Source organism: Pinus tabuliformis, chromosome 7 (assembly GCF_031772625.1).
Source record: "Pinus tabuliformis cultivar Carrire ecotype Pingquan chromosome 7, CPIR1, whole genome shotgun sequence".
NCBI classification, from domain to species: domain Eukaryota; kingdom Viridiplantae; phylum Streptophyta; class Pinopsida; order Pinales; family Pinaceae; genus Pinus; species Pinus tabuliformis.
In genome coordinates this window covers 1,694,338,398-1,694,482,576 of record NC_142293.1, presented here as the reverse complement: position 1 = coordinate 1,694,482,576, position 144,179 = coordinate 1,694,338,398, and the positions used below count along the sequence as shown (strand labels likewise).

Sequence of the window (144,179 nt, the reverse complement as noted above, 5' to 3'; positions counted from 1 at the left end):
GACCAAGCATTTTAGAGGTCAATTTCAACTAGTTTGACCAAGTTTGACTTTGTTGATCTAGGGTTTGTTGCTACTGATATAAAATTATATAATTCATATTTTGTTCTATTTCTCTGCTGAACTATTGAAGATAAAAGAAGATTTGATCAAATGGTTTCCCCACATTGGGGTTGGTCCCTGGCTAGCCGCCACATCTTGTGTCTCTTGTCTTGGCTTGTTTTCTGTTCATCATTTAATGCTCTATATGCACTTTACTTAATGTATATGTGATTGCTAATTTATGGGTAATAAGAAGAAAAATAAGTAAACTGCTCTAAGCATAGAATATACCATAATTTAACATGGTATTAGAACTGAGGTGAAGACAAAGCCCAAGCAAGAGCAATCACCGAAGAGAAGGTTGGCAAGGCTATCTAAAAGAAATCATGGGGTCCTCAACACACTTCCCTGCTGAAGACAAACTCCATGAGAAGTATGACTATCATGGATGGAAGATGTCTCTCGATCTAACATTAGAAAAATAGGAAGTGTTGGACCATGTGAGAGGTGGAATTGTTGAGCCTCCGTCGAATGCATTCGCTGCTGCTAGGAACAAATGGACCAAGGGAGAAGTCAAAGAAAGGAAGATCATCCAATACTCTATCGACAAGCACTTGGTGGCCTATGTTTTCGAGCTGAACACCTCCAAGGAAATTTACGATAGACTAGTGAGTTTATTTAAATTTAATGATGCAAATCAAGTCTTGTTTCTTAGAAATAAGCTGAAGGAAATTAAGAAGGGAAAAGATGAGAGTATGCAAGCATATTTCTTAAGGATCACCGAGATCAAGAACGATCTCCTATCTATTGGGGAAGTAATTCCTGACAGGGAAATGGCACTCACAACTCTTGGAGGACTACCATCTGAATGGTATATATTTATGACTACTCTTCTCAACAATAACGTAATTCCTGGATTTGAGGAATTAATAGCTAGATGCATTCAAGAAGAAACGAGGATGGAAGAGCAAGAAATTCCCATACTTAAAGGTCATCCCTCTACCTTTTCTTCTCATACTAAAAGAAGAAACAATTCCAGGGCTAAATTCAAAGGAAAGGCTGGACCAAAGGGTGGAAGAAAAGGACAATGTTATAATTGCAATAAAGTGGGTCACTATGCAAGGGAGTGCCCTGATAAAAGGGACTCACACTAGGACGATGATCAAAATCCCTCTCAAGGCAATTAAAGGAATGGCAAGTCAAATGGTAGAGGTAAAAGAAGTGCCATAAATCAAGGAAGAGGACAACCATTCAATAAGGCAAGAAATTCCAAGTATGAATCTAACACTATTACGAATAAGCAAGATGAATATTATCTACCAGCATCTCTATCTACTACTGCTCCCCCAGACTCGTTGGGAAATTGGCTTATTGATAGTGGTGCTTCAAGGAACTTCACTGGTTACAAAGAACTCTCTATAATCTGATAGAGAATGAAACCAACCTGGAAATTAATCTTGGTGATAATTCAAAATATCCCGTGAAAGGTGTAGGAAATGTCACTCTTCAATTGAATCAGGGTAATACCATCCACTTACAAGATGTATTATATGTACTTGATCTCAAAAAGAACCTGGTGTCCATTTCGGTAATGGAAGACAAAGGCTACAAGGTGGGCTTTAGCGATGGCAAGGTACATGTATGGAAAAAGAACTTGTAACAAATAAAATAATGTAAAATAATGTAAACGATAATAATCATAAATAATTATTAGTTAATCAGTAGTTAGGTTGAAGAGGCATGTCTAAATGAGACATGACTCTTCATGAAGAGACACTTGCCTAATATAAAAGCAAGCCTCTCGTTCTCATTGTAAATCATTCTCATTCTTATTCATTTTTAATATATAATATTTGTATCCTCATGGATATATTTATATTCCAAGTCTTTTGGAGTAATTAATCTGTGGAAGGAACTTTGTTCACTTCATTTGGTATCAAAGCAGTTCTATCCTATAGGTTGCTTAACCGATGCACATAGCTCGTTCTCCGATCCAGGTCCTTGGCTATCGAAATTTGTCAACCATGTTGCCGTACAATTGAAGCATTTTGCTCAGAATTTGGGAGTTTTTCCTTTTCTCCTTTTTCCTAGGCCTTTGGTCATTAAAATTAAAATTAAAATAAAATTCACTAGTTGGAGGGGTTTATTCGCTAGTTGACCTTTAGCCATAAAAAAAAATTAACAAAAAAAAATATAAGTAAATAAATTAAAAAAAGAAGAAGAAGAAAAAGTAAATAAAATAAAATAAAAGAACATAAAAAATCAAATTATAAAAAAAAAAGATTTAAAATCACCTGATAGAAGCCCGTGGTTTTAGAAACAACCCATGGTAATTGCCCATGGTATTTTAAAAGTAAAAGAAAAAACAAAAGGGATACAAAATCTCATACCAAGTGATATTTAAAACTTTTTACGTGGAGAAGCCCGTGGTTTTAGAAACAACCCATGGTAATTGCCCATGGTATTTTAAAAGTAAAAGAAAAAAACAAAAGGGATACAAAATCTCTTTATGTGAAAGGTAAGTTTTACTTTTTGGTTAAAAAGTTTGGAGAACATTATCATATGAAAAGATGTGACCTTTAAATTTATTAAGTGTTGTGACATCATAAAAGTTTATATTAAGTGTGGTGACATCATAAAAATTTATAATAAAAAATAATAAAAAAATAAAAAAAATTAATATACAAAGTCCAAATTCAAAAGTCGGGAAGTGCCACATTCATGTAAAAAGAGGTGAGATATATAGTATATATATTAATTTAATATAAATTTTATATATACTTAAAAGGATTATTAAAAAGAATATATATATATATATATATATATATATATATATATATATATATATATATATATATATATATATATATATATATATATAAGAAGTAAAATGGAGACTAGTAATGAAAGATTTCTTGAAACCTTTGGTAAATGTGTTTATACATTATTTAAAATCAAAGGATCGCTCGTAGGAAGAGATATCACAATCTCTATCAGTCTTGTTGAAACAAGTAATTATATTAGTCTTAAATGTGCTAACCAATTGGTGATTCCTGAATCAAATATAGTTGAAACAAATATTTTTGGCACATGTAACAAACAATACGATATAAGCAATCTACACTTAAACATTGGAGATTATACTTTTACCTCACAATTCACCGTGAAAACCTTATGTTTTGACGATAGTGACATTGTTTTGGGATCACCATGGATGAAAACCTTTGGTAAATGTGTTTATACATTATTTAAAATCAAAGGATCGCTCGCAGGAAGAGATATCACAATCTCTATCAGTCTTGTTGAAACAAGTAATTATATTAGTCTTAAATGTGCTAACCAATTGGTGATTCCTGAATCAAATATAGTTGAAACAAATATTTTTGGCACATGTAACAAACAATACGATATAAGCAATCTACACCTAAACATTGGAGATTATACTTTTACCTCACAATTCACCGTGAAAACCTTATGTTTTGACGATAGTGACATTGTTTTGGGATCACCATGGATGAAAAATCTAGGTTCCTTTATTCTAAATACTAAGAATTTTTTTTTAACATTTTCTTACAAGAAGAATAAAATAACAATCCAAGATGTTAAACTGAAACCTAATTTAGTAACGCCAGAAGATATATCAGATATTTCAAAAGTAATTTCTCAAGAAGGTAAAAAAGTATTACAAAATATGAAAAATGAAATTGACAAAATCAATATTGACAAAAATGAAGAAGTTTCTCAACTTAAAAACCATAGTGAAAAATTATTGACGCAAATTAAGAAGGATAAGAAGCCATTAGAAAACAAGGTACAACAACTTATGGAGAAGGAAGCATCAAATATAGGAATTCAAGTTGATGACAAAATAACAAATACCAATCCAGTGAATGTCACAACTCAGGAAGAAGACAAGCAAGTTGAAGAAAAGACGCACTTGGATGTTGCAAGTTAGATGATAAATATCCCTAGTGAATGTTAAATAACCAACTCAACAACATCTTCACCAGAAGAAAATATAAAAATTGCCACATGCCCAATAAGGGAAAGTCAAACCAAAAAAGTTCCCTATTGACATCCAAATCGTGAGAATAGACAGCTCAACCAATCTACGTATTGGGACCATTCAGACCAAAAACAACAAATTGATGTTTCAGAGAATAATGATGTAAAATCAATCTCGTATTATGATGCCGAGTCGTTACAAAGTTGCAGTGATCAGAATACTACACAGAAAATTAATCTAGGATGGTCTAATCCCTTCTCAGTGCGACAATTTTATTTGTCACTTAGAAGATCATATCAGCTTGTATCGATGAAGATGAATATTTCAAGATACAAAGACCTTCGAAGCTGAAAAAAGAGATCAAGCCTTTTTCATCGACAAGCTTTGAGGACAAAGCTTTTTGAGAAAGGAGGCAATGTAACAAATAACATAATGTAAAATAATGTAAACGACAATAATCATAAATAATTATTAGTTAATCAATAGTTAGGTTGAAGAGGCATGTCTAAATGAGACATGACTCTTCAAGAAGAGACACTTGCCTGATATAAAAGCAAGCCTCTCGTTCTCATTGTAAATCATTCTCATTATTATTCATTTTTAATATATAATATTTGTATCCTCATGGATATATTTATATTCCAAGTCTTTTGGAGTAATTAATCTGTAGAAGGAAATTTGTTCACTTCAAAACTTTAAATATGCTTTTACTCTTGGGTTTTGAGTTGATTCATTATATCAGGTCGGAGGAAGTCTGTTGGGTGTCATGTCTTGTGACACATCTCTTCGGTCTGAACTATGGCATTGGAGGTTTTCTCACCTTCATTATAAAGCTCTACTCGATGTAAGAAAAATGGTGACCGGGATGCCCGAGTTCAGATTAAGGCAAGAAGGTGTATGTCCAGGATGTGCTGAAGGAAAGCTCAAAACGGGACCATTCCCCTCAAGCCAAAGCAAGACCTCTGATATATTGCAGTTGGTTCACTCAGACATATCTAGTATGATGCCTGTGAACTCCTTGGGAGGATATTTATATTACCTCACTTTTACAGATGATTATTCTCGCAAGACTTGGATATACTTCTTGAAAAAGAAGGATGAAGTGTTCTCTTGGTTTCGACACTTGAAATCCTTAATCAAGACTCAAACCGAAAAGAAGATCAAGACATTAAGGATTGATAGTGGGACTGAATATGAATCCAATGAGTTTCATGACTTTTGCAAAGAGGCTGGCATTAAGAGGGAGACTACTACAAAATATACTCCTGAGCATAACGGTGTGGCAGAAAGGAAGAATCGTACAATTGTGGAAGTTGTTTGTGCTATGCTACATGATCAAATACTTCCGAAGTTTCTATGGGTCGAAGTTGCAAATACCACCATATATGTACAAAACTGATGCCCTCATTAAGTATTGGGTTCCAAGACTCCTGAAGAAATGTTCACCAGTAAGAAACCTGACGTATCTCATTTTAGAATTTTTGGAAGCCCTATATATTTTCATGTGCCTAAAGAGAAAAGGAATAAATTGGGTGCATTTGGAAAGAAAGGAATCTTTGCGGGTTATAGCAAAAATACTAAGGGCTATAGAATCTATGTAGCTGGTCAAAGGGAAGTTGAGATTAGTCATAATGTCACTTTTGACGAAGATATGGCTCTTAGAAAAGTAGACAATCTTCCTACTTTAAGGGGATCTGAAGACGCTGACACCGGGGAACCAAAGGAAAAGGAATATGAGATGATTCCTGATGTGGAAGAACCTATGGATCCTATTGATCCTCCTCCATAAGACCCTTCCTCTTCTAGGAAGAGGTCTTCATGGCTTATGGGGACACTTGATGATGCTGAAGGACACATTTCACCCAGAGGAACCTTCCGTGAAAGTAAGAAGCCAAACAGGTATCAGGGATACTTGACATCATGAGCATGATCATCCAAAATGAGCCTTCGTCATTCGCAGATGCTGTCAAGCATCAAGTATGGAAGAATTCCATGACCAAGGAATATGAGTCCATTATGAAAAACGATATTTGGGATGTGGTCCCCAGACCCCAGGACAAAGCAGTCGTCACTTCAAAATGGATTTACAAGATAAAGCATGCAGTTGATGGAAGTGCAGAAAAAAATATGGCTCGTTTTATCGCTCGTGGCTTCTCCCAGAAGGAAGGTATAGACTATGACAAGATATTTGCACCTGTTGCCCGATATACCACCATCCGCTCGATCATAGCCCTTGCTGCTTTGCAAGGATGGAACCTACATCAGATGGATGTCAAGACTGCGTTCTTACATGGTTCGATCAAAGAGGAGGTCTATGTGGAGCAACCCGAATGATTTGAAATTTATGATCAAGAATATCATGTGTCCATGTTGAAGAAGGCCCTCTATGGGCTAAATCAAGCACCCCGAGCATGGTATGAGAGGATCGATAGCTACTTGATGAAGCTGGGATTCACTAGGAGCGAAGCTGACCCTAACCTTTTCTTTAAGGTTATAGATGACAAGCCTCTCATATTGGTGCTATATGTTGATGACCTCTTTCGAAGAGGTGCAGACCCTCTCATTCAAAAATGTAAGAGGGAGTTGGCTTCTAAGTTCGAGATGAAAGACCTAGGACTTATGCACTATTTCCTAGGACTGGAAGTCTGGTAGAAACCAGAGGATATTTTCCTATCTCAAGGAGAATATGTGGTGAAGATATTGGAGAGATTCGGCATGGTGGGCTGCAAGCCTGTAACTACCCCAATGGAGCTTGACTTCAAGAAGTTAAGCGGTAGTGCTGCCGCACATGTTTTATGAAATGCTACCTAGTATCGTCAACTTGTCAGAGAAATAAAGTTCTCGGTGAACTCCCCTCAAAATATATGCTTTGCAGTCAACACATTGAGTCAACATATGCTTGAGCCTCACCACTCACATTTGATTGGTGCCAAGAATTTGTTGAGATATCTTCTTGGCACAATCACTCATGGGTTGAGATACACTACCGGAGATGTGAGACTACTTGGGTATATTGATGCTGATTGGGCAGGAAGTGTGGTGGACCGAAAGAGCACTACCAGGTGTTGTTTCTATTTGGGATCTGCCTCGATATCCTAGATGAGCAGGAAGCAGAGTCGATGGCTTTGAGCACCGCCGAGGCAGAGTACATTGCTGCTAGTATGGCCTATTATGAGGCAGTCTGGTTGCGACAGCTCTTCAGTGAGCTGTTTGGATTTACATTGGATACCACCGTGATCCTGTGTGACAACTAGAGCAAGATCCATTTATCAGAGAATCCCGTATTTCATGCTCTCTCCAAGCATATTGATATCAGGTACCACTATATTGGAGATATGGTGTAGCGAGGATCAATAAGGCTCCAACATATCAGTACAAATGAACAGGTCACCAACATTTTGATAAAGCCCCTAGGAAAGGTCAAATTCCTGACTTTCCAAGAACGACTTGGTGTCGTTCAGAGACCCTCTTATGAGGGTCGAGTATCATGTATTGAGCTTTGGGAACTCTAGGGGGTGTGGGGTACTTCTTGAAGCATGTGACCACATGGCAACTCACCATCCCCTGGTGGTGCACTATGTATAGGGTAAAGGTTCAACCTTCCCCTGTGACACCCCATGGTGACTATGGAACAGGATGATTAGTTATCCTGTAGGCCAGGATGATTATTTCTCCGTGGCATCCACTGGACAGGATAATTTGTTCTCCTGTGGAGAGGATAATTATTTCTCCCGTCGAGGCATCCTACCCATGCAGTCTAGGACTCATGGGAAGTACTTCTCATCTGATCAATGAGCAGGGAAATGAGGATAGGGAACATACTAGTATTATCGATTGATGCATCATTGTATCTACTGTACTCCCTATGCTAGGATGACCTTTATTGATCTAGGATCAATGATACTGATCTGGGATCAGTGAGAGTGTTTCACACTCTGAGACGGACTTTGGGTCAGTGGAGGATGGTATGATACATCCTCGATAATTTCTTCTTCTTCATAGTTTGAGCATAGCATAGTAGAGAAAAGAAAAGCAGAGCAGAGAAGAGTGGGGTCAAATTGTATAGGATAGTGCATTTGATGGATGGATAGCATCGACGGTCCGACAGATTGCAGATGAAGATATCCCTAGTTGAGAGGGAGTGTTAAAATTGGAAACTAGGGCCAAACTCCATGTGGATCACCTTATTTATGGCTTCTGCTATTTTTCCTAGATTCCTCTCATCGAGAGGTGTAGGATTGATCTAAAGATCATCCAATTCCGATAAGTATTTATGGAGATATGAATTTATTTTGATTATGGACAAATTGTCAAGGTCGGCCAACAAACTTATGTAGGCTAAGAAGCCCAACAATCACGTCTATTCACCCTCAAGGTTTTCATATAAATACAAGGAGCCTCCTAATTTCGACAATTCATTCACTCATCTTCTCTCTCTCTCCTACGCATAAAAGGAGCCTCTCTCTCTCTCTCATGCGTGGCTGAAAGGAAGACCTCCTAGGGCAAGGAAGACGTAGAAATAAGGACGCTAGGGAAGCAGGTCATCTCTTTGACCAGCGTTGACCAAGTGTTGGCCATTCAAAAGTGCGGATTGGGTGTGGTTTCATCTCCTAAGAAGGCCACAATTTTTGGCAAGAAAACTGAGGTGATCTGACATTTGGTTTGACTGGTGTTGACTGCCCTAGTTTAGGGCTGCAAGTTGACTTCAGAAATATGAAAATTGACTGTACTTTTGGGGTTGTTCAAGGGCTGCAAGTTGACTTTATAAATCCGCAAATTGACTGTACTTTTGGGGTTGTTCAAGGGCTGTTTATTTAGGCTATTTGAGGACAATTTGGCCGATAATTGACCAAGCATTTTAGAGGTCAATTTCAACTAGTTTGACCAAGTTTGACTTTGCTGATCTAGGGTTTGCTGTTGCTGATATAAAATTACAGAATTCAGATTTTGTACTATTTCTCTCTGCTGAACTATTGACGATAAAAGAAGATTTGATCAAAGGGTTTCCCCGCATTGGGGTTTGTCCCTGGCTGGCCGCCACATCTTGTGTCTCTTGTCTTGTCTTGTTTTCTGTTCATCATTTAATGTTCTATCTACACTTTACTTAATGTATATGTGAATGCTAATCTATGGGTAATAAGAAGAAAAATAAATAAACTACACTAAGCATAGAACATACCATAATTTAACACCTTTTGAGTGATTCTTCAATTTTTATGGCCTCTTCTATCTGTACTTTAAGATTGATAATGATCTTATCTAACTCTTCAGTTTTCTTGTTGATACTTTTGACATGTTTCTTTAGTTCTCTTAGCTCAACTTCCAATGCTTTGAAATTCCTCCTTTATACTTTTAGATATTTAAAAGCACAATCAGTTCTCTTTCAAGGTCTACCTTGCCTTATTTTTCGTCCTCTTCAACAGATTGCTTTCTATTATACTTTGCCATGAATACCACTCTTCTTGTGTCATTTTCACTGTCATTGTTTCTTTCTTCATTGGATGAGGAGCTATCTTCTTTTGAATAATAAATTTTCTTGAAGTTTTATTTTTACCATGTGTTGTAGTGGATACAACCACCCTCCAAAATTTCACCTTAGCTTCATTTTGGAGCCTCCCTACCAACCATCCTTAGCAACATGTCTTGCACTATCAAGTACATAGGCTTTAACAGAGTTTTAGTGGCGTGTTAGCCTGTGCATGTCAACTTGTTTGTCTCCCACCCACAGGCCGACATTCTAGACTTAGGAAAATATCTGGCTGAGATGTTCCCTTTGAAAATTTCTCAATTATGGAGGGGAACTAGCCTTCCCTCAAGAAATTGCGCAATCCTGCTGGCCTGCCTGCTAGGCTCCAGAATTGCACAATCCAACCAAGCAACCGTCCCTCAAGAAATTGCACAATCCAGCCCGGCATTGGGCTTCAACCGAGAAATTGTGCAATTCTAGGAGTAAGTGACCTGTTGACCCTAGAAATTGAGCAATGCCTGAGGGACAAAAAATATTGCTCAACCCAGAAACTATGCAAATCCCATCTCCAAGCTTGTAGACTACTACATGTGCCTTCAAGTTGACCAGTTTCCTCCGGGACTGAGCAATCATGATTTGTATGCATGGGTTACTTTTCCCGAAATAGAAAAAAGAAACATGCAAAAATCATCCCTAGATTTTAGGGATATATTTTTAGCAACTAGAGGTTACATGCAAAGTTTGTTTTAGAAACTTCCCTCCAAGTGCCGATTTTTACCAGAATTGTGGCATGCGTGTCATATGCCTCATCCTTATCAAACTTATTTAATCGACACTGCAGAGCTCATTCCTCAGATTGATCTCGGAGCTCTGACATCACACATCACATCTAGGAGTCTTCGGCACATTTAACTTATCTTTTTCTGGGTAAGTCTACTTTTCATGTCATTTGCTACTTTTCTGTTGCTTTTTGTATTTTGCTTTGTATGAATGTTGTTTTCTTGGTTTTGTTGAACGCCTGTTGTCGTTTTAATGTATGTTAGCTTGTAGAAACATTGTTTCAATTTTTATTTGCATCTCATTGTTGTCGCATGCATGACATTGTCTTGCATTAACGGTCGCCGTTTCGGCGACTCGCTTCACACACATGCTTGCTTTCCAATTTTTTGAATCTTGCATTCATTATTTGCACACATGATCATTCACTCTTTCTTACACTTAGTCTTGCCATGAATCCAAACATTTTCATGTTTTGAGTCGCACGTTGGTAGGTCTGGGCTGCCTTGGCCCAGACCTTGCCTTTCTCGGACAATAATGCACATTTCTAGAAGTGAGGCTCTGCCTTCCCTCTAGAAACTGCACAAATTTGGCCAGCACTAACCTGTAGGTTTGCACCATGCAATTCTGGGAGGAAGTGCCCTGCTGGCCCAGAAAATTGCGCAATGTAGTCCCTGGGCTTGCACCCCTTTCTACACAGTTTTATTCCTCAGTAGGCCAAGTTGGATTGTGCATTGCACAGTTCCAGTAGTCCCTTAGCCTCCTGACAACCCAGACTGTGATTTCCATAGTTTTGGCAGTTAGTCTCCTAGCCTCCTCGTGAAAATTGCACAATCTTTACTGCCAGTCACCCAGGTATGTTGCATGTTAGTCCTCAGACTTGTGTTGGTTTTCAACTGACAGATTTCTTGCCGTGAGTGTTTCTATGTCTCTAGGTATAGCATTTGTTCGATCGTCTCTCAGCATTACAGGTATAATGGCCTCCAAGAGAGCAGGTTCAAAGGACACCGTTGGAAGTGTAACTAGAGATGCAATTGAACAAGTGTCTATGAGCTTGCCCATTTACGAAGACACCAAGTTGTTCATAGACAGAGACATCAGGATGAAATGGCAAGACATCAATGACACATTTTCAGGGACATTTGAGGAAGATCTGGAAGACTGCAGGGTATATGTCAATATCCACAAGTCTCGCTTGTACCAAATTACATGTAGGTATCTCACATTTCAATGCATGGACATGATCCACTGGACTGTCTCGTACACAAATCCTGAGATGATGACATTGAGCAGTGTTAGTGGGACAAATCTTGCTACCTTTAGGGTGAAGGACTTGCAGCAGATTTATCAATTGCCACAACCGGTGATTATAATGGAGAAACCCTTCAACAAACCCAGTAGCAACGCAAACTCCGAAGATATCTTAAAGATTTGGGTGAAAGAGTCAGCCAAGTTCACGACAACACCCAACCTGGTTTACAACAGGAAGATATTGCGGAAGGCATATCAGTACTTGGTCATATTTTCTTGTCGCTTATGGGCCAAGAGAGCATAGAGACCTTCCCGCAGAGCTGGGTGATTGCATTGGACCAACTGGTCAACGAAGGAAGACCTTACAATTGGTCCAACATGTTGTCTCTCAGGTTGAAGAAATAGGTGACAAAAGCCTAGCATCCACCCAAAGGTCAACAAGAAAAGATATACATGTCTGCATACATATTGGATGCAGTCTGTGCTCGTCAACAGTTCCCAGGTTTAAGTTAGGCACGGACACCTTTAGAAACCTCTGTGCACACTTATTGCAAATTTTTCTCTGAATGCAACTTCTGTAGAGTTATCACACAGTTGTCAAACCACTTTTTCACCTTGGTGTACAAAATGATATTTGAGCAGGATCCACCTTGCATGTCGTAGGCAGAAATGGAGGCATTGATTGACATAGAATATTGTTATGCCTCACCCCTTGAAACCTTCATACGAATGTACAACACAGAGAAGCCTACGCATATTTTACCGAATTTTTCCATGGTCAAGCTCATCATGCAAGAAGTGTCGTATCACATCTTGACAAGGTTGTCAGCTAAACTGCACAAGAAGAAGAAGGAACCTTGGCACACTCTTCCTTTGTGGACTGGGTTGTATGAGATACAAAATCTCAAGCATGTTGAGGCTGAAATCGGCACCAGAAGTTTCAATCCGTATGACTCGCATTGCTTGGTGAAGGAACACTGTGCGAGAGTGTGGTTTCCTTGGATCCATGGGGCATGTCATTGGCTTGAGGAAGACCCATGGAGATATTGTCACAACTTCTCTAGGCTCAATGAACCAGTCAACATAGCTATGGAATGGTTAGCAAAGAAGAGGGAAGCAACATCTCAGAGATCACCATCATCAACATCAGCAAAGGGTAACGTACCTGTGCATGACAAAGGCAAGAGAAAGGTTGTTGACAGCGCGGAGGTAGAACAAAGCCGGAAGTTCCAAGTAGATCCATTCGTGATGAAAGAAGCTTCGGAGATTGAGGCTAAGAGACGACAATGCAATAGGAGGAACATGCAAAGGAAAAGAGAGAAATAGAGGATGGAGGAAACAGAAAAAGAGTTGTAAGAGTTGAAGTAAAAACTCCAGGAAGAATAGGAGCTATGTAGAAGAGAAAAGGAAGCAGAGTAGGGACAGACACACTAGGAGGCGCAACATGCGTAAATTGATGAAACTACACCCATAAAGGTTATAGACTCATCCGAGCAGCTAGCACAAATAAAACAGGGTGAGCAGTCGCAGGAGGACTTAGCTCAAGAGATTGAATAGATGCTAGAGTAGATGGATACAAATGTGGTGCAGCTAGTGTCGAACATGATATTGACCTCATGCCCCATAACCGAGAGGTCACCTCACCGAGTTTGCCACATCCAGAAGTAGAGCAAGTCCCAAGCGATTAAGGAGACACACAGATCCTTGAAGACAATCCGGAGGTGGAGATGCATAACATATATTTCAACAAGTCACAATACAGAGTTGTGTAGTCGCACAAAGTACCTACTTCAAATGTCCACATATCTCCTACACAGTTTGAAGAATGAGTGATCGTATCTGATGTACACAAGCATCCAGTAGCATTGGTCAATGCTACCAGAGCATATGTTGAAGCCACCAGCTCGAGTGTTCAATTCTTGATAGCAGAGAATGAGCGAATGCCTAAGGAATTACAGGCGGTAAAGCAGGGAGGAGAATAGATTACATCATCCACTTGAGCAGAGTTGAGGAGAGAGATACTAGATGAAGTATCATCTCTCGAAGAATTCATTCAAATGTTGTATTCCAGATTTGACACAGTGCACAAGTCAGTTGTCCATCTTAATGGTTGGCAGCAGTGTTGTGCTAGGAGAGCACAGATCTTGTCAATTTTGCACACTGCTATTGATCACATGCAACCATGGACAATTAGGTACAAAGGAGCCCCAATTCACATGTCAAAGATGATGAATCCCAAGGAAGTAGAGTTGAAGGCACGCATCCGGAGTTAGATCTGGAACTATGAGGAACTACAATAGCTCATCACCAATTTGCAAGCTTCACATGCATGAGTGTTTAGAAGCATGGATGTCATTGTGCATGTGCACATGATCCCATCTATTGCCACACTCACTGAGGTGAATTTGAAGAACCAAGTGTGACTCGAGCTAGACATATACTTTTATGAGTTGATGCGCGTAGCCACCTTTGTAGAATTGGAGATCAGCGTAGACATTATGCATCAGTATGTTGCTGGTTCAGATGCACTTAAGACTATGATGTGCATGTTATCAGATGAGTTGGACAAAGGTTCCAAATCAGTGTACCTGGATGCAACGAAGGCAGGAGTTCGTTTTCAACAAGATGTCACTATTGATCACGTAGATACCATCACGAACTATCAAGCTTGGCATCAGTTCACCACCGTCGATCATTGTGAGGATGTCGAAGAGTTGGTATTCCCACAGTTGTCTAAGTCTTAGTGATAGTTTGCATGGCTTGCTCAAGCCTATTTTGTCTCACATGGGTACATGTGAAAATTGTAATGTAACATATTGTAAAAGTGAAAGACCAAAGTGTTGATGGTCGAATGTAAAAATCATGTAGTAGTTGAAGAGTCATGAGGGTAAGTGAAGAGTCACAAAGGGGAATGTCAAGGGTCACCCTTACCTTTGCTATTTATAGAACCTCATAACTCATTATACATGCTTTTGGGAGCCAAGCTTCCTATAGTTGTAACTTAGAGAAAGATTGGAGTGTATTATAACGAGCCTTGACTTCTCCACAGTGCAAAGCTAGTATATCTCTTTGGAGGAGCAGGCGACAGTGACTGTAACTTTCCATTGTCAAGACTAGTAGTTGGACATGGTTGTATGTATGATTGGAACCTTCACTTTCTTAATATAATAGAGCTAACACGTTTCATGCTTATGTTGTTATTGTATTTCAGCTATGTTGGTTACTCCAATAATATATGTAGTTGTTTCTTTATGCATGTATGTATGGACTCTTTCTATATATGTATGTATGAATCTTATTAAGATGTGATGTTGGTTTGACCATCACTTTGGATCATTGGTTAACTTGCCTTCTAGCTTGTGATGTATCTTTTCTCGTGCATTCCCTTTCAAGCCATGTGTTTCCATAGGTTTCCAAGGGGCGCACTCATTCCACTTTCTGTGTGTTAGAGCCCTTCATGCACCTTCCTTGGATTATTGCATTGGTCACACCCTTGCTACCAACAAGGACATCCTACTTACGTCTGTGTGCAACCACGGTCAAGGCGATACCGTACAACCCACTGCTAGGACTCCTGCACCAAACGATCTGAGGTTTAGTTGGGACTTCTTACTAGGGAGATCCCCTGACATGTTGGTGGGTCCAACACCGTCAACACCATGATTCTGTAATTTACTTTGCTTCTTATTCACTTTCCTAGGATCTTCTTCTTCATCATCATTATCTAAATTCTTTGGATAAGGATACTTTGAAGAAAAATGACCAACTTTATCATAATTGAAACACTTCAAGGGAAGCTTACCTTTATACTTTCTAGTTCCTATCTTCAACTTTCTTTTAAAATTTGCAATTTCTTCATCTGACACTTCACTAAAGCTGCAACTGGGGCTTGGCTTAGACTTTTTCTTGTTTTCCCATGTCTTCTTGGATGTTGTAAATATTTATCCTCTTTTGGATGATTCTCCTTCTCTATTCTCGTTTCATAAGTTGTAAGTATCCCATGTTGCTCGTCCATGTTGAATTTCTCTAAATTTGATCTTTCTTCTTGCACAAAGACTTTAGCTTCAAATCTCATTGGGAGAGATATCAATATCTTTAGAACAAACACATTGCTTTCCATTGGTTCTCCCAATCATTCTATGGTGTTTACCACATCAACCCGGAGAAAATAAGCTACACTATTTTCATCTTCATTCAGTCTTAGTTACTCAAATTTCTCTTTGAAAGTATTAAAATTTGGATTCCTTGACTTTTTTGTCCCCATCATATATCTTTTGGAGCTTATCCCAAACATATTTCACTAATTTGTAGTGCATTAATTTGACATATATTAATTTTGTTAGACCATTCAAAATAACACTCATAGCTTTAGCATTACTGTCATAAAACTTATTACCTGCATCATTTTTTGGAGTAGAGGATTTTATATATCTAGTCATTATATAGTGCTAAACATCATGTCCCCATGCTTGCACATATGCTTTCATCTTTCCACTCCAAAGCGCATAGTTTTGTTAATTAAATATTGAAACTCTAATCCTTGTGTGTTCCAAGATCTCCCTTCCAGTGGTTAAACTGCTTTTGAAGGAACCTGCTCTGATTCCAATTGTTGTAAACACTGAGAGGGGAGTGAATTATTATTCTATTTCAATTAATTAATTAATTTTTAAAATTCACAGAGCATTAATTAACATTGGCATCATTTCAAAAACATAAATCAACAAAATTTAACAATGCACAATATCATAAGTACTAGACAATATTTAAATTAGGTGGAAACCATTTTGGGAGAAAAATCATTGAACATTTTTTAATATAGGTCTTCAACAATTTACATCAATTAGGAAGCTCCAACTTCCAAAATTCTCCAACTACAATTGGAAGGAGGCTCCAACCCCCTAAGTTATCATCTACAACTGAAAGGAAACTCCAACTCCCTATTTTGTAGACTCCAACTTGAAGGATGCTCCAACACCCTGTGTACCAACTCCAACGCCCTATGTAGGCTCCAACTTGTGCTACCACCACCCTATTTCCCTAAAGTGTTCTCAGGCTCCAACCTGAAGGAGACTCCACACTCCTGTCTTGCAACACTCCGCCACCATATTCAACAAGCAGATCACATTCTACAATTTTCAGGTTGGATCCACCTGAACTCAATATAAATAATAACAAAAACAAAAATTCTTTGTTGACTCTATCAAAATCGCCAACAATAATGCCAAATCGTCTTTCTCAAGGATCAAAATCGAGCTCAAAAAAATTCTCTTTCAAGAAAACCATGCATAACTAATTTTACCAAAAACCTGTCTTAACATATACATGTCTCTACAATAATGTCAGGCCTAGTCTCATACAAACACTAGCATCAAAAAAGGCAATTTGTTGTTAAATCCTAGAAGTTCAAAATTGAAGATTCTTCTTATCGTATGCAATCATTCTTCACACTAGTGCATGTCAGATGATATATACTTCAGGTGTACAATGATGATCCAACATCAAAATTACTCAATCATTACAATCCAAAGCCAAATTGCTAATGTATTCAATTAATTCAAACCTCAATAATACTAAAGTAGAAATTGTCACTATTGTACCTAAATATGCCCTTTGATTCTACTGATGTCAAATGTACTGTTGACTATAAGATTCCTTTGTACACACAGATGAAGTTCTTAGTGTTGGAGATATTAATGCCTTTTAGATAAACTTTGTTAGTTTACATACATTTCCCTGTAACAACTTCTTGATAGTTCTTGGAGAATTAATCTAATTCTTTGTTCACAAGTGTAATCATATCTCATAATCGATGCTTCAATATTATAATGAAAGGTCTTCTAAAACCATGGTAACTTCAGTCCTATAGGATGTGCTTATGGATATCCATTAAATGCTATGGATCAAAAGTATAATCTTCAATTGCCTTGAAGCCTTATGCCTTTAGACAGGGCAATGATTTCTTTGCAACTTTGGTCACTACCCTTATACTATTTCTACAAATCTATGGAGCATGAATATTACACCTTGTACAATTTGTGAAATATCCACAACTAATATAGTAATGTGTTGATGAAAGACTACTATGCCATCAATTTTAGAATAATCTTAGAGATAATCCAAATATCATCAAAAAGGTTTGTCAATACTAATCAAGCTCAAGATCCCTTATTCATGCTTTGATTTCTAGTGATTAGGGCTTAATCAATGTCTACAACTTGTGATGAGATTTCAATGACTACACCATATTTTTATTATAGACCATATACAACCTTTCCATAATAGAAAATACTACCGGAGGTGAAGAACTACTTAGCAGGATTTAAATCCTTTTAAATTTTTATATACCCACAAGGGATCACTTGGTAAGCCAAGGGTTGAGCATAATATTTCTCCTATAGAATTAGTGTTCCAACAAGAACTTGTTATCAAGGAGAGTCGAGTAGAAATAATCTTAGTGACAAAATATCTCCATAACCATTGCCCAAAATTGTCCTTCCATAGGGTTGAAAATTTTCCACAAAGGGATTAGGTGTGCTTAGGAAGGTGCTCACAATTCGTGCCCTAATAGTGTCGTAATATTTCAAGAAAAGGGTCGCATCAATACATAAGATTTGATGTTAAAACTCTTGACTTGTGCCTCTGAAATAATTAGGGGAATTTTGAGGTCTAAAATGGGCCTCCTAACAAAATTGTACAACCAAAATAAGCCTTCTAAGAGCTAATAGGATTCAAGATGATGATTTCAACCATGGGGGATGATTCACCATTTTTGGAGTAAAAAAGTAAAAAGATTAATTTAAAAATAATAAAACTACTTTTCCACTCGTATTTTCAACTTATCTCCCTAAGGTTTTACTCAAATTTCGATATGGAGTACTCATTGGATGCAAAATTCAATTCCTCATCCAAGGATTACCCATGTTGCATACTTTCGATGGACCCTGCTACATGAAAAATGATAAATACATGAAAATATGTGATTGCAATCATGTTTTTCATGTATTTCTCATTTTTCGTGTAGCAGAGTCCATCGAAAGTATGTAACATTGGTACTACTTGGATGAGGAATCAAATTCTTCATCCAACAAGTGTTTCCACTCGAAACTTGAGTAAACCCATAGGGAGATAAGTTGAAAATATGAGTTGATTTTTTTCTTTTTTTTCTTTTTTCCCTCTAAAATTTGATGATGTAATGTAATCTTATTTTATTATTTCCACTATTATTTTATAATTTCCTTAGGAGGCCCCATTTTAGACCTCAAAATTCTCCTAATGATCATAGGTTTGTTGCCATAAGGAGGGCCAAGTGAACAAATCTCATCAATTCTAAAAATTTAACATTGTATTTTCCACCTGGAATTGCTTTAGGAAGAGAGTCGAATGACCACAATGATGCACAAATCCCTATTGAATATCCTTCAAAGGTGAGCAAGAAAAATTGAATGAATTGCCTTAGATATGGTCTTTAAAAGAGCCACAAATATAATTCAGAGATCCATAAGTATGGTTAGAATAGAGAGATGCAAATATTCCCTTTATATTCTCTTTAAGTTACCCTGAAAGCCTGGGCTCAGAGATAGGAAATTGCGCAGGGATGATATTAGAAGAAAATACCCCAGGTGTGTTATCAAATCCATACTACCAAGTCTACACAAGACAAGCTTTACATCATGTCCAAATTTTTGCGTCGAGTACATTGTGTGGCAACAAAACCCTTAACCAAAAGATGTGACCATAATTCCAAAACCCTTCTAGATATTCGACCTCATAAGTAGATTTCTAGGACTCCTCTTGGCCGCAGGGATATCACAATTTTCTTTTTCACAAGATTAGTGTCCAAATACTTGCCTTTTAGGAGAGAAGGATCCTCCTTTTATAATGTCTAGAGAGGCTTATAGGAGGGGTTGGCTGATTTTCATTGGAGGGAAATTTGAATTTTCAAAATTCAAATTTTGGAGCCCAAAACCCCTTCTTCAATTTAAGGCGAATTGCATTTAGATTTAGATTTAAATTTTGATCCATTCATAAAAATACTTTATCCATAAAATATTTGATTTGATTCTTTTAATGAAATTTCCTTTTGACTTCATGATTTGAGCAAATTCTCTAGTCAATGACAAGTTGCCACATCATCTCCTTTTTGGGTTGCTTGACCAACAAATCGGGTTTCAATTTTATGAAGCCATAGCTCCTCAACTGAGAGGACACGTGTGATGTGCCCCATATCATTAAAATCGTCAGGATGAGAAGAATCAATTGACCATGATCTAGATCCCAAACAAATTTATCTTCCTTGTCAATTTGGTTAACTAAAGTGGGGGCTTCTAGGGATTCTTGGTGTTTGGAGCTTCCAATTGATGTAAACTAGACAAATATTAAGAGTGTTCAAGGACCAATGTTGGCATCAAAGACAACAAAATTCAACGTGCTTCGCCTTGTTTGTTCTAAATTTTCTCTTTCAAATGTATAAGGGTGATACAATGATCAATGGTAAAGTGCCTAGGTTTAAAATCTGCTTTCCCTTTTGCCCATTTTCCCTCATCTTTTTCCCAACTGCTAATTCTTCTCTCTATCATACTCCAAAAAAGCTTTCCATTGAGGGGGTTGACCAAAATGGCACAATAGTTGGAAGGGTTATTGATATCCCTATCCTTAAAGAGAGGAATGACTAGACTAGTAGTCCATTCTCCTGGAAAGCCATCCTAAATGGCCCCATTGAAAATTCCTTTTATGTGAAGGGAAAGAAGCTCAACTCCCCATTTTAGAAATTTAGCTTGAGCCCGTCTATGTAGTTTTATTTGTTTCTTGCTAAATTCTTTATTCCTTTCCTAATATCATTCACTATGAAGAGTTCCACTGATGTGTTCACTATGGGAGGAGTGTCTTTCTTGTGTACCCGCTCATAGAGGAGCCTCACATACTCTAACCATTGAACATCTATAATATTGTTTTTAGTTTGTTTTCTCCTTTGTTGTAGTTCTCTCCAAAATCCTTTGGGGTTGTGTTTTCCAAGAGAGATTAACTCCTTTCTTCTTGCACTCATATTTTTCATTTTTTTATTGCACTATTTTTTAATATTTCTCCTTGTTTTGTTTGTTGAATTTTATCTATTTTGGTCATCTCTTGGTTGCCTTGCATTCTTCATGAAACCATGAATTTTCCAGAAAAGTACTTGTAGCCCTCTTCTTGGGATGAGACCTTTTGAATGTACTTAAGATCATGTGGATTGTTGGGATTAACAAAATACCATGAATGTGACCACCCGTCTCATTGGTTGTCACATCTGCAATGCTAGACTTTATTATCTAAAACTGCCGCGTAAAAGCAACACTAATTCTTTCCCTATCTTTTTGATTCATGAGGACTTTACCTTTGGAAAAATATTTCTTTTGTATGCCAAGAATTTGATTATTGTATGGACTAGTAGGACCAAATTCCAACTTCACAAATAATTGGGCATGATCAAATTTCATTTCAATATGACAGTCCCTAATATCAAACTTCAACAATCTAGAAGTAAAAATTCGAGAGAAAATTAGGTAATCTACCACGCTTTTCCCATTGTAAGTTTTGCATGTGATACCCCCCGAAGTTAGCCACCCTCTCATTCCATTACAAATAACAATGCCAAACAAACTACAAAGTCCCAATGTCTCTTCCCCAAAGTGTGTTGCACACCCATTTCCATCTTGTAAATCTCTTTCCCATGATTGATCTTCACCCTCTTCAAACCATATGGAATTGTTTTCCCCTCTATCTTCATTGCTAAACTAGAGAGATTTGTTGTTTTGTATCCTGCATTAAATTCACCCATTAACATTATTTCTCCCAAGGAGTTGAATAAAGAGATATCCTTTCTCAATGTGGCATACATGTGTTTGTTGTCTTAATTGCCTCTTTTATAGATCTTTAAGTTTTTTTGGGGGAAAATAACAAGTAACCAACCTGAAAGTAATCTCATTCTTAGTTATTTTCAACCAAATGTATTGTTTGTTTGGATCCTCTTTTTCCACTTTTACAATTCCACACCATTTTTCATTTATTAGCACTATGACACCCCTACGTCCTTTGTTTGTTCCTTTCCTTTGTTCCAAACTGAAATCTTCTTGTAACTCTCGAAATCTAGAACCTTGCATCCATTGTGCTTATGTGTTTCTACAATAATGATAATATCTTTCCTCTTTGCTATGGGCCCCAACCATGGAGCTCTTCTCCTTGGATAACCTATGCAATTCCAACTTACTACATGTAAAAAATCCCATAGGGCCTCTATTTCCTATTTCTTATATGAGAAATCATCATTGACTAGAGATTTTTAGTTCTTCAACCATGCCCACATTCCCTCATCTCTTTTTCTTTTCACTTTTTCCCACTCATTTTTTTATTGTTCTTGTTGAGCAAAAATCAAGTCCTCATCTAAGTATATGTGTTTGCCTCTAAGAAATCCTCTTTCTAAGGATCATATTCTTATCCTCTATATTCCTTAAGATAACTCTTACATGTTTATCTCTTCCTTCCTCCATCTTCTTTCCAATTTTGCTTGCATGGTCAACACACACTATTCACTTCACTTTATTTTTAAGGAAGTCCCTTGCTAGAACGTCAGTACTCTCATTTTCATTGAAGTCCCTTGGGACTTTGATAATTATATTTACAGTCTTGCCTTGCTTAGGTTGTTCTTCCTTTATTTGTATTTTGATTTGCTTCTCAATGATATTTTTTTTTTGTTTGATGACCCACTTACAACTTGTGACCATGATTTAGCCTCTTTGATATGATCTTTTAGATGATTTTATTTAATTTCCAAGTTGACTAATACCAACTGAATCTCTTTTTTTGTGTTGTGCCTTTTTTTTAACATTTCTAGTTTATGAAATCCATTTATCCTCAATTGTTCTAATTCCTATTTCAAGGAAACCATTTCTTGCTGTCCTATTTCCATTTTGACTTGCATGTTTGAGATTTGTTCAATAAGGGTTTTGTTTTCTCTCTCTAATTTGTGCTTGAACTCAACAATTTCATTTATTTGTTTTCCTTCATACCATCTTCTCTTTCATAATTTTGAGTCCCTTTTTCATGCTCATCAATTCTTTCACAAATAGCTCAGATGACCACATTAAAGGTGTTGACATGGGACTATATAGTTCTTTTGTGTTGTTATCACTCAGAAACTACCCTAGGTGTGGACTGAAATCACTAAGGTGACCTATAACAACTTTGAGATCAAAATTTTACCTTTCAATTTGGAGATGGATCTCTCATCAACTCTGCTACTCTAGGTCACAATAGCAACATGTCTTTAATATGCTTGATGGTCAAATTTAATGTGTAATAATGATAGATTTGGTTGGGGATCAAGGAAAAGACCATTGTCCATGGAGTGCTATTAAAAAATGAGGCAAGGCATTTAGATCTTGGTGAAAAAGAGTAATTTCCTTCAAAGGCCTACAATCAACAATTGCTAGACATCAACTCATTCATAGCATGGAAAGATGAAGAGGAGTACATTTAGAGTTTAAAGTACGACAACAATATGAGGAATTATGTATAAAGTCATCAATTGAAATTTGAATATTTGAAAATGCAATATAGAGTATTGTCACATGAATTTTACATCTGCATTGCAATTCAGGTAAAAATATACAGATATAATGATAAACAAAGAAGGAAATACAACAATGAGATATGAACCACAATTGCTAAAGAAGAATCCATGAAACAAAAACCCTTGTACTTCTAGTCCAAAATATCTTTCATTAATTTCCAATGAACATAGCTACAATATATTTTTTTCTTTCAAAGTCCAAGCCTGTTCTATTACAATTCCTCTAATTTATACAAAAACTACATAAGTTTTGAGATCCACAATTTTTGGAGAGTTTTTCATACAAAATACTAAAAATATATACATAATCTACCAAGATCCAAAATAAATGGATATCAAAACCTCCTCATCCATATTTAGTTTGGTGTCATGTTGAATTGATGAGGTGGCTCTCCAACTGAAAGATGATTGAGAGTTTTTCTAAAAATCGAAACATTAAATCTAATAGGTTTCAAAGAGCCATTCTTATCTCTCATGATAATTGTGTAAAAATTGAAAGAAATTTTTGTAAGTGATCTTATTTCTAACAAAAACCTCTTTGGCTTTTTTAAATTCATCACCACCTTCTCGGAAATGGCACCCAAAGTTAATGATTAAGACAAGAAATCATTAAATATTTAAATCTGAAAAAATGGGTTGCAAATATTTCTTAGTATCTTCGAAACCATGACACCTGTGTAAAAACGGAGAGAGGTTTTTGTTAATGCATCCATGAAAAACCATTTTTTATTTTCAAAAATTTATTTCCAATTGTTCAGAAACTGTACCCAAAGTTGATGACTAAAAAAAACAGAGTGCTACCATTTGTTTTGCCAACGCCACCATTTTAATTTTTTTGAACCAACACTAACAAATTATCTGTCAGCGTTCCTAAATTTTTGGTGGAATATTTTAAACAAATGCTCCAAGTAATTACCCCTTAAGTCTTTATCCTGAAAATAAACATAAACTATGATAACAAGTGTCATGATATATGATTTGCACTTCTCTTTGTTTGCTGCGAAAACGTCTCTTTTCAAATTTGTTTCAAGGTCCTTAATAATTTATGTTTGTTCCAAACTATTTTGAGAAAAAATACTAGATATCTTGTTCACTTTTAGCAATCACTGCAATTTTTTTCTTACATGGTTGTCTATAATTTAAAATGTTTGTATACTACTTTGCATTTACAAAACCAATATTTCTTTCATATTCCTTGAAAGAAATTTTCCATAAAAAATCCCCATGCTCTTTCTAAATCATGCTCTACTAGGGCAGGATGGGAAAATGAAGGTCCACTAGCCAGCTAAAAATTGTGTTTCTCATAAGAGCTCAAACCTTCTTGGTGGACTAGGTTTAACAATAGTAGTGAACCACTCATCTAAGATTGTAAACCATCGTTGAACATTGCCCCTCTCCACAATAATAGAATATTTTGCAGCCTTATTTCTGATTGTGTTAAGCATTGGTATTTGTGACTCCTGTTTGTCGAACCCAGGCTAAGCATTCTTTTGGTCCTTCTAAATAAACCTACATTTTTGTTTGTTGTGTTTTGTGTCAATTCCATTTTTACTACATTTGATTTCTACCATCCTAAAGGAAATAAAGAAAGCATAAATGTGCTAACAGAAAGAAAAGGAAAAGAGAAAATCCTCATTCTACTTGTTCTTATCAGGTTTTGACTTTAGCTTGTTGGGAGACTAGGCCCCCTTTATAAGACTAGGTCCCTCTATCTTAACTCACTCTATTGAGATTGAGACTTTTTTTTTACTTTAGCTTTTTGGGAGACTAGGCCCCCCTCATAAGACTAGGTCCTTCTATCTTAACTCACTCTACTGAGATTGAGACCTTTTTTTTTTTCTCGTATATTTTTATTGTTCACTTTAAATACATTTTTTTATTCAAAGAAGATTTGAACCCAAGACTTCAAGGGATCAACGTCCTTACTAACTCAAGAGTCACCAATTAAGATGCTCACATGGGCATTCCGGGTGACACTGAGACTCTCATTTTTGTTGTCCAGACCCTCCTACTGGCTCCCTCAAATCTTATCACCAAATTCAGTATAAACCCAATCTCACCACAATTGAAGCTTTGTTGATTATCCTCTTCTATCAAACTATTTTCCAGAAATTATGCTTCGTCCTACTATGCATATTTTGCGATACTTATCGCTAAAACATCCCTGCTAATAGCTTCTATATTGATATGGCTAAAAAGGTGAAATTGTTAGAATTCGTTAAAGTGAAAAAGTAAAGCATAAAATTGTAAATGGAAAAAATATTGTTTTAGCTAGTGGCACGGGTAATGAGATTTCATGGAAGTGTTTTTTTGTTTTTTTCAAAAGAATGATAATGAATTAGTATTAGTAAAAAAGTATTTAATTAAGGATATGTAATTGGTTTTCCTAACATAAAAGATAAGAATAATTTTTTTAATAAATTCTTTCATGAAAATTGTAGTGTAATTTTTCTTGTGATTCGATTTTTAATTTTATAATATTTTTTTCAAATTTATTGGAAATAATATTATATTATTAATAATAAAATTATTTAATGGAAAAAAATCTACTTAATCAAATAAAATAACTTTGTTTTAACTATAATTTTCTCTTAAACCATTACCACAATGTTTATTAAGGAATTATAGGGCATCATGTTATTAGCAAGACTTTTTTTTGTAAGTCGAAGTTATATTCATTCATAAAAAAAAAGTACATCAATAGCAAAATGCAAGTAGTCTCACCCTGACTAGGTTTGCTGACTACCGTAATTAGCATATGACAAAGAAACAAAAGAACAACTAGAGACACAATCCACAACTTAGGAGGCCAAAAGCACTAGAAAACACATAAAACAAGTAAAACACCTGTAACCATGCTCAGTCATCAGAAGTAATAGAAGCAGGATTGTCTGGAGCATTCCTGGAGGAGGAGGAGGATGGAAGGAACATTGTACATGCTCTTCGAAGTGAGCCATACATGACTCCAACTTCTCCACCTTCTCGGATAACAGATTCTGACCACGCCATACCACCACGACCCGCTCCCGAACATGACACTGAAAGTAATGCATCTTGTTCAACGTAGCAATGAGCTCTGCATGTTCTTCCTGCCATGCCCTCTCTGAAGTTTCTAGACGGTCCAATACAGACTGGATCAAATCCTGACAATTGTCCAAACAACAGTGATGCTCCGTTGTTACCCCATGCCCAAGTCGTCTCGCCTTCTCTCGTCTACCTGTGCCACCTTGATGCGTCGCTCCACCCCTCTTCGGAGTTCGCAAGGTTCTCCCCCCATGACCAGCCAGTGAGTCACCATGACCCCCACAAGCCTCGAAAGCTGCCCAACCCGAGCGGTCGGTGGTTCGACCATCCCAACTAGAACTTGGAGGCTCCTCTGCCATCATTGCCACTTGCAGGTGTGACCCCTGACCCCCCTGATTGGATGAAATTTTCTTAGAAAGGGGAAAAGAATGAGCATTGTGTGACTCAAAGTGCATTATATCAAAACCAATGACGCAAAGTAGAGGCAGAACGAGCCAACAATTATTAACCCACACCAAAACTATGACTACAGAGAGACTCCCCAACCACACCAAAAAGTCACTTACCGTCTTGAGGATGACAACTACAAGACGCTGAGAGACCAATCCAATGGTAAGAACTTGAACCATCAACTCACAAACCCCAACCTCTCGCAAAAAGAGCACTGATAACAACCTGAGGATAGACACACCCCTGCCACGAAAGTCGCTTAAGAATGCATAACCCCAAAGGAAAGTTGCTTGGAAGGGTAGACCTATTTCCCTACAGACACAGAGGAAAACCAAGAGTGAAGATACCCAACCACCCACAACAGGGCTCGCAGGTCGACGCAATAACCAAATGTTGAATTCTTATCTTGCTCAGAAAAGCCAGAGACCACACATGAGAAAAGAAATCATCCAATTCAATGACCCTCATGCTGGAGAGGGGGCGCCGACTGCGGAAGCACCACCATTCCTAGACAAGGTGCCAACTACAAAGTTTAACATTGCTACCAAAGCTCAACCAACACCCATTAGGTCGCCATAAAACCCAATTTGCATGCTAGACTAGAAGATTCGCCACCCTCCATATACTAGCGATGTTCACCCACTCCCACTCCCTGAACGAGGATGATGAGAATTTCACACGCATTACATTAACACCTCCCATAGTTAGAACGTCAAGAGAGGATAGGGAGGCCGACCCTCGCACCGATGGCCAAGTGTTTGACATCATCAACCACGCGTAGGGTTTCTTTCCATGTTTATCACTCCCATCATGGATAATGAGATTTAAATCTAAGTTGGCAAGATAATAAACATTATTCTTAACTATCAGAGATAATCCCAATTGACTAAAATTTTTTTATTTAAATATATACTTTTTAAAGTAGAAATTGAAATATTTTTAAATAGTGAAGGAATTACACATTTCCCTTGTATTCAAAAGTGAAAATATAAAAAAAATTGACTTTCAATTATTTTATCTCTCTTTGGATATAAAATTATATTATTTAATAGACATTGAAATGTTATATTTATGGCTATATTCTTTTGTTATTAATATCTTTTTGGAAATATCACATATTAACTATATGTTGAGCGTGTAATGAGGTAATAACTATATATTATTTTAGATTTCAGGTGTCAACTCCATATTGAATAATGGATGAATTACAAATCTCCTTCATACTAAAAGAAAAAAAATATTATAAGAGAAATTACATATTTTTCACTCGATTACATTATCTCTATATATAAAGATATGTAAAATTAAGATGGATATTTAAGTATTTTATTTATGGTTCACATTAAAATATTTTTTAGTTATTAATATTCTTTTAATATAAGTATTTTGTTTAGACATTTATACATCACTCACATTAAAAATTAGGACAATAATGAGCCACACTTATTGGAAACGTCGATAATGTTTTTTATAAGTGTTATTTTATTAATTTTAAATAAATGTTATGGGACAACATCTTTTTCATATTGAGCTAAAGAGCACCTTTCTGTACGATGAAAAAATAAATTATGAATGATTTATATTAATTGAAATTATAAAGAAGAAAACATAAATATTTTATATAATCAAAATTAAAATAACGAAGTATAAATATTGAGAAAATAAAAAAATAAAATATAAATATTTAATATAATCAAAAGTAAAAGGTTTAGAAAAAGTGATATGAACAAAAAAATTATAAATGAGAGTTACCATATCAAAAAATAAATAAAAAAAATTAAAGAAATGAAAGACAATTGGACCACGAGGCGCTCCTTCGCCTAATATGGTAGATATGTTGTCATGTAATGTTTAACATTTTTACCAAGTCAAATTAGATAAAAATAAATTAAATTAAATAAAATAAAAAAATTAATGTAAAGTAATGTAAACATTTTAACTCGGTCAAAATAAAATAAAAATAAAAATAACCCTACAAAAATAAAATAATAATAAAAATAAAAATGCCCCATAGTATTGACCCATTGTGGTGAGAACCCATGGTATTCATGTGGAATAAGCTTATTTAAAGGAGAGAAAAAAAAGAACGTTTCTTTCAAATTTGCAAGCCACTTGGCCAATAAGGTCATTCTCCAATAAGGAATCAACCATTGGTAGCCTCATATATTTAGCGATTAATGAAGGAGGAGGTTCATTAATTGTTTCAATGGTTGAGTTTTATTGCAGGTGGGATAATAAATTTTATTTTAGAGTCGAAGTTTGGGTACTTTTGGTGGTTTGTAGGCTTGTCTCTTGTTTTTGTTCTACCTTAGTTTGAATTGGGACTCTAAGTTGGGATTTGTTTATCTTGGATTACCCTTGTAAGGCTTTAGATTTGGTGGTTCAAGGTGTTCATGTCTTGTTGGATTTGGTTCAAATTATTTTGGTGGATTAGCTTTTAGCTTTTATTTGTGTGTCTCAAATCTCTATTGGCTTAGTTTGCATGGCTTGGGTGTTGTTATTCTAGTCTTTGTGGCTTTGGATCTTTTGGGTTTGGTTTGGGTGGATTAACTTGGTGGGTTGGTTGGTTTACTATGTTTTGCATGTTTTTTATATTCTAATGATATAAACTGTTATGCAATTAGATCACAAAACATAAGAAAAAATAGATCAATGACTTGAAAATTAGCCTTTTCGAGGGGGAAGCCTCCTTTACATCACATAAATGAATAATTCTTGGATGATACAATGATAGGGCCTCCTTAGTATATATAGAAGTCTAAGGGGTCACGATATAATCAGAGCCTACATAACAATAATAATTAATAGAACAACAATAAAAATAGTGTGTTTCTATGGGGAACAACAATAACAATATGGGGCTACATGGGCACACCAATAATAATAAGGGGGCTACACTAACAATAAAAATAAGGTGGCTACACTAGTATTATAGGGACCTAAGATGCTCCTCTCCTTAAAAAAAGTGTCATCCTCAACACTTGAGTAGTTCTAGATGCTTCTGTGTAAAATTCTCATCCTCCCATGTAGAACCTTCAACGGGTAAGTTCTTCCACTTAATGAGATACTCTAAAATTGATTAATTTCGTAGTTGTTGGGTTCTTGTTTCCATAATGCTTCAAGATACAATATGATTTTTCCTTGTTTGTCAAGTTCTGGAAATATTGTTGGAACTGGGAGTTTGTCACTGATAACCTTCTTTAAGTATGAAACATGGAAAAATGGGTGTACTCGGTAAGATGCAAACAAATCCAATTTTTGGATTTTTGCATATCCTAAGTACCACAAATCCTTTTGGTTTTGTCATAGTCTACGCAATCACTCTATGTTTTTTCTTGTGGATACACAAATACAACAATGCTTAAGGAATCTACATATTTAATTTTTTATTTTCTTAATAAAAAGTTTGATTTTTCTCTAGAAAAAAACTATCACTTGACACTCTGGTGCTGGATATAGAAAACAATTCAATTCCTTGGCTATATTACAATGAATAAAACTATGGGTACTACTTGAATCAATCAACACTATTACCTTTTTCTTCTTTATATATCCTTCTATCATTTCTTCTTTCTTCAGGGTTGTTTCGTAGTGTATATCCTCTCTTTTTTTTTATGTTTCTTGTTCCTTTTCTTTCTCCTCTTCACAATCTATGTAAAATTCTTTCTTCTCAGCACCCTTATGACCTTTAGTGTATTTGCTATCACAACTGTAAGAAATCCATTTTTCTCTTTTTTCCTCTAGTTATTGTGGTGTCAACCTTGTAGGTTGTGGGAGGCTAGGAGCAACAACACTTCCATCTTTATAGTTGTGAGTGGTAGACCTCCTTGTTGTCATAATTTTCCTTTCAACTTTTCTTGCCACCTTGAATTTCGTCTCTAATGAATTAGGTTCCCAAAGGAAAACCTCATTTTGGATGTTATCCTTTAGTTTCCTTATGAAGACATCAATCCTATGCTCCTCTATAATATCAATTACCTTGATATTCAAAGTCCTTAATATGCTCTGCCATTGAACCCTTTTGTTTGAGATATATCAATTGGCTAAAGAAGGTGCTGCCCTTTGTATCCTCATAATGTGATATCATTTCCTCCATAAAAATTGACCAAGTGACAAGTGGTTTGCGAGAACAAATCCATTAATACCATACAAATTGATTGGGTTCTAAATATAAAGATGTAATGTGTACATTTTGTGTGTGTTGCACATCATGTAGATCAAAATATTGCTTCATATGTAGTATCCATGTTAACGGATCCTTGCCATCAAACTTCCTCATATCAATATTTGGAATGTGGTTGGTATTCAACCCAAAGTTAGAGTCTCGAAAATCATGATTAACATTATTTTTGTTCTTATAATGAGTTTCATGGAATACCTTGTCAGCATTAGGAAACATTTCTTGTAGCAACTTTATCAAACCTTCCATATCTTCTTTTAAACCTTCCTTCAAACCTTCCATGTCTACTTTTATTTTTTATTGTAAACCATCTATATTAGCATTCATCATCACTTCTATTTCATTTTTGGTTAATCTTTGTAAGAACAAAATTTGTTGCACTTAGTCTTGTACTTTTGAGATATCATGTTGCATTTCTCCATCTTTTTCATGTGTCATAGTGGAGTTTTTTGGTTGCTTATTAGGAGTATCCATTTTTTTTCCGAGGTGTTTTGAAGCCAAATAATGATATCTATGCTTTATTGTTCCCTTTAAATTACTTCAGACTATCTTTTCAAACAAAACTCATGCAAATTTAAAAAATACAATTTTTTTTGGAGTTTTATATTGAAACTATTGTATCTCTATAATTTTAGCTCCCCAAGGTCTAAATTCCATGTTGTGGCAGCCCTTTGATTTGTATTTCCAACTTCACAAGTTAGACCACTATTGGATTCTTCAGGATAAAGTTATGCCAAATCTCCCATGATGGCCTGATTATGGACTAGTTCAATAGAGTGAACTTATATGGGATGCCATGTGTCAATGTTCCAAACTTTGGCCCTGAAATTGATACAAGGGAAACTAATGTCCATGAAATTTTAGTCACTTTTTACAAAATTCAAATCCGATGCTTGAAAATAAATTTATGATGATTTTCCCTAGGTCACCTATTTGAGATTGAATTTTGGAACATGTAGAAACCCTAACTTCTTCGTACCATATCTCGGAAAATATAGTGAACCAAGATCTAAAAGTTTTACACGAGTTTCATCAATATTTTGGCTCAACGTGGTTGAAATTTAAGCTTTTGAATCCTTGTATAAAAAAATTTATAGTGAAAATTCCACGATGGCTTGTTTGAAGCAATGAAACCCTAGAATCCAAAGCTCTGATACCAAATGTTATGCAACCATATCACAAAATAGAAGAAAAAATAGATCAATGACTTGAAAATTAGCCTTTTCAAGGGGGAAACCTCCTTTATATCACATAAATGAACAATTCTTGGATGATACAAATGAAAATACCTCCTTGGTATATATACGAGTCTAAGGGGTCACAATATAATCAGAGCCTACATAACAATAATCATGTAAGGGCACAATAGTAACAATATGTGGCCTATGTGGACACACTATTAACAATAAGGGGAGCACACTAACAATAACAATAAGGAGGCTACACTAGTATTATAGAGACCTAACATAAAATTTATCTGGTCTCTTGTATATCCTTTGGTTTTATCCACATGAAGTTGCAAAAAATTAGTCTTCTATGAGATGTTATGCTCTTCCTATCCTTTCTGAAGGCTTGTTGGTAAGTAAACTGTGTAATGTAGAATATTTTTTTTACATATTGTTAAATACGTGTGATTTAGAAGAACTATTAAAGCTTAGTAAAAATATCTTAAATCTATTTTCAATAATAATAGTTAATCAATCAACACATAATCAAAAGTTATTAATGTTTATGTTGAAAGGAGAGAGAGGTCAATTACCCTTTAAAACCACAATATTATGAAGTACATGGTGATGGGAATTGGTTTTAGGGGTATATTCTTTTAAAGAGTGTATATCATAAGTTTGTTCAAATAAGTATGTTGTTAATTGTTAAATGGGAAGTGAGGAGCACTTATAATAGGTTTATAATTCGTCGATGTTTTATAAGTTTTGATTTGATTTTATTTGTTTTATTTTTTTCTTTCAATAATTTAATAAATATAGTGTTAAATATACCAAGTGATTATAAGGGTAATTATTTGTATTAGACACCTAATCCTTGGGGATTGGGTGAATAACTTGTAAATATGTAAATAAAGGGAAATATGAATAGTTAGAATAGGAACCAACCGTGGAAGATGAAACCGAAGGGTCACTCTTGTATGTTATATAAGTCTACTCTCATAAATGCAATAGCAATCCAATTTAGGATATATTCATTGATATGACATGGTTTTAGAGCCTAGCTGAAATCCTTTCCCACTTAGAAATGTTAATGACCTATTTTCCCCTCAGTACTTCCATTCTTGGTATGTCAACGCCATTTCTCTTTCTAGTCCTATGCTCCTATGCTTCCCGCATCAATAATGTAAGACAACCCCACTCCCATTACTCTATTCTGCCTAAGATTCCCATAGTAACTCTCTCTGTGTTTCTGTCTACCATTAATTAAACTCGTGTTAGTTTTTAGTTGTACCATTTCTTATGTGCCAACCCTAGATTCTAATGCTTATGCCCACGAAAACCATAGCTTCTTTGTATGACATACCTTTCTCACAAGTTGTATTGCATGAGGGTTTCTTTTAAAACTCACTCAGGATTACTATAACCCTACTTACAGGGCATATACTATGAGGATTTTCATCATCCAAGATTAAACTAGAGATCAAAGTCTATTAGACTAATACTATCCCTCTCATTCCTTTTTTTTCTCCAAAAGAATCCTTGTGGCCTAACAACATTTACATGCAAGTGAAGAGAGGAGTACGAGAATTAGTGTGTACAACACAACGGGAAAAGGAGAATTCGTAGGTGATGCACAATGAAATGAGAAGAGACTTGGATCATTAATTTGGAGTGGGACACCAATCAAAGTCACCTTGAGCTAAAAAAATGACATGTGAGGATCACCTTATTCATGGGTCCTTTATAGTGGAACGAATGGAAGCATAGTTGAGCATAGATATCTACCTCACGATGGTAAGTTTGAGGGACATATGAAATAACATTTTTGTTGTTGATTACAACCATTCTTCAACCTATACAAAGTAGTATAACATGTATTCCAACCCATGATGCATTGATATTTTTATCCGCTTGGGTGAATTGTAAAGTGCCTCATTGCTAGATTTCACCCATCTCTAGATTGTTGTTTTGAGTAAGTGATTGGGTATAACTATATGATTGGTTGAATATTATGATAGATTCAAGTTTGGAATGTGAATGGGATTTCACCTATAGCCATTGTGGACTCAATATTTATAAGAAGTGACTATTGATAAAATTTATTTACCCACAACATTTACATCAACATCAATTTGGTGATAGAAAATGAACTCCCTTATCTCCATTGTTGGCATAGAGTTCAATGTAAAGTAAAAATACCAAGAATGGTTAGGAAATATTAGCCATACCCTAATTTTCAGTGATGTGTCGAAAGACATCTATGAAGGAGAGGATGACAATGCACCTGCCAAGCCCACATCAAACAAAGAACTAGACATTCGGAAAACAAGGACAACAAAGCTTATACCTTGATTGCTACCTTTGTAAGTGAAGAGGCGAGTAATCATATAGTTTTAATTACAAATTCTTATGGTGCATTGAAAAAGATGAAAGAATTATATTACTCATACTCAGAATTAGAAGTTGTTCAGTTGATGGTCAAACTCTTCAACCTTGAGTTGAAATATGATGACCCCTTAGCCCTAGCTTTTGAGATTAGAGCCATTATACATAATGTAGACACCATCGGATTCAATATGGAAATTCCTCTCATATCCTTTGTCAAATCTCTCTATCCTACATACTCTCACTTTCTTGAATCCCTAGAAGCTAGTGGGAAACTCAAGGCCATTACTTTTGACACCTTGGTAGAAAAGTTTGCAGAATGAAAGAAAGATTTTGGGAAGAGAAAGACAACAAATTAGTCCCTTGAAGAAGCAGTGTGCATTGCTCAAAAAGGAATGAATTAGTCAGATTATTCTCCTAAATGGAGTGGTAACAAAAAAGGACACGGAAGAAAGAATTTTAGAGATGGGGGGGAGGTAAATGTTGGAAATAGTACCAAGGAGAGGTGTTACTAGGCATTTATCCCTTTTATCCTAGTAGACACATTAATAAATTTCGTCTTGGTGACATTTATGAGTTATATTATTGTCATGGGTGGAAGAGATCCTTAAAAGTGTTGTACCATGTACTTTTTCTAATATTAAAGTCATTTGTACTTTATAAAGTGACATTATATGTAAAGTACTAAGTGTAATTTTTTAATATTAAAGTGAGTTGAAAAAATATCTTTATGAGAAAAATAGAAAAAAATACAAAAATTAAAAAATGAAATAGGAGACTTTTAAGTAATGGTGCCAATGTACGAGGGGTGTAATTTGGGAAAAGTGATCTCAACCACACATCTTGAGACTTGGAGATTAAATCTCAACCATTGAATCCTAGGTTTAGGGATTAAATCTTTTCTAAGAAGACAAAATGGAAAAAGGGAGGCTCATTCTTCACTTCACACTTGAGATAACATTAGGAGAAGAGAGGAGAGAAAACTTCAAGGAGAATTTGCAGCAGAGAAAGTGTGGAAAAATCTATGGAATCTATGTATAGTGAGATTCTTATGACGATGATAACAATTTGTGAAGTACCTTTTACTTTTCTTATTGACACAATATTCTCTTATTATTATTAGTGTCCATTTTCTTACTTCATCAAACAATTACCAAAAACAAAATAGACAAGAAGACAAGATGTTGGTTCTCAGCCAGGGAAAAACGTCTCTCTCTTAGAGAGGAAAACCCTTCTGCAAATTTCTCTTATTGAAGCTTCAATTGACAAATTCCAAACCCTAGACCCTTGACAAGAAGATCCTCCAAGCACAAGTCAAGCCCTCCCTTCAGATCTGAGATCACTTCCTTAGCACTTTGTCCTCCTTCTTTCGACAATTGATAGCTTTACTGTAACAACCCTAGATTGTATGCCCTAGAAGAAACCTTCTTCTTTTCTTCCTTTGCTTGAGATGATGACTTTCTTTACAAGGAAAAGGACCTTATTCTTAACCCAATCAAGATCTTTTCTTTGATGTAGTTGCAGATCTCGGACAACAACAATATGACCCTTATTCTTCGCACGTGTGAGAGGATACCTTCAATAATTGTTGTTTAGTTTTCTTTCTTTCCTTCGCTTGAGTTGTCTCTTCCTTCACTTTGAGTAAGAGGCCTAATTGACCCACTTTTCCAACCCAAACAAGTCTCTTCGTATGAATGTCCTAGTAGGTCTATTACAGTAGTAGAATGAGTCTGTTTTCTTCGAATGCGTGACTATAATTAGGCCTAAAATATGCCTTGCAAACTTAGACTTCAGTTCCTCCTTCTTCGTTGTAATAGAGACATCTTCTTTTGTCGTTTTCGTACCTTTTTATAGACCTGCTTCTTCATTAATTTTAGAGATGATTTACTGCTCCGTTGGTGAAGACGAATGGCTCTATATATAAGAGTTTTTCCCTCCTTTTGAGCTGACTTGATCACTTTAGGCCTACTTGTCCTTGAAATTCTGAATTATTCGTTTTTATGAGCTCGACATATGGAGGAGGCTTATGAATTTGCTTGGAGGTCATTCCTTAACTCTAATATATAAATTTACATGGTGTAACATGCCCGTAAGGGTCTTAAACAATTACATTGAATCATCACTTCAACATGTGCTAGACCTATGCAATGAGCAAGAAACATATTGACAAAAATAATAATTCTTTTCTTTTACAAGTACAAAGATCAAAATTACATTTATGAAGACTGAACCTAGTTACACTTTCGCATCACTCCCTCATAACTAGGGAGGTATTAAGAAATCATTACAAGTTGTCTGGCCATTTTCAATATGAAGAATTCACATAAGAGAAATCAGATTGGCAATCCATCTATTATAGCATCATAGTAACCAACATTGTTTCCCCATCAAGGCCTTGGCTGACAGCTCTACCTCTCAATAGATTAGATGACAATGTTGGTGATACCAATGACTATAGACACCTTCATCATTGTCTCTCAAGATACATTCCCAATCGGGTGTTCACTGAGTATGACCTCTTAGGACTATTCTTATCTTGGGTTCCAACCCTCAAAGAATATCGATCCTCTCACCTACTCTTATCTTGGATTTCCTACACATCCTCAAAGAGCATCGAATGCCAGATGATTACCCAATCCTTCCATTATTTATTCCCAAGTGAAGACAAGAATGTCGTCTCTATGTCTCCCTCTCAACTAGAGAAGATATTCCCATTCCTGTGAAGGAATGTGTCCAAGCTCCCTTTGACAAGGAACTTGCCCAAGCTCCCAATTAATTAGGGACTTGTCAGATCTCCCTCTAAACTAAGGACTCTCTTTGTCCATCAACAACTTATTCTTATGGGTCCTTCAGCTCCTTGATCACTTTCTTTCCTTGATGTCATGAAATTCAATCGAGCTTCTACTTTGTAGGGCATCAGTTATCAATCACTTTCCTTCTTAGTTTGTCATGTCATTCATTTCTCCATGGAAAGTGGCCTTCTTGATACATATCTGGAACCTTCGTCATATAGCTACTTCTTTCTCATCATGCTTCTTTCTATAATTTCCATCCACCACATGAATGTTAGTTGTACTTATACTTACAAATTTTGTTCCAGTAACCCTACATGAACCTATCCATATATTATTCAAGAAATCAAAGCATAACATTAAATCAAATAGTACCTTATGAGATGGCTTTCCATCATGACATCTAGTTGGCTTGAATAATCATCATCCTATATTTTCACATCTCCAATTCCTTTCCATATGTCAAGGGTCCATTGATCTTTTTCTTCTTCCTTTGTTAGAATTCTCATGCCTTCTCTAGGAGATGCCTTCTACAAATCTGTTGGATGTTGATTCCCAGCGTCCATGGTGTCCTTTTATCCCTAATCCTTTTTATCATATATTTATTTATAGGTTTCTTAGTCAACCTCCTCATACTTCTTATGAGGACATATCTCATTTTTACCTTTATCGGCGTGTGAATCATGCCTTCGAGTGTATTTTTGATGAAAGAGATCTTCACTATTCTTGACCATGCTTTTAGAGCCATTCCCCATGCTCATTACCACATATTATGACATGAATTTTGAACTAAAAACATAGATGCATACATACCTCATCTTAGTTCTTTCCTTGATCATCTCAACTTCCTTTGATAACTTCCTAGATTGAGATTACCTCAATCCCCTTTGCTTTGTTGCATCTTTCCTTACCTACATATCATCCTTTCTTGAATCCCCACAAGTGGAATTCCTATCGAGACATCTGCTTTTCCTCAAAGTCATGAACCTTCTATCCAATATTCCACCGCAGGATCCTAGTAGTCCTCATCCTGCAAATGCTCCTTTTTACTGATGATAGTGGCCTTCCAAGATGATTCTTCTTGATCGTGATCATTCATTTATGCCTTGATGAGGTTATCCAATGGCTACATCCTTCCTACATGAATATATTTATCTGATATATCTCTACATAATGCTCATATATTCCTAAAGATTCCATTCTCATCAATCATGCATTCTTTCCTACTGCTACATGTTCCTATGGTACCCAAAACTTTAAAGAAGACTTATGTGAAGAAGTTGATTTCAATCATAGTAGAGATCCGGAGACTCCTCCTTCTTCTACTTCTTATTTTATTCTTTCACTTCTTGGGTAATGTGGGCTTCTTCTTGTTTCCTCTTATTTTTGTCTGTATTGAACTTAGGAAAATCCCTCTTATAGTTTCATACTCTTGGCAGCCAAAGCATTGGACTTTGGACATATCTCTTTTACCCTTTCTATATGGACCAAACTTGTGAAATTTCCCTTTTCTCTTGGTCATAGAAGCAAATGCCTGATCCTTTGATCCCACATCATCTTTGGCTCTGAGTCTAGTTTCCTTGATCTTTCATAGATACAAAAGTTCATTCAACATGGTGGCTTCCTTCTTGGCATATATACTTATGTGAAGCTGCCCCATTCCTCAAGTAATGCATTGAGCACTACAATTTTCATCTCTCTGCCTGACATAACTTCTCCTAGTTCTTCCAACTGGTCTATCATCTCAGAGACTTTCATGAAGTAGGGAGCTATTTCTTCTTCCTTGGATATCTTCATTTTATATAACTCATTACGCAATGATATCAGGTCTCCAACTGTACTAACTGAGAACAATTCCACCAGCTTATCATAGATTTATTTAAATGTTTTAAGTTTGGAGACATAAGGAATGAGAGGGTCCTTGATGGATTCTATCAGAATCCTTTGAGCCCTTGTTTCATCCTTATTATACTTTTCTAGGGCTTGATCTTGTTCCTTAGCAGGAACAGTGACAATCCCTTTGAAATAATCCAGAAGTTCATTCTCTTTGAGAAGTAGATCAATCCTCTTTTTCCATCCAAGGAAATTAGAAATCCCAACCAATTTGTTGCTTTCCTTGCAATTTTTTTTTTTGATATTTTTAGAGGAGGACATAAAAATACTTGATATTTTTAGATATCTTGCTACTTCCTTGAATATTTTGATGATTTGACTTCTTGGATCTTAGATTTCTTCACGATGCTTTCTTCAAGGTGCCTTGTGAGAGATTGATTGGTGATGAAAACTTCCCAATGTGTAGATGAGGCTTGATCTAGAGTGCTTTCCTTTTGAAGATGAGGAATCTTTGATGGAGACTTTTCTTGGATGAACCTTCTTGTAGATACATTTAGATGGAAGGCTTTCTTCTTTCTTTGTTCCTAGGATGGTAGTCCTTCTTGATGGATCTAGGAGAGGAGATGGTAATTCTCCTTGTCTTTGATGGATCTGGAACCCTTGCTTGTAGATCTGATGCTTCAACCTTTGTGTGCCTTCTCTTCTTGATCTTGATGCTTCAATATTCTATGTGTTCTCGAGATGTCTTTCCTTGATGTGTCACCTTAGCTCTAATACCTTGTTGAAGAATCTAGGGCATCTATGTATAGTGAGATTATTCTGACGATGATAACAATTTGTAAAGTATATTTTACTTTTCTTATTAGTGTGATTTTTGTTACTTCATAAAAAAGTTACAAAAAACAAAGGAGACAAGAACACAAGATGTTGGCTCTCAGCGAGGGAAAAACCTCTCTCTCCTAGAGAGGAAAACCATTCTGCAAATTTCTCTTATTGAAGCTTCAATTGACAAATGCCAAACCCTAGACCCTTGAAAATAAGATCCTCCAATCACAATTCAAGCCCTCCCTTCAGATATGAGATCAATTCCTTAACACTTTGTCGTCCTTCTTCTGACAAATGACAACTTTACTGCAACAACCATAGATTGTATGTTCTAAAAGAAACCTTCTTATTTTCTTCCTTCTCTTGAGATGATGACTTTCTTTACAAGGAAAATGACCTTATTGTTAACTCAATCAAGCTCTTTTCTCTGATGTAGTTGCAGATCTTGGACATTGATAATATGACCCTTATTCTTCGCACGTTTGAGAGGATACCTTCAATAATTGTTGTTTAGTTTTCTTTATTTCCTTCGCATGAGTTGTATGTTCCTTCTCTTTGAGTAAGAGTCCTAATTGACCCACTTTTCCAACCCAAACAAGTCTCTTCATATGACTATCCTAGTAGGTCTATTATAGTAGCAAAATGAGCCTCTTTTCTTTGCACGTGTGACTGTAATTAGGCCTGAAATATGCCTTGCAAACTCGGCCTTCTATTCCTCCTTCTTCGCTGCAATAGAGACACCTTATTTTGTCCTTTTCGTACCTTTTTCTAGCCCTGCTTCTTCACTAATTTCAGAGATGACTTGCTGCTCCTTAGGTGAGGATGAATGGCTCTATATATATATATATATATATATATATATATATATATATATATATATATATATATATATATATATATATATATATATATATATATATATATATATATATATATATACATATACATATATATATACATATACATATACATATATATATATATATACATATACATATATATATATATACATATACATATATATATATATATACATATACATATATATATATATATATACATATACATATATATATATATATATATATATATACATATACATATATATATATATATACATATATATATATATATATATATATATATATATACATATATATATATATATACATATATATATAGGAGTTTGTCCCTCCTTTTGAGCTGACTTGATCACTTTAGACCGACTTGTCCTTGAAATTTTGAATTAGTCCTTTTTATGAGGCCGACATATGGAGGAGGCTTATGAATTTTCTTGGAGGTCATTCCTTGACTCTAATACATAAATTTACATGGTGTAACATGCCCATAAGGGTCTTCAACAATTACATTGACTCTTTGACTTTCCTATAGCACTTCAACATGTGCTAGACCTATGCAATGAGCAAGAAACTCATTGACAAAAAATAATAATTATTTTCTTTTACAAGTACAAAGATAAAAATTACATTTATGAAGAACAAACCTAGTCACACATTCTTCAACAGGAAGGAGGGATCAAATTCCAAGGAGGAGAGCTGAGATAGGGCATGAAATTAAAGGATAAAGAGGGAAAACAACAACACAAATTTTGAGGGACAACAACGCGAAATTTGAGGAGTTGGGCACAATTTTTAAGGAGAGCCTGAGTATGAATTTCGAGGATAAAGAAGCTCAATTATGGCCCAAAATTCGAGGCATTAATTTTGGGATAGTCAACCATGATCAACACGAATTTCAAGCAAGATTTCAATGACTATCTAACATGAAAATCAAGGAAGAATAATCACCCTTTAATGCAAAAATCGAGTCAGTAGTTGCACAGTTTTCAAGGCAAAATTTGGGCACATTTTGCAAGGACTTGAGCAGAGAATTTATTGCAAAAATTATGGGCACTAAATTTGCTGAAAATCTAAATTGTTCAGTGGGCATAAATTTCCAGAAATTGCAATAAATGCTACAGCAGAAATAGGGAGATAAGTACAATGAATTTTTGTACTTGTTTTGTAATTTTCTAAGCAATAAAATCCTCCTTTGGAGACCGGTTTTCCCCAAGAGGCTTTGGGGTTTTTTTTGGGGTCACCTTGACCACAAATAAGTGTCTCACATGTCTGAATGCTTGCCAAAATTATGTGTTAATTTTCAGCTGATAGGAAAGTGAAAAATAGTAGAAGTACACTTTAAATGTTTACAATAAATGCATACTGAAATTTATATTAGCATGAAAAAACATGTGGGTTGGGCCTAAACAAACACATGAAAACTTGTAAACTGGGTTAAGGGTGCAAATCATAAATTTTCTACTTGGTATTAGAGCTGAGTTTAGCCAAGTTGAAGCTTAGATCATAAATTTCAGTCAGCTGATATAGAGGGAAGAAAGCACTTAAAGTCTTCAAATAATGAACCAATACCTTTGAAACTTTTCCATAAACCCAAATACTTCAGTAGTTCAAAGGTGAGGAAGGTTCTAGCTTCCAGATTTTCTTCATTTTGTTGGTTGTGGGGTCATGGCTACTGGGTTGAGAGTAGAGGACAAATTGATGGGGGCTGAAAAATTTGTCCCATGGAGGGAGACAATTGTGCTTTTACTGGAGGAGGTGGAAGTGTGGGATGTTGTTGAAGCAACTGTACAAGCACCCACTGATCTAGCTTAGTTGGTGGAGTTCAACAAGAAGAGTGTGAAGGTGAAGAAGATCCTTCTAGATGCCATCAAGGACAATTTATTCCCTCATGTTTCAGGGATGAGATATGCATATCAAATGTGGGAGTCCTTGGTCTCTTTGCACCAGATTTCTAATGAGAACAGGAAGATGATGTTGAGACAAAAACTACGCAACACCAATATGACCAAGACTGACAGTGTGACATCTTTCCTTACCAGAGTCTCACAAGTGAAGGATGAGTTAGTTGTAGTTGAAGAGGATGTTCCTAGGGAGCAGTTGGTTAAGATTACCTTAGATGTTTTCACTGATAAGTGTGATGTATTTATCGATGGCTTGGTAGCTAGAGAGCACTTTCTTGGTTGGAGGAAGATGTGGGACGATTTCATCCAAGAGGAGGGCAAGAGGAGTGTGAGAGGTAGTAACAAGCGTGGTGGGGGAGGTGAAGAGGAGAATGTTGCTCTTGTGGTGAAGGGAAAGAAGGGAAAGAATATTAAGAAGGGGTCTTCTAGTGGATAAAAGCAAGAGAAGGGGAAGCATAAGGCTAAGGAGAAAGACATGAGAAAAGTGAAATGATTTGATTTTGGGAAGATGGATCATTATGTTTTCCAATGTCTGAAAAACAAGGGTAAGAAGAAACAGGGAGTTGTAGCTTCAGCAGATGTGGATGATTTTGTGGATATGTTTGATTCAAAGTGTGCTTTAGTGGTGATTTCAGCCACTCATGTAATTTATTCCCGTGCATGGTTCATAGATAGTGGAGCATCCTGCCATATGGATGGAGTTAGAGAGCACTTCATGAGCCTTTTGGAGGATGAAATTAAATTGGAGGTTGTGCTTGGTGACAAATCCAAGGTCAAGGTGGTAGGTATGGGGACAATTTATTTTCAGAGGGAGACATAACCTCCTCTGAATTTGAAAAATGTTCTTTATGTTCCATGGTTGAAGAAGAGTTTGATATTAGTCTCTAGCTTGGAGGACATGGGGTATGAGGTACTGTTTCAGAAGGGATAAGTGTTTATATATCCCAAGGTATCTAGTATCGAGTATTCTCATGTGATTAGGGCTCATAGTGGGAGACTATACAGAATCATGTTTTAACTGCTTAGACCTATAGTAGTGAATACTAGTAGTTGTGAGTTATGTGAGATGTGCTAGAGGAGGATGGCCCACTTGCACCATAGATCTTTGAAGATGTTGAGGGAGATGGTTACAGGGTTTCCTGACTTCAACATAAAATATCATGATGTGTGTAGGGGTTGTGGTTTGGGAAAGTACACCAAGTCACCTTTCTAAAGAAGTAACAACAGAGCTACATATGTCCTTGACTTGATTCATTCTGACGTATGTGGTCCTATGTCCCATGTTTCATTAAGTGGATATGAATACTATGTGACTTTAATTAATGACCACTCCAAAAGGACCTATATTAATTTCCTGGAGAACAAGGATGAGGTCTTCCAGAGATTCCAAGAGTTTAAGGCTCTTTTGGAGAACTAGACAGGGAGGTAAATCAGGGTGTTAAGATCAGACCATGGGGGTGAGTACACTTCTGAGGAGATGAGGGGTTTTTGTGGGAGTTTTGGCATCAAGAGGGAGCTCATTGTTCCTTACAACCCTCAGTAGAATGGGGTGGAAGAGAGGAAGAACATAACCTTTATGGGTCCAACTAGAGCTATGTTTCGTGATCATATTTTACTTTTCATCTTGTGGGCTGAGACATGTAACAATGATGTTTATTTGCAGAGAAGGAGCCCACACAGTGTCTTGGGGAGAAAGAATCCTGAAGAGGTGTATATCACAGTGTCTTGGGGAGAAAGACTCCTGAGGAGGTGTATATCGGAAAGAAGATGGAAGTTGGGAACATCAGGATATTTGGGTGCCTTACATATTCACATGTCCCTGGGGAGAAGAGGAAGAAGTTGGAACCCAATGCAGAGAGGGGTATCCTAGTGGGTTACAGTGAGACGAAAAAATCCTATCATAGATATCTTCTTGTATAAAGGAAGATTTTCCTGAGGTGGGGTGTGAGATTTGAAGATGGGAGAGATTTTAGGAGGTCTCGGGAGGTTGATCAGATAGAGAAACATGCTCCTTAGCGGGGGGGCACACTACAAATTTCAGGAGCATCAGGTGGTACATTAGGATCAGGAGGTTCATCTTCTTTAGGGGTGGTTGGTTCACATAGCATATCTTTTCTTGGTACCTGATCACCTGGTGCAGGTTCATCAAGCAAAATATATCAATGTTTAGGATCTCCTTTGGTTATTTCAGAGCCTTCCTCGCTAAGAGGAGAGGAACTAGATGAGGATTTTCCCATACCACTACAGGAGACTGCTGCAAGGAAGAGGAAGCCAAGATGGCTTTGGGAGACCCTGAAGGAGGTTCAGGAGGCAGTGGGGAGACCCAAGTTGTTTGTGAGGGAGAAAATACCACTAGAGAGGTTGTGTGGCTTTGTGGAAGATGTTGTGGAGACTGAGCTATCTAGTTTTGAGGTCGCCTCTAAATAGTAGATCTGAAGGGACTCCATGGTGGAGGAGTATGCCTCTATCATGAAGAACAATGTATGGGAGGTAGTGCCACATCTTGATGGGAAGTCAGTTGTGACTTCGAGGTGGCTCTACAAGGTCAAACACACTGCAAATGGCAGCGTGGAGAAGTTCAAAGCTTAGTTTGTGGCACAGGGCTTCTCATAGGTAGAGGGACATGAATATGAGGAGACCTTTGCAATGATTTCTCATTATACTTCCATTAGAGCAGTGATATCTATAACAGCTGAGATGGGTTGGAGGATTCACCAGATGGATGTGAATACCACCTTTCTCAATGGTGTTATACATGAGGAGGTGTACATTGAGCAACATGAGGGCTTTGAGTTGCATGGGAGTGATCTGAATGGAAATCCACCCATGGTATTTTCCACCCATGGTAACGATTTGAATGGAAATCTACACATGGTATTTACCAATGGTAATGTAACTAAAAAATGTTATAAATTTTTATCCTCTTTATTTAAGAGGACATATTGCTCCAAACAAAGTAGTTGCAACTATCATTTACTGGTCTAATAAAAGTTAGTTTATGGGTTATTTTCTGGTTTGGTTTACTTTTGTTCTTTTCTTGGTGTGACAATTACTGAGATCTTGGGGCCCTCCCCAAGATTCAGTTTAGTGGTATTAGAGAAGGTGATTCTTGCCCTATTGAATTATTCTGAATTATTTGTTAGATGATATTTATATTCAACCTACGTCCCACATAACGACGAAATTTTGTGTGGCTGCGGGACGTCAACATTCTCTGAGAGCTCAAAGAGGAGGTCGATTCACTAATCTCAATGTCGTATGTGAAGTGTAAATTTAAGGAGTACAACAATGTTTATGGAGTTTGATGGAGACCTTCGATAATTATGATCATAAATCACTGGGTATAGTGGATCCAGGTTATTTTTTTTCAGTGGCACTGGCCTAGCACGATTGGTGAGTAGAGCCAGCCACACGTGATGGTTGCCTGCCTCTCATTTGAGAGCTTCGATGCATTCAAATATGGATTATTCTGAACAATATGGTGAAATTTCCAGTTTGTTTGTCATATATCTGAGGATCGACACAACTATTTACTTTTGGATTTGGTAGTGTACAAGGCCAACACCATTTGTTTTCACAGTAGCTACCATAGAATGACCAAACTCTGCAATGCTATCTCATTTTTGTCTATTACTACTTTGCACCCAAGGATCGACTCCCTAAGACTTACAAGGAAGTCATTACTTCAAATCGGAATTGGGGAAGAAGTGAGTAAATTTGGCAACCTTCAAGGAATTAAGGGCCAGGTCATCCTCCAGACAAGCCCCTGCAGAGGATGAAGAAGACTATAGGCCCTGACAGAGGAGGCTTAGCATGAAAATCACACGAGGATCCATGTTTCGATTTATTCTCATACTTATTCTTCTTGGTTCCTTTGCTACAACTTGCCTCACTTTGCTGATGGAAAGTATGTTAAAAGAATTCTTGGCGTGGATCGATAAGAATTTAGGCCATTAGGGGCCTCTTATGTTGGAAGTTGCATATATTCCATTAACGGTGCTTGTAGTTCCAACATCCATCCTTACACCTGGAGTGGGCTACCTGTTTGGGTTGAATGTTGGCTTTATTGCGGATTCAATTGGATCTACTGCTGGTGCTACACCTGCATTCCTTGCTGGTAAAATGATTGGAAGGTATTACGTAGTTTCCAATTGAAGGACTATCCTCAGTTTCAAGCCATCATTATAGCAGTTCAATGATCTGGTTTCAAAATCATTTTGCTTCTTAGGGTTGTTCCACTACTTCCATTCAACATGCTAAATTATCTTATTTTAGTAACTCCTGTCAGTATAGGGGAGTATATCCTTGCTTCATGGATTGGTATTATGCCAATAACATTTGATTTTGTGTATGTTGGAATGACAATAAAGGATCTCTCTTATGTAACTCATGGTTGGAATGAAATTTCAACAACTCGTTGGATATTGCTCACTATTGGTTCGGTAGCCTCTTTTGTTCTAATGGTTTTGGTGACTAAAGTGGCAAGGAAGTCACTGAACAAGGCATTTGAGGAAAATGAAGGAAAGTGTGTGGCGGAAACGTTAATGTTTGACTATAAAAGACAACATGGCTTCGAGATCCGCATTGCTCCACCAATGTCACTGAAGCATGCTATAAATAAAAAGGCTTGATATAATGATTCCCCACAAGTATTATTGTTTCTAGAGGCAACCACAATTAATGTAAGGGAACATATCTTTTTTCAACATGATGCTTTTATCCTTGGTTTTCTAGTTTAGTCTATTACCACGTGGTATCCTCATGAACATTTTGATGATTTGTGGGGAAACTATCCTTATTTCCATTTAGAGAGAACATGGAAATTTCAATTCATCTTGAAAAAGAAGGTCATGTATGCTATGTCAAGACCTTGGAATGTTTCACAAGAAGAGTAGTCATATGGTGAGCTCATGCCAGCATCAAGAGTATCAGAAAATGAAGGGGACCCAATTTTAGCTTATATGGCTTACCTAGAAAGGGTGTTCCAATTAAGCATAACATAGGCACTTGGATTTCTTGATACATTTATTGCAAAGGGTCCTTTGAAAGTTTACAAAGATAAGCCACCAAATCTCTATCGGATAGATTGACAAGTGATCTCGAAGTTCATTACAAGATATCTCTATCCTAAAACCCTCGTTCATTATGGTTATGGGTCAACCACACAAAACCCTTTTCCAATGAAGTCCATTTTCTTGGCCACAGATTGTTCACCTCACAGTTGGCCCACCAATATTACATGGTATCTGTATCCTTGGCTCTTTGTTCATCATGGTTATGGGTCAACCACGCAAAAACATTTTCCAACGAAGTCCATTTTCTTGGCCACAGACTGTTCACCTCTCAGTTGGCCCACCAACATTACATGGTATCTCTATCCTTGGCTCTCCATTCATCATGGTTATGGGTCAACCACACAAAACCATTTTCCAACGAAGTCCATTTGCTTGGCCATACACTGTCAATATCATAGTTGGCTCAGAAGCATTACAGGGTATCTCTATCCTTGGATCTTCATGCATCATGGTTACGGGTCATCCACAAACCCTCAGTTATGGGTTAACCATGCAAAAACATTGTCTTCAACAGCACTTGGTCATCCACAACTCATCTTTGACAAAAAATTTCTCTAGAGGTAACTTCACGCAATGGGGACCATTTTTTCCTAAGGAGGGAGGAATGATCCAAATGAAAATCTACCCAGGGTATTTTCCACCCACGGTATTTATCCATGGTAATGATTCGAATGGAAATAGGCCCATGGTATTTACCAATGGTAATGTAACTAAAAAATGTTATATATAACAAGCCTCTTTTTATAAGAGGATGTATTGTTCATCACAATGTAGTTGCAACTATCATTTTCTGGTCTAATAAAAGTTAGTTCATGGGTTATTTTTTGGTTTGGTTTACTTTGGTTCTTTTCTTGGTGCAACAATTACTAAGATCTTGGGGCCCTCCCCAAGATCCAGATCAGAGAGAGAGTCTTATGTGTGTAGGCTGAAGAAAGCCTTGTATGGACTCAATCAAGCGCCGAGGGCATGGTATGAGAGAATAGATTCCTAATTGTAATAGATGGGTTTCCAGAAGAGTGATACAAATATAAACCTATACTTTATCTTGGTAGGTGACGATCCACTCATTTTGGTACTATATGTGGATGAATTGTTTATTACAGTGGAGGACATTCTCATCCAACATTGAAAGAGAGATCTTGCTTCAGAGTTTGATATGACTAATATGGGGTTGATGCATTACTTTCTTGGGTTGGAGGTCTGGCGGGAGGATGTGAACATCTTTGTGGGCCAGCATATGTATGCAGGAGATATCTTGATGAGATTCCATATGGATGATTCCAGGATTATGGCTACTCCTATGATCACCAACTGGAAGAAGTTGCATGATGTTGATTCTGAGTTGGTGGAGCCCACTTTGTATCATCATTTGACCAGTTCATTGATATATTTGGTTAACACTAGACCAAATATTTGTTTTGCAATCAAAATCTTGAGTTAGTTTATGATGGATCCCAGGAGAGTATGCTGGGTGGTTGCAAAACATGCATTGAGGTACTTACAGGGCACATTGTATTATGGTTTGGACTATGTCAGATGTGATGGAGTTGGATTGATTGGTAGCACAAACTCAAATTGGGATGGCAATGTTAGTGACCGAAAGAGTACTTCTAGATGTTGTTTCTCATTGGGCTCAATAGTTTTGTCATGGTTCAACAGGAAACAAACTTCAATTGCATTGAGAAACACAGAGGCATAGTATATGACAAATAGTCAGGCAGGGTGCAAGGCATTATGGCTTCGCAAGATGCTTCATGGTTTATTTGGTCAGATGTTGAGACCAACTACAATTTATTGTGATAATCAAAGTTGTATTAAACTCTCTGAGAATCCAATATTTCACAGTCGATCAAAGTATATAGATATCAGATATCACTTCATCAAAGACTAGGTTCAGCGAGGAGCAGTGAAGCTTGAGTATATATCCACTGATGAACAAGTAGTAGACATTCTCACCGTCTTTACCAAGAGAGAAGCATGTTTTCTTTAGAGACAGGATGGGAGTGGTGAACAACACCTTCCTTAGTAAGAGGGAGTGTTGGAAATAGTACGAAGCAGAGGTGTTACTATGCATTTATCCCTTTTAGCCTAATATACAAAGTAATAACTTTTGTCTTTGTGACATTTATGATTTATATTAATGTCATGGGTAGAAGAGATACTTAAAAGTGTTGTACCATGTACTTTTTCTATTATTAAAGTCACTTGTACTTTATAAAGTGACTTTATGTGTAAAGTACTAAATGTACTTTTATAATGTTAAAGTGAGTTGAAAAAATCTCTTTATGAGAAAAATAAAAAAAGGTACTAGGAGATTTTTAAGTAATGGGACCAATATATGAGGGGGGTCATTTGGGAAACGTGATCTCAACCACACATCTTGAGATTTGAAGATTAAATTTCAACCACTAAATCCTAGGTTTAGGGATTACATCTTTTTTAAGAAGACAAAAGGGAAAAAGGGAGGCTCATTGTTCACTTCACACTTGAGAGAGCATGAGGAGAAGAGGAGAGAACACTTCAAGGAGAATTTGCAACAGAGAAAGGAGGGTTTGAATTATAAGGAGGAGAGCTGAGCTAGGGTACAATTTTTTAGGAGGAGAGCAAACAACAACATGGATTTTAAGGGATAGTAGCAAAAAATTCGAGGAGCTGCACATTATTTTCAAGGAGAGTCTGAGCAAAAATTTAGAGGGGAAAGGACCTTAAATTTGACCCCAAATTCGAGGGATAAATTTTAGGATAGTCAACATTTAGCGCAAATTTTAAGGAGGATTTTAGTGACTGTATGACATGAAAATCAAGGCAGAAAAATCACCCTTTAATGCAAAAATAGAGGCAACTGTTACACAATTTTCGAGGCATATTCTGGGCACATATCTCTAGGAGCTGAGCATAAAATTTATTGCAGAAATTATTTGCACTAAATTTGCTGAAGATCTGAATTGTTCAATGGGCACAAATTTCCAGAAATTGCAATAAATGCTACAAAAAATATAGGGAGATAAGTACAATGCATTTTTGTACTTGTTTTGTAATTTCCTAAGAAACGAAATCCTCCTTTAAAGATTGTTTTCACCAAGAGGTTGTGGGGTTTTCTCTGGGGTCACCTTGACCAAAAATAAGTGTCTCACATGTGTGAATGCTTGCCAAAATTATGTGTTAATTTTCAGCTGATAGGAAAGTGAAATAGTAGAAGTACACTTTAAATGTTTACAATAAATGCATATTGTAATTTATATCAGCATGACAGAACATGTGGGTTGGGCCTAAACAAACACATGCAAACTTGTAAACTGGGTTAAGGGTGCATATCATAAATTTCCTACAATAAACACCATCAATGAGAAATATATGATCTTCATTGCATTCATTGCAACAAAGATGATCATGATGTGACAACATGTAGAATCATCTGGGAGAGAATCAATGATAGTCGAAACCAAAAAGAAGGTAAATGTAAAACTTTAAATCCACCTAAAGGTAAAGTGACTTGCATTTGCTTATTATATTTTTTCCCATTGCAATATTGGAGTAACTGAAGATTTGTTTCATACTTCACTTACTTCTTGGAGAGATGCATGTTTACTTGATATAGGTGCAAACTTCCATATGACCTTTCAAAAACACTTTAGACCTGGAACCATTGGGCTTAAACTACCTGGATTCCCTATTTTTCTTCTACATGATGTGCTCTAATTTCAAGATATAGGGAGAAACCTACCATCCCTTGTTCATATTTGCCAACATGGCCACTTTATTTGCACATTTGATTGAAAAGTAGAGATAAGGAAAGCATTCGACAATATAGTTGTCATGACTTAAGTAGTGGAGGAAAGACTATTGACATTACAAGGAATGTCTACTCATCCAAAAAACTCTACATGCCTCTCTTAGTACATTGAAGGTACATTGTATTTTAGTCTTCTATGGCATGCAATATATTATGACAATCTTAATTTGTTAGAAAAATGGTGTTTTTAGTTTTCCAACTATTTCAAGGAAACTGAAGCAATGTGATGTTTGTATCTTAGGAAAACATAGCAAACAACCATTTCATGGTTCTACTTCTAGAGCACATAGAAATATCGCACCAACTCATTTTGATTTGTGTGGTCCTATGGTTGGTCCTTTTGAAAATGAAAATAGATATATGATGACTATTATTGATGATTACACTGGGATACTTTGGGTATACTTTTTGGAAACTAAATCAAAATCTTATGAAACTTTCAGAAATTTTCATGCAAGGACTGAAATGATGCTTTGAGAAATCTAGGGCATTAGCATTAGGTGATTTCTCTTTGATTAGTAACTGCTTGTGAATGATTTTTACTTCTTTAGGTTAGAATCTTCTTCTTCCTATATTCTTAGTGTTATTCTTCATTAAACAGTAACCAATGCATGAACATAAATAGACAAGAGACACAGAATGTAGCTATCATCGAAGGCCAAAACCTCTCAATCTTTAAGAGGAAAACCCACACAAATTATTCTTATAGAGAATCCAATTGACGAATACCAAGACTAAGATCCTTGAACTATTATCCACTCCAAGACCAAGACATTAGTTCACTGTCTTCTTCTCTTTTCCTCTTCTCGACTCATCTTCCTTTTCGATCTTCTTAGCACTGAAACATTGCCACCACTGAGATCTAGTGATTATCATTGAGATCACCATTCTATGATCTTCCACTATGACATTGGGACTTTCCCTTTGAAATCCTAACTTTTGTTCATGTGGTTAGCCCTTAAACTTCTTTGATATTCCTTCATCACCTATCCAAAATTATCTCTACACTTTGTCACCGAATTTAGAGAGATCCGAACTCCTCTTTACCATGATCCTATTTTCACTTTAGAGAGATCTAAACAATAGCCTTTACGAAACTGTGTGATGTAAAAATTTCCTCCTGAATTGGTCATTCGAATCTCAAACGTAATTTGAACTCCTTCACTGTAATTTTCATCCGCAATCTTAGAGATATCTGAAGTTCGGGATAGTAGAAATGCGAAGATCCCAACCACGTATATATAGTGGTTTGTCACATATAAATAAGACGACCTTTGATCTTGAACTAGTGTGTCTCCAAATAGGTGAGATGACATGAGTTTATACTTCATTTGGAGACTTACTTGAAGAGGAGAACTGTGCTTGTATTTGGAGGGCTATTTTACAATTCTATAGAATAGAATTAATTTGTAGCATGCCCAAGAAGGGCTCTTCATACATGACATTAATTCTTTTGACAATTCCTAAAGGATCACAATGGGATCCATCTAAAAACATCTTGCTCATGAAACCCATGAAGCAAGCCAATAATAATTTTATTTTCTTCTTTACATTATTTACAAAAATCACAATTACATGTCATTATGAAGACCGAACCTAGTTACACTTTTCAAAACTCCCTCTTAACTAGGGAGGTATTCATAATGGAACTTGGTCATTCTCAATCTAAAGAATTTCTCATAAGAAGAATCAAATTAGTAACATATTTGTATAACATCATATCAACCAACATTATTACATAACAAGGCCATGATTAACAACTATATCTCTCTGCAAGATCTGAGCTCAATGCTGGTGAGACCAATGATTTATAGACACTCTCATCATTTTCTCTCCCCGAACATACCCCACACTGGTTCTTAAGGTGTGTTCCATGAGGACTATCCTTATCGTGGACTCCCCATTCCTCAAAGAATATTAGTCCTCCGCGACTAATCTTATCTTGGATGTCCTATCTCATCCTCAAAGAGTATTAGATGCCAAATGATTACCCAATCCTCTCATTCTACCTTCCCAAGTGAAGAACCGAATGATGTGTCTATCTCCCCATATCAATTAGGGAGGGAATATCTATTCTAATAAAGGAATGTACTCATTCCTACATAAGGAATGTACATAATCTCCCTCTTAGCTTAGGAATTTCCAAGTTTCTTCCAAGTAAGAAACTTGTTTCTAGCATCCCTCTTAATTAGGGACCTAAAACAACTCTTCAGGTGGAGATGATGGGACAACCAGCCTCTTGAAGAACTCCTTCTTTCGATGTCATGAATTTCTTTGTCAGGAAGTCTTCATATTTTTGGACTTATTCATAGGGCACAAACCATCCATCACTTTCATCTATGGGGCATTCATGTTATTATTCCTTTCATCAGAAAGTGATCCATCAGTCTACATTTGGCCTTGCTTCATGTCATGTTGCCTTTTTCATGTTGTCTTCTGCGAAAGGATCTTACATCCTTCTACATGGTCCTTGGGAAGACATCCATATTTCTTCCTTTGGCAGTCCTGCAGAAGCCCATCCATTACCTTTGTGATGGCCTTTCATCATGACATCTTCTAGTTTGCACCAGCATCCTGCATACATGTTGACATATCTACCAAATATATTCATTATCAAGGGTCTCCATATTTTCAGACTTCCTTCAGAGTCTTCATATATTTCTAGGAGATTTCCTAGTCAAATATTTTTGGTCTCAGATGTTGAATTCCTTCTTCCATGGTTTCTTAGTCTTATAATCTCTTCCTTTCTTTCTTCACACATGACATTTCCAGGAACTTCCAATCAGAGTTCTTCTAATTACTATTGATTATCCCATATTCCATATGAGAATAGATTATATTGATTTCATCTAGTGTGGCCCATGCCTTCCATATTTATTTTAGAGGAGGAGATCCTTTTCCTTTGATCATGATTCTCAAGATAGAGTAGTGATCCAAGTTACCTGCAATCATACAACATGACCTTATAATATCGCATTAGGAAATTTTGAGGTCTAAAATGGGCCTCCTAAGAGAAATGTACAACCAAAATAAACATTATAAGAACCAATAGGATTCAAGATGATGATGTCGACCATGGGGGATGATTCACCATTTTTGGAGTAAAAAAGTAAAAATTTTAAAAAGAATAAAATAATAAAACTAATTTTTTCAACTTATCTCCCAAACCTTTTACTCAAATTTTGGATGGGAGTACTCATTGGATGTAAAATTTAATTCCTCATCCAAGGAGTACCCATGTTGCATACTTTCGATGCACCTTGCTACACGGAAATTGAGAAATACATGAAAAAACGTGATTGCAATCACATTTTTCATGTATTTCTCATTTTTTCATGTAAAAAAGTTCGTCGAAAGTATGAAACATAGGTACTCCTTGGATAAGGAATCAAATTTTTCATCCAATGAGTGTATGTTGCTCGAAATTTTATTAAACCCATAGGGAGATAAGTTGAAAATACGAGTTGAAAAAATAGTTTTTTCTTTTTTCCCTCTAAAATTTGATGATGTAATCTAATTCTATTTTATTATTTCCACTATTATTTTATAATTTCCTTAGGAGGCCCATTTTAAACCTCAAAATTCCCCTAATTAATACAAGCATACATGCCTCTTATATCTTTAGGTCATCTAGGCTTCTTTCAACAACTTCCTTGATTGAAAAAAAAGCTTCAACCCCTTGATCGACTTCATCACTTATGTCATCATACCATCATCGCATGAATTCCACAAGTTGGAGTTCCTGATGAAACACTTGCTTCCTCTCTAGATCGATGAACCCTCCGATGAGGATTCCATCAGAGAATCTAGAGGATCTTGCATATTAGTATCCAACAGATGTTACATTTTGATATATAATGAGCCTTATCCTGGATGACTTCTTCCTTTCCTTAAGCTTCCCATGAGGTTCCGAAGATCTATATCCTTCATATTTGACTTCCATAGATTTTGTTGCATTTGTCCTTCATGTTTCCCTATAGTGATGTCATGAGCTCTTGCTTCTAATTCTTTTCCTCTTTCAGCTTCCTCCACTTCTTTGACGAAATGGAATTCTTCTCTATCTTCCTTGTTATTGCCATTTTTTCACTTAGGAAAATCTTTCCTATAATGCCAATAACATTGAATCTTAGCTATGTTCTTCTTTCCTTTTGACAAATGTCTGAATACTTTTTTCCCTCAACCCGTCTTCTTCTATCTTGCATAGAAACTACAAGTTGTTGAATGGGATAACTTTCTTATTCTCACAGACATTTGTTACGTTGATCATCAGTTAGTGTATGTAGATTATCTTATCCCAGATCTTTCAATTTAGATCTTATGACGACAACATTGTATCCTTTGATACCTTCAATTTGTGTAGATCAGATCTAAGTGATATGACCTTCTTTTTCACATCTTCAGAGAATAGTTCTACCAGCTTAACATATATATCTCTTTTATGTTTCCAATACTTCTATATGATGAGACCTTTGATTGATTTCATAAGAATCCCTTGATTCCTTTGATCCCATTCCATGTATTCAAAGGAGAACTTTCCATTAATATGTTCAATGACTTCACTTACTTCAAGGACTATGTCTACCCTCCTTTTCCATGCAAGGAAGTTCAATGACCCAACCAAACTATAAATCTCCTTGCAAAACGAAGTCATTTTACTATACTAGATTATAGAATGAAAGATACTTACTTGACAAGTGAAGATGAAATCTTCAACTTGACCACTTTGATGGTGGTTGAAGAAGATGTATTAGTGCCCCTTTTGAATGATATTCTTCCAAATGAAAATCCCTTCTTCAATAAAAGGAGATTGCTCATTTTATGATGACAACGAATTTATATATAGCTCCCGTTGTTGATGGTGATTGAGGAGGATGTTTTGATGCTTCCTCGGATGATCTTCTTTCCTTTCGACAAATGTCTGAATACTTTCTGCCCTCAACCTGTCTTCTTCTATCTTGCATAGAAACTACAAGTTGTTGAATGGGATAACTTTCTTATTCTCACAAACGTTTGTTACCTTGATCATCAGTTAGTGTATTAAGATTATCACGTCCCAGATCTTTCAGTTTAGATATTATGATGATAAACTTTTATCCTTTGATACCTTTAATTTGTGTAGATCAAATCTAAGTGATATGGCCTTCTTTTTCACATCTTCAGAGAATATTTCTACCAGCTTAACATATATATCACTTTGATGTCTCCAATAATTCTATATGAGGGGACCTTTGACTGATTTCATAAGAATCTCTTGAGTCTTTTGATCCCTTTCCATGTATTCAGAGGAGAACTTTCCATTGATATGTTCAATGACTTCACTTTCTTCAAGGACTATGTCTATCCTCCTTTGCCATGCAAGGAAGTTCGATGACCCAACCAACTTATAGATTTCCTTGCAAAATGAAGTCATTTTACTATATTAGATTATAGAATGAAAGATACTTACTTGACAAGTGAAGATGAAATATTCAACTTGACCACTTTGACGGTGGTTGAAGAAGATGTATTAGTGCCCCTTTTGGATGATCTTCTTCCGAATAAAAATCACTTCTTCAATAAAATGAGATTGCTCCTTTTATGATGACAATGCCTTTAGATCTACTCCCTTTGCTGATGTTGATTGATGAGGATGTTTTGATGCTTCCTCGAATGATATTCTTCAAGTATAAGGAGGGGATCCTTGCTTCAATGAGAGGGAACTTGATGACAATGCCATCAAGATACTTCGACTTCTTCAGTGGTGAATGAGTGCAAATCTGAAATGCTTCTAGGGTTTCAACTTTTTCCAAGATGATGTGATCTTAGTCCTTGAAGTGCTTCTCTTGGATGTCTATACTTTGGGCTGCCTTGCTTTGTAGATCTCTTCAACTTGATGAGGGTCTTTGTGGTATTTTGATGATGATTAGAGGATCCAACAATTTGTTGGAGTAGACTTGTACTTGCCTTGATTTGATTGATGATCCTGATACTTCCTTTTGAAGTAAACTTTCTTCTTTGATCTAGGAATTGATTCTTCAATGTAGATCTTTGAACTTTCGATTTGATATCCTTCGACTTGCTTTGATGCATTTGAAACTCAATCCTTGAGTATCTCTTTGATTAGATGCCCTCTTCTTGACTTAGTAACTTGGCTCTAAAACCATGTTGAGAAAAATAGGGCATTAGCATTAGCTAATTTCTCTTCGATTAGTAACTTCTTGTGAATTCTTTTTACCTCTTTAGATTAGAATCTCCTTCTTCTTAGATTATTAGTGTTCTTCTTCATCAAACAATAACCAATGCATGAACATAAATAAACAAGAGACACATAATGTAGGCTATTAGCCAGGGCTAAAAACTCTCACTCTTTGAGAGGAAAACCCACACAAATTCTTCTTATAGAGATTCCAATTGACGAACACCAATACTAAGACCCTTGGCCTATTAGCCACTCCGAGACCAAGACACTATTTCTCTGTCTTATTCTCTTTTCCTCTTATCGACTCATCTTCCCTTTCGATCTTCTTAGCACTGAAACATTGCCACCACTGAGATCTAGTCATTATCGTTGAAATCACCAATTTGTGATATTCTACTATGATATTGTGATTTTCCCTTTGAAATCTAAACTGTTATTCATGTGGTTAGCCCTTAAACTTATTCGCTATTCCTTCATCACCTATCTGAACTTATCTCTGCACTTTGTCACCGAATTTATAGAGATCCGAACTCCTCTTTACTATGATCCTATTCACACTTTAGAGAGATCTGAACAATAGCCTTACCAAACTGTGTGATGTCAAAATTTCCTCCTGAACTAGTTATTCAAATCTCAAATGTAATCTGAACTCCTTCACTGTAATTTTCATCCACAATATTAGAGATATATGAAGTTCTGGATAGTAGAAATGCGAAGATCCCAGCCACATATATATAGTGGTTTTTCACATATAAATAAGACAACCTGTGATCTTGAACCAGTGTGTCTCCAAATAGGTGAGGCGAAATGAGTTTATACTTCATTTGGAGGCCGACTTGAAGAGGAGGATTGTGCTTGTATTTGGAGGGCTATTTTACAATCCTATAGACTAGAATACATTTGTAACATGCCCAAGAAGGGCTTTTCATACATGACATTAATTCTTTTAACAATTCCTAAAGGCTCACAATGGGAGCCATGTAAAAATCTCTTGCTCATGAAACCCATGAAGTAAGCCAATAATAATTTTATTTGCTTCTTTACATCATTTACAAAAATCACAATTACATTTCATTATGAAGACCGAACCTAGTTACACTTTTCAACATGATGTACACACAATCCATGCTTTCCTGAATGGAGACTTGAAATAAAATGTCTTCGTGTCCCAAACAAAGTGTTTTGTTGTGAAGGGACAACAATAGAAAGTACACAAACTCATTAAATCCATATATGGCCTAAAAAAAGCACCACAAATCTAGTATGAAAAATTTATTGAGCATCTTCTAAAATTAAACTTCAAACACTTTAATCTTGATGATGCAACTCTGTTTGTCAATAAAATTGAAAAAATTGTTGTCTATCTTGTGGTATATATAGATAATCTATTGATAACATGGAACAATGAAAACTATATTACATCCATAAACAAAGAGTTGAAGAAATGATTTTAGATGACATACTTGGGATACCTTCACTACTACTTGTGCATCGAAGTGATCCAACATCCATTGTATACATTCCTTTCTCAAAAGAAGTGAATTGGAGAATTGATGAATGATTTTGGCATGGTTGAATACAATCCTTTATCTATTCCATTGGAACAAAATCTAAAGCTCACATTTAAAGAAGCGAATGAATTTGAGGATGCAACTAAGTATAGAAAACTTGTGGGAAGCCTTGTGAATATTTCATTTTCTTTTGGAATCTTTTCCAGATTTATGCCAAAGCCTTGTGAATGACATTGGTGTATTGCAAAAACAATTCTAAATTACTTGAAAGGAACTCAAGAATTTAGACTCAAACATTCATAGGTGGATGACTTTAGTTTGATTGGATATTTTGATTTAGACTTTGATGAAGATAAGGAATATGAAGTGTCTACTTCAAGCTATCTTATGAGTCTTGGACAAGGAGTTGTCTCCTCGAATTCATGCAAACAATCATTTCTATTAGATTCCACGAAAGATGCATAATATGTGGCAACCACAAAAAAAAACAAAGGAGATTATGTGGCTCAAGAAGATTCTTAAAGACTTGCAGGAGAAGCAAGTGAACTCTACTCCCCTTCCGATTGACACTAATTTTCAATTAAGTTGGCAAAGAATCCAAAATTCCATGATTGAACCAAACTTATCAATGCAAAGTATCGTTTGATTCAATATCGTGTAGAGGCCAAGACTATTCATATTAGACATTGTTTCACAAATGAGCAAATTGTAGACATCTTCACTAAAGCACCTAGAAGAGAAAAAATTCAAAAAATTCAAAATGATTCTTTGACTCACAAACACCCCCTTTCGATTAAATGGGAGAATGTTAGACACATAGTCCTCGGGGATTGGGTGAATAACTTGTAAATATGCAAATACAAGGAAATACAAACAATTAGAATAGGAAACGACCTTGGAAGATAAAACCCAAAGGTCGCACTTGTATGTTATATAAGTCTATTCTCATTAATGCAATAATAGTCCAATTTGAAAGTTATTCCTTGATTCGACACTTTACTAATATATAAATTTGATAAAAGGTTAAAAAAACATAAATAGATCAAGGTTCATTAACCTTGAAAACCATGATCATATCGTTGATTTAATCAAACATTTATAGTTCTATAATTTTAGGGAAGTGTTTGTTAGACTTACTCTTTGTATATCAAAAGGTTTATAGCATAAATTTGTTTCAAGCCTTTGCCAATAGTTGAATGGGAAGAGATACATCATTAACCTTGAAAGCCATAATCATATAATTAATTAAATCAACCATTTGTAGTTGTAGAGTTTTAGGGAGTTGTTTGTTAAACTCAGACTATATTTATCTCAAAAGGTGTTATAGACATTTTTGTGCCTTACAACATTGAGCATGAAATGTCCATAATCTAAGGGATCCAAAGTCCCCAAACATGTTGTTCCTACCCCTAGGGGAAAAAGGCTAACAAACCACATCAATTCACAGAAGTTCTCCACCAGAAACTGCTCAAAAACAAGTCAATTCAGGATCAATTCAGTGGCTCCACTAGCTGTCTGCGCTGAATGTCAAAGTCAACACTGGCTACCTGCACTGCAACGTAGGTAGAAGCACTACCAGGGTGCGCTGAGCGAGAGTTGACAAATGGCAAGTTCATTCCAAGAGGTGTCAAGACCCAGGAAGCTTTCAGAATCTTCCTCAATGACACTTGCCTCAGTGAATTCGACTGGTGATGAGTAAGAGGTTCCCAATCTCCAAGTGGAAGCAAGAACCTCCAAGTGGAATCAAGAACTGACAGAGGGAGAGGACACTAGTCAGATCTCAAGCCGACTCATCCTCTCTCCAAACATCTTTATATGGGTCTCTCCTCCATGAGATCTAGAGGCTGGAATTTTGTTATTGCAAAGAATTGTTGTTGGTTTGAGATTGGAATCATTGGGTGCTTAATGCTTTGAAGGGGGTGAAGATAGGAATTCCATTTGCTGGGAAGGAGATGCTGGATTGGAGCCCTCTGGGTTGTATCTCTTCCTGAACCTTGTTATTCATCAATAAAGCTATCTTGGTTTCTCCTATATACTGATGTATGATTGCATTAGTATGTTTAGTTTACTTCTAATCCTGAACTAGTTATGAGTATGAATCCATGTCTTGTGTAGTGTTCTCTTCTTGTGATCTTGCAGAAACCTCTTGAAGCTAGGCGAGCAAGAAGGCAAGTAGCTGGGAACTCTCAAAGAGAAGAGAAACCGGATCAAGGGACAAACGGAAGACACCGGTTAGTCCATCTATCTCTCTTCATTCTTAATTCATAAAGGAAGAATACTAGAATAGCTGTCTCTGTTTGTTGCTAAGGCACTGTCACACCTTAGGTGGATAGGATCGTCCTGCATAAGCATTTTTCCCCACAACAAATTGGCGACTCCGCTGGGGAGATCTGTTTAGTCATTTTATTTGTGTCTCTATCATTGTTTTTTTCATAGACTCAACAACAACAATCGAACTGCATCTACTATTCTCAGATGCAAAGTAGACAGTTGCTGCTTTGATCCAATCACTGGATTTGTCTATGATCTGAACAATGGACTCACAAATGATTTGATGATCCTTTGTGATAGATCTTAGTACTCCCTCAAAGCATCCCTTTGATTGTACCTTGCTTGTTGCTTTTATTTGGCCTGAAACCGTAGATTAATCAGCAATCTGTGACCCAAAACCCAGTGAGAAACTCTCGTTTATCCTTCAGCGCAGACCCTATGAAGAGGTTCTGCATTTCAACGTAGGTCCCGTGAAGGCTACCTACGCTGAATGTCAAAACCCCTGTGTTGAGGTTGTGCTGATCTAGTTAGGCCTTGTGCAGCTCGGGTTCTCTGCTCTTTTTTGCCTTGTTTTGATCTCTGATTTTTGCAGCCTGTAACCAGCATAGGTACCAGTCTGATAACTCCTTTTCTCTGCTTAAATTCTGCCTCCTTTTGTACAAAAAGACTGCGAGTGTTTTTATGTGTTTGTGGCGTCATTTGCAGTTTTCCTTTGCGAGAGTGAAATAGTCATCATGTAGCCCTTGATGCAGATCTTTGATTGTGATCTTAGAAGAGAGTTCATTGGCTGTTTACAGTTGATTATACATTTACTTTTGCTTTTGGTTTGAGTTTTTCTCTTTTAAGTGTCAAAACAAGTATTCATTTCGAAAATCGTTAAGTGTTGTAATCTCTTCTACCCTCTCTGATTTCGAAAAAGTAAACTTGTTTGTATTCGTCATTTAAAAGCAAATTCAAAGTTGTACAAAAAGCTTTCTTTGTAGGCATCAATACTAAGAAAGCGGAAAACAAACACCTGCATTGTGCATTTGCATTTTGATAGTTTGCATGATTGATTTAGGAAAAGTGCATTAGAGTGTGCTGATTGCTCTTTGAGAAAAGATGGTGTCTTTCTTTTCCCTTTGTAGCTAGGATTTTCATAAGTTGAAAAGATATAAAGTTTGCTTATCATCTTTAGACTGCATTTAGGAATTGTATCATACATCTCGTGGTGAACCTCAAAAGGCAAACTTCTAAAAAGATCAACCTAAAATAAATTGAATGAACTTAACAACGCTTTGCAACATAACGCACAACATAGAGGTCTAGGCTAGAGACGTGTTCCGGCGTCGTAAAGCCTGGTGACTGTCGATCTCGTTGATGGTTGGTGATTCCTCCTGAGGGACGATAGCGCCAGTACGGATTGTGCTCCCACGTACCATCGCGTATATATTGGGATACCCCTATAGGCATAAAGCCTTTATCCTTAGGAAGCCGTGTCGGCCGCCCTACTGATCGCAATGCATTGAACACAACATTCAGGAAGATCGACCGCCCGTACCCTAAAAAGTATTTTGCGGTTTTGCGAAAAGTTTGGCACACCCTCTGCCTAGAACTCCAGAGCAGTTCCTTTTTGCCTTTTTCAGACTCTATAACGGAAAAAGTCCATCCGAGCATTTGTCACTTCGGGCTCGTTAAAACATCGAAGGAGACTAGAGTCATCTTTATCCTTTTCTTGACTCTTTAAAATTGAAAAAGCAAGTTGTGTCTAAAGCGTCGTTAAAATTTATTTCTGCGTTGATCTTTAGGTTGAGAAAATGGAGCACACCAACCAAGGAATTCCCCTTGGTGGAAATCCTAGTCCCTTCTCCTCTTGGGGAGATGTTGGTGCGCCCCATATGGCCACATTGTCACTTCCAGGACTGACAATTGGCTTGCCGGTCTGGCTCTTCTCAACCAATGTCGTTCAGAACACCACTATTCCTGAACAGTCGAATCAACAGTCAAACCAGACCAGAGTTACCCACCAGCCTTCTACTTCATCTAATTCTTCCTCTCCTCCTTCCTCTTCGCTTGACGGAACTGGTAAAACAAAAAACCAAGTTCCTAAGGAGAAGAAGGAAAAGAAGAAGAAATAGAAGAAGAAGAAGGAGCCAAAATCGATTGGGGGCAAACAAGTGGTGTCTGACAAAAATCCACACACAGCACTGACTAGGCCTAAATCGCCATGTGTCATATGCAAGGGAGACCACTTCCACAGAGATTGTCCCTGCATCCCTCGGATACTAAGGGACTGGTCTCCCCGTTTGCACAATTCGGTGGCGTCAACCTCTGATAGCCATGTTGACAGCTCACCGTCAACTAGTGAAATTGAAGTCACAGGACAGAGAGGGAAAGCTTGATTTCCCTGCAAACTGTGTGAAGGCGACCATGCCATCCACCGTTGTCCCTTCTTAGACGAGGCTAAAAGAGTTTTGGAAGATCGCCTGGTTTTACGAGCGCAACTTCCTCCTGGATATCAAAAACTCCTACCAAGTCCTTCACTAGTTGAGAACCTGGCTGACCCACCCAGGTGGTCAGCCGAAGCACCTATCATTGAAGATGAACCGTCTGGATCCATGCCTGACGAAAGTCAAAAGGTTGATACGGCAGTTGACCCGGTTTTGCCTTCAGAGGCTCTATCTTCGAATGATACCATCACAGAGGAGAATAAAGACGACACCGTCCAAATTCTCTTCATCAACACTGACTCTGATGAACAAGGGGGCAATTTTCCCATTCCTTTATCGCAGGAAGGAAGTTCGTCAGAGCGATATTCGGCCGTTTATTCGGTCCCACCACCAAGCAACCTGGTTGTATCCTTTGACTGGAACCAACTAGGCAGACCCCGGTTGCCAGCAAGCATACCATTCAGAATTATCGTTCAAATATACAAAATGGTAATGGTTGGCACTATTATTGATGAGGGGGCATCTGTGAGTACCCTTTCCTCTATTGCTTGGAAAACGCTTGGTTCGCTAGCTCTTTTGCCTGAAATGAGAAATCTATCAGGCTTTGATAAAGGAACCAGTCGACCTTTAGGGATCCTCCCTAATGTGCCCATAACATTGAAAGGGAAGACCGTTCAAATGAACGTGATGGTGATTCCTCCTGAGGGACGATAGCACCAGTACGGATTGTGCTCCCACGTACCATCGCGTATATATTGGGATACCCCTATAGGCATAAAACCTTTATCCTTAGGAAGCTGTGTCGGCCGCCCTACTGATCGTAATGCACTGAACACAGCATTCAGGAAGATCGACCGCCCGTACCCTAAAAAGTATTCTGCGGTTTTGCGAAAAGTTTGGCACACCCTCTGCCTAGAACTCCAGAGCAGTTCCTTTTTGCCTTTTTCAGACTCTATAACGGAAAAAGTCCATCCGAACATTTGTCACTTTGGGCTCGTTAAAACATTGAAGGAGACTAGAGTCATCTTTATCCTTTTCTCGACTCTTTAAAATTGAAAAAGCAAGTTGTGTCTAAAGCGTCGTTAAAATTTATTTCTGCGTTGATCTTTAGGTTGAGAAAATGGAGCACACCAACCAAGGAATTCCCCTTGGTGGAAATCCTAGTCCCTTCTCCTCTTGGGGAGATGTTGGTGCGCCCCATATGGCCACATTGTCACTTCCAGGACTGACAATTGGCTTGCCGGTCTGGCTCTTCTCAACCAATGTCGTTCAGAACACCACTATTCCTGAACAGTCGAATCAATAGTCAAACCAGACCAGAGTTACCCACCAGCCTTCTACTTCATCTAATTCTTCCTCTCCTCCTTCCTCTTCGCTTGACGGAACTGGTAAAACAAAAAACCAAGTTCCTAAGGAGAAGAAGGAAAAGAAGAAGAAAGAGAAGAAGAAGAAGGAGCCAAAAGCGACTGGGGGCAAACAAGTGGTGTCTGACAAAAATCCACACACAGCACTGACTAGGCCTAAATCGCCATGTGTCATATGCAAGGGAGACCACTTCCATAGAGATTGTCCCTGCATCCCTCGGATACTAAGGGACTGGTCTCCCCGTTTGCACAATTCGGTGGCATCAACCTCTGATAGCCATGTTGACAGCTCACCGTCAACTAGTGAAAGTGAAGTCACAGGACAGAGAGGGAAAGCTTGATTTCCCTAAAAACTGTGTGAAGGCGACCATGCCATCCACCGTTGTCCCTTCTTAGACGAGGCTAAAAGAGTTTTGGAAGATCGCCCGGTTTTACGAGCGCAACTTCCTCCTGGATATCAAAAACTCCTGCCAAGTCCTTCACTAGTTGAGAACCCGGCTGGCCCGCCCAGGTGGTTAGCCGAAGCACCTATCATTGAAGATGAACCATCTGGATCCATACCTGACGAAAGTCAAAAGGTTGAGGCGACAGTTGACTGGGTTTTGCCTTCAGAGGCTCTATATTCGAATGATACCACCATAGAGGAGAATAAAGACGACACCGTCCAAATTCTCTTCATCAACACAGACTCTGACGAACAAGGGGGCAATTTTCCCATTCCTTTATCGCAGGAAGGAACTTCGTCAGAGTCATACCCGGTCGTCTATTTGGTCCCACCACCAAGCAACCTAGTTGTCTCGTTCGACTGGAACCAACTAGGCAGACCCCGGTTGCCAGCAAGCATACCATTCAGAATTATCGTTCAAATATACAGAATGGTAATGGCTGGCACTATCATTGATGAGGGGGCATCTGTGAGTATCATTTCCTCTATTGCTCGGAAAGCGCTTGGTTCGCCAGCGCTTTTGCCTGAAATGAGAAATCTATCAGGCTTTGATAAAGGAACCAGTCGACCTTTAGGGATCCTCCTCAATGTGCCCATAACATTGAAAGGGAAGACCGTTCAAATGAACGTGATGGTCGTTCAAGGACCCTTGGATTATAACCTACTCCTTGGACGAGACTATATATATTGCATGGGAGCCATCGTCTCCTCACTCTTTAGAGTAATGTGTTTTCCGCATGAAGGAAGAGTGGTCAAGATCGTGGACCAACTTTCATTTCCCGGATCACGCATCGCAAATAGTCATGTACCATCCCTAAATGGTCTCTTCACACAAGAAGTGTCTCAACCCACGGTCCGTCCTCCTGATGAGCGCGAGTAATTTGGGAGGATATGACTGGAACCCAGGGGGCATGCGTCCTGGTCTGCTTCGGCAGGAAAACTTTGGGTATAGGGTAGGTTTCCGCGGGAGAATATGACTAGTCCGTACCCCGTTCGTGAGTGGAAGAGGGGTTGTTCTAGAATAAGATTCTTTTGTCAAAGTTATGTGAGTTGGCGGGCATCGTCGCTCACCGTTTTCTATTTCGATAGACATCGCCGAAGAAGTGTTTTATTCGTGGCCACGAATGGAACAATCTTTGGGTAACCTGAAAGAGGTAGGCCTCTCCCGGTAAAACAAATGTTTTGACGGAAATGAAGTAGAGGTAACCTTGAAATCGTACTTTATGCCTGGGGGCATGCAAACCTTTTGGAGTGCAAGCAAAGAGCAGTTATTTATCTGTTTTTTGGGTTAGCCGTTTCCTAACTTGCATAAAGAAAGGATGCAGAGCAAAGCTTAGTGAGATGAAGCTCCATAAAAAATAGAATCTTGATGAGACACTCTTATCATATGACTCGGTTAATCGAGCAGTTTTAGCACACAGTTCATGCTCGTTAAAAAATAAACGCAAGATCCGAGCAGTTTTATTGTATAGTTCATGCTCGTTAAAAAATAAACATAAAATCGAGCAAGTGTTTCCACCCACGTTTAAGCTCGTTAAAAAATGAACTATCCCGGTAAATAACCACAGTGAATGTAATATCATCAGCCGTTAAAGCCTTGGTCGTGTTTGCACCGTCACCTCCACTTTTCCATTGGCCGTCGTTCACCTCCATATGTTTGTTTACCCATTTTGAGGAACAGCTGCGAAGAGTGATTTCACTAGCCATCCTTGTGACACTGTTGTGATTGGAAAATTCCAACTTGTACCTGGAATCAGCTGCTAACCTGTTTCATCACTCGTTTCTCAAAAGACGAGTCTTCTTTAAGCTCTTTTCATCTGACTCGTAAAATATGAAAAGATTGCCGAGTCCTTGGCCTTTGAGCTCGTTAAAGGGACAGGAAGTGCTATCCATCCTCTAGATTTTAATCTTTTTGGACCTGAGGGATTATTGCACAAAAAGATCGAGCGCTTGTTTTATTCGGCTCGTTAAAACTATCGAAAACTCATCCCTTATGTATTGTTTTATACTTTTTCAGACCTAAGGGATTAGATGACGAAAAAGGACCTTTGGAGTTAACTTTATGTACCTTTTCAGACTCTCTAAAAATGAAAAGGACCGAGTTATCTTTGTCGTTAGACTCGTTAACATCATTAAATAGCGACAAACTTGTCTTTAGACGAGAACGAGTTTCACTATCGCTAGGCTCGTTAAAACATAGTGATGGGCTTGCCCAAAGGGTAGGTTATAGAACAAGCATATGTTATCCTCCTCAAGCTTGACAAAAATAAAGAGGTACTGGTCAGCAATGACTGGGGGAAATTGGGAGAAACTCAAGAAAACTTTGATGGTAGCAAGTCGCTCTTGAACATGACACTTTTCCTCCGTACCACAATCGGGTTGGGTTGTTTCATTCACCGGTCACATCACCATGGTCTCGCCATACCATCCATATTCGGGGTAATGCTACCGATCCATCGCATCAGTGTCGCCATATGTTCAAGAGAAGTCGTTCAGAAAAGTCAACCGTGTCACATCCACTGCCGTACATTATCCTTCATCCTTTCATGACCGCCACCCTGAATCATATGTCACAGATCGTTTTCACCTCCATCAAAATCATTAGCTCCGTTCCGTGTCATTGATGTGGGATTCATTAAGGCCCTCCTTTGACGGATCGCTTCTTGTCGACATCAACTCATTATCCAAGAAGTTGATCTAGGAACAACCCCTTCAGTACTTTGAAGCTTGCATGCCTCAATGGCAAGTTTCTCACTTCCGGCGACAGGTATACATCAATGACCTTCGACCGAAAGATTTTGCATGGTGTTCAACGCCAAGTCCCTTATTCACACCACGTGAATTGTACTGCAATACCTTGAGGGTCATTATCATTATCGGTGATTCCTCTCGCGCTTGTTAACGGTTTACCTCATTGACCGGTAATCAAGCGATGTCTTTCCATGTTCGACTTCAGAACATTTCTCACATGGATCGACTTGTACTTAGAGTGAAGATCGAACGAGTTTGAAGACCCCGGATCTAGTTTTGTCCATCCGGGCTGCGATATATATTCAGGAAAGATAAAGACATTGACATGTACATCATTGCAACAGATAATCATCCTACCCAAAGGATGATAATTTCATCAAAATTATCAGTCTACCATCAGACGATTGTCTGTTCTATGTACAGAAAAATGAATTTATAAAGATGAGCATGGGAATGCCCGCCTCAGCTAGATCATGAAAGCAGTATGAAAAATAATGTATTGTATTGTATCTTATTACAGGTCTCCTCCCAGCATTGGATGAACTTCGGATCCTCCTGATAAAGCATTTCACCCGATAAACGGCCTCATACTTTAGGGGGCAACTGTTATAGCCATTTTTGTGCCTTACAGCATTGAGCATGAAATGTCCATAATCTAAGGGATCCAAAGTCCCCAAACATGTTGTTCCTACCCCTAGGGGAACAACGCTAACAAACCACAGCAATTCACAGAAGTTCTCCACCAGAAACTGCTCAAAAACAAGTCAATTCAGGATCAATTCAGTGGCTCCACTAGCTGTCTGCGCTGAATGTCAAAGTCAACACTGGCTACCTGCACTGCAACGCAGGTAGAAGCACTACTAGGGTGTGCTGAGCGAGAGTTGACAAATGGCAAGTTCATTCCAAGAGGTGTCAAGACCTAGGAAGCTTCCAGAATCTTCCTCAATGACACTTGCCTCAGTGAATTTGACTGGTGATGAGTAAGAGGTTCCCAATCTCCAAGTGGAAGCAAGAACCTCCAAGTGGAATCAAGAATTGACAGAGGGAGAGGACACTAGTCAGATCTCAAGCTGACTCATCCTCTCTCCAAACATCTATATATGGGTCTCTCCTCCATGAGATCTAGAGGCTAGAATTTTGTTATTGCAAAGAATTGCTATTGGTTTGAGATTGAAATCATTGGGTGCTTAATGCTTTGAAGGAGGTGAAGATAGGAATTCCATTTGCTGGGAAGGAGATGCTGGATTGGAGCCCTCTGGGTTGTATCTCTTCCTGAACCTTGTTATTCATCAATAAAGCTATCTTGGTTTCTCCTATATACTGATGTATGATTGCATTAGTATGTTTAGTTTACTTCTAATCCTGAACTAGTTATGAGTATGAATCCATGTCTTGTGTAGTGTTCTCTTCTTGTGATCTTGCAGAAACCTCTTGAAGCTAGGCGAGCGAGAAGGCAAGTAGCTGGGAACTCTCAAAGAGAAGAGAAACCGGATCGAGGGACAAACGGAAGACACCGGTTAGTCCATCTATCTCTCTTCATTCTTAATTCATAAAGGAAGAATACTAGAATAGCTGTCTTTGTTTGTTGCTAAGGCACTGTCACACCTTAGGTGGATAGGATCGTCCTGCATAGGCATTTTTCCCCACAACAAAAGGTGTAGAACATAAATTTGTTTCTAAGCCCTGACCATTAATTGAATCAGAAAAAATACTTATTATATATTTAAATTTTATCGACAAATAAATTTTTAAATAAATATCAAATATTAAATTATATATCTTATTTTTCATAAAATACTTATTGTATATTTAAATTTTATCGAAAAATAAAATTTTAAATAAATATCAAATATTAGGTTATATATCTTATTTGTCATAAAATAAGTATTTAAAAAAAATCTACAAAATACTTTCTCTCATTTAAAAAATGATATTTAAGATTTAATAAATATTTAAAAATAATTAAATTGAATAAAAAATATTCCAACATATTAATTATAAAATTCCCCAAAATCGTGTTATAAAATAATTTGATACATGTTATCATATTATTATTAATTTTTTTTATAAACTTAAACGCATAAAATTTCAAATAGATTGGAGAATTTTTTTTTGGCGAGATTGAAATTTCTAACAATAAATTGAATTGTACTTTAACTTAAAAGATTCATTTCCCAAAGCATAACCTTACCTAAAAACATATTTTATTCACAGTTTAAAACAATTCCAAAATAGTCCTAGCATTGATTTAATCAACCATTTGTAGTTCTCGAGTTTTATGGAGGTGTTTGTATCATATTAATATAAAGGGTGTGTAGCTTTATATATATATATATATATATATATATATATATATATTATATATATTATAGTAATTGAGTTGGTTTTGTTTCTGTGAGCTCGAGTTTAACTATTATTTTTATAATTTTGAGGTGTTTAAATATGTTTTTTTTCTAATAGTTTAATTTTAACTATTATTATAATTTTTAGGTGTTTAAGTATTTTTTTTAAAGGTTATGTGAACCAAAAATTTTTTAACTTCAAACTTTTTCACACATAACATTTTATTTTTATGGCAATCACCAATTGAAATCTTTCAATGGCTAAAATATAATTAATTATTAAATAAATTTTAAAAATAAATTTTTGATATTAAAAAATATATATTTAATTTTATACTATATTAATAAAATAAAAATATTATTTTTTATTTATTCATTAGGTTTTCTATCATATTTGATAAGTTGATGTATCAAAGATAAATATATATGAAAGGCTTTCATCTATTACAATTTATTTTACCATGATTTTTTTTGAAACTCATAGTTATTTTCGAAATGAAATAATTATCATAATATTTGTTAAAATCGGAGATTAACTAAGTTCAAGAAATTTAAAATAATTTAGAAAAAAAATCCTAATAAATGGAGCTTATAATGCATCATAAGAATATAATATGAAGCCACAATAGTCTTTATAGAGTCTTTTTCCCTTTTGGTTTGATATTTGTTATTAATATTAAGGTACAATAACTTTTAAAAAATGGTTTTTATGAGACAATTGTGTTGCATAGAAAAAAATCAGTTCAAAAAGCACTTGCAAGTGTATATTTTCCAATTAGTTGCTTCATTTGTAAAAGGCTTGACTTACACTAGGTAATTGATTTCTCCCATATATAGTGCCTAAGTTTAATCCTAACCTAATGAATCATTCAATTCTATAGATATTATTGCTTAGAAACCATGATCTCCAAAGTCTCCTTGTGGAACTCCCATTTGGGCTTGTCACAACTCAAACTCTCACCTAAGGGAAAACATCCTAACCCTAATGAGAGAGTCAAGGAACACTTATTCGGCAAGCCACCCATTGTCACCTTAGTGGCCTTGCTTCTCACTTTAAGCCCAAGGAAGGGGCTTCCTAACCTAAGAAAAGTATTCCTAAGGATTAGGCTAAACTAGGTCATGTACCAAAGAGGGAAGGCTTTTCTAGCTTGGATCAACAAAAGACTTCATCAATTACACTATCCATTTAGAGTATGAAGGAAAGTTTCAATTATGAGTAGATAGTGGATCAAATTGATAATTCTGAATGAACTTAAACGTGTCTAACTTAGAGAAGTAAAGCCCATTTAATAATACTTTATGGGGGTGTTATTACTAATGTGATGGATTTGTAGGAGGCTGTGCCCTCCACCTACCAAGTGTATTGCTCATTTAAGATGCGCAAGTCGTCATATGCATCAACTTGTGGAAGCATGCAAGGTTATAGGTGGAGTCATTTTCTTTAAATGGCACTTCCTAGGTTGGTTTTGGAGTTTGATGAGGCAAGTGTGAGCGGAGGTGATGGAAGACCCTTGAGCTCCATTTACTGGTTTACTTTTGCTTTGATGGTTTGTAGTCTCGCCTGGTATGGAGATTTATTTCTAAAGAATTATATTGGTGATCCAGGTGGATATTGGTGGCCACCTGCCAGGTCCACCTGGACCCCCACCATTGTCTTTCTCAGCATTTTTAGTTTCCTTAATTGTAGCATAGTTTACTATTTTTAGCAGTTTTTCGGGTCCTGAACTTCCGGAGCCGTTTTGAGGCCCTAAACGACGTTTTTTTGGAATTCTGGGGCGACCGAAACGGAGATCGTATGCCAAAGTTACGACCCCGGGAAATTGATGTACCAATTTACCCAAACGGGGCCCACAATTTGGCGTTTCATCTTCTAGGGTTAGGTTTCGGTATGTGAAGGGTTTTCCATTGTTTCTCAACAATAAATAGGCCTTCGAGCCTCATTGTAATACAGTTCAGAACAGTTCAGAGGCATGTAGCCATCACATCTCTTCTCAGAGATAAGCTACCATCGCCCTAGCTAGTTTATTGCCATTTCTGTTTGTAAGCATATGTCAGTATTTTCCATTAATGAAATGAAGTATTATTTCCGCTACATCTTTGTGTATATGGTTATCTCTGTAATTTGTTGCGTTCCTGTTTAAATCTGGATCAGTGGTATCAGAGCGGTCTGCTTTTTCTCTGTTTTTCTTTGCATGTCCCCAACAAGGTCGGGATATAAGGAGTTAGGGCTTGAACTGGTTGAACCTTTGCAAGACCAGCCTCGCAAATCCCGACGGCCTCCCATGGCGGACGAGAAGAAAGACGAGGGGGCAGGAGATCCCATCAAAATCTTGCTCGAAGAAGCGCTCGAGCGACAACGGAACGCGATGATGGACAGCTTTGCGTAGATCCTTCAGCGGCTACCCAGAAGCGGCGCATCGGCTTCCAGCAGCTCCTCTAGAAACGCCACACCCTTTAAGGTACAAGTTAATTTTGAAATCCCCATATTCGAGGGTCAGATAGACGCCGATGCCATAGATAAATGGTTAAATCTGCTAGAGGGTTATTTTTCTGTTCATGAATTTTCGAGTCGGGAAAAGATTGTTTTTGCTCTTCTCAAAGCAGCCCCCCACGTCAAGGACTGGTGGGAAACCTACTGCGAGCAGAAGGATGAAAGTACTGGCTCACTATTTTCAGCCGCACCCACCTGGGATTCGTTCCGGGATGCCATCAAGGAGCAGTACTACCCTGTCGGAAGCTATGAGGATGAATACATAAAGTGGACCACGCTGCGGCAGGGAAGGGACCAAGATGTGCCGGAGTTCACCAATCTTTTCCATACCCTTCGCACAAAGTTGGGTATCAAGGATTCGGAGCAACATTTGATACTCAAATACCGTGGCTGCCTGCACAAGTACATCCAGGAAGAAATACAGTTCCTAAACATCCCCTCGCTCGGCGCAGCATACCGGTATGCCGTCAAAGTCGAGCAGAAGTTTAAACAAAAGAAGCGAGACTTTGGATCTGCGAATCCAAAGCAGGGGAAAGGTGCCCCTAAACCACAGATCAAAGGACAAAGCCAAGGCGGGACAGCCCAAGACAACCAGCTGAAGCTGCAAGCAAAGAGCAACGCCGCGAAGCCGAGAAAGGACACTGGAAAATGGTGCGAGTTCCATAAGAGCTCCACTCACAACACAAGTGAGTGTCGGGCCAAACAGTCACTGGTGGCTGAGCTAAAGGTTTCAGAATCAGATGCATGTTCCGACTCTGAGTCAGAACCCGATAAGGGGTATGAAAAAGGGAAGCAGATCATTGATGCGGATCCCAGCGCCACTGTTGCTACCGCAAAGATCCAGAAAAATGAACCCGAAGATCCAGAGGAGGAGGAGCGTCTCTTCCACTCCCAGATGTGGGTCAAGGGCTCCCCGATACAGTTCATTGTTGATAGCGGGAGTCAAAAGAACCTCATTTCGGCAGAGGTCGTGAAGCGGTTGGGCTTACCGACCACAGCACATCCACAACCATACACCGTTGGGTGGCTTTACCAAGGGCGAGATCTTCGCGTGAGCCAGCAGTGTCGCCTTCCATACAACATCAAGCCCTTCACGGATGAGGTATTGTGTGACATTGCTCCCCTTGAAGTTTGTGATGTATTACTAGGACAACCATACTTGTGGAAGCGACATGCTGTGTATGAATCAAGGCCCCGTGCTGTTATTATTACATTGGGAAACAAGTTGTTCAGGATACCAGAGGTACCACCACCTGTCGCCATCTCTTTGATTACTGCAAAACAATGCAGTAAGATCATTTCCAAAACCAGGAAATTTGTTTTCCTGATGATACGCCCTCAAGGGAAGAAGAAGACAGTGGCCGCGGCCTCCAAACGAGGTCCCTCTGCACGGCAGCTACAAATGGACAAGATTATGGAGGAGTACAAAGACATCTTCACCTCCCCGGCAGGGGTTCCTCTGCACTGTCAAGTCAAGCACTCCATTGATCTGACCCCAGGTGCGCCGCTACCCAATGGACCAATTTATCGGCGCTCCGTTCTGGAGAACAATGAAATCAAGAGGCAGATTCAGGAGCTCCTACAGAAAGGTCACATCCGTCCGAGTTCTTCGCCCTGTGGGAGCCCGATAGTGTTGGTACAGAAGAAGGATGGGACGTGGAGACTCTGTATTGACTATCGGGCGCTGAACAAGATCACTGTCCGTAATAGGTACCCGATCCCGCGGATTGATGACCTCCTAGACCAACTAAAGGGGGCGAAATATTTCAGCAAGATCGATCTGAAGTCAGGATATCACCAGGTACCAATTGAACCCTCAGATGTGTGGAAGACTGCCTTCAAATCCAAGGAGGGCCTCTTCGAATGGTTGGTCATGCCTTTCGGATTGACGAATGCTCCTGCGACCTTTATGAGGCTAATGGATGACATCTTGCGGCCATTCACCAACTCCTTTGTAGTAGTATACTTGGATGACATTCTGATCTTCAGCCAGAGTTGGGAAGAGCACCTCCACCACATCCGACAGGTTCTCCAAACACTGCGGCAACACAAGCTATGTGCCAATTTGGAGAAATGCACTTTTGGCATGACCGAGGTCCAGTATCTGGGATACATCATTGATGAACAGGGGGTGCATGTCGATCCAGCCAAGGTCCAAGTCATTCGGGATTGGCCCTCTCCAACCACTCTAACAGAGCTCCGCAGCTTTCTAGGTCTTGCCAACTTCTACCGCAGGTTTGTGTTGGGATTTTCTCATATTTCTTGGCCCTTGAGTCAAGTCACCAAGGGCGGGGCGAAAGCAAAATTCTTTTGGTCTGAATCTCAACAGAAGGCATTCAGGGAGTTGAAGGATCGCCTCTGCACGGCACCAGTGCTCGCGTTACCAGATTTACAACAACCATTTGAGGTCGAGACAGATGCCTCTGACTATGCTATTGGGGCAGTCCTTACTCAACATGGACATCCAGTGGCATATCACAGTGAAACACTTTCAGACACAGTCCGGAAGTACCCCACTTATGATAAAGAGATGTATTCCATTGTACAGGCCTGCCGACAATGGAAGCATTACATTTTGGGGAAGGAAACGGTCATCCACACAGACCACCGACCTCTGCAATTCATACAGACCCAAGGGAAATTGCAGAATGATCGCCATCAGAAGTGGTCTACATACCTGCAACAGTTTCACTTGAATATCAAGTATAAAAAGGGCAGCACCAATAATGTTGCAGATTGCCTCAGTCGACCACCGATCATGGCGCTAACCACCGTGCTCAACTCTTGCGGGCACGAGACTTCTGATTGGCCACTTCTCTACAAAAGCGACCCAGAATTCGGCCACACATACCAGACACTCTTGGAGGGTCGGCAGGTTGCAGATTTTCACCTCCAGGATGCCCTATTATGCCACCTCGGTCACCTTTGTGTTCCTTCAAGCGAGCGTGCCAAGATGATTTGGGAAGCACACTACAGTCGGGCTGCTGGGCATTTCGGGGTCGAGAAAACAGTGGCAGTACTGCAAAACTATTTCTATTGGCCGAATCTTCGACAAGATGTTGGGAAGTACATCCGATCATGTATTGCCTGTGCCATTGCCAAACCGACCATTAAGAAGCAAGGCCTCTATACCCCGTTGCCTACCCCTAGTCGACCTTGGGAATCCATCTCCATGGATTACATGTCAGGCCTTCCTTCCACTAAGCATGGAAATGACTGTGTTTTTGTGGTCGTCGACAGGTTCTCAAAGATGGCCATTATGATGGCCTGCAAGAAGAATATCACAGCAGAAGCCACTGCTAAACTCTTCTTTGAACGAGTGTGGGTGCACTTTGGGATCCCACAGTCTATCATCTCAGATCGGGACAGTCGGTTTCTCAGCACATTTTGGTCCAGTCTCTGGTCAATGCTGGACACCAAACTCACGAAGTCCACAGCCTTCCATCCTCAAACTGATGGCCAGACAGAGGTTGTCAACAGGATGATTGTGCACATTCTGCGCATGTATAACTCAAAGCATCCACGCACATGGGACGAGAGCCTCCCCTATGTTCAGCACAGCTACAACCGAGCTCTTCACAGCTCCACTGGCCATAGCCCTTTTCAGGTGGGTTTAGGATTCCAGCCACTATGCCCCATTGATGTGGCCATGCCACTTGCAGCTACTCACATGAATTCAGCTCATGTCCAGTCCGAAACAGATAAGGCCACCAGCTTCATTGAGCGCATCCAACATATTCGCCAGCAGGTCCATGACATTCTTGAGAAATCAAATGCCAAGTACAAGCAGCGACATGATCAACACCGGGTGCCACACAAGTTTCAGGTGGGCGACAAAGTCTGGTTGCATTTGCAAAAGGAACGCCTTACTGGAGCCTATCGGAAATTGAGACCACTTCGATATGGTCCTTACACCATTACTAAGGCTATGGGAGACAATGCATTTGAGCTCAGCATTCCCCCATTCCTTGGCCTGCACCCAGTGTTCAATGTGGACCGCCTTCGGCCATACTTTCCACCATTGCTAGACACATCCGACATTGCAGAACAGATCAAACCCACAGAATTAAATCCCGATTGCATGGAACAAGCTGCAACTGATCGGATCATGGACACACAGATCAAGAACACTCGCCAACAGCATATCCAACTGTATCAAGTTGTCAAAGCAGGCCAACTCCTTCAGCAGGGCAAGTGGCTCACCAGGGAACAAGTTCAGCAGAGGTTTCCTCATCTCATGGAGGAGCTCAACGCAATGGGGACCATTGCTTCCTAAGGGGGGAGGAATGATCCAGGTGGATATTGGTGGCCACCTGCCAGGTCCACCTGGACCCCCACCATTGTCTTTCTCAGCATTTTCAGTTTCCTTAATTGTAGCACAGTTTACTATTTTTAGCAGTTTTTCGAGTCCTGAACTTCCGGAGCCGTTTTGAGGCCCTAAACGACGTTTTTTTGGAATTCTGGGGCGACCGAGCCCTATTTGCCTCCCAAAGTGGTAGTACTCGGATAGATATTTCTAACGAGCTATCGTACGTGTCAAACGGAGATCGTATGCCAAAGTTACGACCCCGGGAAATTGATGTACCAATTTACCCAAACGGGGCCCACAATTTGGCGTTTCATCTTCTAGGGTTAGGTTTCGGTATGTGAAGGGTTTTCCATTGTTTCTCAACAATAAATAGGCCTTCGAGCCTCATTGTAATACAGTTCAGAACAGTTCAGAGGCATGTAGCCATCACATCTCTTCTCAGAGATAAGCTACCATCGCCCTAGCTAGTTTATTGCCATTTCTATTTGTAAGCATATGTCAGTATTTTCCATTAATGAAATGAAGTATTATTTCCGCTGCATCTTTGTGTATATGGTTATCTCTGTAATTTGTTGCGTTCCTGTTTAAATCTGGATCAATTGGTTCTTGTATCTTCTTTCAAGTGTATGACTAAAGTCTTATTTTTGTGTTCGTGAGAAAGATATTACCTGTTTCTTTTGTAATCTTCCAGTGTGGTCTTGTGTCATTTGCTTAGTTAGCTCAACATCTATGGCAACCTGTACTATCATGGTTGGTTCTCTAGTCCTTGAGCATGTTTAATGGTTCTTGGGCGACTCTGAGTCCTAACCTTCATAAGGTCCTGAATTAAAAACCATTTACTGTTCTAAGCGAAAGTTCTTCATGTTGAGCAATTGTCGAATTATTCTAGGTATTTTTCTAGTTGGTCGCACTAGGTTAATAGTGTTTTGCATCCACATTATGTGTTACGTCAAAGCATAGGTGGGTCTTTTTTTTAGGGCATTATAGAGTCATGTGTGACATGATTTTGGGCTGTGGGGAGTTTGATAATTTGGTGAATTTTGAACCATTAGTTTGGCGATTGGGTGATGACATAGTGGCTTTTAGTTCTAGTTATCAAAGTGTTGTGGTTGGTTCTTATCTTTTTATATGACACGGGTCTTTTAGTAGCTGTCCTGAATGTTTCTTCTTTGCAGTGTTGATGCCTCCTAGACAAAGAATGAGTAGCAGGTGGGGTGGAGGAGGAAATTCTACTGTGGGGTAGAAGAAGGTTCATCCTTTTGCATATGATTCATTGGTTACTTTCTTTAATGTAGTCCCTCAAGAGGTGGGGAAAGAAATTCAAGTGTTAGAAAGTTAATATGGAAGAGCCCATACCATTTAGATTTTGAATTGCTTGGTGAAGATGCTAAGTGGATTTCTGATCTTGAAAAATATAGGAGTATGAAGCTACATTTTATGAATTCTCTTGCTTTACATGAACAAATGTTAACCTAGTTGCAACTGGTCTTCAAAAATAAGCAGGTGGAAAATTACATTATCTTTTCTCGTTGGAGGACATTAAACACATGCTTTGTAATCAAAGGTTTTGTTTGGACAATTTGGATTCTCGTTTGGCCTGTGTAGAGGGATTTCTTGTGAGTGAATTTGCCTCTGGAGACCTCATGGATCCTCCGTGTTCTAGTGCTCAGACGTAACTACAATTTCCTCTTTAGACCATGACAAGAGATGGCGAGCTATCATGTTTTTTTACAATCAATTTTGGATGGTATCCAATATGACAAGCAAGGTGATGATATGTTCAGTGATCGGTCTTATATATGGTTCTATGCACATAATGGTAACTTCATGCTTGACATTCCCACCATGAGGATCTATGTTCATATTATTCTTAGGCTTCTTAGCTTGGATTGTGATGAGATGTTCTCTTGGAGGCAGGTTTTGCATTGGTTCAATTAGGTTTGGTCTTATCTGGGAATTATGTTTTATTATGATGAAATGAATTATTGGAGAGGGACAATGTGCTTTGTGGCCTCTTAAGTCTATGATTTAAAAGTTTTGTGTTCAAAGAAGAGATGTTTTTTGCGAGCCTAGTTTCAAATTGTTCTTTATGTATCTATTGTGGAAATGGCCTGTATGAGGACTGTGGTGTTATACATTGACATACTGGATTGGGTGTTTGTGCTTTGTGGCTTTTTTGTAATGGGGTTTCTGGGATATTTTAGTTTTTTGGTATAAATTGCTAGGTGAAATCTATAAAGAAAGCTCTGTAACTTTGTTTTGCTTATGAAATACAAATGTTTTAATTAAAAAAAACAACACTCATTTAATAAAATGTTTGGAAAAGTGAAATATAAATCTTTGTTCTATTAAATGTTTAATTGTACATGGTAAGTAAGTGAACAATTATATTAAGAAAGCCCAAAATTATATCAATATGAACCCAATGCCAAGATTTTGTTTTAATTGCACATGGTAAGTAAGTGAACAATTATATTAAGAAAACCCAAAGTTATATCCATATGAACCCAATGCCAAGATTACAAAATGTGCTTGTAAGACAACGTCAGATATCTTTGATCACCATTGTCATAAAACCAATCTATATTGGGCCACCAAAAAGAAAACATTGTCACATGTGCTTATGACATCCAAAGCAATGATTTACTGAATAGAGTTTTAAAAACAGAAAGTATGCATTGTAATTATGATTCAACAACATTCAAATGTCAAACCTGGCCAAAATGTTTTAAGTGATTTCTAATTTATTACATGCCAAGTAAATAAAACATTGTCGCATGTGCTTAGGACATCCAAAGCAATGATTTACTGCATAAAGTTTTAAAAACAACACCCATTGTAATAATGATTCAACAATATTCAAATGTCAAATCTGGCCAAAATGTTTTAAGTGATTTCTAATTTATTACATGCCAAGTAAATAGTATTTTGAGTGGATGTAATGATACCATTCAATTCCAATTCATATCCTCCAAAAATGATCTTCAACATGCAATCGTAACCATTGCTTATGCAGGAGATGCACATGTACCTGTCAAGTTCAGCAAGTTATGGCCATAAAACATAAGATCATTTAGAGAAAAGGACATCCAAAGCAATGATTTACATCATATGCATCAACTTGTGGAAGCATGCAAGGTTATAGGTGGAGTCATTTTCTTTAAATGGCACTTCCTGGGTTCATTTTGGAGTTTGATGAGGCAAGTGTGAGCGGAGATGATGGAAGACCCTTGAGCTCCATTTACTAGTTTACATTTGCTTTGATGGTTTGTAGTCTCACCTGGTATGGAGATTTATTGCTAAAGAATTATATTGGTTCTTGTATCTTCTTTCAAGTGTATGGCTAAAGTCTTATTTTTGTGTTGGTGAGAAAGATGTTACCTGTTTCATTTGTAATCTTCTAATGTGGTATTGTGTCATTGGCTTAGTTAGCTCAACATCTATGGTGACCTATACTATCATGGCTAGTTCTCTAGTCCTTAAGCATGTTTAATGGTTCTTGGGCGACTCTGAGTCCTAACCTTCATAAGGTCCTGAATTAAAAACCATTTACTATTCTAAGCAAAAGTTCTTCATGTTGAGGCACTATCGAATTCTTCTAGGTATTTTTCTAGTTGGTGGCACTAGGCTAACAGTGTTTTTCATCCACATTTATGTGTTACATTAGAGCGTAGGTGGGTATTTTTTTTAAGGGAATTATAGAGTCTTGTGTGACATGATTTTGGGCTGTGGGGAGTTTGATAATTTGGTGAATTTTGAACCATTAGTTTGGCGATTGGGTGATGACATAGTGGTTTCTAGTTCTAGTTATCAAAGTGTTGTGGTTGGTCCTTATCTTTTTATATGACACGTGTCTTTTAGTAGCTGTCCAAAATGTTTCTTGTTTGTAGTGTTGATGCCTCCTAGACAAAGAATGAGTAACAGGGGTGGTGGAGGAGGAAATTCTACTTTGGGCTAGAAGAAGGTTCATCCTTTTGCATATGATTAATTGGTTACTTTCTTTAATGTAGTCCCTCTAGAGGTGAGGAAAGAAATTCAAGTGAGAAAGTCAATATGGAAGAGCCCATACCATTCAGATTCTGAATTGCTTGGTGAAGATGCAAAGTGGGTTTCTGATCTTGAAAAATATAGGAGTAGGAAGCTACATTTTATGAATTCTCTTGCTTTACATTAGCAAATATTAACCCAGTTGCAGCTGGTCTTCAAAAACAAGCAGGTGGAAAATTACATTATCTTCTCTCATTGGAGGACATTAAACACATGCTTTGTAATCAAAGGTTTTGATTGGACAATCTGGATTCTCGTTTGGCCTGTGTAGAGGGATTTCTTGTGAGTGAATCTGCCTCTGGAGACCTCATGGATCATCCGTGTTCTAGTGCTCAGACGTCAACTACAATTTCCTCTTTAGACCATGACAAGGGATGGCGAGCTATCATGTTTTTTTGCAATCAATTTTGGTTGGTCTCCAATATGACAAGCAAGGTGATGATATGTTTAGTGATCGGTCTCATATATGGTTCTATGCACATAACGGTAACTTCGTGCTTGACATTCCCACCATGAGGACCTATGTTCCTATTATTCTCAGGCTTCTTAACTTGGATTGTGATGAGATGTTCTCTTGGAGGCGTGTTTTGCATTGGTTCAATGAGGCTTGGTCTTATATGGGAATTATGTTTTATTATGATGAAATCAATTATTGGAGAGGGACAATGCGCTTTGGGCCTCTTAAGTCTATGGTTTAAAATTTTTGTGATCAGAGAAGAGATGTTTTTTGTGAGCTTAGTTTCAAATTGTTCTTTATGTATCTATTGTGGAAATGGCCTGTATGAGGACTGTGGTGTTAAGCTTTGATATACTGGATTGGGTGTTTATGCTTTGTGGCTTTGTTGTAATGGGGTTTCTGGGATATTTTAGTTTTCTGGTATAAATTGCTAGGTGAAATCTGTAAAGAAAGAAAGCTCTGTAACCTTGTTTTGCTTATGAAATACAAATGTTTTAATTAAAAAAAACAACACTCATTTAATACAATGTTTGGAAAAGTGAAATATAAATCTTTGTTCTATTAAATATTTAATTACACATGGTAAGTAAGTGAACAATTATATTAAGAAAGCCCAAAATTATATCAATATGAACCCAATGCCAAGATTACAAAATGTGCTTGTAAGACAACGTTAGATATAGTTGATCACCATTGTCATAAAACCAATCTATATTGGGCCACCAAAAAGAAAACATTGTCACATGTGCTTATGACATCCAAAGCAATGATTTACTGAATAGAGTTTTAAAAACAACAAGTATCCATTGTAATTATGATTCAACAATATTCAAATGTCAAACCTGGCCAAAATGTTTTAAGTGATTTCTGATTTATTACATGCCAAGTAAATAAAACATTGTCACATGTGCTTAGTACATCCAAAGCAATGATTTACTGCATAGAGTTTTAAAAACAGCTCAACAACATTCAAATGTCAAATCTGGCCAAAATGTTTTAAGTGATTTCTGATTTATTACATGCCAAGTAAATAGTATTTTGAGTGTAGTATTTTGAGTGGATGTAGTGATACCATTAAATTCCAATTCATATCCTCCAAAAATGATCTTCAACATGCAATCATAACCATTGCTTATGCAAGAGATGCACATGTACCTGTGAAGTTCAGCAAGTTATTGCCATAAAACATAAGATCATTTAGAGCAATTTATTATAGGTTCATTGTCATGAGTTATCAAATGATGAGAACATGTCAACATATAGGGATGAAATCAGTACTCAACATATTCAACAGTAATGTTCGGAATTGAAGGAAACTACTGATTTCAATCAGTATCAATGGTTATGAACAAATAAGCAACTTAGTGCACCCATAGTACTTCAAAGAGAGATATTCAAGGCACATTTAGAGTATGATCAGTAGGTTGTAAGGAACAATGGTTAATAAATCAGTGGTATAATATTCCTCAGAGTTTTACTATTAGAGTATTAAGAAATCCATGATCCGATTGCACAAAGGGACCCTAAACTTCACAATAAACCAGAGGTTGGAACCTTCAAACTGAGAATCAACTTAACCTTTAAACAGAGAATCAAATTAATTTGACATTAACCTCAGAGATTAAGGTATTCCATTATCTTACCCACTGGCTCATCTTATGACATATTTGAGATGTGTTATGAGTAAAAACGCTGGCCAGAATTCAAACAATCAAGTCATTTACAGAAATATTAATTTCTTCAGAAAATCATTCCCTTATAACAGAACTTAGTTTAGGAGTTGAAGTATTATATATCCTATGTAGAGAAAGTATAGATTAATCTTTGAATACAAAGACCACCAGATGTGAGTGAAACAATTGTTAATATTTAACCATACAATTGTTAATTTGCTCTTCAAAGATAGGAGCAAATTTAATGTGACGTAGGTCATAACTTGTCAATCAATTCATTTCAGGAGATGCTTGGAAACATTATATGCCAACATGCTACCCAAAATTTAAACATAGTGCATGAGTTAATTATCACCCTTTATCACCACTGTGAATTTATCAGAGAACAAGATTGCCTGCAAGCATTGTTCATATGACTATTTAATGTAGTGCATGCCATATAATATTCCATTTCTTCGTCAAACATTTTTAAATTTTGAAGGACTCGTAACCCTGCAGTAAGCCTATAATCAAACCCTTGAAACAACGATGAATATAGAGTGACGATGACAACATTTATTAGGTCGTTATTCAATCTTCATCGATTTACTTCAGGTTTTGCTGTAGATTATAACCAAGTCAAAACGCTGCAATAATACAGAAGCAACGGATCTGAAAAGTTAACCCCTGTTACTAGTTCCAATGAGCTGAGAGTGAGAGATGCCTTGTTTGTTCATGTGAGTGTCAAGGTATGAGATTATTTCAGGAGATATGCTTGCACCAACATGACAAATGGAGATTGGAGCAAGAGCTTCAAAGCCCTAGATGTCACACCCTGTAGGCACAAATCACCACACTTATTTATTAAATCCGTCCTCTAATTTAGGCACCGAATTATCTTCCTTATCAATATTTATCATAAAGAAAGAGTAAATTCAGCGTTTAATGTAGGTTTCCAAGCATGATAAACTCAAAGTAAAATTTTGTCTGGGGCTTGATCCAAAAATAGGTGCACCGAAAACCATATCAAGCCTTAGCTATGTTACTTCCAAATGATATATCTCTGATAAACCACTAGCTTTAGAGTTCCCATTACTTGAAGATATAGTAAATGAAACACCCATGGACTTAACCTAGATGAAAATTAAACAAGTGAAACAATAAAAAATAAAAGGGAAAGGGGAAAGAGATTTTTTTTGTTTGCTTTTTGTTTGTGTTTTTGGGTAAAGATGATGATGGATCAGTTCCTTAAAAGAGCTATCAAGTCATGACAAAATTTTCAAGTGAAGTTTAGGATTTATGATGAAATAATGTTGAGGGGACTCAAAGGATTTCCTCTCAAGCATTGTCTAGGGATACTAGGTTCTTTTGAAGGATGGATGGGATTATTGGTCCTCTAGGAATCATCTATAGTAATAAGCAAGGTGATCTCAAAGGTTGGTCAAGGCAAGAAAGAAGAGCCCTAGGATGTCTTACCTCAATGTAATGATACAAGTTTTCAATGGTCAAAGGGAGAAGGCGAGAGAACTATACCTTGAGTTACCCTTCCAAAAGGAGTAGGGTACCCTTCTTTGGCCTTGTTGTAGCTATATCCTCCAACAAACTTCCAAGAAAATAACCTTGTCTAACCCTTGAATTATAGTTAAACAATCACTTAGAAAACGATAGATTCAAAATAGCTCTTCAAGCATGTTTTCTCATTAGTCTCCAATAAATGAAAATGAGAGAGACCTTCTCTTGGTATACATTGAGATCCTCGCCAATACTTGTTCTTGGCTAAAAGTGCCAGCATAAACCATGAGGAAAAGTTAAAATATAGAAAAAGTACAGTAAGTGGGCACAAATGTCCCTCATCAACCCCACACATGTGAGGTTAAGGAGGCTTAGCCAAGTGTGTCTCCCTTAAAAGTGGTCAACATCCCTTAAGTAAGTGGTCAACCAACAAACCTAAAGGCTAGGGCACCCCTCCAACCATCTCCTAAGAGTGTGGAAGTGGAAAAAACATGAAGTAACCACTTCTAGAAGTGTGATTCCATCCCCACACGCGTGGGATGTCACATGAAGGATCCAATGTGAGATGGCATGTGTGGCTTCTCAAGTAGGGTGCTCCTTAGTCAAATGAAGGTGGTTGATTACCATGCCATTTGTAACTACCATAATAACATGTAGACCTATTGAACCAACTCTTAGGAATCCTGAAATTCCTCAATTGATCCCCATGTGTGGTCTAAGGAGGAATAATCATGCTAATTTGTAAGAAAGACATCCAATTGGGCAAGGGGTCCCTCTCTAAGTGGTCCATGTGGTAGGTGTGACGATATGGCATCCTTGTCATCACTTAATGCACTATCACAAATCTTAATGTGGTGACACATATTCTAATGAAGTACACAAATCCCAAGAAAAATGACACAGATCCCAATTTAACATCATGAATCTTAATATAATGTCACGGATTTCAAAACATCTTACACAAATCCCAATGTAAGGTGCCTGCTTGTAGTGGTTGGTACTTCTTGATGTGCTATTAGGTGGCACATCCTTGGTGATTTCTTTAAGCACAACATAATAAAGGTTGGTCTTATAATTTGTCAAAGGTTTTCCATGAGAGTACAACAACTAACCCTTATACATGTGTCAACTCCTACGAAAAAGTGTGTTTTCTAGTTCCCTAAGTAAAAGATAGGCAAGGTAATGGAAAATTATGAAAGGGGAATGAGAAAATTTCATGTGATGACCTTCAAAGTCAAGTAATGATGCATAGGTTCTATATTTGATCATCTAGCTTTCAAGCGCTAGGAATTTTATGTATAAAGGCCTTTAAAGGGAGAGCTTGGCATTGGGTTACCTTTCCTCAACACTATTTCTTATTGCCCGTTTTGCCTTTTTTAAGATGTTTGTTTCATTAAAAAAGTCCCTTTTTCTTGACATATTCATAGACAACCATGGGACTAGGTGCAACGGCCTCATAGTAAGGTGGAATTCACTCAGGATTTACATTTTTGGCTTTTATCTTTATTTGTTCTCCATCTCTTTGCCATTTTTGGCTTTACAGTCTTAGGATTTTGTTCATCTCAACCTTTTTTTATGATTTTTGACAAGCCCAACATAAAAGTGGAGTATATTTTTATGGATGAGATGGAGTGAAGGGGTGTAACAAAAAGTGTTAAGTATGGTTGGGGATCTATGTTGAAAATGCAACAAGAAAATCTAGTTTTGACTTTGCCTTGGTAACACTAGATTAAAATTCAAATTTCAATTTCTGTAGAATATTTGGATGGAGTTAACTGAGGTGACACGTCTCTTGTCACTCAGTTAACCTAGTTAATTCCAGTTGGAGACACTTGATTTCAGTTCAGTATGATTTATTGCTAATTTCGAGAAATCTATTTCAGTTAAGTTGAGTTATTGTCAGTTAAAATAGTTCCAATTGTTGGAGAAACTAGTGGAAGGTCAAGTTGTGTAGGGTAACTTCAATCACACTCAGTGGTCATCCAGTTAATTAATAAATCAACCCAAAATAAGTGATGCATGCAGATATTTGAAGTTACAGAATTGAGATTGGAGTTCAAGGGAAATGTACTATCAGTTGTAAACTAATCCAAGTTGTATAGGTGGTGCATGCAGTCAAAGGATGGGCCTACAAGAATTGCACAATCCAATTGAGGAATTTCCCTAAAAAATAGGGGCTAATTCCTCAATGAATAATGCAAGGAAATAGGAGCTTGGAGGCCTAAAAATTTGGCTAAGTATTGGTGAGGTTCAATCAGTTAGGCAGAAGATAAAAGATACAAGTGTGGGTTGTGTTCAAGCTTGAGCAAGCATATTATATTCATCCATATTCTTTGATTAATGCATACAAATAGTAAGGGGTTTTGAGAAGTTTCCTTCCCCTAGATAAATATTTGTGCATGTGTGATGTTTCTTCTTGCATGTTAATGATTTTTGTTGTTGATCATGAATTTTCTTCCGCGGATCAGTAGAGTAGCTTCTAATCTTGTGATTTAGTAAATTTCATGAGCAAATTAGAATCTACACATTGATTTCTACATGATATTAGATCTAGATTCAAAGTCGAGAAGAGATTTCGAAGTTGTCTTTGCAGGAGATTCAAATTTGAATATCATTGTTACAGGATTTCTTCAGGACTGAGAAGATGGATTTCAATGGACTCAGGCTCGAGTATTCCTTAGAAGGCACCTCAAACTTTGTTGCATGGAAGGACCACATGGAGGCAGCATTGGATGACAATCGTTGCTAGAATACATCAAGTCAGATATATCAAAACCCCAAGCATATGATGCCCATAGTATTGCTCAGTGGAAGAAGGACATGACCAAAAAGAGGAGAATCTTATTGGAGGGAGTACAGGATCATAGTCTCGAATCTCCATGGGAAAGAGACTCCATTTATGATGTGGAAAACATTGATAGAGTTGTTCGAGAACAATAGTGAACACAGGAAGCTAACACTCAAGGAAAAGCATCGAAGTATCAAGATGCAGAAGAATGACACAATTCCACAGTACCTGAGAAGGTTTACATAGTGTCATGATCAACTTGGCGGGGTCAGTGTTAATGTCCCTAAAGAAGACTTGGTAGCTCTAGCCCTTTTGGGCCTTCCCAAGGGTTGGCATAGCTATCAAGATTTAGTAAATGGTAGAGAGAAACTACCAAGTTGGGAGCGATTACGGTTCGATCTAGTGCAATAAGAAATAAGGCAGAATACCAGAGACAAGATTTCATACAAGGGCGAGGATGAGGATAATTGTGCCTTGGATGGAAAGAAAAAGAAATGGAAAGGGAAGAAATCCCAATCCAAAGTAGAATCTAGTCAAGGGGGTAAGAAGAAAGACATTTCCAGAATCAAGTGCTTTCACTGTCATGAATTTGGACACTATGCCACAAAGTGTCCACACAAGAAGACAAGCAAGAGATCTCAGGAGGAGGGGAAGGTGAAGCTTTGGATTCACAATTAGAGCTTGAATTCACTTTCATTGCATGCATGACAATCACAGTGATGGGAAGCATGTGGTATCTGGATAGGGGTGCCTCATTCCACATGACAAGGAACAAATATTTTTTTAGTGACTTGGAGGAGAGAGATCTCCAAATGCACTTTGAGATGGGAGATGATAGAAGGTACAACACAACCGGGATCAACACAGTCACCTTTCAAAGGGAGTCATGCTCCCCTTTCGAGCTCAAGGATGTGATGTTTGTGTCGGGTCTAAAGAAGAATATGGTTTTCTTCACAGTGTTGGAAGACTGTGGTTACGATGTGATATTCAGCAAAGGAAATGAATTTGTTAGACACATCGCCACATGACAAGTGAAGCAAATCAGGGTTCGAGTGAAGAACCTCTACAAGCTGGATGTGGAATAATGTGTTGCTTTGAGCACAAAGGTGGAGAAGGTGCAAAGCCAAGTTGTCAGTGGATTATGGCATAGAAGACTTGGCCATTTTCATCATGCATCTTTAAAGACCATGCAACAGATAACCGCGGGCCTCCCCAAAGGAGCACTAGAGTAGCAGAATACATGCAAAGGGTGTACCTTGAGGAAGTACACAAAATACACCTTCAATGATTGAGACAACGGGGCGCATGCAATCCTTGAAAGGATCCACTATGATGTCTGTGGACCTTTCTCGACAACCTCCATTGCCAAGCACATGTATTATGTTATATTTGTAGATGATTTTGATGAGCCTCATCATTGGGTAACTATATGGACCTTCATTCACGTCCTAGATTAGTCAAATCAACTCTTCTCACAACTTATTACATTTTTTGATTATAATTTGTTTAATGAGATGAGTTAAAGTGAGATATTATGCCTAGTGGACTAATGTGCATTGAATGCAGGTTTGTGAGAGAAAATCAGGGAATTTTGGAAAGATTAAGGGCTGAAACCCAAATGGGACAAGGAAGAGAGATTGTAGGAGGTAAATCCTCCTCATTTACTCCTCCCTCATTCGAATATTCCTCCATCAATCACACTAGCTCAGAGTACAAGCAAACAAGTCATGAAGATCAAACGAAAATTGAGCAAGTGATAGTCAAAGAGTTAGTTCATCTCGAGTTTGGAAGCCAAGCCTCCCTAGATTTAAGGAAGTCATTGGAGACTTCAGTTGTATAAATAAAGAGGCCTAGAGCCTCATTAGGATTTGAATTTTTGTTGTAAAAACACTAGTTATTTTTGAGCTCTAGACTTGTGGAAGACATTGCTATGTAATTTTCTGTTTTTATAATGAGAATGACCCTTTTCATGATCCAGTACTGAGTTAACTCAGAGGGTTGAAGCTCTTAGTTTAGGGCCCAACTATAGAAGAAAAGTCTCCTCTTCTTGTATCTGTATGCATAGATTAGTTTCATAGATTCATGGTTAAATTGTCCTTAGAAGTATTTCATTGCAAGTAGTGTAGATTTGATTAGTTTGTTTATTAGTTTTCTTCCATTTGTGCTTTACATCAACAGTAGGTTAGAAGGGATAAAATGAAAACCAAAATGCTATCAATAGGTGTCTTGGCCTCACTTCTTCCTTCAGGGATCATGAATTGAGGAAAGGACCCCTATGTAGCCTAAAAAAGACAGATTTCTACTTTCTCATAGAATTTAGAGTTTATTGTGCTTGAACCAACATTTGATCAGTTTGCAAGTGTAGGATTTAATTACCCTTTCCTCCATTTTCAGTCTTACAGTAGATCTCATCAATGGTTCCATTTTATTATGCAATTTCCCTCATGAATGAAGTAGACAACTAGCTCATTAAACTCCATTTTTCTAGTTCATGAAAAATCTTCTTGTTTACATGATTTTTGGGCAAATATCATTGTTTGATGCGGTGTAGGTATTTCAGAAGTAGAGAAAGATTTCATAGCAAGAAACCTCCATCCAACTTCATCCATCCATGATCATTCCTCACTTTCACTAAGACCCTCACCAATTTCATCATTCTTCAAGGAAACTTCTTCAAGCATCTTGAGCAAATCCAACCATCTCCCAAATTTGGTTTTGAGTTTTGAGTGATCCTAAGAATTTTATCACTCCATTCCATCCACCAACCATCTTCCCTAAGCCTTCCATCACCTTCAACACCCATCGTTTTTCTCTTGTCTGTATCCTGTGAAATATAGGGAATCTTGTAGGCTTTTAGGACATCATGTAGGTTTTCCTGTAGTGGCCTGTTTTGAGGCCGAATTGAGGGAAAAACTCTAGGAAGCCACACAAGGTCACCTAAGGGTCTCCCAAACCTTCCAACCATCCACCAGCATCCCTAAGCCGCCTGCCACACCACCAAAAGGGATTAGCTTCCACACTTGTTTTTCCATAAAAAGAATAAAACGAAAAAAAATAGATTTATTTCAGTCCTTTACATGCACAGTAGTGATGTTTGATGTTTTGAACTTCCATGCTTAGGATAGTAGCATTTAATACATGTTAGCTTGACATTCTTGTAAAGCATAGTTTCTTAGTAGTTAGTTAGGAAATTGTGTGTTTTTAGCATTAGATTTCAGTCCTTTTCCTTATTGTAATAGACAAGCTTTCTCCTAGAGTAGATTTCTCTTTCTTTCATCAGTAATCAAGCTTCTTTTGAATCCATAGAAGTTTGGCTTGAAAACCCTAGTGGTCTCTTGCCAGCTAAACAATGACAAAAGGTAGAACCATCACTTTTACTTGTGTATACAACATTTTCACCTCCAAGTTTGTACGAACCCTGGGTTGATAAAGTATAGCTGATAGCCCCAGGAGTTGCAACATTCTTGTTGCAATACTGGTGCTCATCACTTTTTGGCATCGTTGCTGGGGAGGCGTTTGAGTAATATGTGATTATTTCTTTCTTTCTTCCCTTTCTTGTTTATGATATTCTGCTATTAGTTTCATTTCTGCAAAAGTAATTTAGTTTGCTTTCTTTTCCATTCTGCATTCTTTGCTTTCCTTTCCATTCTAAAAGTAAGATTTCAATCAAGCAGTTAATTTTTCATTCAGTCAGTAGTTTTCATTTAACATACAATTTCAATTCTGAGATTACTTAAAAAGTTTGAAAAAAACACAAAACACAACAAAAACATTTTTTTCATGCCTCATAGGAATAGGGATAACTTAGGGAAATTTTTGCCAAATTCCCCCACTGTTTCAAACAACCAACCTTCCTTCTTCTTCGGTGGCTATGAACTGGAGGAACCCTTAGGTGAGAAACCAGAAATATTTGAAGAACCTATAGGGGAAGAAGAAGAAGAAGAACCCTTTCCTACTAAACCAATGGTTGAAAACAGAAATGACAAAGGAAATAGGGAAAGCATTGAGGCTGCCTTCCCCATCAAGGAAACTAACGGGGATATTAAGATGAAAAATATAAGCCCCTCTTCCCTTCCTCATTTCCATGGTCTAAACTCAAAAGATATAGACACTTTCTTATTTGAGTTTGTTGTCATATGCCGAACCTATGACTACACCAATGATGAGCATAGGTTGAAACTATTTCCATCCACTCTTAGGGATGCAACTTTGCAGTGGTTCATGGGTTTACCTAGAGATAACATCACAACTTGGGCTTAGATGCAGTAAGCCTTCAACAACAAGTATCAAGACTACTGTAGGTCTAAAGACACTAAAGAGGAAATTTTTAGGATGAACTTAAGCAATGATGAACCCCTAGAAGATTATAAAGAAAGATTCCAGCTTAGCTACAAAAGGGCAAGGTGCACACTTGACCCTGAGTCACTAAAGTTGGTCCTGCTTAGAGGAGTAAGGGAAGATCTTCTGGATACCCTAAACTTGTTAACAGGAGGGGATATGTACCAGTTACCCTATGAGGATATCAAGACTGTCTTTAGAAACCATTCTAGTGAAACTATGAAAAAGGGTAGGGGTAGTCAACCTATGGTTAGTCCATCCTCTTCCAATTCATCCATCAAGGGTGAAATCAGAAACATGTTGGAGGATTTCAAGAGTGAGATGTTGTAAACCCTTGCCCTACAGATGGACACTATGCACATTAAGAGAAAACAGGAGGAAGCAGAGAGAACCTTAGCCATTTTCTACCCTAGATGCACCAGGAGGCACCCCAAGAATGAATGTCCATTGAATTCTATTGAAATCTACTCAGTCTGTGAAGAAAACCACTCCACAGATAAGTGCCCTTCTTTACCTGGGTTAAAAGCTATATATCAAGGAGTTGAAGGGGTAACTGAACAGATCTGCTACATAAATCAAAGGAGACATCATGGGCCTAGGCCATACCAACAGGGCATGCAAGGGTCATCCCATTCATATTACAACCCCAACCAGACTACATCCATACCTTCTTGGGGGCCCTTTGCTCATCCTTCCTGGTCTACACCTCCTCCTTGGTCCTTTGCACCCTAGTATCATTCCTAGCCAGCCAACCAGTCATTTCAACTATATGCTCCACCACAACCTCAGTGGAATGCACCGCCCCAGGGTTGGAGGCCCCCATACAACAATGCTCCAGCTTTATTACCTTTGCCACTTGCTCAACCACAGCTTTTACACTCTGCTCCACCTAAAGAACCCCATATGCCTGCCCAACCAAATCCCAAACCGAACAACATACAGGCACAACAAGTATACAATGGAGAGACATCCTATCGTGCTTATGCTATGGAGATTCAGGAAATCAACTTGAGATGTGGGAGAGTACTCCCAGACAACCAACCTCTACCTCCACTTAGGGAGGTTGAGGAGGGAAGATAGGAAAGCATGCCGAAAGTAATTCCAACACCCTTTCCTGAGAGGTTAACCCAACCACTCGAGCCTACCCTAGAAGAGAGTGAACTTCTGAGAGAACTGAAAAACCTATGTGTCAAAATTCCACTTCTCCAAGTTATTAAAGATGTACCTATTTACAACAAGTTGATTAAGGAGAAGTCGTTCAAGCATCCAGGGAGGCAAAGAAGAGATTCCCCTACCATTAATGTCATTGGAAAATTGTCCGACTTAATGCTGGGGCAAGTAATTTGTCCAAAATATTTGGACCCTGGAAGCCCTGTAGTAGATGTGCACATTAATGGCATCATTGTCCCACAGACTTTTATCGATCTTGGGGCTGCCATTAATGTGATGACCAAGGACACCATGCTTAAGCTCAACCTCCAAGGTTCAATGAGAAATACCACAACAGTTCTGCAACTTGCAGACTGCTCCATAGTGACCACTGAGGGGATTGTGGAGGATGTGATGGTCTCCATTGACTCTTGGGAATACCCTGTAGATTTCCTAGTTCTCCAACCTAAGGCTAAGCTTGTTGATTACCCTCTCATCCTTGGGAGGCCTTGGTTAGCCATTGCCAATGCCTACATTAGCTGCAGGGCTAGAAATATGACTATCAAGTACGGGCATATGTCCAAGTAGTTAGTCCTATACCCTCCCACTCAGCCATCTCTAGAGCATGACTTACCTTTGTGGCTGGAAGAGGAGGAGGAAGATGAAGTTTATTCCACTACCTTAGAAACAACCATGGGAGGGGGACAACAAGATGAAGATGATTTGATTGAACACATACTCCAAAGTACAACTCCCAATACATTGTGCTTAGAAGAAGTAGTAAAGGAAACCTAAAATGACCATCAGATTGATCTATGATTAGTCGATTCCAATCCTATCCAAGTCAAAACCATAGAATTCGGCCTTGAGAGAACTTTCAAAATCAACCCATCTCTTTCTGTTCAGCAAGAAGAAAAGTTGTGCAACCTACTAAAGGAACACCTCGATGCCTTTGCTTGGAGTTACAAAGAAATGAAGGGAGTGCAACCCATGGTGTGTATTGACCACATTTATATCAAAGAAGGTTGCAAGCCAGTCTAACAGCCCCAAGGAGGATGAATCCAGCTCTTAAAGACATAGTTAAAGAAGAACTACAAAAGATGCTAGATGTAGGATTCATTTGCCCTATCTCAGATAGTGAGTGGGTCTCTCCTTTGGCGTTGGTTCCAAAGAAAAATGGTAAGTGGAGGATTTGTGTCGATTACAGGGAGTTAAACAAAGCCACAAAGAAGGATCATTTCCCTCTACCTTTCATCGACCAAGTTCTAGATGGCCTGGAAGGGAAAAAGTTTTTCTCTTTCCTAGATGGATCCAATGGGTACAATCAAATCTAGATCAACGTGGAAGACCAAGATAAAACCACCTTCACTTGTCCTTGGGGTAATTTTCCCTATAGGGTCCTTCCTTTTGGCATATGCAATGCTCATGCCACTTTCCAAAGAGCAGTCCTAAGTATCTTTACCGAATTAGTCCATGATGCGGTAGAGATTTATATGGATGATTTTACACCTTATGCATGTGATTTCCAGAAGGTTCTATCCAACTTAGGTAAGGTGATGCACAAATGCATTGAAATGAACCTGTCTCTCAGTCCTGAAAAATGTGAATTCTTGATGATTGCAAGGATTGCGCTAGGTCATTCAATATCCCAACAAGTGTTGGGTTGTGTTATATTCTTTCCACGACTATCCCACGTAGTTAACTAGGGGGGTTAGAAGGGGGGCAGAGCCTCCCCTTCGTTGTGCCGATTGCATAGCGGGGGGGGGGGGTGGTCATAGGGGGTTTGAGGGGTGTAGGTAACCCCACTCTATGGGGTCCGAGGTAGCACCCCGGAAAATTTTGGTTTTGGACCCTATGTTAGGTTGGGCGGACCTACCTATGGTTTTGTGCATGATTTTTGCACATGGTTTTGGATGTGATGGTTTTCGGTCCATGGTATTGGATGCTTTGGCATGTATAAATATGTATTGTAACATTCAAATGAACATAATGAAAAATCAAGCTGGTAGTCCCGGTTTTGGGATCCAGGGGAAAATATATGTGTATAGGTGTTATGCTCTCGCATTGTTTATTTTCTGTGTTTTAAAATTCGTATGCAGGAAATTTCTATACGGGGTTAAAACCTACATTTGGTATCACAACTATTTTGGCTTCAAGGGGACGCCTTTATTGTTGAGGGGTTTTGCTCGGGCCCGTGGTAGACCCTGTTTAGTGGGAGATTTGCGAGATCGATTTAGGTGGTGAAATAAGATGGCGAGCAGTGGAAAGATAGAGATCAAGAAATTTAATGGTCAGAGTTTAGAGTTGTGGAAACTCAAGATGGAGGATCTGTTGGTGGATAAAGATCAGTGGATCACGGTAGATCTGGGTACTAAACCAACGGGAGTGTCCGATGAAGAATGGAAGAAGTTGGATCGGAAGGAAAAGAGCACAATACGATGTGTCTCAGATTCAGTACTGTTGAATGTATCAGGGGAAGCTACGACAAAGGCTTTATGGGACAAGTTAGGGACTTTGTACTAATCTCTCTGGTGAATAAACTGTTCCTACGGAAAAAGCTGTATAACCTGAGGATAAAAGATGGAGACTTGGTGACAGAGCATATGAATGCATTTAATACTGTGGTAATTCAATTATTATCTGCTGATATTAAAATTTCAGATGAAGATAAGTGCATCAGTTTGTTGTGTTCTCTACCATGTTTGTGGGATAGTCTGGTTATTGCAATAGGTAGCAATGCAATTGCCTTGTAGTTTGATGAAATAGTCTCATCCTTGATGATGGAGGAGATGAGACGGAAAAATATGGAGAGCCATATTGGTGATGCCTTATCTGTACGAGGACAGTCCCAGAACAAAAACAAAAATAAGTCATCGAGTGGGAGATCTAAATCTAGAGGGAGATCTAAATCTCAAGGAAAACTTATAAACGTGGTGTGCTAGAAATGCGGAAAGAAAGGGCACTACAAAATGGACTGTAAACCTAAAGCTCCTAATAAAGGAAAGGGATCTGATGATGCTCCTTCTGCAAAGGTGAAAACCACCTCAAATGAAGGTGGGGATGTGTACTTGGCTTCTTCAAGTACACATGTAGATCATGATGCATGGTTGATTGACTCAGGTGCATCCTTTCACTTCACTCCCCAGAGAGAGTTGTTCTGCGAGTATGAGAAATATGATGGTGGTGATGTCTTCTTGGGGGATGACAGGAAGGATAGAATCATTGGTCATGGAAAATTAAAGTTGAAGTTACAAGGTGGAAGGGTTAGAACACTTCCGGGTGTTTTGCATATTCATGCATTGGCCAAAAATCTGATTTCCGTAAGCAAGCTGGATGATGTAGGTGTAAAAACAGTGTTCGAGAAGGATACTTGCAAGATGGTTCGGGGAGCACTGGTATTGATGTGGAGAGTTCAAATTGGAACTTTGTACAAGCTGCATGGTAGCACTACTGTTGATGGGTGCAACAGTTCTGTGGTTCCTGAAAGTGGAGCAGAAAATCTAGTGGTCTTTGGAGAGAAGACCATGTTGTGGCATCAAAGGCTTGGACATATTGGAGAGAAGGGCCTTCGAATACTTCATGGTAAAGGTATGGTAGAAGGTATGAGTAATAGCTCTCTAGATTTTTATTTCTATGAAAATTGTGTATAAGAGAAGTAGAATCGTCAGAGGGCCAAACAGAAATTAGAACTTGTGCATAGTGATGTGTTTGGACCTGTGAAGGTTCCATCACTAGGTAAGTCTGTGTACTATGTATCATTTATAGATGACTTCTCAAGGAATATATGGATATATTTCCTTAAGAAGAAATTTGAAGTCTTTGACAGGTTTAAAGAATTTAAGGTTCTAGTGGAAAACCAAATAGAGAAGAAGATAAAGGTGTTGAGGACAGATTAAGGTGGAGAGTTTTACAGTAAGGAATTTGAAGAATTCTGTAAGAAGTGTGGTATATCACGGCAAAAGACTACTCCATACACACCTGAGCAAAATGGAGTTGCAGAAAGAATGAACAAGACATTGATGGAAAGGGAAAGAAGCATGCTCAGTGGTGCCGGGTTAGGACAAGAATTCTGGGCAGAGGCGGTGGAGACAGCATGTTACCTGGTCAATAAATCACCTTCATCAGCGTTGAAGGATAAGACTCCACAAGAGGTATGGACTGATAAGAAACCCTCTCTTTCACATCTGAGGGTATTTGGATGTGATGCATATGTACATGTTCCAAAGGAGAAAAGAACCAAGTTGGATAGTAAATCAGAAAAGAACATCTTTATTGGGTATAAGGATGGTTTAAAGGGTTATAAGATTTGGAACCCAGTAACAAGGAAGGTTGTGTACAGCCAAGATGTGGTGTTCAGAGAGGTGAAAGACATTATTAAACATGAAGTCCAACCAAAGGAACATGAGAAGATAGAGTTTGAGCTTAAGGAGGAAGATTCAGACTCTACAGCAGAGGAGGAATCAGAAGATGAAGAGCCACAAAATCTGGGTGTGAGAAGATCAGTTCGAGAAAGAAGGCATCCAGAAAGGTATAGTCTATATGCTTTCTGTTCAAGTTTTTCTTTATATATTACTGATAATGATTCCATAACTGTGAAGTAAGCAGTAGATTCAAAGGATGGCAAACTCTGGAAAGAGGACATGGTTGATGAAATGACATCTTTTTTTATTTTGAGGAAAAACCTGTGAACAGTTTTGAAACCAACGTTTCGGACTAGCTTAGTGAGTCCATCATCAGGGCAATGAGATTTGTTTTTGAGAAGAGAGAGCGTGAAAATTACAGAGCTTATTAATAGTTATTTGAAAAATATTGCTGTTGTCTTCCTTAGCAGTCGGCTTATAAATGGTAAATTAATTAATACTTATTTAATTTATTTATTTAGATAGGTATTTATTATATTTATTATTATTTATTTATTTAGTTATAATTTTATTATATTATTGTTTATTTATATATATATAATTTATTATTTAAATTTCAAATAAAAGAACTCTATTATCTATTTATTATTATTTTATTATTATTATTATTATCATTATTATTTATTTATTTATTGATTTATTTTTATTTATTTATTATAAATAAATAAAAATAATTTAATAAATATCTATTTATTTAAATAGGTTTTTATTATATTTATTATATATTATTATTGTTTATTTATTTGGTTATAATTTTATTATATTATTGTTTATATATATATATATATAAAATTTGTTATTTAAATTTCAAATAAAATAAATCTATTATTTATTTTATTATTATTATTATTTATTTTTATTTATTATTATTATTATTATTTATTATTTATTTATTATTATTATTATTATATATTTATTAATTATTATGATTATTGCTTTTTTATTTTATTTAATAGGGGTTTCTAGGTATCACTTAACTTTAGACCGTCGTCTCTATTCATATTATTGGAGGATTTTTCGATTTCAATTGCTTCTTTTACTCTTCTTTTTAAATAATGGTCTTCTTTATGAATTAATTTTGCTTGTTCCATGCAAATATAATGTGAGGATGAATAAGCATGCTCAGCTAGCCCAGATTTTTCTGACCTATTTCTTGAGATGTCATTAATATGCTCTTTTAGCCTAATGCCAAAGGATCTCCCTGTTTCACCTATATATACTTTGCCACAAGAGCAAGGAATTGAGTATACCCCTTTGCACAAAAATAAGGCTTGGGATCTGGTGGAGTTTCCGGCTGGAAGGAAACCCATTGGCAGCAAATGGGTGTTCAAGAAGAGGACAAATGCAGAAGGAAAGGTGGAGAAATACAAAGCTTGGTTGGTACAAAAGGTTATTCCCAGGTGCCGGGAATTGATTTTGGAGATATTTTTTTATCCTGATGCCAAGGTAACTTCTATTCGATTACTTTTATCTGTTGTTGCTGCTTTTGATTTTGAGGTAGAACAGATGGATGTGAAGACAACATTTCTTCACGGGGATCTAGAAGAGGAAATCTACATGAAGCAACCTGAAGGCTTTGCAGTGAAGGGTAAGAAAGAACTGGTATGCAAGTTAAAGAAGTCTTTGTATGGGTTAAAATAGTCACCAAGGATGTGGTATAAAAAATTTGATACATTTATATGAGGACTTGGCTTCACCAGAAGAAAAGAAGATCACTGTGTGTATTTTAAATTAATTGTTGACCATGTTATTTATTTGGTCTTGTATGTGGATGATATGTTGCTGGTTGGAAATGACAAAGTATCTAGGATTTGAAGGTTCAATTATCCTCCAAATTTGACATGAAAAATCTTGGTGCTACAAACTATAATTTGGGCATGGAAATTAAAAGAGATCGGGAAAAGAGGAAGCTATGATTAAACCAGAGGAAGTATGTCGAGACAATACTACAGAGGTTTAATATGCAGGATAGTAAATTGGTGAAGGTTCCTATTCCTGTAGGTGTGAGGTTATCTGCCGAATAGTGTCCTAAGACACAAGAAGAGGAAGAGGACATGTCCCGTATTCCGTATGCAAGTGCAGTCGATAGCCTGATGTATGCAATGGTTTGTACTAGACCAGACATTGCACATGCAGTGGGAGTATTGAGCAGGTTTATGTCAAAACCAGGGAAGGAGCACTGGACAACAGTGAAGTAGGTTTTTAGGTATTTGTGTGGCACTAGTGATTATGGTTTGTGCTACCAAGGAAGACCGGAATTGGATAGAGTGTTGGATATTCGGGGCTTTGTTGATGCAGACTAGGCTGGAGATCTAGATCAGAGAAAATCTACAAGTGGGTATGTGTTTAACCTATTTGGAGGTGCAGTCAGTTGGATGAATAAGAAACAATATGTAGTGGCACTATCAACTACAGAGGTAGAATACATGGAAGCCACTCATGCAAGCAAGGAAGCAGTTTGGTTGCAGATATTGTGTTCAAGTATGGGGTTAGTAGAGGGAGCTATAAGGATAGACTGTGACATCAGAAGTGCAAATTTTTTGGCAAAGAACCCTACATATCATTCAAAGACAAATTACATTGATGTTCAGTATCACTTTGTGAGGGATATGATAGAAGACAAAAAGGTGTTGCTGGTAAAGGTGGACACTTTGAAGAATATTGCAGATGCATTGACAAAATATGTGAACTCTGAGAAGTTCTCTTGGTGTAGAGAAACAATGGGCATTGTAGGGTTGGATAAATGACTATGCTCTCTTGTGGCCCCTTGTGGAAAGAAAACAACAAGTGGGAGAATGTTGGGTTGTGTTATATTCTTTCCATGACTAGCCCACGTAGTTAACTGGGGGTTAGAAGGGGGGCGGAGCCCCCCCTTCATTGCGTCGATTGCATGGCGGGGAGAGTGGGGGGGGGGGGGGTCACAAGGGGTTTGAGGGGTGCAGGTAACCCCACTCTATGGGGTCTGAGGCAGTGCCCCAGAAAATTTTGGTTTTGGACCCTATGTTAGGTTGGGTGGACCTACCTATGGTTTTGTGCATGATTTTCGCACATGGTTTTGGACGCGTTGGTTTTCAGTCCATGGTTTTGGACGCGATGGTTTTCGGTCCATGGTATTGGATGCTTCAACATGTATAAATATGTATTATATCATTCAAAGGAACATAATGAAAAATCAAGTTGGTAGTCCCGATTTTGGGATCTAGGGGAAAATGTCTGTGTATATGTGTTATGCTCTCGCATTGTTTATTTTCTGTGTGTTAGAATTCATATGCAGGTAATTTCTATACGGGGTTAAAACCTATAGCAAGGGCTGCAAGTGGACCGAAACAAAATAGCTATAATCTAAAGGGTCCCACCTCCACAAAAGCAAAGAGATGTCAGAAGTTTCCTAGGGTTAGCTGGATACTAACGAAGGTTTATAAAAGACATCATCAAGTTGGCTTCTCCTTTATTTGGGTTGTTGGCCAAAGACTTTAAGTTTGTATGGTCAAAAATCTATCAAGAGGCCTTGGACACCCTGAAGGACAAGTTAACCAATGCACTAATTCTTCGAGGCCCAAATTGGGCCCTTTCTTTTCATATACATGTTGTTGTCTCACACAAAGCCATAGGAGCAGCCCTAGGCTAGATAGATGAAAAATTGCCTTATGCTATTTATTTTATGAGTAAGAATTTGTCAAAGGCCGAACTAAACTACACAGTGACTGAAAAGGAGCTCCTGGCTATTGTGTATTCATTGAACAAATTTAGGCATTATATTATAGGCTATCAAAAATTTGTACATATTGACCATGCTACAATCAAATATTTAATGAATAAACCTGATGTGAATGCCCAAATTATTAGATGGTTACTTTTATTACAACAATTTGATCTAACTGTTGTTGATAAGCCTAGCAAGGAAAATGTTGTTGCAGATTTTTTGTCCAGATTAACTTTTCCTACAGGTGAGGAAGAATGGTTGATGATCAGTTACCAGATGAACACTTATTCACCATTTCAGTTCTCTCTCCATGGTTTTTTGACATAGAAAACTATTTGGTATCTACACATTTCCCACTGAATCTGTCCTCCAAAGAGAAAAGCAAGATTGTGAGGAAGAGCGCCCCCTTCACTTGGATTGGGGGCAACCTCTTCAAACTGGGCCAAATCAAATTCTGAGAAGGTTTGTCAGGGAGGAGGAAGTCTTTGACATCCTTCTGACCTGTCTTGATGGGCCTTGTGGAGGTCACTTTGTAGCAAAGAGGACATCATTTAAAGTGTTACAAGCTGGTTATTATTGTACCACTCTTCGTCAGGATGTGAAAAGATATACTAGTCAGTGTGATCAGTGCCAAAGGATGGGAAAGCCTACTCCAAGAGATGAAATGCCTTTGCAACCTCAAGTGACTTTTGAGCCATTTGACAAGTGGGGCATGGAATTCATTGGACCTATTGACCCTCCTTCCAAGAAAAAGAAGTATATCATTGCATGCACTAACTATCTAACTAAATGGGCTGAAACCAACACAATCAAGGCAGTAATACAGGAGAAGGTGGCTGCTTCTTAAGGGAGAATGTATTTTACAAATTTGGGTACCCTAGAGAACTAGTCACTGATCAAGGCAACTAGTTTACCTCCAACATGATTGAAGCCTTGCTAAGCCAACACAAGGTCAAGCATAGAACCTCCACTCCCTATCACCCACATGCTAATGGGCAAGTGGAGGTGACCAATGGAGAGTTGGAGGGCATCCTGACCAAAGTGGTTAGCAACAACAAGAAATATTGGGCAGATAGACTAGTTGAGGCCACTTGGGCCTATAATACCACTTGGAAGACCACCATTGGATTCACACCCTATGAGTTGGTCTATGGGAAAAGGCCCTGCTTTCCATTGAGTTTGAGTATAATACATTGAGGATGGCAGCCCAACTAGTTCTAGATTTCAGTAGTGCACAAAAAGAGAGATTGCTCCAGTTGAATGGTTTAGATGAGTTCAAAATGCAGGCTGTCCTATAGACAGAGGTAACTCAAATCCAGAGGAAGATCTGGCATGATAAGAACATCAAGGATAATCAATTTCAAGAAGGTGATTGGGCTTTGTTATATGACTCGAGATATAAATACTTTAAGGGAAAGTTAAGGACAATATGGTTAGGGCCATATGTTATAGAGAGATGTCATGATAATGGTTCAGTGCACATCAAAACCATAGATGCAGAGGCGATTCCTTTACTTGTTAATGGGCACAGATTGAAAGTTTACAAAAGGCCATTGTCAAAGAAAGAGTTCATTGATGGTATCAATAAAACAATGATGGTGGTGGAGCAAGCCTTAGCTCGTGCCTCATCAAGTCATTGAGAAAAAGAAAAATAAAAAAAATAAGGAGACTCAGGTGAAAACCTCCATGAGGTGCTTGAGTCCCACTATTGGGTTGAAAACCTCTTGGGGCGGCACAATGGTGTCAAAAAAAAAAGAGAAATAAGAAGATCTTTGGGTGAAAACCTCTCTCGAGGCACCCAGGGAAAGCAACTAGGATGAAAACCTCTTGGAGGCACACTAGTTGTTTTAAAAAAAAAAAAAAAAAAAAAAGAGAAAAGAAAAATCATGAAAATTTGTTTGCAGGTTAGTGGGAGGACGGTCAGAGAGAAAAGGAGAATCAAAAGGGACCTATTCCACTGATATTTTTATTTCTCCATTCATTATCCTTCATCATTCCACCATTCCTTTCATTTTTTTCACTCATGTGCCTCAGTTTGCAAGGGTACTGTGTTTTCTACAACATTCCCTATAAACCTACAGGATCCCCTGAAAACCTACAAGATGATCTTGTAGGAATTACAGTGGTTTGGGAATCCTAAAGGAAGCGACCCTAGGGAAAGGAAATGACCTTCCCATGTAAAAAAAATAAAATCCCTACATCACCATTTCATTACCATACCTCTCTCCACCTTGATCACCCCTGCATTCATCATTAAAAAAATCAGTTTTCAAAAAAATACAGTCTTCAAGAAAAACACAAAGAAAAAAATGAGATAGAGAGACAAGGGGAACAACACCTGAAGGTTATTTCTTATTATTCACACACCCCTAGACCTCCTCTCTATCCATTTTCATCATCCTCAAGTCCCAATAGTAGAAATGATTAAAGAGTTTGAGAAATAAGTTGCTACAGGATATCCTGTAACAACCTATGCCACAGGAAAAAAATCATAAGTTGTAGCAAGTTTCCAGCATGGAGATACAAGGGTAGAAGAAGCTCTGGGCAGTAGAAACACCATCATATTCAACACCAGGTATCTACACATCAAGGAAATCATCAAAGGACATTAAAAAAAAAGGAGATATCACATGCAGCCAACATACAACAAAAACATCATTTCTTCAACAAAATGCAGCAAGGTATTGTTACCACAGGTAAGTATCTCGCTTCACTCTCTCATTTGCATAATGTAATAGAAATATGTAAAGGTTGTGATCGAGTTGGTTTATAACAGAAAGGTGGCCATTTAACTTGGCCACCTTTGTTCAGTCAACAAGGAAAAAACAGTTGGTCCTCCCACACGTGGCAACAGTCAAGTCAAAGAAAAGGAAGATGAGGTCAAAAGCAGTTAAGACTATGGATGTCCGAAGTGGGATTTGATTATGAGGTGAGGGAAATGATGATGTGGTAGTGGGAACCAACGGTCCAAAAATAGAAATTTTTACCTCGACTGCCAACACACCACCTCACTCAACTCGACCATAAGATGTTATGAAACTAGCTCACAAAAAGATAGAAAAGATAGATCAATGACTTAGAAATCAGCCTCTTCGATGGGGAAACCACCTTTACATTACAAAAATGAAAAATTATTGGATGATACAAATGAAAAAACCTCCTTTCTATATATTGGAGTCTAAGGGGTCACAATATAACCAAAGCCGACCTAACAATAATAATATAAGGGAAAATAAAAATAGTGGGATTCTATGGGGCACAATAATAATAATATGAGGACAATAGGGGCACAATAATAACAATAAGGGATACAATGACAATAGTAATGGGGGAATCACTAGTATTATAGGGACCTAACATGCCCCTCTCCTTCAAAAAAGTATTGTCCTCAATGCTTGAGTAGTTATGAATGCTTCTGTATAAAATTCTCACCCTACCATGTGGAATCTTCAACGGGTAAGTTCTTCCACTTGATGAGATACTCTAAAATTGATCGATTTCATAGCTGTCGAGTTCTTCTTTCTTTGACTGCTTCAGGTACCAATATGATTTTTCCTTCCTCATCAAGTTCTGGAAATATTGTTTGAACTGGGAGCTTGTCATCTATAACCTTCTTTAAGCATGACACATGGAAAACTGGGTGCACTCGGGAAGATGCAGGAAGCTCCAATTTGTATGCCATAGTACCTATCTTTTGCAACACCTTATATGGACCATAATACTTTGGTGATAATTTATTATCCTTCTTAGCTTGCTTGAGGGACATTTGTTTATATGGTTATAGCCATAGGAATATCCAATCACCTACATCAAAACTTCTTTCGTTGCGATGTTGATCTACCTGCTGTTTCATTCTATTCTGCGCCATGGTGAGGTTATCCGTTAAGAGTTGGAGAACTTGATGTTGATGCTCGATGTGATATTCCACTTCTTGAACCTTATAATTTTCTCTTAAATATGATGTGATGGATGGTGGATGATATCTATAAAGTGCCATAAATGGGGTCATTTTTGTTGTAGTATGGAAGGAAGTGTTATACCACCATTCAGCTAGAGGCAACCATTTGACCCATTGTGTCTGTTTATCAGATATAAAGCAACGAAGATATCCTTCCAAACATTTGTTTAGTATCTCAGTTTTCCCATCAGATTGAGGATGATAAGATGAGCTATGAGCTAACTGAGTACTAAGACAAGAAAATAATTCTGTCCAAAAATTTCTAGTGAAAATGGAATCTTTGTCACTTACAATAATATTTGGGTTTCCATGTAGCTTTTGAATTGTTTCCATAAATGCAGTAGAAACTGTACTCGCTTTAAATGGATGAGATAATGCACAAAAGTGTGCATACTTGGTAAGTCTGTCAACTACCACCATGATAACACTCTTTCGTTTGGACTTGGGTAAACCTGTGATAAAATCCATTGAAACCTCCTCCCAACGTTGGCTTGGAATGGTTAAAGGTTGTAATAGACTTGGGGTCTTAATTGTTTCAACTTTATTTTGTTGGCAAACCAAACATTCTGCCATAAAATTTTGAATATCCGATTTAAGGCCATCCCAAAAAAATTCCTTCTTAACCCTGTGGTAAGTTTTTAGAAATCTAGAATGTCCTCCTAAGGGAGAGTTGTGCAATTCCCTAAGAATCTTTTGTTTGAGTTGGGAATTCTTACATAGGTATAATCGATCTTTGTACCATAACGAATCATTTTTCCAGCTAAATGTATAAGATGTAATGGGATCTTGTTGTACCATTTGAATGAGTGCCCACACTTCTTCGTCATTCTTCCATTGCTTCATTTATCCAATCTGGTTGGATAATAGAAATGGTGCAAAGAAATTATTCCACATCCTCATCCTTCCTTGAGAGTGCATCTGTCACAACATTTTGCATCCCTTTTTTGTAAATTATTTCAAAGCCATAACCCAACATGTTTGTGACCCATTTTTGCTACTCTTATGAAGATAATCTTTGTTCTAAAAATTATTTAAGACTCTCATGATCTGTTTTTACCTGGAAGTGTCTTCCCATTAGGTAGGGTCGCCATTTCTTAAGTGCGTGTAGTATTGCCAACATTTCCTTCTCATAAATAGCATTTTGTAAATACGTTCCTTTGATTGGAAAACTTTCAAAAGCAATGGGTCTTTCTTCTTGCATTAAAACAACACAAATTTCATTTCTCGAGGCATCACATTCCACAATAAAGGTTTTTGTGAAGTCTGGTGTAGCTAAGACCGGTGCTTGGCACATTGCCTCTTTAAGATGTTCAAAGGCCTTCATTGCTTCTGGAGTCCATGAAAATGCATCTTTCTTCAATAATGTTTTTAGAGGTGCTGCTATTCTCCCATAATTCTTAACAAATGCGTGATAATACCCTGTCAACCCGAGAAATCCTCGTAGATGCTTTATGGATGTGGAGATTTTCCATTCCTTAATGGTTTTATTTTTGGTAGCGTCTACCTTAACACCTTCATGAAATACAATATGACCCAGATATTCCACCTCTTGTACTCCAAAGAAACATTTGGAGCTTTTTTCATATAATTGTTTCTCCTTCCAAGACTTGTTGTAGATTAGTATATCATCAAAAGATACTAACACACATTTTCTAAGGAAGGGTTTGAAAGTGGAATTCATCAAACATTGAAACATAGAAGGGGCATTGGTAAGGCCAAAAGGCATGACCAAAAATTCATAATGACCCTCATGAGTTGTAAATGTTATTTTTGGAATGTCTTCAGTCTTCATTTTGATTTGATGATATCTTGAACGAAGATCCAACTTGGTGAAGTAAATTGATCAATGAAATTTATCCAATAGTTCATCAATGACAGGAATGGGAAATTTATCTTTAATAGTGAGTTTGTTGAGCTCCCTATAATCTGGACACATGCGCCATGATCCATCCTTCTTGTGAACCAATATTGTTGGAGCAGAGAGAGAACTTTGACTAGGTTGAATTATACTAGCGTTTAGCATTTCTACAACCATACGTTCAATTTTACTCTTTTGGGCATAGGGATATCTGTAAGGCCTGATGTTTGGAGGAACACTTCCTAGAATCAAATGAATAACATGATCATGATCACGAATAGGTGGGAGGCCTTTGGGAGTCTCAAATACCTTGGAATGATTGTCCAAGAATTTTTGGAGATATGGAGAAATAGATGATTTTGATGTGGGAACCTCTAGTGAACATAATTGTGCAATTATGCCTCGTTGATCTTTCTTTAGAAGATTTTTCATTCCGTTAGAGCTTATTATCCTTCTCGGTTTCCCTATGATACCCCTTAATTGAACTTCCTTTCCTTTTGAAGAAAATTTCATGAAAAGTTCTTGAAAATTAAAAGCTATTGTACCCAAGGATTGTTTCCATTGGACTCCTAGTACAACATCAGCACCACCAATTGGAATGGAAAGCATTGGGCTATTCAATACATATTCTCCCATGGATAGCTTGATATTATGGCACTTTCCTGAGCAAGTTATGGTTCCTCCACTTGTAACCATCACTTGACACTCTGGTGCTAGATATAGGAAGCAATTAAATTCCTTGGCTATCTTACAATGAATAAAATTATGAGTACTGCCCGAATCAATCAACATTATTACCTTTTTCTTCTTTATATGCCCTTCTATCTTGATAGTTTTAGGAGTGGTAATTCCAACCAATGCATTACAGGATATGGTTGGATTCATTTCTTCTTTCTCTAGGGTTTTTTCTTGGTGTATATCCTCTTCTTTTGATGTTTCTTACTCCTTTTCTTCCTCCTCTTCACAATCTATGTAAAATAATTTCTTCTCAGCACACTTATGACCTTTAGTGTATTTGCTATCACAATTGTAACAAAGCCCTTTTGCTCTTTTTTCTTCCAATTGTTGTGGTGTAAACCTTGTAGATTGTGGATGGCTAGGGGCAACAACACTTCCATCTTTATGGTTGTGAGTGTTATGCTTCCTTGTTTCTATAATTTTGGTTTCCATTTTTCTTTCCAATATGAACACCTTCTCCAATGAATCAGGTTCCCAAAGGCGAACCTCATGTTGGATGGTATCCTTTCAAGTCCCTATGAACACATCAATCCTATGATCCTATGGAATATATTTTACCCTTATATTCAATTTTTGGAAGTCCTCAGTGTGCTCCATCATTGGACCCTTTTGTTTGATATTTATCAATTGGCTAAAAAAAGTGTTGCTTTTTGTATCCTCATAATGTGCTATCATTTCATCCATAAAAATAGCCCAAGTGACAATTTGTTTACTAGAGCAAATCCATCGATACCATACAAACTAATTTTGTTCCAAATATAAAGTTGCAATGTGTACCGTTTGGGTGTTTTGGACATTATGGAGATTGAAAAATTGCTCCATCTATAGTATCCATGTTGCGGGATCCTTGCCATCAAACTTCCTCATATCGATCTTTGGAACATGGTGGTTCTTAGATCCAACGTTAGAGTCCATGAAATCATGATTAACATTTATTTTGTTCTCATCACAAGTTTCCTTTACTACCCTTTTTCCATTAGTAAGCTTTTCTTGTAGAAATTTTGTCAAATCTTCCATCTTAGCTTCCACACCTTTCTTTAAATCATCCATCTTAGCTTCCACGCCTTTCTTTAAATCATCCATCTTAGCTTCCACGCCATCTATCTTAGCTTCCACACCATCCATCTGAGCTTCTACGCCTTTCTTTAAACCATCCATCTTAGCTTCCATGCCATACATCTTAGCTTCTACTTCTTTCTTTAAACCATCCATCTTAGCTTCCATCACTTTTTATGCGAGTGAAATTTGTTGCACTTGTTCTCGTAATTTTGACATATCATGTTGCATTTCTTCCTCTTCTTCACGAGTCATGCTAGATCTTTCAAGTTGCTTACTAGGTGTTTCCATTTTCTTCCTTCGAGGCATCAATTACTGATAATAATGCTTCATTATGCCCTTTGAATTTCTTCAAACTAATTTTTCAAACCAAACTTATGCAAAATAAAAAAAAAACTACACACCTTTCTTCACTTTGTAGGAGCTCGATATTGAACGACTGTAACTATATAAGTTCGGATCGCTAAGGTTTGAAATTGTGACCTGAAGTATCCCTCTGTGCTCTATTTCTAATGCCACCACCCAAATTGGATTCTCCAAGAAAGAGTTATGCCCCACCTCCCAAGATGCCCGACTTATATACTTGTTCAGTAGAGCGAACTTGTACGAAGTGCCACGTGTTACTGTTTTGACCTTCAGACCTAAAAAATATACATGGAAAAGTGTAGTCCATCCTATTTCTGTATTTTTTGACAAAATTTCAATCTGATTCTTAGAGAGAAAGTTATGACAATTTTCCCAAGGTCTCACCACAATTTCTTCTCAAATGGGTTTTAATTTTAGAGTCTGAAGCTTTGCAGGAAAAAAATTATAGCGAACCTTCCGGGATGTCCTATTTTATATGAAATTCTGGAGCTTTCAAAAACCCTAACTTCCTCAGATCATAGATACGAAAATGTAGCAATACACGATTTTAAATTTGGATCTGAGGTTCAGACTGATTTCTTCTGAAATGGGTTTGTTTTTTAGCTTATGAAACTTCGTAGCTAAATAGTTATAGCGAAAAGTCCATGATGACCTATTGGGAGCAGCGAAACCCTAGAATCCAAAGCTCTGATACCAAATGTTATGAAACCAGCTCACAACAAAATAGAAAAGATAGATCAACGACTTAGAAATCAGCCTCTTTGAGGGGGAAACCTCCTTTACATTACACAAATTAACAATTCTTCGATGATACAAATGAAAAAACCTCCTTTCTATATATAGGAGTCTAAGGGGTCACAATATAACCAAAGCCAACCTAACAATAATAATATAAGGGCACAAAAATAACAATAGTGGGCTTCTATGGGGCACAATAATAACAATATGGGGACAATAGGGGCACAACAATAACAATAAGGGATACAATGAAAATAGTAATGGGGGAATCATTAGTATTATAAGGACCTAACATAAGAGGAAATAAACGTTGATCCCCATGCACTCATGCATTCACATTCTCGACCCTCACTCTAGAAAATTCACTCTCGTCCCCAAGCACATGAGAGGAAAACTTCATTTTTTCCGGTGCAGGACTTCCTACAGGATCCTATGAATCCTATAGGAAATTCTACAAGATCCCACAGGAATCCTACAGGATACAGTCAGGCATTGTACAGGATTGGCAGAGAGAAATTTCATAGGGTGAAACACAAGGGTTAGCTACAACAAGCACTATGAGGAGGTAGGCTCTACATTTCCTTCCAGTTTTCCAAGTAAAAAGAACATAAAAATCTCCTAGTTTAATTGAAATTGATAGCTGTATAAGGGAATTGTATCCACAGAAATTTTAGTCCCATTTCCTCCTTTATTAAAATTTTGTATCATACATCTCTGCTCCTCAAATTCACCGGACAAAATGACAAGGGGGTTTAATCGAAGGGAGCCCATTAATACTGTAAGGATTCACCAACACCCTCATTTGCTAGAAATATTCACAAGGCAGAATTGGATGGGTTACTTTGAGAAATTGAGGGGGTACGATGATGAAGTAGCCAGAGATTTTTCTCTCTCCCTCATTCCACTGACCAAGACCCATGCCACTGTTGTGGTTAGAGGCCTTTGCATAGATCTCACCCATGAACTCATAAGAAGAATTACCACACTTCCCTTAAGAGTGCCTTGGAGAAAGGAAGACAAGGGAAGTAGCCAAACTTCCAAGAAGAAATTCTTTCTAGAGGCAGAGGAGCCAATTGAAGACAAAAATAGAGTGAGGAGAGCAAGCCTACCATACCCTTGGAATGAGGTAAGCTACCATCTTATAAAATACATATCACTTTAGGATTCTTCGAGAATTGAGGTTTGGAGCATAAACACCTCCTCACGACAGGCTCAACATACCATACTTCCTTCTGCAATCACTGATAGATATGAGCATAAAGGTGCAGGAAGGAAACTACTAAAAGTTAGCCCACCATGGGTTAATTAGAATCATCATAGAAGATTCCCTCCAAAACATCAGAATTCTTATCCAATGGGAAATTTTTAGAGACATGCAGACAAAGGAGGATATCAAAGCCCTCACATATGATATTAGCCCTACTGTCAGTGAAAAGGATGAAGAAGAGATTGAAATAGATGAAGAAGAAGCAGAGAGGGATGAAGAGGAAATAGATGAGGAGGAAGAGGAAGAGAAATAGAAGGGAGGTGATGAAGAAACAAAGTAATATGTCAAGGAGGAAACTGATAAACGAGATCAAGATATAGAGGGAGAAGAAGAGGGGAAAGAAAAAGGTGAAAAGGGCAATAGAAAAGAGGAGGCAGAGGACAAGGAGGAGTCACCCAAGGTGTCTCCAGAACCCATAGAGAAAGTGGCGGCATCTTCCCTCACTTCCCTTAGCACCCCTATCAAACAAAAAGGAAAGAGACATAAGCAAACCCCATTATACTTTAGAACAAGGAAAAGTATAAGGATAAGACAGGGAAAACCTCAAACTCCAACCAAGATTCCCATTGTTATTGAGGACTTACCTAAACAGCAGGAGAAGATGGCTCCTCTCATAAAACCTCAAGGAGAAGGATTCTCAACACAAACCTCCCCTAAGTCTCCTATCACTTATGAGAGAAGGCTTATGACTAGATCTACCTCATCCAAAGGAAAAGACATCCTACAGGATACACATCAGGACCTACAGGAAGCAGAGGTAGTCCTATAGGAAACTCAGAAATTGGATAGGGAAGCAAGTATGCAATAATAAATAAAGAGAGAGGACCTAGAGCTAAGGGAACCTTGTCCTCAACCTAACCTTGACTCATACTACAGATTTATTGAATGGGGCAGGGTCATTCCACAAAAATTTGCCATCCCATTATTTTTTGAGCTTGAGAAAGAAAGGGCCAGAACACATAGATGGATGCATATTTCCAATTCCAAGGGAGTGGAAGACATTGGTCACATGGAGGAGAAGCTCAAAGATATGGGTAGAGAACTAAGTAGCCTGAGGGACAGAGAAGCCATAATCAAAACTCAGTTGGAGGTAGAAAATGCATGGTTAAAAGGACAACTACAAGAAAGAGAGAGTCAATTCGAATCCATGGCCAGTATATCTTTGTAAGCAATCCAATGTAGGATGCCAGCTAAGTCTTATGCATTATACCTTAAGGAACAGTGGTTGCAGTTCCAAATCAAGACTCTAGCACAGAAAAACACTATGCCATTCTAGGATTATAGATACTTCATTGATATTTGTGATCAAAGCAAATTGGAAGATAGGGCTAAGATGTCTAAGTTCTACTTGCATAACATGGCCTTGACATATATGAATGTATAGGACCCTAATGCAAAGCTAGGGGATTTACAGTTGATGGCCTTGGCATCATGGATGAACCATGAGGAAGAAAGGGTTGCAGAAATGAAGAAGATATTGGTGAGGGAAAAAACAGCGCCTCTCATGATAAGAGATGAGAAGTCAAATCCAATGGCTAGCCGCAACACATATAATTTAATTGCAAATAATCCTCAACTTGCACCCAGGTATCTTGCTACCCAAATAGCAAGCAATTACACATTTTGAGGATATGTTCATATTGTTAGGGGATGACATCATGCAAGCTTTCCAAAGGAGATAGAATACTTTGCCATACAGTTTGAATATAATAGAGTACCATTCTCCTCAATGGATGAGAGAAGCACTGAACAGGACACCCATGCACAAACAAACCATCTAAAGGATCAAAGTCAATTGGATTGGCTTGAGACTCAGTCCACAACTGCTCTTGGGGATGTTAGAAGAAAGGAAGGAAGAGGAAGAAAGAAAGCAGTGGGAGGAGGTAGAAAGGAAGGAAGGATTCTATGCACAAGAAGAGGAAACCACAACAGAAGCATGGGATATCAGGGAGGCCACTAGAGCTATGAAAGACATGGATATTGATTGAATTGCTCAAATGACGAGAAACACTTTCAATAGGGGGGTGATGATGAACCTCATCATTGGATAACTATATGGACCTTCATTCACCTCCTAGATTAGTCAAATCAACTCTTCTCACAACTTACTACATGTTTTGATTATATTTTTCTTAATGAGATGAGTTAAAGTGAGATATTATGCCTAGTGGACTAACGTGCATTGAATGCAGGTTTGTGAGAGAAAATCATAGAATTTTGGAAAGATTAAGGGATGAAACTCAAATGGGACAAGGAAGAGAGATTGTAGGAGGTAAATCCTCCTCATTTACTCCTCCCTCATTTGAATATTCCTCCATCAATAACACCAGCTCAGAGTACAAGTAGCCAAGTCATGAAGATCAAAATACAGCTGAGCAAGTCATAGTCAAAGAGTTAGTTCATCTTGAGTTTGGAAGCCAAGCCTCCCTAGATTTAAGGAATTTTTTGGAGACTTCAATTAAATAAATAAAGAGACCTAGATCCTCCTTAGGATTTTAATTTTTGTTGTAAAAACACTAGTTATTTTTGAGTGCCAAACTTGTGGAAGACATTGCCATGTAATTTTCTATTTTGATAATGAGAATGAGCCTTTTCATGATCTAGTATTGAGTTAACTCAGAGGACTAAATCTATTGGGTTAGGGCCTAACCCTAGCAGCAAAGGATCCTCTTATTTTATATGTATGCTTAGATTAGTTTCATAGATTCATGGTTAAATTGTCCTTAGAAGCATATCATTGCAAGTAGTGTAGATTTGATTAGTTTGTTTATTAGTTTTCTTCCATTTGTGCTTTACTTTAGCAGTAAGTTAGAAGGGATGAAATGAACACAAAAAAGCTATCAATAGGTTTCTTGGCCTCACTTCTTCCTTTAGGGAACATGATTTGAAGAAAGGACCCCTATGCAGCCCCAAAAAGACAGATTTCTACTTTCTCATAGAATTTAGAGTTTATTGTACTTGAACCAGCATTTGATCAGTTTGTAACTGTAGGATTTAATTACCATTTGATCCATTTTCAGTCTTACAGTAGATCTCATCAATGATTCCATTTTATTCCACAATTTCCCTCATGCATGAAGTAGACAACTAGCTCATTAAACTCTGTTTTTCTAGCTCATTGAAATTCTTCTTGTTTACATGATTTTTGGGAAAATATCATTGTTTGATGTGGTGTAGGTGTTTCAGAAGTAGAGATATATTTCATAGCAAGAAACCCCATTCCAACTTCATCCATCCATAATAATTCCTCACTTTCACTAATACCCTCACCAATTTCATCATTCTTCAAGGAAACTTCTTCAAGCATGTTGAGAAAATCCAACCATCTCCCAACCTTGGTTTTGAGTTTTGAGTGATCATAGGAATTTTATCACTCCATTCCATCCACCAACCACCTTCCCTAAGTCTTCCATCACCTTCAGCACCCATCGTTTTGCTCTCGGATGTATCCTGTAGAAATACAGGGAATCTCGTAGGTTTTTAGGACATCCTGTAGTGGCCTGTTTTGAGGCCAAATTGAGGGAAAACCTCCAGGAAGCCACACAAGGTCACCTAAGGGTTTCCCAAACCTTCCAACCATCCACCAAAATCCCTAAGCTGCTTGCCACACCACCAAAAGAGATTAGCTTCCACACTTGCTTTTCCATAAAAAGAATAAAACGAAAAAAACAGATTTATTTCAGTCCTTTACATGCACAGTAGTGATGTTTGATGTTTTGAACTTCCATGCTTAGGATAGTATCATTTAATACATGTTATCTTGGAATTATTGTAAAGCATAGTTTCTCAGCAGTTAGTTAGGAAATGGTGTGTTTTTAGAATTCGATTTCAGTCCTTTTCCTTATTATAGTAGACAAGCTTTCTCCTAGAGTAGATTTCTCTTTCTTTCATTAGTAATCAATTCTTTTGAATCCATAGAAGTCTGGCTTGAAAACCCTAGTGGTCTCTCATGAGCTGAACAATGAAAAAAGGCAGAACCATCACTTTTACTTGTGTATACAATGCTGTCACCTCAAAATTTGTACGAACCCCAGGTTGATAAAGTAAAGCTAGTACCCCCAGGAGTTGCAGCATTTTTGCTGCAATACTGGTGCTCATTAGATTTCTCTCGTAAGTGCTGGATTTTATTCATGTATAAGAAAGACCAAACATTCTCTAAGTTTTTTGAATTTAAAGCACTTGTTGAGAAAGAAACTGGCAATAAAGTGAAGGCTCTCAAGAGTGATAAAGGAGGTGAGTATATGTCGAATGAGTTTGGAAATGTATGTTTAAAGGAAGGCATTTGACAGAAGTTGAAAACACCCCACAACCCATAAAAAAATGGGGAGGCTGAGAGGAAGAAAAAAAGTATTATGGGAGCAACGAGGGTGATGTTGCATGATGAAGGCCTATCTCTACACTTGTGGGATGAATCATGCAACACAATGGTCTATTTGCAAAACAAGGGTCCTCATCATATTCTTGGAATGAGTACACTAGAAGAAGTTTTTTGATGTGTCACACTTTAGGATATTTGGAGAATCAGTATATTTCGATGTCTCCAAGGAAGCAAATAAAAATATAGAGCCGACAATAGTGTTGGGAATATTTGTGGGGTACATTGATATACCTCACAACTATTGTGTGTGCCTGCATCCCTCAGAATAACAATTGCTCGAAGGGATGTGAATTTGAATGAGGAAAAACCAATGAGGTGTTCTCTTTAGAGGGAGCTTTAGTTACATGTAGATCAGGAGATTTTGACTTCAAAGGAAAAACCTCAAGAAGTTGTGGAGCAGCCACAAGCAGAGGAACAAAGAGTGGAGACAACCACTCAAGAAAATACATCTAGAGAACTTAGGAAAGAAACTAGGGAAGCTGACAGATTATTGCATGATGCTAGAGATAATGTGGGAGTACCCACATCACAACACAGGCAGAGGAGGTCACTAGATCGGTACACTAGAAACATGGGTTTAATGACTGATCCAGTAGAGACAGAACCGACCTCATTCGAGGAAGCATTAGAGTAGCCTGTATGGGTTGATGCTATGGTAGATAAATATGATTCCATTGTCAGAAAAAATGTTTGGGAAGTGGTCCCAAGACCAACAGACAAATCAGTGGTAGGTTCGAGATGGATTTACAAGCTAAATCATGCAGTAGACATAAGCATAGAGAAGCACAAGGCCAAATTTGTGGCCAAGGGGTACTCTTAGGTTGAAGGGATTGACTATGAACAAACCTTTGCTCCCAAAGAAAGGTACTCTTCCATCAAATCAATTCTTTCTTCGGCTGCACAGATGGGGTGGAAGATCCACCATATGAATGTGAAGACAACATTCCTCAATGGAGTTATTGAGGAGGAGGTGTACATTGAACAACCTGAAGGTTTTGAGACATTTAACAAAGAGTCACATGTGTGTAGACTCAAGAAAGCATTGTATGGGTTGAAGCAAGCACATCGTGCTTGGTACACCAGGATTGATAGCCACCTCACTGGTTTGGGCTTCACCAAAAGTGAAGTGGATGCAAATCTTTACCACATTTTGGTAGAAGGTAAATTGTTGATTATTGTCCTATATGTTGATGACTTGATTTTGATCGGTGATTAAAAACTTATCAAGTATTGCAAGGAGGACCTTGCAACAGAGTTCAAAATGAATGACATGAGTCTCATGCACTATTTCCTCGGTTTGGAAGAATGGAAAGGAGAAGGGGAATTTTTTCTCTTAGGGAAAGTATGCCAAGGACATACTTCAGAAGTTCCACATGGATAGATGCAAACCCATGGAGACTCCTCTTGCGACCAACTGGAGGAAACATGATGCCACTTCAGGTAAGGAAGCAGATCCTATCGTGTAAAAGTGTTGCACTTCAATTTGTCGCCATGACACTTGATCAATTTATGGATATTATTACCATCCGTGAACATGTTGAAACCAACTCCCTTAGAAGTTCAACGACTCAAAATATGTTAAAGACCATGAGAAATTTGGGTCAAATAGCTATCACACCTTGTTATGTTCCACCTGGGCCAATTTCTCTAGTGTTTACCGCACATGCGCTGAAATTTACTCTGAGAACAGCATAGACCCGTGCTCTGTTTGTAACTATAAACCCATGCAGGCGAATTCTAGAAAGTAAAAATAAAAAGTACATTCTAGAAACATTGTTGGTCAGATATTTCCCAACTGAAAGCTTCCAAGTGATGACTATTCGAACTATAACCCTCATAAGATGCATCTCCATCCCTTTTCTCGTCATAACCTAATCCTTCATTAAAGGAGGTTCATCCTCTTCTTAGGGATATGAAACTTCCCCCTATTTGATCTATAAAAGGACTAGAGGGTTGAGGGATGAAGGAGGTCAGAATTTAGAAAATACAAACTTATGTTGTTAGTTTGAGATTGGAGAGCTTGTTATCTAAGGAGGATATTGGAGGCATTTGGGAGGGACCTCACAACATCAAGGCAAAGGTTGTAAGGTTCCTCTTATCTTCTGATTAATACAAATGAGCACTTTCTCCCATTTATTTTGTGTTTTGTGAATGATGAATAGTATTCAAATGTTTATTATGTTCATTAAGGCAAGTTCAATCCTTAATTTACTTGATCATTAAGCTAAGTTGTTTGAATTACTATATCACATGTGCCTTTGATCCTTTTTATGGTTTATGTTTGTAGGTTTTACCAAGCATTGAAGAGCTACATCAAGTCACAACCAGGGATCTTCAACAGGCACTTAGAGAAACCGGTAAGAGGTCTATCCATTAGTTAGAATTCTTGTAATTTAGATAAGTTCAACTTAGGGAATGAGTCAATTCATTTGTCATGATTGTTTATATTTTTCATTTAGGATCTAGGGAGATCGCTCATGTTTGCAAGAGGGATTGTCCAGTGTAACAAACTGGTGAGCATACAAGGGAACATCTATGTTCTCGTCTTTTTCCTTAGCCTCGCTTTCTGATTTATCCAACCCCGAGTCTTCATAAATTAATGGCCTTTTAAATCTGATTAGTTGATTTTCGATTTTTTATTTTATTTTTTCTTTAAGTTTTCCTCCTTGCACTGTTTCTGTTTGTACACAGAGCACATCTTTGTGCCCTTTTTCCGTAGCAACTGAGCACATGTGCTCTATTTCCTACTGGAGACCTGCACAGGCCATGAAATATTTTGAAAAGTTTGTTATATCTTTGACCCAAACCTAAATTTGTCTTTCTGAAAGTTTCATTCTATTTGTTTGGACTACATGTTGTCTTTTATGAACTTAGTTGATTGCTTTGTTGATGATTTTTTAAAAATTAGGTCTTTTTGGAAGAATACCTTAGGGTTTTCACTGGTTGATTTGCTGATTGATCAAAACAAGTTTGAATGTCTTTTTGTGATTGATATTCTTATTTTGTTCTATAAAGTACACTGGTTAAGATTTAAAAATTGTTTATTTGTAGTCAACATTATTTTTAATTACAAATTAGGGTTTCTGAAGACCTTGTGCTTTTGTGAAAGAATCATGGCTATTTTTTCTTGATAAAGGAAGTTGTTGCTTTCAACTTGGGAAAATTTTTGTGATTACATTGTTATTGGCATCAAATTCACACATTCATAGGGGAATATGTCTTTTTCTCCATCTTCTTGATTGATTTCTGTATGCTTGAAAGTTTCAAGTGATTAGAAGAAAATAATGTTTTAGTTTATTTTGGTAGTTAGGGAAATATGGAAATTAGTTTGTTGACTGCATTTTTCATTACAAAATAGTGAAATTGGTTGTTTTGGGAAAAGTGGAAAAGTTGTAAGTTGTTGCATTTTATTTCTCAAAAATCAAAGGAAACTCTTTCTTTTCTCTAAATAGAATTTCATCGAAATTGAAAGTTGCATTTGCATTTTAGAGTGCATTAAGATTTTGAGTCATGTCACAACATCATAAGTTCAACCTCCATCACTCATTGATTTAAAGAACAACTTAATAATACATTACTAATTAAAATTCACCTAGAATTTTATATTTTTTTAGGGCTCTTTTCACCTACAGAAGTGTAGGGCTTTGGAATAGGGAAGGAAGTAAAATTTCAAAAGCTACAAACAAACAATAGAATCTTGAGTTAGGGAGAGAAAATCAAAGTATTTCTGTTTTTCTCTCGGAAGCTCTTCTTAGACATGAGTTAAGCACGAGATCATGTCGAATCTGGTGAAGTGATCCGACCAAATTCATTGGCCTAGATACAGTGGTTTACATGTATTACAACGGTACCGAAAGGTACTTGGGGTCACTTTAAAGTAAATATCCAATTGATCATGTGGAGGTGTCTTCAAGGGGATTGAGGTTGTTATACTGCCCTTGCGTGTACGTCCGATCTACGATTGTCCCCCTAGGTAAAATTGTTGTATTTGGTGAACACAGTGACTGTAATCCTAGGGATATACCTAAGGTGATAATAGAGGGAAGGTCCCATAATACTTGGAACAAATGTTGGCTAGACTCACTTGGACTCTCTAGAGGGTAATCTTTGCTCAAGATGGTTTATAGCAGAGTTACTTGCACCAAATAGTTTCATTAAGTAGGTTTTCAGGGTAATTGGTCCAAAAACTCATTTTCTATAAAATTTTCACCTTGATCTCTTCGATTTTGGATTTCATCACCAACTATTATATATTGATCTTTGTGAAGAGTAAGTTTGTGTGGTTTGAACTCCTAGACTTTTAGCGCGTGTTACTTTCTGTGTTGTTTTTTTTTTTTTTACTTTTTTAGAGATTTTAGGTGTAATTTAGATATTGTGTGATTAATAAATTTAAAATTTTTCATTGTGGCAGAACTACCAAGATAATCATGAAGGATAATCAGGGATCCCCCTGAGTATACATTGAGTAAGTTAGAAAATATTAAAGAAAAAAATCTGAATCATTTGAAACTGGAACTGCAACAACAACTGAAACTTCTACTATTATAGATTCTGATGTAAGAGGAACTGAAGTTAATCAACCTATGACATCTACTATTTTAGGCATTGAAGTAACAAAAACTAAATTGGATCAAACTTAGAATTTAACATCCCACTCAGCAACAACTGATTTACAATTATTGAACTCGTTCAACCTGAATCAGATACCGGAGAATCTTCCAATAGAAACCCCGTTTCTGAACCAGATATTGATGAACTTGAGTCTGATATTTTTCAGCCTAAAATTCATACATCTTCTACAACACATATTCCAGATCCTCCACTTTCATCATGCGTGTGAAACTTATCATTACTGATAGTCTTCCTCCTGGTATTATTTCCATTGAATAATTTATTTCGAATGAAGAGGAAGAACCTATAGTTTCTACTAGTGAACCTGTAGATATTTCAGAACTTTTGTTTCTATCTCTTCACCCTGACCCTTGGTATTTTACACCCTTGAAATTTTTAGAGCAAGGGATCCACGTTACATGACTCATTCTACCATACCTGGTTTTTACTGGTCCATAATGATTCCTATAAGTGACATGTCATATACATCCATGTATTCCACTTCTCCGAAGTCCACATTGTATGGTGGTTTTTTACCACCTTGATATCACTCTCTCGCAGGAGCTTATTTAGGATCTTCTTCCTCATATTCATATTCAAACATGTCAACTGGTGTAATTAACCCTACCAATGAAGGTTTGACATGTGAACAAGCCATTAATATGATTTTTGGTAATGTTGGTAATCCACGAGCTAACCCAATAGGTGGTTATTTTCCACTTAGGGGGCAACCATCGTATCCTCCACTTGGAGGATAGCCTTTTAGTGGACCTTACCCTACAGCCAGGGGGTGAACCCTCGCTAGAAACTATTTTAACTATGCTCAAATGCCTCAAACTAGTTTTGATCAGCATGTTATGCCTCAACTCGCCCTTGGAATTCCTTACCCTGGATTGAATAAAATCTGGAACCCTTCTCAACAATTAATTCTTGTTGCTTCTCAGGTGCCTTTGTAAAAACCTGGTCAAACTCTTGGACAACCTATATAGCAACTACCTTTTCAATGTATGTCTTCTCAAGTCCAACCAATCATCCATGCTACCTCATCGACAGCTGCCTAGCAATCACTTCAATAGTCTACCCAAAGTACCCATCAAACCGTAGGGATGTCTGCTATGGTAGCGTCTGCTCAGAACCTAGGTTCAAGTTCACCTAGAACTCCCATCCCAGGATTATTGCAAATAACTGTCCCACTTACATCACAGGTTACTATGCAACCTCTTGTTTAGTCTTTACCTCAGACATCTGGTTTTCAATCCATTCCTATGATTCCATCAACACCTCAAATACCTATTGTTCAGCCTAGTGTTCCATATATGCAAGTACCTTTTCAAGGGCTATCTTTCCAAGGTTTACCCTAGAGTCAGTTTTTTCAAGCTACACCTTTTCAAACTCAATTTCTCCAAGGTCAAACCTTGCAAACCTAAGCCTTTCAAGGATAGTTTGTTCAAGGTCAAATGGGTCAGAATCTCCCCATCCAGAATCAACCATACCTAGGTCATACGTTTCAACAACCTATTCAACCATAACACTGTATGGATGATTCTGGATACCCAGGTGTTATGTAGATTGCAACTGCTAAGGTGATCCCAGGATATCCTGGATATCCTCCTCCAAGTACGGGACTCACCCGTTAGGGTTATCAATATCCATCGCAGGTCCCTAATCGCTAGTTGCCTTTCATTGCAACTTTGGATTTGCCTAACCTATCTCGGTTAACTAATGATCCACTTCTTTATTTACCCTATTGGTCAACTATTCCTACTAAGTTACCCAATGATATTCCTAAGTTTGAAGGTAAGTCTGGTGAATATCCGTCCAACCATGTCATGACCTACCATCTTTTGTGCACGTCCAACTCCTTAAATGACGATTCTATTAGATTATGACTTTTCCAACAAACCCTAATCGGTTCAACAACCAAATGGTATGTAGAATTGTCACACACTTCTTTCAACACATTTAATGCCCTCGCTACAACCTTTTTGACCCATTTTCAGTTACCTGTTCAGTATGACAATGGAACTAAGCTTTTGACTTCTTTAAAGAAGACCCATATCTAAGATCACACTCATAAATGGAGATGAAGACATTGCCTAGTTAAAGTTTACATTCCAGACCAGATTATGGCCAAATGGTTCATAAAGTCACTTTTACCAGTAATAATTGAAGATGTGGCCAAAGGGGTTGTTGTAATTGGAGAGCAGGTAATTGCCCGCACTCAATATATCGATCTTGTTTATACTCAGTCTGGTACTTTGTGTGAAAATATCCTAGATTTACCCTGATCTACTCCAAATAATCCACCTCTTGCAGAATCACATGCTGCAAATGGCATGATTGGTTCTAAGAGACAAAAGAATAAGAACAAAAAGAAAAATTCTAAAAATGTTCAAGTTTCAGCTCTTTCTAATTCACCTGACGAAGATCTTCTCTCGAAATTACTTCTGAAATCAACACCTTAGATTCACCTACTAGCAAGGGTAAGTCATCCGGAAATAAGAAAAATGGAAAAGGAAAAACTAAACAAGACAACCGCTCTAAGGAGAAATCAACCAAGAATGAGTTGTTTGACGAAAAGAGGAAACCTCAATGTCCTTGCTTGATTTTTGAGGAAGATCATTACACTAAGGAGTGCCCTCATCAAACCTAAGTTTCCAAATTCATCAAAAGTTTTCCCATACCCGTTGTTTTGAAGGATCCTTTTCCTCAAGACAGTAAAATGGTCTGTCACGACCAGTCCTCATCATCCCCATCAGCAGATATCATGATGATGTCTTCCAAAGTTATGGTAACAACAAGATCCAAAGATTACATGTCAAAGAGTCCTGATGAAAATGGAGATGACTCCAGTTCATATGGTCAAACTTCCGCGTCTACTCCTCCTTCTGAACCATTACACATTGAAAAACCAAATCCTGATATGGTAATTTGTCTTCCTGCTAAGGGCATGCTTCGTAAGTCAACCTTTAATCCTCATGTGAGGGTTGCCCAAAATTATAACATCGTCAAACATCTAGCTATGTCACCTTTGGCCATGTATGCCCTTGAAGTGTTGCAAACTTGTCCAGCGCAAAGGAAATTATTATTATCAGCCATAGGAGCTGTAGATGCTCTAGACTCCCATTTGATTATTTTCGATCTCGAGAATCATGTCCCACGTCTCCCACACCAACTAGCTTTTCAGATACCAGTTCACGTAAAAACCTATGAGTTTTTCAAACGGTGATTGATGAAGGAGCATCGAAATGTATAATTTCCATTACCTGTTGGAAAGCCTTGGGTTCTCCAACAATCAATCAATCTCCCACGACTTTGAAAGCCTTCGATGGAAGAGGTTTTCATCCGTATGGACTTTTGAATGATTTACCAATCAAATTAGAGGGGAAAACAATTGTGATAAACGTTGAGGCTGTTGATGCACAACTTGATTATAACCTTTTGCTTGGTCGGAGCTAGACTTATGCCATGGCAGCAATAGACTGTCATATTTTAGGATGATTATGTTTCTTCACAAAGGAAAAATTGTGAAAGTAGATCAATTATCCTACTATACCTCTGACCCTAATTCTACCAGCAGTATCACATTTGTTGGAAAATTGACCACTTCATATGAAGAAGTTGGTGTTGGCCTGCTCAAAGACTCATCTTTTATGGGAACTTTCATGTTCCCTCCACTCGTTCTTCTTTAGAATGAAACATAGATCAACATGATTACATCAAGTAATTTCGAAATGGGAGATCCATGGAAAGTACCGTCAGAATCTGAAATGATCTTATATGGCGATGAAATGCCTCGTAGTCCTTTTGAGTTAGCCTATGAGGCCATTCAGTATTTTTCCAACCCATCAACACCTTATGATGATCAAATGAATATGTTTGTTGATGAATATTCTCATTTGTCACACTTGGAACCAATATCTATGCCTGATCCTTTTAACAAATATTTTTTAACTCATGAAGGGATTATGGAAGTTATGACCTTGGATGAAATGCCATGGGATGATACTCATGATCGTTCAACTTTATTACCATCCTTTGATAAAATTGAGAATAATTTTTCATCATTATTTTCATCTAAGACCCTTAACGATCCTCAAAATCCAATATCTACCCTTTCTTCCAGTTCTGAATAGAATTTAGGGAACATATCGGAAAGAGTACCTATCGATATCTCAGTGAAACCCGAAATAATTGAAAATATTCATATAGGAGCATCTTGTTTGTTAGAAGATATTTCAACTTACAAAGTCCTATTTAAGGAATTTCGTGACATTTTTGCCTGGTCCTACAAAGAGATGCCAGAAATCGACCCTAGCATTGTTGTACATGAAATAAAAACCTATCCAGATGCTAAGCCAGTTAGACAACGATTACGTCCTATACATTCGCGAAAAGCTGCTGTTATGAAAACGGAGGTTGAGAAATTGCTAAAAGTAGGATTCATTTACCTTGTTCCTTTAATTGATTGGGTATCAAATATTGTGCCCGTTAATAAAAATAAAGGAACTATTCGAGTATGTGTTGATTACTGAGATATCAATAAAGCTTGTCCCAAGGACAATTATCCAACTTCATATATCGACCAAATTGTCGAAGACTGTGCTGGAAATGAAATTTTTTCCTTTATGGATGCATTTTCGGGCTACAATCAGATAAACATACTCCTTGCCAATCAATATAAAACCACATTTATATGCCCATGGGGAATGTTTTCTTATCGCAAACTCCCATTTGGCCTAAAAAATGTTGGCGCAACTTTTAAACGAGCAATTCTTATGCATTCCACGATATCAAGCATATTGTTCAACCTTATTTAGATGACCTCCTGACTCATTCCATGAAATAGCAGGATCACCCAATGCACTTAAAAGTGATTTTCATTAGGTGTTGACATTACAATACTCGCTTGAATTTGTACAAATGTGTTTTTTGTGTGCAATCCAGTCCCCTTCTAGGTTTCATCATTTCAAAAGAAGGAATTGATGTCGATCCACTCAAGGTAGAGGAAATTTTTAATTTGCCTGCTCCTTCTAGCCTGACTCAACTCCAAAGTTTGCAAGGGAAAGTAAACTTTTTGCATAGATTCATCCACAATTATGTTGAACTAAAACAAGGTTTTACTCGATTATTGAAAAAGGGTATTCCATTTTTCTGGGATGAGCTTGCTAATAGATATTTTGATGCATTAACGAGTGCAATGGCTATTGCGCCTTTACTACATCCACCCGATTATAATCGAGACTACTTTATGTACTTATTTTCATTTGATGCCACCATTGGCATGGTGTTAGTCCAAGAGGATGATTCTAGTAGCGAGCCTGTGATTTACCATTTGAGCAGGTGTCTCACTAGAACTGAGATTAAATAAGCACATGTGGAGAAGCTAGACTTAGTAGCTGTGCAAGCTATTCAACGATTTTGTCACTACATACTTCTCTAAAAAATGACTCTCATTTAAAATTGCAACCCAATGATGTATATTCTCATGAAACAACTGCTAGGGGGGAAATACTCGAAGTTGATAGTCATTTTACAAGAGTTTGATTTGGAATTTGAAAAATCCAAATCAAAGAAATCCTTGGTTTATGCTAAACTATTGTGTGACTTCCCCCATATTGACATAGAAACTATAGCAGAAGATTATTTTGTTGACGAATCTCTCTTTCTTATTAGTGTGTTAGATCCATGGTATGGATACATCATTATATATCTCCAAACACAAAATTTTAGGCCTAAGTTATCCAAAATAGATCATTGGTGAATCTGATACCAATCCCAACAATACAACATTATTAACGACACTTTTTATTTTCGTGGTGCCAATTCTGTATTCCAATGTTGTTTAACTCTTGAAGAAGCTGAAAAAACTTTAAATAATTGCCACTCAAGAGCATCTGGTGGTCACATGTCTGGGTATGCTACTGCCCAAAATATATTACGTGATGGCTATTTTTGGCTGTCAATGTTTAAAGAATGCATCACTACAGTCTGAAAATGCCGTAATTTCCAAATTTATGATCGCAAAATGTGAGCACCTCTCGCTTCTCTTCACCCAATCGTAGCTGTTGGTAATTTTTCTAAATGGGGCATTGACTTCATCACTTGTAACCCTCACTCAGCTGGGAGGCATGGATATATCATCCTTGTAGTTCGATTACTTTACAAAATGGGCCAAGGCGATGCCTACATATAGAGACGATGACGAAACTATAGCCATTTCAGTTTCAATCATGTGATTGCTCGGTTCAACGTCCCACAAGCTATTGTTACAAACCACGATAGTCATTTTTGCAACTTTATGATGGTCGAACTATTCGCACAACTTGGCCTCCTCCATGATATCTCTACTCTGTATTATCCACAAGCTAGTGGTCAGGTCGAAGATGTTAATAAAGTTTTAACCAATATGTTTAAATGGATAGTTGGTACCCATAAAGGAATCTGGAACTCTATGCTCTTTTCATCACTATGGGCTTACCACACTATTGTAAAAACATCAACTAGTTTTACCCATTTTCTACTCGTTTATATGTTTGGAAGCCGTATTACCTCTTGAATTTGAAATTCCATCTCTTAAATTAGTTATTGAATTATTACCTGCTACCTCTGCAGACTAAGAACGCTTTCTACACTTATCCCATCTAGATGAAAATCGTCGTAATTCCGTACTAGATAGTGAAGCTCACTAGAAACGTGTCAAAGCCCAATACAATCAGAACATTAATCCTCGTACATATTCAAAAGGTGACCAAGTCTTGGTATATGATCAAGCTCATGACAAGTTAGGTGCAGGGAAATTTGAGCCCATGTGGCATGGACCTTACATCAGAAAATGTGTGTTAGCTAAAGGTGCCTATGAGATGATTGATTATGATGGAGTTCCTTTGGGAAAACCCAGAAATGGTCTTTACCTAAAGAAATATTTCGCATAAGTTTTTGGTGAAGATTTGTAGATTATTTACCATTTCTACGTATGTGTGGTAGATTAGTGTTTTTTACTGCTTCTTCTGCTTATCTCATTTTTACACTTGATTTGCAGATGTCGACCTTTTCTTAGACTTATATTGGCTTTGCTAATGGTGCTAGTCGTAGTAATTAGAATTTATCTTCCGCAACCTGGGTTATCTATTCACCTAGTAACGAGTTAGTCTGTATTCACGGAATATGTCTCGGTCAAACAATGAACAATATAGTGGAATATACTGTAGTCATTGAGCTATTGGCTGATGCCATCACATTTGGTATCCGATGTGTAGTCATTAGGTTAGATTCACAACTTGTAGTATTACATTTAAATGGTGTCTATTCAGTTAGGAGACCAACCATGTTAAGGATGTTTTTTTGAGTCTGTCTCTTGGAAAGACAATTTGATTATATCGAATATCAACACATTATGAGATATTTAAACACATTGAAAGATGCATTGGTTAATCATATGTTAAATACACATTTGCAACATTTGTAAATTAAAAACAATATTCATTCATACATTGATCGAGATAAACATAGATAAAAGTAACATATTTTTCATTAACATAGAGTTTGGGTGTGTCTATAAAATATGTCATTCGAGGACATAAGGCCCCGTGGCCTTTTATTTTCTGAATAGTACGGAAACCAAAAGGTCAATAATGGTCCTAGAAACTAGAACAACTAGGCATGGTGATTCTCATGATAACACACGAGAGCACGAGCAACTCGATGCAGCAAACATCTGAGCAACCCGGGAAACCCAACTACATGCCTTTGATAGGCGCGTGGAATGTCATCAACTCTAGTCTCTAGGATGTTGACATTCAACCTCTCAAGGTTGTACTCCAAATCTATCAGGATGTCATCCGCCTCTAGGTTTCCTGCCATAGCAACTATAGGATGATCGTCTCAACTATCATACTATATCATCCTGGCTCATCGGGTTGGACCCACATCTGCACATACATTTCAGACAATTATCCCCTGAAGACAAAAAAACACTTAAAAATTAAAAAACTTTGAAAATATGCCAAAGTGAGAAAATATTACCTAGATCACCCCACTGAGCTCCGACTGGAAGTGGGATATCAGGGTCACCTTTGTAATCTATCCTGACAATAGGAAAGTGCACGATCGAAACAATTTGTTGGCTTACCCAGTCAAAAAACTATATCGTATACCTCACTATAGGACCATCATCGCCATGGTGTGCCATCAATGCAACCCACCTCATCAAGCATGGATCCCTCGAACTCCTCTCATCTACCTTAATATGTTGTCACTAAAGAATAGGAACCCTTTCTAGAGTAAAAGCAACTAGAATGGCACCATAACTGAAATTTTCCAGTTTACCATTCTTTCACCTAGTTAACTGGCCCTTCATATTCACCATTATTGCCTTGCACCAGTTGTATACTGTGGAGTCCCAACATTCCATGATCGTCTACATCTGTGCCTAGGTTTCTAAATGGAGGGCAACACTACCATACAGTTTGAAAATAGTGAAAGAAATGGTCCTCAAGGGTAAAAGTTCGATGGACTGAATGTCATTCCATCCATATTTGGGTAGTGCACCCCTAAAAAAGCGCCGTAAGTATCCATTAGTAGTTTCCCTCTATGCTCTCGATCCAAAAAGTGAAAGATCGACTCCCAAATGAGATAACACAGTTAGGAAATATATGTCATCAACATCAATGGTGAGGCAATGATCAACAATCACGAAACACTGTTCTTGGACATTCCATGTCCTCACCAACCATGTCATCAGATCTACCTGGGCTTTCATCCTAGGGATTAGCAAGTATTTCAAGAGGCCACAATTACTGAGAGCCTACAAAGTGACTTGATCCACCAAAGTAGCCACATCATTGGCTTTGTGCTCCCTTTCCCTCCATTCCATTTTTGAGCAAGCAAATGACCTGAAATGACCATTTTAAAGCAGTTATAATATTTCTTGAAATTCATTTCATGTTTTTTGGGCCCCAAAGTTTGTTTTAAAAATAGCCCATGGCGCCTGTGTGACCGCCCTTTTATGGACAGGATGCAGCTGTGCGGAAATTTCCAGAAGAATTCCACACAGGCAAAGAATTTCTGTATGGAAAGTTGTATCGACCTGCACAAGCCCGATTGAGAGAACCCGCGTAGGGCCGACAACGCATTTTTGGACATATCTTTGTCCCACAAAACTAAATGCAAGCTTAAAATGAAAAAATAAATGGATAGAAAGCTAAATTATGGAAAAATCTTCTACCCAGAGGAAATGACACGTGATTTCGTCCATCGGTTGGCTTGGAATTAGTCTTGGAAGTTTCACGGTAAAAACCCCTCTCTCTGCTCTCAACTGGTGAAAATGAAAATGGTAAAAAAAAATTATTTTTTCCCACTTTTATAATTTTTTTAAGCTTAAAAAATATTATTTTTTATATTTTGAATCTTTTTAAGAGGGAAAACACCCGTTTGAGCAGTTATGACGAGTTATTGAGTTTGAATGTGCAGGATCATTTACCGAGTCAATATGAATAATTTTTGACATTTCAGTAGACTTTTATCGCTTTTTATGCTCTTTAAAAGTTACAAAAAGTGAAAAAATTATGAAGTCTTCTTTTAAGCCCTTTTCAAAATTTTTCAAAAATGAAAAGATTGCCGAGTAGTTGCTTTTTCAAACTTGTAAAAGTAAATGAGCAACTTTCCACTCAGTGTAATTTTATCCCTTTTGCATACTGAGTCAGGACTATTTAAGAAAAAGATATACATTGATAAAAAATGGTCAATAGAGTGTTCTCTTGTATTATTTTATCCTTTTTCGGACCTGAGAGAATAAACTGACAAAAAAGAACCTGATGGAGTCTACTTAAGTTTTTATTCTGACTCTCTAAAAATGAAAAACATCGAGTTTTAATTTCTCTAGGCTCATTAAAATTTTATGGTTAAAGAGCTGAATGAGTTTTCGTTTTGTGTCTTTTTCAATCTCTTAAAGGAAAATGACATCGATTTACACCTTTACTGGTCTCGTTAAAATTAAACGATATATGACTCATTAAGCATGACGAGACCGAACCATTCCTTCTTAGGGTTTATTAAAAATATTCGATGGACTCATCCGAAGGATGAGCTTACAGTCCAAGCATATGTTATCCTCCTCAAGATTGTAAAAAATAAAGGGGTACTTTCCAGTAATGGTGGGGGAAACTGGGGAAGGTGTCCATTTTACATCATTAGTTAAAAGGTAGCATGTCGCTCTTGAACACGACACTCCATCATATTCATGTTCGGGTTGGGAAATCCATTTGCCTTACATTTAATCAAACCTCATTGAAAGTCTTCATTGTTTTGGGTATTATCATTGAGTCAAATGCTTCCAAATCATTATAGTGTTGTTATGTCTAAGAGAAGTTCAACCTTGGTTCAAATCCTTTGCCTTACATCCTATACATCTGTGAAAATCTGCTCTTATCAAAACTGAGGTTGAGAAATTGCTAAAGGCAGGATTCATTTACTGTGTTCCTTTAACCGACTGGGTATCAAATATTGTGCCCATTAATAAAAAGAAAGGAACTATTTGAGTGTGTGTTGATTACCAAGATATCAATAAATCTTGTCCCAAGGACAATTATGCAACTTTGTATATCGACTAAATTGTCGACGACTATGCTGGAAATGAAATTTTTTTCCTTTATGGATATATTTTCTGGCTACAATTAGATAAACATGCTCCCTTCCAATCAATATAAAACCGCATTTATATGCCCATGGGGAAATTTTTATTATCACAAACTCCCATTTGGCCTAAAAAATGTTGGCACAACATTTCAACGAGTAATGTCTTACGCATTCCACGATATCAAGCATATTATTCAACCTTATTTAGATGACCTCCTGGCTCATTCCATGAAACGACAGGATCACCTAATGCACTTAAAAGAGATTTTCATTAGGTGTCGACATTAAAATACTCGCTTGAATCCACACAAATGTGATTTTTGTGTGCAATCTGGTCGCCTTCTAGGTTTCATCATTTCAAAAGAAGGAATTGATGTTGATCCACTCAAGGTAGAGCAAATTTTGAATTTGCCTACTCCTTCTAGCCTGACTCAACTCCAAAGTTTGCAAGGGAAAGCAAAGTTTTTGCATAGATTCATCCACAATTATGTTGAGCTAACACAGGGTTTAACTCGACTATTGGAAAAGGGTATTCCATTTTTCTGGGATGAGCTTGCTGATAGAGATTTTGATGCATTAAAGCATGCACTGACTAATGTGCCTTTACTACATCCACTCGATTATCATCAAGACTACTTTATGTACTTAGTTGCATCTGTGCCACCATTGCCATGGTGTTAGTCCAAGAGGATGATTCTAGCAGTGAACATGTGATTTACTACTTGAGCAGGAGTCTCACTAGAACTAAGATTAAATAAGCACATGTGGAGAAGCTAGCCTTGGGAGCTGTGCAAGCTATTCAATGATTTTGTCACTATATAATTTTCTGAAAAACGACTCTCATTTCATATTGCAACCCAATGATGTATATTCTCATGAAACAACTTCTAGGGGGGAAATAATCGAAGTGGATAGTAATTTTACATGATTTTGATTTGGAATTTGAAAAATCCAAATCAAAGAAATCCTTGGTTTTCGCCGAACTATTGTGTGACTTTCCCCATACTGACATAGAAACAATAGCAGAATATTATTTTGCTAACGAATCTCTCTTTCTTATTGGTGTGTTAAATATGTGGTATGGAGACATCATTATATATCTCCAAACAAAAACTTTTAGGCCTATGTTATCCAAAATAGATCATCAGTGAATCTGATACCAATCCAAACAATACAACATTATTAGCAACAGCCTTTATCGTCGTGGTGCCAATTCTATATTTCGATGTTGTTTAACTCTTGAAGACGCTGAGAAAACTTTAAATAAATGCCACTCTAGAGCATGTGACAGTCACATGTCTGGGTATGCTACTATCCAAAATATATTACGTGCTGGCTATTTTTGGATGTTAATGTTTAAAGATTGCGTCACTATAGTATGAAAATGACATAATTGCCAAATTTTTTATCGCAAATTGTGAGCACCTCTCACTCCTGTTCACCCAATCGTAGATGTCGATCCTTTTGCTAAATGGGGCATCGATTTCATCACTTGTAACCCTCACTCGGTTAGGAGGCATGGATATATCATCCTTGCAGTCGATTACTTTACAAAATTGGCCGAGGTGATGCCTACGTATAGAGACGATGACGAAACTATAGCTATTTTCATTTTCAATGATGTGATTGCTGAGTTCGACATCCCACAAGCTATAGTTATATACCACGGTAGTCATTTTCACAACTTGATGATGGTTGAACTGTCCGCACAGGCCTCCACCATGATATCTCTACTCCATATTATCCACAAGCTAATGGTCAGGTCAAAGATGTTAATAAAGTTTTAACCAGTATGATTAAATGGATAGTTGGTACCCATAAAGGAAACTGGCACTCTATGCTATTTTCAGCACTGTGGGCTTACCGCACTACTATAAAAACATCGACCGGTTTTACCCCTTTTCAACTCGTTTATGGTTTGGAAGTCATATTACCTCCTGAATGTGAAATTCCATCTCTTAAATTAGCTATCGAATTATTACCTGCTACCTCTACAGACAAAGAATGCTTTCTACACTTATCCCATCTAGATGAAAATCTTCGTAATGCCGCACTGGCTAGTGAAGCTCACTAGAAACGTGTCAAAGCCCAATACGATCATAACGTTAATCCTCGCACATATTCAAAAGGTGACCTGCTCTTGGTATATGATCAAGCTCATGACAAGTTAGGTGCATGGAAATTCGAGCCCATGTGGCATGGACCTTACATCATAAAATGCATATTAGCTAAAGGTGCCTATGAGATGATTGATTACAATGGTGTTCCTTTAGGAAAACCCAGAAATGGTCTTTACCTAAAGAAATATTTTGCATAAATTTTTGGTGAAGATTTGTAGATTATTTACCATTTTTAGGTATGTGTGGTAGATTAGTGTTTTTTACTGCTTCTTCTGCTTATCTCGTTTTTACACTTGATTTGCAGATCTCAACATTTTCTCCGACTTACATTGGCTTTGCTAATGGTGCTAGTCGTAGTAATTAGAATTTATCTTCCATAACCTGGGTTATCTATTCACCTAGTAACGAGCTAGTCTCTATTCACGGAATATGTCTCGGTCAAACAACAAACAATATAGCGGAATATAGCGCAGTCATTGAGCTATTAGCTGATGCCATCACATTTGGTATCTGGCATTTGATCGTTAGGTTAGATTCACAACTCGTAGTATTACATTTAAATGGTGTTTATTCAGTTAGGAGTCCAACCATGTTAAGGATGTTTTTACGAGTTCGTCTCTTGGAAAGGCAATTTGATTATATCGAATATCAACACATTCTGAGATATTTAAATGCATTGACAGATGCATTGGCGAACCATGTGTTAAATAGACATTTGCAACATTTATAAATTAAAAACAATATTCATTCATACATTGATCGAGATAAACATAGATAAAAGTAACATATTTTTCATTAAAATAGAGTTTGGCTGTGTTTACAAAATATGTCATTCGAGGAAATAAGGGCCCATGGCCTTTTATTTTCCGAATAGTACTGACACTAAAAGGTCAATAATGGTCCTAGAAACTAGAAAAACTAGGCACGACAATGCTCATGATAACACATGATAGCATGAGCAACTCAATGCAGCATACATCTGAGCAGCCTGGGAAACCCAACTACGTGCTTGTGATAGGCACGTGAAATGTCATCAACTCTAGTCTCTGGGATGATGGCAGTCAACCTCTCAAGGTTGTACTCCAACTCTATCAGGATGTCATCTGCCTCTGGGTTCGCTACTGTAGCAACTATAGGATGCTTGTCTCGTCTATCGTACCATCTCATCTCGGTTGGTCAGGTTGGACCCACATCTGCACATACATTTAAGACAATTAGTCCCTAAAGATAAAAAACACTTAAAAATTAAAAAACTTTGAAAATATGACGAAATGAGAAAATCTTACCTAGATCACCCCACTGAGCTCCGACTGGAAATGGGATATCAGGGTCCCCTTTGTAATCTATCCTAGCATAGGGAAAGTGCATGATCGAAATAGTCTGCTGGCTTAGCTAGTCAAAGAAACTCTATCATATACCTCACTACAGGATTGTCACTGCCATGGTGTGCCATCAGTGAAACCCACCTCATCAAGAATGGATCCCTTGAACCCCCCTCGTCTGCCTGAATATGCTGTGGCAGAAGAATAGGAACCCTTTTTAGGGTAAAAGCAACTAGAATGGCACCATAACTGATATTTTTCAGTTTACCATTCTTTAACCTAGTCAATTGGCCCTTAATATTCACCACTACTGCCTCAGACCAATTGTATATTGTGGACTCCCAACATTCCACAACCATCTGCATCTGTGCTAGGGTGGTTAAATGGAGGGAAGAACTGCCAAACAATTTTCAAATAGTGAAAGCAATGGTCCTCAAGGGTAAAAGTTCGATGGAATAAATGTCAATCCGTCCATATTTGGGTGGTGCACCCCTACAAAAGCGCCGTAAGTATCCATTAGTAGTTTCCCCCCATGCTGTCAATCCAAAAAGTGAAAGATCGGCTCCTAGATGAGAAAACACCATCAGGAAATATATGTCATCAACATCAATGGTGAGGCGATGATCAGCAATCACGAAACACTATTCTTCGAAATTCCATGTCCTCACCAACCATGTCATCACATCTACTTGGGATTTTACCCCAGGGATTAGCCAGTATTTCAAGATGCCACAATTACTAAGAGCCTGCAAAGTGGCCGGATCCGCCAAAGTAGCCATATCATTCGCTTTGTGCTCTCTTTCCCTCCATTCCATTTTTAAGCAAGAAAATGACCTGAAATGGCCATTTTAAAGTAGTTAGAATATTTCTTGAAATTCATTTCATGTTTTTTGGGCCCCAAAGTTTGTTTTAAAAATATCCCATTGTGCCTGTGCAACTGCCCTTTTATGGACAGGATGCAGCTGTGCGGAAATTTCGAGAAGAATTCCGAGCAGGCAGAGAATTTTTGTATGGAAAATTTTATCGATCTGCATGGGCCGATTGAGCGAAACCCACACAGGGCTGAGTGCACATTTTTTGACAAATCTTTGTCCCAAAAAAACAAATGCAAGCTTAAAATGAAAACGTAAATGGATAGAAAGCTAAATTATGGAAAGACCTTCTACCCGGAGGAAACGACGCATGATTTCGTGCATCGGTTGGCTCAGAATCAGGCCTGGAAGTTTCACGATAAAAACCCCTCTCTCTGCTCTCAACTGGTGAAAATGCAAATGGTAAAAATAAATTACATTTTCCCACTTTTATAAGTTTTTTAGCTTAAAAAATATTATTTTTTATATTTTGAATTTTTTTAAGAGGGAAAACACCTGTTTGAGCAATTATGACGAGTTATTGAGTTTGAACGTGCAGGATCATTTACGGAGTCAAGATGAATCATTTCTGAAATTTTATTAGACTTTTATCGCTTTTTATGCTCTTTAAAAGTTACGAAAGGTGAAAAAACTATGAAGTCTTCTTTTAAGCACTTTTAAGACTTAAAAAAAAACGAAAATATTGTCGAGTACTTGCTTGTTCGAACTCGTAAAAGTAAATGAACAACTATCCACTCAGTATAATTTTATCCCTTTTATGGATTGAGCCAGGACTATTTATGAAAAAGGCATACGTTGATTGAACATAGTCAATAGAGTTCTCTCTTGTATTATTTAATCCTTTTTCAGACTTGAGAGACTAAACTGACAAAAAAGAACCTGATGGAGTCTACTTATGTTGTTTTTATTTTGACTCTCTAAAAATGAAAAACGCCGAGTTTTACTTTCTCTGGGCTCGTTAAAATTTTATGGCTAAAGAGCCGAATGATTTTTATTTTTCTGTATTTTTCAATCTCTTAAAGGAAAATCACATCGATTTACACCTTTACTAGACTTGTTGAAATTAAACAGTATAGGACTTGTTAATCATGACGAGACCGAACCATTCCTTCTTAGGGTTTGTTAAAAATACTTCGATGGACTCATCTGAAGGATGAGATTACACTCCAAGCGTATGTTATCCTCCTCAATCTTGTAAGAAATAAAGGGGTACTTGCTAGTAATGGTGGGGGAAAATTGGGGAAGGTGTCCATTTTACATCATTATTTAAAAGGTAGCATGTCGCTCTTGAAAATGACATTTTGTCACATTCATGTCCAGTTTGGGAAATCCATTTTCCTTATAGTTAATAAAACCTCATTGAAAGTCTTCATGGTTTTGGGTATTATCGTTGAGTCAAATGATTCCAAATCATTATAGTGTTGTTATGTGTTTAAGAGAAGTTCAACCTTGGTTCAAATTCTTTTGCAAAATCTTAGCCTTCATTCGCATCGGCCATCCTTGATTTAGTCCTTGCAATTATTTTCAAAACTTGATATCATGTTTCGTTTCGTAGGCTTTGCTACGACGAATCACTTCCTATCGACTTGAGCTCATCATATAGGAAGATGATTTAGAAACCTTCAGTACCTTGAAGCCTGCATGCCTTAATGAAAGGTTTTTCACTGTTGGGCACAAAACCTATCTATCTTTTCCTTACATTTTCACCTATCCTTTCATCTTTTTTGCACCAACTAATATGTATTACTTGTGATAAACTTACAAGGTAAACCTCCCTTCTAATGTCTCTTGGAATATTAAATTGATGAAGTAAGTTCACACTGGGTTTTCCCATGAGAACTACTAAACCTTGCTATTTTCACAGATTTCGGTGAACAAGTATTGCATTCGTAGCTCGTAACAACAATCCCACATTTACAACAGCTGTTTGGCATCGGTGCAACAACATAACCAACTCTCAGCTTCTCCCAAGCTTATTTTGGATCTTTATCACTCTCTCTCGACAATTAGTTGTTGTTCTAACAACTGTATATTTTTGGGCATTAGTTGCCAAATTCGGGAGAATATGTTGTTCTCATGTATTTGTACAAAAGGGGTTTTATTCCTGCGCAAAGGGTTTAGTTGCGCAGAGACAAACACTGTAACAGTTTCTTCTATACTAATTGAATGCGAGCAAGTTTGTTGTTCTCTTCTTAGCTGTGAGTTAACATAGCCCTGATCAGAGAGTTGGGCCTGCTCTTCTGATCAGGTGCTGTGTATTTTCTGTATGTGTGTTGTTTTTGTTATTGTGTGCTAATTTCTTATTGTTGTTACAACTCTTTATTTAATTGTTGTGAATGCCTTTTTAAGTTCTGCAATTTATTTCTAATTACTGTTATAGCGATGCTTTGATTCTTTAACTGTGAATCCTTGGTTTATGTTAGATTGTAACCTTTCCCCTGCATATACCTTGTGCATTACCTTGAAAATTGTATGCACCTGGATTGATAAATTAATGTGGAAAAGGGTGGAATAGTTTATTCACACTCGGACACCAACATTTTGGTGCCATTGCCGGGGAAGGCTAACAAGGTGCAAGACATGATCTGTATTGACCAAAGGATCAATCTCTCATCTTAGGGAGGGAAGTGATACCCTGCTCTATGTCTGAGCTTAGTATTTTGATTTTTATTGTTATTTATTGTTTTTGGGCCGAGTCGCTTGCTTTGGTTAATTGTTCTAAATTTTTCTGAGTTGTTAAAACCCAATCTCTCGTCTTGGGGAGGGAATGGTATTTTGACACCCTGCTCCAGGTCTTGAGCTTTAGATTTCTTTTTATGCGTTTTCTTTTCTTGTTTGGTCTCTTGTCTTGGGGAGCGAATGGTCTTTTGACACCGAACACTTATATCCAACAAATCATCGTAAAATATGAATTAGAGGCATCTTCTCATGTTGCCGTGAGGGAAGGAACTCGAACAAAATCAGAGGGACAATCTATTGAACAACCAGTGCTATCCACAATACCTCCTGTTTATTCAACACACCAAACCCTTCCAACAACAGAAGAAGTATGCATAAGTGTACCTTATGAAGGAGTACCACTACTGGTAACAGAGGAAGAAGAAGTTGCAAGCATAAGATCTGAGGAACCAGCCCATTCTAGTAAGGAAGGAGAAGTTGCAGGAAAGGGGTCTAAGGAATCAAGCCATTATGATAGGGAGGAAGGAGTTGTAAGGGTATTCATATCACCACGGGATAAGGGGAGTGCTGTTAAAGCAACTCAAACTTCTGTGACAAGACCCCCTCCATCATTCCCTGCAAAACCTGCTGAAATTCCCAGTGATTATTGGAGGATATTCATGGAACCCACAACCTCTATGATTGACTTCCCAATTGGGGATCTTGGGACTGGTGCACCAACGAAGCCCATTCCTTTGACAGCTTTACCTAGCTTTCATGGGATGACTTCTGAAGACCCTGACACGTTCCTTTTTGAATTTGATATTATGTGTCAGGGATATGACTACATAACTGATGCTTAGAAACTAAAAATCTTCCCTGCTACATTAAAAGGGACAACCCTGCGATGGTTTATGGGTCTAGGAGGAAAGACTATCTCCACATGGGATGAGATGAAAACCTCTTTTCTGGAGAAGTATCAGGATTACTGCAAATCTCAGGATATTAAGGAAGAAATTTTTAAGTTCATGCAGAAAGAAGATGAGAATATGGAGGATTGTGTGGAACGTTTTAAGTACACACTACAAAGATCAGGTCATTCTAACCTGGATAAGGAAATTTTAAAAATTATCCTTCTCCAGGCTTTTCGAGAAGACTCTCTGGAACTGTTAAACATAGTAGGAAAGGGAGATATATCAAAAGAGGACTTTGATACCATCTATGAGCTATGAATTCAGTGCTCAAGGGGAATTGCAAGGAATAAACAAGGAATTCAGTCAACAAAAGTATCTGGTGGAGGTGTCACAAAAGCAGAAATTGGAAACCTGCTAGATAACTTAAGGACTGATATATTGAGTACCTTGTATGCACAGATGGACACACTGCAAGTAAAACAAAAATAGATGGAACTATGGCTATGTTTTTCCCGAAGTGCAGAAAGAAGCATCCACCTAGAGCCTATTTCTACGAGCTAATTCAATCAACAAGTTCATGCCCCTCCTTTCTAGGATTGAAGGCGGTATTTCAAGGGATAAGCGAAGAGGTGGATCAACTGTATTTCATGGGATCTAAAAAGCCATGGAAACCTCGGCTACCAACCGTAAATCAAGGTATGTTTCAGGATCCGTATCAGTCTTTTAACAATTTTAATATGAGTCTTCAGTCCATGCCTTATCCACCTGTGTGGCCTCAATATCAGTTTCCACCCTGGCAACAGTGGGCTCCTCAAACTAGTTCAAATTCTTCATGGACCTCGAACTAGCGTGGACCCTCTCCTCCTGGACAGTTTCCCCAGTCAATGCCACAACAACTTCAGTTGCCCTCTAGCATACCTCCTGTTAATCCTCCTGTTCACCCTCAACTTCCTATCCAACTCAATCCGAATCCTAACAATAAAGGGGCTTAGCAAGCTAACACCCTCAACCTGCCTTCATACAGTATCTCTACCACAGAACTTTATGAGATGAACTTGAGATCCAAGCGGGTAGTAGATGCTCAGCCCTCACCTATTATTATTGAACAAGTTGGCAGTGAGGTTAAAGAACCAGAAACAGTTGAAGAGAAATCAAACCAAGCTAGTAAAAATCAAACACCTCCTCAACTGCTAATTACTCAAGAACACCGAGTTGACCCGCCCTATCCTGAAAGATTGGCCTTGAGTAAACAAATCCCTCAAGCTGAGTTTGACTTGTTAGGGGAGTTACAAAATCTATTTGTTAAGATTCCCCTGTTACAAGCTATGAGGGATGTACCTATATATGCAAAAACTCTTAGGGAATATTGTGCTAAAAATCCTAGAAAGAAATCAAGGGACCCACTCACTATTCATGTGATGGGAAAGTTATCAGATTTTATGATGGGAAAGGCTATGCCTATGAAATATGGGGATCCGGGGAACCCAATTCTAACTGTACAAATTAATGGAGTAGAAATTATGAATGTACTGGTAGATTTGGGTGTTGCTATAAATGTCATTATTGCTGAAGCCATGCATACATTGGGTCTTCGAATCCTAAAACATACGCCTACTGTGTTAGAACTAGAAGATAGATCTACAGTCGAACTGGTAGGAAAGTTAGAAGATATTACGATCTCAGTTGATTCATGGCATTACCCTGTGGATTTCCTAGTGCTACAAACGTAGTCCCTAGTTGGTGGCCATCCCTTGATTCTGGGAAGACCATGGTTGGAAACCACAGACACTTACATTGGGTGTCGTTATGGGAATATGGTTATCTCAAATGGGCAGGTTACTAAAAACCTTGTGTTATACCCTCCTACAGAACCTAGCTCGTTAGTGAAACCATCTGGTCGTAAGAAACCTCTACCAAAGGAAGAGTCTGAATCTGAAGATGAGGAATTAAGATTATTTCTTACTATTGGATAGGCCCTTCAGTTGAAAACAGAAACAGAGGATGATACAATTACTACCTTCATTAGTGACCCCTGTTTTGTTTTAGATTCAAACCAGCAAATTCTAGAATCTGTCTTGAGCTGTGAAACACAGGAAAGTATTGAAACAACAGATGGATTTGAAGAACTGCCTACAACCATGTCCCATGATAGCATTTCTGTAGAGATAGAGCCAGGAAAGACCCTGAATATCAACCCAAATCTGTCAAAATCCCTGAAAAAAAGCTTCTAGATGTTCTCCTAAATCATAAAGAATCCTTCGCCTGGGAATATACAAAAATGAAGGGGATTCCTGCCAATCTATTTACCCATCATATATACATCAAAGAGGATTGTCGTCCTATGAGACAACCCCAGAGGAGAATGAACTCCGCTCTGAAAAACATTGTCAAGGAATAACTTCAAAAGCTACTGGATGTAGGATTTATTCACCCCATTTTGGATAGCCAATGGGTCTCCCCGTTGGTGATAGTTCCCAAGAAAAATGGTAAATGACGGATATGTGTAGATTACAGAGAATTAAACAAGTCAATTTGAGGATGGAAGGCTATGGACTTCGTGAGTTTGGTGTCCAGCATTGACCAAAGACTGGACCAAAATGTGCTGAGAAACCGACTATCCCAATCTGAGATGATAGATTGTGGGATCCCAAAGTGCACCCAAACTCGTTCAAAGAAGATTTTAGCAGTGGCTTCTGCTGTGATATTCTTCTTACAGGCCGCCATAATGGCCATCTCCGTGAACCTGTCGACGACCACAAAAACACAGTCATTTCCATGCTTAGTGGAAGGAAGGCCTGACATGTAATCCATGGAGATGGATTCCCAAGGTCGACTAGGGGTAGGCAACGGGGTATAGAGGTAGTGCTTCTTAATGGTTGGTTTGGCAATGGCACAGGTAGTACATGATCTGATGTACTTCCCAACATCCTGTCGAAGATTCGGCCAATAGAAATAATTTTGCAGTACTGCCACCGTTTTCTCGACCCCAAAATGCCCAGCAGCTCGACTGTAGTGTGCTTCCCAAATCATCTTGGCATGCTCGCTTAAAGGAACATAAAGGTGACCCAGGTGGCATAACAGGGCATTCTGGAGGTGAAAATCTGGAACATGCCGACCCTCCAAGAGTGTCTGGTATGTGTGGCCAAATTCTGGGTCGCTTCTGTAGAGAAGTGGCCAATTAGAAGTCTCGTGCCCACAAGAGTTGAGCACGGTGGTTAATGCCATGAGTGGTGGTCGACTGAGGCAATCTGCAACATTATTGGTGTTGCCCTTTTTATACTTGATATTCAAGTGGAACTGTTGCAGGTATGTAGACCACTTCTGATGGTGATCATTCTGCAATTTCCCTTGGGTCTGTATGAACTGCAGGGGTCGGTGGTATGTGTGGATGACCATTTCCTTCCCCAAAATGTAATGCTTCCATTGTCGGCAGGCCTGTACAATGGAATACATCTCTTTATCATAAGTGGGGTACTTCCGGACTGTGTCTGAAAGTGTTTCACTGTGATATGCCACTGGATGTCCATGTTGAGTAAGGACTGCCCCAATAGCGTAGTCAGAGGCATTTGTCTCGACCTCAAATGGTTGTTGTAAATCTGGTAATGCGAGCACTGGTGTCGTGCAGAGGCGCTCCTTCAACTCCATGAATGCCTTCTGTTGAGATTCAGACCAAAAGAATTTTGCTTTCGCCCCTCCCTTGGTGACTTGACTCAAGGGCCAAGTAATATGAGAAAACCCCAACACGAACCTGCGGTAGAAGTTGGCAAGACCTAGAAAGCTGCGGAGCTCTGTTAGAGTGGTTGGGGATGGCCAATCCTGAATGACTTGGATCTTGGCTGGATCGATATGCACCCCCTGTTCATCAATGATGTATCCCAGATACTGAACCTGGGTCATGCCAAAAGTGCATTTCTCCAAATTAGCACATAGCTTGTGTTGCCGCAGTGTTTGAAGAACCTGTCGGATGTGGTGGAGGTGCTCTCCCCAACTCTGGCTGAAGATCAAAATGTCATCCAAGTATACTACTACAAAGGAGTTGGTGAATGGCCGTAAGATGTCATCCATTAGCCTCATGAACGTTGCAGGATCATTCGTCAATCCGAAAGGCATAACCAACCATTCGAAAAGGCCCTCCTTGGATTTGAAGGCAGTCTTCCACACATCAGAGGGTTCGATTGGTACCTGGTGATATCCTGACTTCAGATCGATCTTGCTGAAATATTTCACACCCTTTAGTTGGTCCAGGAGGTCATCAATCCACGGGATCGGGTACCTATTGCGGACAGTGATCTTATTCAGTGCCCGATAGTCAATACAGAGTCTCCATGTCCCATCCTTCTTCTATACCAACACGATCGGGCTCCCACAAGGCGATGAACTCGGATGGATGTGACCTTTCTGCAGGAGTTCTTGAATCTGCCTCTTGATTTCATTGTTCTCCAGAACGGAGCGCCGATAAATTGGTCCATTGGGTAGCAGCGCACCTGGGGTCAGATCGATGGAGTGCTTGACCTGACAGTGCAAAGGAACCCCTGCAGGGGAGGTGAAGATGTCCTCGTACTCCTCCACAACCTTGCCCATCTGTAGTTGTCGAGCAGAGGGACCCCGTCTGGAGGCTGCTGCCACCGTCTTCTTCTTTCCTTGAGGGCGTATCATCAGGAAAACAAATTTCCTGGTCTTGGAAATGATCTTACTGCATTTTTTTGCAGTAATCAAAGAGATGGCGGTAGGTGGTGCTACCTCTGGTATCCTGTACAACTTATTTCCCAATGTAATAATAACAACACTGGGCCTTGATTCATACACAGCATGTCGCTTCCACAAGTATGGCTGTCCTAATAATACATCACAAACTTCAAGGGGAGAAATGTCACACAATACCTCATCCGTGAAGGGCTTGATGTTGTATGGAAGGCGACACTGCTGGCTCACGCGAAGATCTCATCCTTGGTGAAGCCACCCAATGGTGTATGGTTGTGGATGTGCTGTGGTCGGTAAGCCCAACCGCTTCACGACCTTTGCCGAAATGAGGTTCTTTTGTCTCCCGCTATCAACAATGAACTGTATCGTGGAGCCCTTTACCCACATCTGGGAGTGGAAG

General features: G+C 37.8%; 1 pseudogene; it reads left to right on the top strand.

The window, feature by feature from the left end:
- The first annotated feature begins 46,374 nt into the window (after positions 1-46,374).
- Positions 46,375-139,027, top strand: LOC149255038 (uncharacterized; annotated as a pseudogene).
- The last annotated feature ends 5,152 nt before the right edge of the window (positions 139,028-144,179 follow it).